At 39.5% G+C, this 131,052-nt stretch overlaps 3 protein-coding genes and 2 pseudogenes across 33 annotated transcripts; 2 read left to right on the top strand and 3 right to left on the bottom strand.

Moving 5' to 3' along the window:
- Positions 1-28,397: 28,397 nt before the first annotated feature.
- TMEM35B (transmembrane protein 35B) lies at positions 28,398-38,290 on the bottom strand. Of its 4 annotated transcripts, XM_004266484.4 has the most exons (3): positions 37,948-38,290; positions 36,358-36,538; positions 28,398-35,378 (listed from the first exon to the last, which is right to left on the bottom strand). In XM_004266484.4, the coding sequence occupies exons 1-3, from the start codon at positions 38,053-38,055 to the stop codon at positions 35,281-35,283; spliced, it is 387 nt and encodes a 128-aa protein (XP_004266532.2). In that variant the 5' UTR covers positions 38,056-38,290; the 3' UTR covers positions 28,398-35,280. The 4 variants fall into 4 exon arrangements, with proteins under 4 accessions (XP_004266532.2, XP_049551717.1, XP_049551752.1 ...); XM_049695760.1 differs by lacking the exon at positions 36,358-36,538 and having other exon boundaries at positions 37,948-38,079; XM_049695795.1 differs by lacking the exons at positions 36,358-36,538; positions 37,948-38,290 and having other exon boundaries at positions 28,398-30,829; positions 31,448-36,350.
- Positions 38,291-39,254: 964 nt separating this feature from the next.
- ZMYM6 (zinc finger MYM-type containing 6) lies at positions 39,255-83,620 on the bottom strand. Of its 20 annotated transcripts, none has more exons than XM_049695028.1 (17): positions 82,246-82,385; positions 80,808-80,901; positions 71,573-71,672; positions 71,370-71,486; positions 70,525-70,774; positions 67,213-67,387; positions 66,923-67,114; positions 62,254-62,404; positions 60,980-61,095; positions 59,892-60,167; positions 59,569-59,719; positions 56,354-56,526; positions 55,048-55,198; positions 53,687-53,821; positions 52,858-52,898; positions 44,055-44,199; positions 39,535-41,487 (listed from the first exon to the last, which is right to left on the bottom strand). In XM_049695028.1, exons 4-17 carry the CDS (start codon positions 71,398-71,400, stop codon positions 39,656-39,658), a joined length of 3,819 nt encoding a protein of 1,272 aa, XP_049550985.1. In that variant the 5' UTR covers positions 71,401-71,486; positions 71,573-71,672; positions 80,808-80,901; positions 82,246-82,385; the 3' UTR covers positions 39,535-39,655. The 20 variants fall into 20 exon arrangements, with proteins under 20 accessions (XP_033278088.1, XP_033278090.1, XP_033278089.1 ...); XM_049695014.1 differs by having other exon boundaries at positions 71,588-71,672; XM_033422201.2 differs by lacking the exon at positions 71,370-71,486 and adding an exon at positions 81,306-81,389 and having other exon boundaries at positions 71,588-71,672; positions 82,246-82,381.
- On the bottom strand, positions 73,693-77,592 carry LOC117200158 (ribonuclease P protein subunit p20-like; annotated as a pseudogene).
- Positions 80,118-80,499, top strand: LOC117200108 (40S ribosomal protein S12-like; annotated as a pseudogene).
- Positions 83,621-101,099: 17,479 nt separating the features above from the next.
- Positions 101,100-128,887, top strand: ZMYM1 (zinc finger MYM-type containing 1). Of its 9 annotated transcripts, XM_033422182.2 has the most exons (12): positions 101,117-101,184; positions 101,834-101,878; positions 112,855-113,024; positions 114,141-114,213; positions 114,418-114,667; positions 120,828-121,002; positions 121,092-121,304; positions 124,001-124,154; positions 125,042-125,179; positions 125,359-125,393; positions 125,748-125,979; positions 126,682-128,887. In XM_033422182.2, exons 3-12 carry the CDS (start codon positions 112,929-112,931, stop codon positions 128,052-128,054), a joined length of 2,739 nt encoding a protein of 912 aa, XP_033278073.1. In that variant the 5' UTR covers positions 101,117-101,184; positions 101,834-101,878; positions 112,855-112,928; the 3' UTR covers positions 128,055-128,887. The 9 variants fall into 9 exon arrangements, with proteins under 9 accessions (XP_033278064.1, XP_033278067.1, XP_004266530.1 ...); XM_033422173.2 differs by having other exon boundaries at positions 101,100-101,171; positions 125,748-128,887; XM_033422179.2 differs by having other exon boundaries at positions 125,075-125,179; positions 125,748-128,887.
- Positions 128,888-131,052: the final 2,165 nt, after the last annotated feature.

The raw sequence follows: 131,052 nt of genomic DNA, 5'->3' as shown, positions 1-131,052 counted from the left end.
CAGAAGTGTCAAACTTTGCCAGGAGGTGAATACAAATGTCACCCATTAACATTCACAACTAAATCTTGGTTGCTTAAAACCCAGGTCTTTTGAAAGCAAGCAAAAAGTGAGAGCTTTAACCCGTGGCTAGCCAAGCCAGAAACCTGCTCAGTCAGAGCCCAACCATTTGTGGAAGCTCCCTTCCACACTGGCATTGGCACCCCCATCATTGTTATGTGCCATTGTTAATGGAATTAAAATGCTGCTGCTTTGGCTTGAGATTAAAGTTATCTCTTGTGAAATGGAGAGAAAGCTTTTTCTATGTAATGCTCAGTTGGAGAGGTCCTGCAGTGAAATTGCTTGAGCTGTTAGTTATGTCATTCTTTTCCTCACTGCCATGGATATACAGGCGGGGACTCCATACCTCAGGCCCTAACGTTTCCATGAGAGTCATACTCCTGCTGAAACTCCATGCTTATCGATGTTATCACCACCACCACCACTAGGAACCAATGAAGCAGGAACTCAGCCATGCCACATGCTGGTAGAGTTGGAATTCAGCTGTAGCCTGAAGGTCATGAAATTTAGAGCCTGTACTGTACTCATGGCCAAGAATCCATGGCTTCACTCCTTGGAAGTAAGAAAGAGACTGTCCTGATGAATGTTCAGTGGAAGAGAGGAGGGCAGCCATAGCGAGGTTGACTGAGCCCCACAGTGTTATAGATATCAATGATTTGACACTTCCAATTCAAAAAATAAAAAGTATTTTTATTTCCGTTGTTGTTTATCCACCCTACATATAATACTTTGCATCTGCTAATCCCGAACTCCCAATCCGTCCTTTCCCCACCCACCCTCCTCCTTGGCAACCACAAGTCTGTTCTCTATGTCTGTGAGTCTGTTTCATAGATAAGTTCATTTGTGTCATATTTTAGATTTCACATGTAAGTGATATCATATGTTATTTGTCTTTCTCCTTCTGACTCACTTCACTTAGTATGATAATCTCTAGGTCCATCCATCCAATAATGCAAATGGCATTCTTTCTTTCTTTTTTATGGCTGAGTAGTATTCCATTGTATATATGTACCACGTATGCTTTATCCATTCATCTATTGATGGACATTTAGGTTGTCTCCATGTCTTGGCTATATGTTCTAGGGCCCTATGTGGGCTGCATGAGCTCTTCGGCTGTGATGGAGCCAACTACTGTGGACACGATGGTAAGAGGGATTGGCCCCTAGTCCAGTTGCCTCCAAGCCTCATGCAATAGCTGTGGACCCACTGGAGGGTGGGGTAGACTTCCTGTGTAGTAGGCTGTGTAGCCGAGGGGAGGGGGAGAGGTGGTTGGGGCTGGTACCAGACTACTGGTGGGTGGGACCAGGTCCCCAGCACTAATAGTTTAGATAGAGGATTCCAGAATGATGCTTGCCAGCACTGGTGTTATTGCAGTAGAATGAGCTCCCCAAAATGGCTGCTGCCGGCATCTCCATCTCCCAGAAAGAGTCCCAGTTGCCTCACTCCCCTCAAGAAGGCTTTCCAGGATCAGCAAGAGGGTCTGATGCAGGCTCCTTTCAAACTGCTGCTTCTGTACTGGGACTCAGAGCATGTGAGGTTTTGCATGCTCTGTTTAAGAGCAGAGTCTCTGTTTCCTATAGCCCTCCTGAATGTAAGCTCCACTAGTTTTCAGAGGCAGATGTTCTGGAGTCTGGTCTTCCTGGCGCAGGATCCCCAGGCTGGGGAACCCAATGTGAGGCTCAGACTCCTCACTCCTGCAGGAAGACCTCTACAATTGTGATTTTCTGCCCTTTTGTGGATTGTCAACCCAGGTGTGTGGGTCCTGACTATCCCACACCCCTCCTACCTGTCTTGTTGTGGTTCCTTCTTTATGTCTTTAGTTGTGGAAAATTTTTAATGCTAATCATCAGGTCGTTCTCATAGAGAGTTGCTCTGTAAGTAGTTGTAATTCTGGTGTGTCTGTGGGAGGAGGTGAGTTCAGGGTCTTCCTACTCTGCCATCTTGACCACTTCCGCCTAAGTATTTTCTAATTTACCTTGTGATTTCTTCTTTGCTCCACTTGTTTAAAAGAGTATTGTTTAATCTCCACAACTTTGTGAATTTTCCAGTTTTATCTTTGTTATTGATTTCTAACCTCATCCATTGTGATCAGAGATTACTTTGTTGATATCTATCTTTTAAAAATCTATTGAAACTTAATTTGTGGCCTAACGTATAGTCTACCCTGAAAAATGAGCCATGTGTCCTTGAGAAGAGTATGCATGCTGTTGTTGTTGATAGAGTGTTCTGTATATGTCTGTTAGAATACTTTGGTTTATTGTTCTGTTTAAGTCTTCTATTTCTTTACTTCTGTCTGGTTGTTCCATCCACTATTTAGAGTGGGGTACCAAAGTCTTCAACTATTATTGTGGAGCTAGTTTCTCCCTTCAATTCTTTCAGCTTTTTCTTCATATATTTTTATTGTTATTAAGTGGTAAAATTTATAATTGTTCTATCTTCTTGCTGTATTAAACCATTTATTAATATATAATGTTCTTTTTTGTATCTTGTAAACTTTTTTATTTGAAGTCTATTTTGTCTGATATAAGTATGGCCATACCAGTGCTCTTTTGGTTACTATCGTATGAAATGTCTTTTCCCATATTTTCACTTTCAACCTGTTTGTGTCTTTGGATATCAGATGAGTCTCCTGTAGACAGCATATAGTTGGGTCATGTGTTTTACAGAGCTACTAAGCTCTGTCTTTTGATTGGAGAGTTTAATATGTTTACATTTAAAGTAATTACTGCTATTCACTTCTGTCATTGTGCTATTTGTTTTCTATATGTCTTCTATCTTTTTTGCCCCTCATTTACTGCATTACTGTCTTCTTTTGTGTTTAGTTGAAATTTTTATTTAGAAATTTAGAAATATTTTGATTTTTCATTTCCTTTTATGTATATTCTAGAGCTATTTTCCTTGTGGTTTCCATGGGGATTACATTTAACATCCTAAGATTATAACACTATAATTTGTATTTATACCAGCTTAACTCCAATAACATACAAAAACTTTGCTCCTTTACAGGGCTGTCCCCACCCCTTTCAATTGTTGATGTCACAAAATTATATCTTTATACATTCTGTGCTCAAAATCATAAACTAATAGTTCTTTTAAATGCATCAGTATCCAATTATGCAGAAAATAAGATTTGGAGTTACAAACCAAAGTTACAGTCATACCAGATTTTACACTAATAAGTTTTTTTAATGTATTAGTCTCTTAAATCACATAAAAAACAAACAAAATACAGTTACAAGCCACTGTTACGATAATAATTGCTCTTATAATTGACCATGCATTTACCTTTACTGAGATCTTTGTTTATCCATACAGCTTCCAGTTACTGTTTAGTTTCCTCTCATTTCACCTTTCAGGATGCCCTTGAGCAGATACAGTCATGACAAACTCCTTCGGGTCTTGTTTATCTGAATGTCTTACTTTAATTTATCCCTCCCTTTTGAAAGACAGTTTTGTCAATATAGGATTCTTAGTTGACAGGTTTTTTTTTCTTTTGGCACTTCAGATATATTGATCACTGTCTTCTGGTGTCCAACTTTTTTTATGAGAAATTTGCTGATAATCTTATTGACAATCCCTTGTATGTGACAGGTCACTTCTCTCTTGCTGCTTTTAAGATTCTCTCCCTGTCTTTGTCTTTTGAAAGTTTGATTATAATGTGGCTCAGCATGAGTCTTTTTGAGTTCATCTTACATGGAGATTGTTGAGTTTCCTGGATGTTTATATTCATGTCTTTCATCGCATTTGAGTAGTTTTCATCCAGTATTTTTTTCCAATATTCTCTCTGCCCTTTTGTCTCTCTCCACTCCTTGTGGGACTCCCATTATGCATATGTTGGTCCACATGATGGTGTCCCACATGTTCCTTAGACTCTGTTCACTTTTCTACAATCTTTTCTCTTTCTCTTCTGCAGCATCAACAATTTTCATTGTCTTATCTTCAAGTTCACTGATATTTTCTTCTGCCTGCTCAAATCTGTCTTTGAATTCCTCTAGTGAATTTTTCATTTTAGTTATTGTACTTTGCATCTCCAGAATTTCCTTTTTGGTTTCTTTTAGATTTTCTATCTCTTTCTTGATATTTCCATTTTGTCCATACATTGTTTTCTTGACTTTCTCCACATCTTCCTATGTTCTTTGAGCATCTTTAAGGCAGTTGTTTTAAAGTCTTTGTCTAGTATATCTTCCATTAGATCTTCTTTAGGGACGGTTTCTATTGGTTTATTTTTCTTCCTTTGAATGGGCCACACTTTCCTGTTTCTCTGTGTGCCTTGTGATTTTTTGTTGAGCACTGTACATTTTACTCTAATAATGTGGTAACTCTGGAAATCAGAACCTCTCCCACCCTCAGGGTTTTCTGGGTTTTTGCTTCTTTTTTCTTTTTTTTTTTGCAGTACGCAGGCCTCTAACTGTTGTGGCCTCTCCCGTTGCAGAGCACAGGTTCCGGATGCGCAGGCTCAGCGGCCATGGCTCACAGGCCCAGCCACTCAGCAGCATGTGGGATCTTCCCAGACCGGGGCATGAACCCATGTCCCCTGCATCGGCAGGTGGACTCTCAACCACTGCACCACAAGGGAAGCCTATTTTTTCTTTTTTTGTTTTTGTTTTTTATTGTTGTAGGTTGTCTTTATGCTGATGATCGGCCTGAGTTGTAAACTTAATGTCTTCTTAGATCTTTTCTATGCCTTTTTGTGGAACTGTGTGGTCATTATTTAATTCTCCATGTAAATGCAGTTTCTTTTGAATGTGCTTGTCTTTAATGTCTGGCTCCCAAAAGGGAAAAAGTGAAAAATGAAGGAGGGGGAAAAGGGCACTGGTTCTTTAAATCCCCTGAAAGTCACTTCAGCCAAGGGGGAGGGTCTTGCAACAAGGGGGGAAGGTGCAACAACAATGAATGCCTACCTCTTATCACCACTGTGATAAGAAGCAGCAATTAGCAATCAGAGCAGAGACCAACTATATTTGGCAGACAAGATCATTTTTGCTACCACATGCTATGTGCAAACTGCTCTAGGAATACCTGCACAACTGCCTGCCACCTGGCTGAGGGGTGGGTATGGGTCACTGTTATTGTGCTAAGAGCTGAAATTAACCAAAATTAACTATAATTTACTGCCCAAGTTTCCACAAGAAATTGCAAGGCCTCAACAGACTCTAGATTTCCAAAGTAGTTACAGCAGACATATTCTGCCAAAGCAATTGCTGTCTAGGTAGGAGACAAATTCCTGGTGCTTCCTCCTCTACCATCTTCCCAGAATCCTCCTGAACAGCAAACTAATATTACATATATTGTGAACTACTAAAAGAAAATATGGAAGTCAAAAATAATTATTGCATAATTAGTTTTATACCATTGCTAGAAAACCAAGATTTTTTCCTTTTTATTGACATATACTTCATATGCAGGAAAGGGCACAGATCCTTAATGTACAGATCAATGAATTATTACATATGTAATCGCTATCCTGGTGAAGAGGTAAACATTTCCAATATGGCAGAAAGATTTCCTTATGTACCATGCCACTTAATATCTCCCATGAGATTACCCACTATTCTAAATTATATCACCATACAGTAGTTTTGTCTGTATTTTACATTAAAACAGATTCTTACATACTATATATAGAAAATCCTAAAGATGTCACCAAAAAAACTAATAAATAAATTCAGTAAAGTTGCAGAATACAAAATTAATATACAGAAGTCTGTTGTGTTTCTATACTAACAACAAACTATTAGAGAAATTAAGAAAATAATCCCATTTACAATTCCATCAAGAAGAATAAAATATCTAGGAATAAATCTAACCAAGAAGGTAAAAGACTTGTATTCAGAAAACTCTAAGACATTGATGAAAGAATTGAAGATGACACAAACAAATGGAAAGATATACCAGGCTCATAGGCTGGAAGAATTAATATTGTTAAAATGACCATACCACCCAAGGTATTCTACAGATTCAATTCAATCCTTGTCAAATACCAAAATACAAAAATACCAAAGACATTTTTCACAGAACAAGAACAAATAATTCTAAAATTTGTAGAGAAACACAAAAGACCTTGAATAGCCAAAATGACCTTGAGAAAAAAGAACAAAGCTGAAGGTATCACAGTCCCTAATTTTCAAACTATACTACAAAGCTACAGTAATCAAAATGGTCTGGTAGGCACAAAAACAGACACATAGACCAATGGAACAGAATAAAGAGCCCAGAAATGAACCCACGTTTATATGTTCAATTAATCTACAACAAAGGAGACAAGAATATACAGTGGGAAAAAGACAGCCTCTTCAATAAATGGTGTCGTGAATACTGGACGACTACATGCATAAGAATCAAACTGAACTAATCTCTCACACCATATAAAAAAAAACAAACTCAAAATGGATTAAGGCTTAAATGTAAGACCTGAAAGCATAAATCTCCCAACAGAAAACATAGGCAGTATGTTTGTTAATCTTTAGTATATGCTTCCAAATAGTTTTACAAATGTTTGTACAAGTTTATACTCCCATAAGCAATGTACGAAACTTCTAGTTTCTCTACATCTTAATCAACTCTTGGAGTTTTCAGTTCTTTTAATTTTAGCCATTTAAAATCGGGTGAGTATGAGGTGGTATCTCATTGCAGTCTTCTTTTTTTTCTCATTGCAGTCTTAATTTGCCTTTATCTGAAAGATAATAATGCTGAACAGTTTTTACAAATGTTTACTAACCATTTGGATATCCTCTTTTGTAAGCAACCTATTCAAGACTTTTTATCTTTTTAAGTTTTTAGTTGTAGTTTTTTTACATTGCTCATGAAAGAGTTCTTGATGTATTCCTGTTATGAGTTCTTTTTCCAAATATGTGTTGCAAACATTCTCTACAAGTCTGTGTTTTGCTTCTACAGTCCCTTAATTTTGTCATTTGTTGAAGAGAAATTTGTAATGTGAATGAAGTCAAAATTACCAATCTTCCTTTTTATGATTATTTCTTAACTATAGTCCTTAAACTAAGTGCTGTTTAAGAAATCTTTGCCTACTTGAAGTTTATGAAGATATCTCCTCTGGTTTCTTTTAGAAGCTTTATCATTTTACCTTTCACATGTAGGTCTATGCTTCATCTCCAGTTAGTTTTTAAGTAGAGTGTGAGGTAGGGATCAAGGTTAATTTTCTCCCATATCACTTATTTAAAAGACCCACTTTTACCCCCACTGAATCACAGCAGCATTTTACTTATAAATCAGAGGACTATATGAGTGTGGACCTATTTCTTCTCCTCTACTCTGCCCTATTGAGCTAACTGTCAATTTTTGGACCAATTACAAAGTATCTTAAAGCGATGTCTGCCTTGACCTCAGCCTCTGGCAATGATGGACTTATGGGACCTATGCTTAACCTTCCACCAAAAGAAGTAGGAAGGCTTCCTTGGTGACGCAGTGGTTGAGAGTCCGCCTGCTGATGCAGGGGACACGGGTTCGTGCCCCGGTCCGGGAAAATCCCACATGCCATGGAGCAGCTGGGCCCGTGAGCTATGGCCACTGAGCCTGTGTGTCCAGAGCCTGTGCTCCACAACGGGAGAGGCCACAACAGTGAGAGGCCCGCATACAGCAAAAAGAAGAAAAAAAAGAAAAAAAAAAGAAGTAGGAAACTTGAAAAAGTATATGCAACAACTGTTTTCATACATTGGACACATAGCGCAGAACTGTAAACCTGAGAGAAGGAAAACAAGCATAGTGAGCCCTATGAATTCCCCAGCAATCTGCCTGGAGATGCATTCTGGACCATGGTGCAGAGTAGACGATCTTATCCCAAGCAGAGTATGGAAGTCTTGTTTAATTGAGGAAAATAGAAATTGGGATTTGTGGAGCCTGACCTAGCTGCAACTCACAGGCCAAAGTTACAAATAAAAGGAACCCTGAAAAAAAGAGCTCTAGAAATCTGATTAAAGGTTCCCTTGGGTTTATTCTAACCCCCAAGTCATGCACAAAAAGGGGAACACCACAGGGCAAAGAACATGTAAGGAATTGTAAGGTTAAAAGTTATCAGAGCTTGGGCTTCCCTGGTGGTGCAGTGGTTAAGAATTCACCTGCCAAGTCAGGGGACATGGGTTCGAGCCCTGGCCCAGGATGATCCCACATGCTGCAGAGCAACTAAGCCCACGTGCCACAACTACTGAAGCCCATGCACCTAGAGCCCGCACTCCACAACAAGAGAAGCCACTGCAGTGAGAAGCCTGCACACCACAATGAAGAGTAGCTCCTGCTCACCACAACTAAAGAAAGCCCGTGTGCTGCAGCAAAGACCCAATGCAGCCAAAAATAAAATTAATTAATTTTTTAAAAAAGTTATCAAAGCTCACACAAGTTTGGGAGACATTCAAACTCTGACCAGTTAGAGTGGAGAGCCCTCACTGAACACCCGTGGCATTCACTAAAGCTCTCAGGAGGATCATGCATTAGTAGTAGGGCTAAATTATCCCTATAGTAAAGATTACTCCCAACTAGTCCTGATAAAACTTTAAAACAATGCTGAAGAAATCAATATGATTTGAAATAACTTAGTTGCCTCATAGTACAAAGTACAAAGCTCTTTAGAAAGACACTGAAACTCAATAACATAACTTCCAAAATGCCTGACATCCAATCCAAAAATGATAGATATGCCAGGAGAATGTGATCCATAATCAAAAGAAAAAAATTAGTAAATAGATACAAAGATCAGAAATGAGAACGATAATGGAATTAGCAAACAATGACTTTAAATAACTCTCATATATATGTTTAATATAGTCAAGAATGTGAAGGAAAACATGAACATAATAAGGAGGTAAATAGAAGACTTAAAGATAACTAAGTGGAAATTCTAAACATAAAAAATACAACATGAAAAAGTCACTGGATGGGATTAATAACAAATTAGACGCTGGTGAAAAAAAGATCAGTGAAGTTGAAGACAAAATAAAACTTCAAAATAAGGAATAGAGAGAGGGGGGAAAAGAAAGACTAGGAAAAATGAACAGACTCAATGGAGCAATTTCAAGTGGGTAGAACCCTGCCAAGCTGTGGAGGCAATGTTGCCACCCCAGTGGGTGTGAATGGCAGAACATCTAACCAAAGAGGATTTTTCTCCAACCTTAAAATCTTGTGGAGCTTGCCTTGCTAGATTTTGGGCTTTCTTGGGACCCATCGCCCCTTCCTTCTTTCCTATTTCCCCCTTTTGGAACGGGAGTGTCTCTCCTATGCCTGACCCACCATTGTATTTTGGAAACACATACAGTGGTTTGTTTGCTTTCACAGGTTCAAAGCTGGAGCATAATTTTTTCTTGGGTTGGATTATACCTTGAGGATCATCCATATCTGATTTAGATGAGACTTTGGACTTTAGATTTTAGAATTGATGCTAAAACAAGTTAAGACTTTTGCAGATGTTGGGCTGGATTGAACATACTTGGTTATCAGAAGGCCATGAATTTGGCAGGAGGTTGGGGACAGGAATGAAATACAGTGGACTTGAATGTTTGTGTCCCCCAAAATTCATCTGTCAAAATCCTGCCCCCTCCTCAATGTGATGGTTATTACAAAGTGGAGCCTTTTGAGGTAATTAGGTCATGGGAGTGGAGCCCTCACGAATGAGATTAGACAACCATCATACACAAAACTCTTTGAGAAAATAGATGAGAAAACATCCCATCTTGTTTATAAGATCAGCATTATTGTGGTATCAAGTCCAGACAAAGATATTTCAAAAAAATAAAACTGCTGATCAATATCTCTCATGAACATAAGCACAAAAAACCCTAGACAAAATATTAGCAAACTGAATCAAGCATTATATTTAAAAAATGTCTTGATATCTGGAAGTGTAAGTCCTCAAAATTAAGTTCTGTCAAGACTGCCTTGGCTAGTCTAAGTCATTTATATTTCTATATAAATTTCAGAATCAACTGTCAACTTCTATAAGGATAACCCTGCTTAGATTATAACTGAGATTGCATTGAATCTATAGATCCGTTTGAGGAGCACTGACATCTTAATAACATTGAGACTTCCAATCCGTGAATGTGGTATATCCCTTTATTTACTTGGATCTTCCCTAAGAATATCTTAAGATACTTCAGTTTAGAAAGTCTTGCACATCTTTCATTAGATTTATTAATAGAATTTGTGTGTGTGCATACTATGGTAAATGATATTATTTTGTTTTGTTTTCTAACTGTTTGCTGCTGTTATATAGATATACCATTGTTTTCGCATATTGATCTTGTACCCAGTGACCTTGGTAAGTTCACTTTTTAATTCTAATATTTTGTCAATTTGGATTCATACGCAATCATCTACAAATATTGATGTTTTACTTCTTCCTTTCCAATCTTTTTAACACATTTCTTTTTCTTTCTTTATTGCTAAAATTGTTTTCTTTCTTTCTTTACTGGCTAGAACTTCCAGTAAAATGTTGAATGACATGGTGATAGCAGACATCCTTATCTGTTTCTGATCTCAGGGCTAAAGGTTTCAATGTTTCATAATTAAGAATAAGGTTAGCTGTAGAGCTTTTGGCAAGTAACTTTCATCAGAATAAGGAAGTTTTTCATTCCTCATTTTCTGAGACTTCTTATCATAAATGGGTATGATATCTATTAGTTTTTCTTTATTCTGCTAATGTGGTGAATTACATGGACTGCTTTTTGATATTAAACCACAACTTGCATTGTTAGAATAAAACCTTCTCACTTGGAATGTATTATCCCTTTTGTATATCATAGAAATAAGTTTGTCAGAATCTTGCTTAGAATTTTTGCATCTATGTTCATGAAAGATATTGGTGTGTAATTTTTCCTCTCTTGTAATGCCCTTATCAAGTATCATTGCTATGGTGTTCTCACAAAATAAATTGAGAAGTCTTTGCTCTTTTTTCTATTCCCTGGAAGAGTTTTTGACTAATGGTATTAATTCTTCCTTAAATTCTGAAGGTATTCACTAGTCATCTGGACTTGGAACTTTCTTTGTGGGAAGGTTTTAATTATGGGTTCATATTATTTAATATATAGAGAGAGATTCTAATTTTTACTTTTTTCTTGTGTCAGAATTGTTATGTCTTTCAAAGAATTTGCCCATTTCAGGTTTATTATCTTTTAAATATTTCCTATAATTACTTCCCCTATTGCTATGTATATTGATAATTTTGTTTTTCAATCTTATTTTTCTTTATCAGTTTTGCTGGTTATATGCCAATTTTATCAATCTTTTCAAAGAAGCAACTTTTGGCTTTGTTGATTTTATCTTTTGAATGTCTGTTTTATTTTCATTGTTCTCTGCTCTTATTTCTTATTCTTTTCCTCGACTTTCCTTAGGTTTAATTTGTGTTTCTTTTTGTAGCGTCTTCTTCTACCTTTTTTTTTTTTCTTCCTATTTTTTTGGCCATGCCTCCCCAACCAGGGATCAAAATCGTGCCCCCTGCAGTGGAAGCATGGTGTCTTAACCAGTGGACTACCAGGGAAGTCCCTGTAGCTTCTTGAGATGGAGGCTTAGATCATTTGGTTTTAAACATTTCCTCTTTTCTAATATATTTACTTAAAGCTGCAATTTCCTTTCTAAACATTGCTTTAGCTGACTCTCACAAGTATAATAGTATGATAAGGGACTTCCCTGGTGGTCCAGTGGTTGAGACTCTGCGCTTCCAATGCAGGGGGTGAGGGTTCGATCCCTGGTTGGGGAACTAAGATCCCACATACTGCATGGTGCAGCCAAAAAAGAAAAACAAAACAAAAACTTACCAAAAAAACAATATAAATAAATTTTAAGAACAAATATAATAAAATATTTGGAGTTAAATGATAATGAAAATGCAGTATCATTCAGCTCAAATATTTTATAATTTACATTGTGATTTCCTCTATGACTCATGGGTTATTTAAGACTGAATTGTTTAAAATCCAAATATTTGGAGGATTTTCTATTTATCTGTTGTTCCAGTTTCCAGTATAATTTCACTGTGGTCAGAGAATCAGGTTAGGTCAATTTTTGAAAGTTGCTGAGACTTGTTTTCTGCTATATCATATTTTAAATGTTCTATTTCACCTAAAAAGAATGTTGTTGAATATTATGTTTTATTAATGTCAATTAGATGCAGTTGATTAATTGTGCCATTTAAACACTTTATATTCTTACTGAATTTTTGTCTATGTGTTGTATCAGTTTCTGAGAGAAATATGCTAAATCTCCAATCTGTAGATTTGTCTATTCTCCCTTTTAGTCCCATCAGCCCTTCCATTACATATTTTTGAGGATGTATTATTATTGGGTGCATATAAATTTAGATTTGCTATATATGTGTTTTGGATGGACTCTTTCATCACTAAGAAATGTCCCTTTTCTTCTCTATTAATACTTCTTGACTAAAAGTACACTTTGTCTGGTATTAATATAGCTGCACCAGCATTCTTTTAATTAATATTTATATAGTATATCTTTTCCATGTTTTCACTTTCAACCTGTCTGCATCCTTTTATATAAAGTGTATCTCATAAAATGCAAATTGTTGGGTTTTGCTTCTTATCTGATCAGACAAACATTGTCTCTTAATGTTATTGTTTGGTCATTTACACTTAATGTAATCACTGATATAGTTTGGCTTAAATCTACCATCTTGCTATTTGTTTTCTCTGTCTCATTATTTCTTTGTTCTTTTACATTGCTTACTTGCCTTTTTTAAATTAATCAGATATTTTTTATTTTATTTTTTTCACCTCTATCACCTTTTTATGTTATACATTCTTTTATAATTCTTTCAGTGTTTACCCTAGAGATTGCAGTATGCATCCTGAACTTATGATAGTCTACCCTAAATTAGTTTTTCTTATATTGTAGGCATATTAGTGATGAATGTCCTCAGCTTTTGTCTTTTTTGGGGGGATTTTTTAAAAATTTTATTTTAATTATTTATTTTTTATACAGTAGGTTCTTATTAGTTATCTATTTTATACATATTAGTGTATATATGTCAATCTCAATCTCCCAATTCATCCCACCACCCCCACAACCCCCACTTTCCCCTCTTGGTATCCATATATTTGTTCTTTACACCTGTATCTCTATTTCTGCCTTGCAAACTGGTTCACCTGTACCATTTTTCTAGATCCCACATATATGCATTAATATATGATATTTGTTTTTCACTTTCTGACTTACTTCACTCTGTATCACAGTCTCTAGGTCCATCCACATCTTTACAAATGACCCAATTTCGTTCCCTTTTATGGCTGAGTAATATTCCATTGTATATATGCACCACGTCTTCATCATCCATTTGTCTGTTGATGGGAATTTAGGTAGCTTCCATGACCTGGCTATTGTAAATAGTGCTGCAATGAACATTGGGGTGCATGTCATGCATAATTCTTTTTGAATTATGGTTTTCTCTGGGTATATGCCCAGTAGTGGGATTGCTGGGTCATATGGTAATTCTATTCTTAGTTTTTTAAGGGATCTCCATACTGTTCTCCATAGTGGCTCTATCAATTTACATTCCCACCAACAATGAAAGAGGATTCTCTTTTCTCCACACCCTCTCCAGCATTTGTTGTTTGTAGATATTCTGATGATGCCCACTCTAACCAGTGTGAGGTGATACCTCATTGTAGATTTGATTTGCATTTCTCTAATAATTAGTGATGTTGAGCAGCTTTTCATGTGCTTCTTGGCCATCTGTATGTCTTCTTTGGAGAGCTGTCCAGTTAGGTCTTCTGCCCATTTTTTGATTGGGTTGTTTGTTTTTTATAATATTGAGCTGCATGAGTTGTTTTTATATTTTGGAGATTAATCCTTCGTCCGTTGATTCATTTACAAATATATTCTCCCATTCTGAGGGCTGCCTTTTCATTTTGTTTATAGTTTCCTTTGCTCGGCAAAAGGTTTTAAGTTTCATTAGGTCCCATTTGTTTATTTTTGCTTTTATTTCCATTACTCTAGGAGAAGGGTCAAAAAAAGTTCTTGCTGTGATTTATGTCAAAGAGTGTTCTTCCTGTTTTCCTCTAAGAGTTTTATAGTGTCTGGTCTTACATTTAGGTCATTAATCCATTTTGAGTTTATTTTTGTGTATGGTGTTAGGGAGTGTTCTAATTTCATTCTTTTATATGTAGCTGTCCAGCTTTCCCAGCACCACTTATTGAACAGACTGTCTTTTCTCCATTGTATATCCACGGCTCCTTTGTCATAGATTAGTTGACCATAGATGCGTGAGTTTATCTCTGGACTTTCTAACCTGTTCCATTGATCTATATTTGTGTTTCTGTGCCAGGACCATATTGTCTTGATTACTGTAGCTTTGTAGTATAGTCTGAAGTCAGGGAGTATGATTCCTCCAGCTCCGTATTTTTCCCTCAAGATTACTTTAGCTATTCGGGATCTTTTGTGTCTCCATACAAATTTTAAGACTTTTTGTTCTAGTTTTGTAAAAAATGCCATTGGTAATTTGATAGGGACTGCATTGAATCTGTAGATTGCTTTGGGTAGTATAGTCATTTTCACAATATTGAATCTTCCAATCCAAGAACATGGTATATCTCTCCATCTGTTTTTGTCATCTTTGATTTCTTTCATCAGTGTCTTATAGTTTTCTGAGTACAGGTCTTTTACCTCTTTAGGTAGGCTTATTCCTAGGTATTCTATTCTTTTTGTTGCAGTGGTGAATGGGATTGTTTCCTTAATTTCTCTTTCTGATCTTTCATTGTTATTGTATAGGAATGCAAGAGATTTCTGTGCATTAATTTTGTATCCTGCAACTTTACCAAATTCATGGATGAGCTCTAGTAGTTTTCTGGTGGCCTCTTTAGGATTCTCTATGTATAGTATCATGTCATCTCCAAACAGTGACAATTTTACTTCTTCTATCCAATTTGGATTCCTTTTATTTCTTTTTCTTCTCTGATTGCCATGGCTAGGACTTCCAAAACTATGATGAATAATACTGGTGAGAGTGGACATCCTTGTCTTGTTCCTGATCTTAGTGGAAATGTTTTCAATTTTTCACCATTGAGAATGATGTTTGCTGTGATTTTGTTGTATATGGCCTTTATCGTGTTGAGGTAGGTTCCCTCTATGCCCACTTTCTGGAGCGCTTTTATCATAAATGGGTGTTGAATTTTGTCAAAAGCTTTTTCTGCATCTATTGAGATGATCATATGGTTTTTATTCCTTAATTTGTTAATATGGTGTATCACATTGATTTGCGTATATTGAAGAATCCTTGCATCCCTGGGATAAATCTCACTTGACCATGGTGTATGATCCTTTTAATGTGTTGCTGGATTGTGTTTGCTAGTATTTTGTTGAGGATTTTTGCATTTATATTCATCAGTGATATTGGTCTGCAATTTTCTTTTTTTGTAATATCTCTGTCTGGTTTTGGTATCAGGGTGATGGTGGCCTCATAGAATGAGTTTGGGTGTGTTTCTTCCTCTGCAATTTTTTGGAAGAGTTTGAGAAGGATGTGTGTTAGCTCTTCTCTAAATGTTTGATAGAATTCACTTGTGAAGCCATCTAGTCCTTGACTTTTGTTTGTTGGAAGATTTTTAATCACAGTTTCAATTTCATTATTTGCGAAAGATCTGTTCATATTTTCTATTTCTTCCTGGTTCAGTCTTGGAAGGTTATACGTTTCTAAGAATTTGTTCATTTCTTCCAGGTTGTCCATTTTATTGGCATAGAGTTGCTTGTAGTACTCTCTTATGATGCTTTGTATTTCTGTGGTGTCCATTGTAACTTCTCCTTTTTCATTTCTAATTTTATTGATTTGAGTCCTCTCCCTCTTTTTCTTGATGAGTCTGGCTAGAAGTTTATCAATTTTGTTTATCTTCTCAAAGAACCAGCTTTTAGTTTTATTGATCTTTGCTATTGTTTTCTTTGTTTCTATTTCATTTACTTCTGCTCTGATCTTTATGATTTCTTTCCTTCTACTAACTTTGGGTTTTGTTTGTTCTTCTTTCTCTAGTTCTTTTAGGTGTAAGGTTAGATTTTTTATTTCAGATTTTTCTTGTTTCTTGAGGTAGGATTGTATTGCTATAAACTTCTCTTAGAACTGCTTTTGCTGCATCCCATAGGATTTGGATTGTCATATTTTCATTGTCATTTGTCTCTAGGTATTTTATGATTTCCTCTTTGATTTCTTCAGTGATTTCTTGGTTATTTAGTAATGTATTAGTTAGCCTCAATGTGTTTGTGATTTTTATGTTTTTCCCCCTGTAATTGTTTTCTAATCTCATAGCATTGTGGTCAGAAAAGATGCTTGATATGATTTCAATTTTCTTAAATTTACCGAGCTTTGATTTGTGACCCAAGATGTGATCTATCCTGGAGAATGTTCCATGTGCACTTGAGAAGAAAGTGTAATCTGCTGTTTTCGGATGGAATGTCCTATAAATATCAATTAAATCTCTCTGGACTATTGTGTCATTTAAAGCTTGTGTTTCCTTATTAATTTTCTGTCTGGATGATCTGTCCATTGGTGTAAGTGAGGTGTTGATGTTCCCCACTATTTACTGTCGATTTCCTCCTTTATAGCTGTTAGCAGTTGCCTTATGTATTGAGGTGCTCCTATGTTGGGTGCATATATATTTATAACTGTTATATCTTATTTTTGGATTGATCGCTTGATCATTATGTAATGTCCTTTCTTGTCTCTTGTAACATTCTTTATTTTAAAGTCTATTTTATCTGATATGAATATTGCTACTCCAGCTTTCTTTTGATTTTGCTTTGCATGGGATATCTTTTTCCATCCTCTCACTTTCTGTCTGTGTGTGTCCCTAGGTCTGAAGTGGGTCTCTTGTAGACAGCATATGTATGGGTCTTGTTTTTGTATACATTCTGCGAGCCTGTGTCATTTGGTTGGAGAATTTATTCCATTCACATTTAAGGTAATTATTGATATGCATGTTCCTATTACCATTTTCTTAATTGTTTTGGGTTTGTTTTTGTAGGTCCTTTTCTTCTCTTGTATTTCCCACTTAGAGAAGTTCCTTTAGCATTTATTGTAGAGCTGGTTTGGTGGTGTCAAATTCTCCTAGCTTTTGCTTGTCTGTAAAACTTTTAATTTCTCCATCGAATCTGAATGAGATCCTTGCCAGATAGAGTAATCTTGGTTGTAGGTTCTTCCCTTTCATCACTTTAAATATATCGTGCCACTGCATGTTGGCTTGTAGACTTTCTGCTGAGAAATCAGCTGTTAACCTTATGGGAGTTCCCTTGTATGTTATTTGTTGTTTTTTCCTGGTTGCTTTCAATAATTTTTCTTGGTCTTTAATTTCTGTCAACTTGATTACCATGTGTCTCAGTATGTTTCCCCTTGGGTTTATCCTGTCTGGGACTCTCTGTGTTTTCTGGACTTGGGTGGCTATTTCCTCTCCTGTGTTCAGGAAGTTTTTGACTATAATCTCTTCAAATATTGTCTCAGGTCCTTTCTCTCTCACTTCTCCTTCTGGGACCCCTATAATGTGAATGTTGGTTTGTTTAATGTTGTCCCAGAGGTCTCCTGGGCTGTCTTCATTTCTTTTCATTCTTTTTTTTTTATTCTGTTCCATGGCAGTGAATTCCACCATTCTGTCTTCCAGGTCACTTATCTGTTCTTCTGCCTCAGTTATTCTGTTGTTGATTCCTTCTAGTGTATTTTTCATTTCAGTTATTGTATTGTTCATCTCTCTTTGTTTGCTCTTTAATTCTTCTAGGTCTTTGTTAAACATTTCTTGCATCTTCTTGACCTTTGCCTCCATTCTTTTTCCGAGGTCCTGGATCATCTTCACTATCATTATTCTGAATTCTTTTTCTGGAAGGTTGCCTATCTCCACTTCATTTCGTTGTTTTTCTGGGGTTTTAACTCGTTCCTTCATCTGGTGCACAGTCCTCTGCCTTTTCATTTTGTCTATCTTTTTGTGAATATGGTTTTCATTCCCCAGGCTGAAGAATTGTAGTTCTTCTTGCTTCTGCTGTCTGCCCTCTGGTGGATGAGGCTATCTAAGAGGCTTGTGCAAGCTTCCTGATGGGAGGGACTGGTGGTGGGTAGAGCTGGGTGTTGCTCTGGTGGGCAGAGCTCAGTAAAACTTTAATCTGCTTGTCTGCTGATGGGTGGGACTCGGTCCCTCCCTGATGGTTGTTTGGCCTGAGGCTACCCAGCACTGGAGACTACCCGGCTCTTTGGTGGGGCTTATGGTGGACTCTGGGAGGGCTCATGCCAAGGAGTACTTCCCAGAACTTCTGCTGCCAGTGACCTTGTCCCCGCAGTGAGCCACAGCCACCCCCCGCCTTTGCAGGAGACCCTCCAACACTAGCAGGTAGGTCTGGTTCAGTCTCCTATGGGGGTCATTGCTCCTTCCCCTGGGTCCTGATGCACACTCTACTTTGTGTGTGCCCTCCAAGAGTGGAGTCTCTGTTTCCCCCAGTCCTGTCAAAGTCCTGCAATCAAATCCCACTAGGCTTCAAAGTCTGATTCTCTAGGAATTCCTCTTCCTGTTGCTGGACCCCCAGGTTGGGAAACCTGATGTGGGCCTCAGAACCTTCACTCCAGTGGGTGGACTTTTGTGGTATAAGTGTTCTCTAGTTTGTGAGACACCCACCCAGTGGTTATGGGATTTGATTTTATTGTGATTGCACCCCTCCTACCATCTCATTGTGGCTTCTCCTTTGTCTTTGGATGTGAGGTATCTTTTTTGGGGAGTTCCAGTGTCTTCTTGTCAATGATTGTTCAGCAGTTACTTGTGATTCTGGTGCTCTCGCAAGAGGGAGTGAGCACACGTCCTTCTACTCCGCCATCTTGAACCAATCTTAGGAAAACTCCAAACTCCAGAACTCCACACTCAAGAAGTCCTCCTTTGGATGTGTTCAGTTTTTGTCTTTATTTCACTTTTATTTTTGAAGGATTGTTTTTTTTAGGTTGTCAGTTTTTTTTCCCCCAGCACTTTGAAGATATCGTTCCATTGTCTTCTACCTTCCATATTTTCTTTGGAAAACTACATATTAATCTTATTATTGCTTCTTTAATTGTAATGTATCTTCTGTATGATTTTAAGATTTTCTACTGTCTTTGGATTCAAGTTCTTTGACTAGAATATGCCTATGACATTTTTGCTTGGTTGGTTTGGTTTGTTTGTTCTTATTTATCCTACTTGGGGTTCACTGAAGTTCTCAAATCTGTGCGTCAATGTATTTCATCAATTTTGAAAAATTCTTGGCTCTAATTTCTTCAGATATGCCCTCTACCCCCATCTTCTCTCTTCTCTCTGGCTCTCCATTACAAGCATATTGGAGTTTTGATTGATCTCATCATTTGTGTTCTTTTCTTAAATTTTTTTGTTCTTTATTCTCTTTGTATTTCTATTTAGATATTTTCTATTGACATTTCTTGAATTTTATAATCTATGTCCAATCTGCTGTTAAATCTATCCAATGAGTTCTTAATTTCAGGCACTGTAATTTTCAGTCCTAGAATGTTTATTTGATTCCTTTTCTTTCTTTTTTTTCAAGTAAAGAAAGGAAACTCAAGTTTATTTTTCATTTTCTTGGTAAATAGTGATGCATGGGGGTTTTACACAAAAATGAGCTACAGGCTCAACTTGGAAGCCCCAGCTCCAACCAGTCATCTTCCATCAGTCCTCAACAGGAGGTAGTTCCAGAAGGAACTCTCCCTTCAAACAACATTCTCTGTACCATTTGCAATGGAAATCTGTGAGCACTTCTTTTAACAGAGGATATAAGCTATTGTCCCTGTTTGTTTAAGCCTGTCCCATCTCTTAATAACAGCAGCATTTTCAGAATTGTCAATCCACTCGGTTGGCCAGAGGAACCTGTTTTTTCAGCACATCCTCTTGTTTTAGTTAAAATTCATAATGCAGAAGATTAGTTATAACACAAAATCTCAAACATCTCCACTTCTGACATTGTACTACTAGTTTATTTCTGTTGTTACATTCCAGCTTCTCTGTTTTATTTTGAAAAATATATAGATGTAAATTCATTTTTACATGTCTAAATTTCCTATTCAATATTCAGAAGTAGATGTATAGTTTTGTGTCTGTCCTGAGTGTGTGACCAGTGCTTAGATGCCACATTTTATATTCCATTATATTGCACTTTATTCCTACAGCACTGTAAAAGCAAATCTACTCAAAGAAGTCCAAATTAAAAACAAAGTCTTCAAAATGAGCATTTAATCTTCAAATATTAGTTCCACCACAATAGTAAGAATTAGCACCACCACCTATTGACACCTTTTTATATCCAAGTATTATATGAGACACCTTACGGATACTGTCTCATCCTTTACATCTGGGTAAAACTGAGCATGTGAGGGGGCAGTACTTTGCCAAGGTCCTATATCTGGAACATGGTGGGGCTGGGATTTCATCCTAGGTCTCTCAAACTCCAGATCCCATGCTTTCCCCCTCTGTATCCCATGCTTCTGTCATGCCTTAATTTCCAAGAAAAATTTAACAATTCAAGCAAAATAACTTGAACTAACTGGAATATTAGATTTTTCATTTTCTTTCAAATCACAGTAATATATCATTTTTTTTCTCAGTTGACATTTTTACAAAGACAGTTTGCTCATACAAGTGACCCCTTCCCCATGAAAACTGCTGCTGTTTTTGAAGTTTCAAAGGTAACCTACCCCATCTCTGATTCCCTCTAATGCCCCAGGACAGAAGCCCTGGCAGGCTTCAACTAAAAAGGTTATTTGACCCCTCATTGTCTTAAGTGCCTGAGACCAATAAAGTATTTGATGACAGACTTTTCTTACGTTGTTGCCATCAGTGTTGAAATGCTAATGATTCTTTCTTCCCAGAAAAATTACTTTGGTAAAAATTTACCTTGTAACATTAATTACTCATGTTTATTGGTAGATTTGCTTCTAGCAAGAGCTCGATTAATTTGTTTTACTTTTTTTTTTTTTTTTTTGCGGTACGCGGGCCTGTCACTGTTGTGGCCTCTCCCGTTGCGGAGCACAGGCTCTGAACATGCAGGCTCAGCGGCCATGGCTCACAGGCCCAGCCACTCCGCGGCATGTGGGATCTTCCCGGACCGGGGCACGAACCCGTGTCCCCTGCATCGGCAGGCGGACTCTCAACCACTGCGCCACTAGGGAAGCCCTGTTTTACTTTTATATATAGTTTTTTGACTGGGTGAAATTATATGTGTGAATTCTGCTTATTAACTGTTATTCTGTTAATAAAAGAATCCCAAGTTTTGCCAATATTACCTTCTCTCTATTGTTCTCAAATCAATCACTTGATTCCTTTTTGGGAATTTCAATTCTCCATTGAAAATGTCTATTTTTAATTCATTTTGTCCATATTTTCCTCTATTTTCTTTAATCATTTTAATTAATTATAATTATTTAAAGTCCTTGTCTTGGGGACTTCCCTGGTGGCACAGTGGTTAAGAATCTACCTGCCAGTGCAGGGGACACAGGTTCAATCCCTGGTCCGGGAAGATCCCACATGCCACGGAGCAATTAAGCCCAGGCACCACAACTACTGAGTCTGCACTCTAGAGCCCACGAGCCACAACTACTGAGCCCATGTGCCACAACTACTGAAGCCCACGCACCTAGAGCCCATGTTATTCTACAAGAGAAGCCACCGCAATGAGAAGCCCGTGCACTGCAATGAGGAGTAGCCCCCACTCGCTGCAACTATATAAAGCCTGCATGCAGCAACAAAGACCCAATGCAGCCAAAAATAAATTAATTAATTAAAAATAAATAAAGTCTTTGTCTTATACTCCAACATCTGGATCACTTATTGATCAGTTTTTATTGTCTGTCTGATGATCAGTCTCATTTTCCTACCTCTTTGCATGTCTAGTGACTTTTTATTGTGTGTCAGACATTGTTAAAGTCATGTAGAAGATCTGTATGATATCTCCTATCACAGAAAGTTCCATCTTTCCTCTGTTAGGCAGACAGGATAAGGGACTGGTCACAAGTTAACTATGACAGAGCTGGGTGACAATTTCAGTATGATTCAGTCCACCTCCGACTCATTCTTGCTTTCAGGTTGGGCTTTCCTGGGCTTTTGACTAAGAGTCTAATTGCTCTCTGTCTCCCCAATCCTGAAAGACTCACTGGAGATTCGGTTCTGCCCTTTAGAGGCTCTGCACCTGGCACTTTAGCTTTTTTTCCTACCTCCTCTTTACTCCACAGCTTCAAAGTCTAGAAATTTTCTTGAGGGGAATATCAGCTATGTTTTTGCATCAGGCCTCATTCCTCTAATTGGACTTTGTGTCCTAAGCATCTCAAGATTATGAGAGATTTCACTTGGCCTTTTGGAAGCCCTCAGCTTAGCTTCCCAGCCTTTCACACTCAGACTCAGAACTCAGAAAATGTCCTATGGTTACAAACAGCTGTGTTTTAGAGTCCCCAGTTTCTCACAACAGCCCCACTTAACTGCCAAAAGACATGTGGTTCCTTTTTCTACCAATATAAGGTCTCTGCATGGGTCAAGCTCAATACTCAACTCATGCACAGAATGAGCAAATGTTCCCAGGGAAGGAAACATCCAGTGACTATCAACTCAACTTAGAAGGGATACTCCCTGTCTGAATTCCAATTCTTCTAGTCATTGTTGCTTCCACAGCTCTTCAGTATCTTTAACATATGGTATTTATAATTTATTTGGCTTTTTCCAGTTATTGCAACCAGAGTACAGTATGTATTAGGGTGCTATACCCTATGCAAATCAGAATTCCAAAATACAAGTATGATTTGAATGAAGAACGAAAAAACAGCTTTCAGTTTTGAACATTGATTTAAAAGATTGCCAAGGGGCTTCCCTGGTGGTGCAGTGGTTGAGAGTCCGCCTGCCGATGCAGGGGACGTGGGTTCATGCCCCGGTCCGGGAAGATCCCACATGCCGCGGAGCGGCTGGGCCCGTGAGCCATGGCCGCTGAGCCTGCACGTCCGGAGCCTGTGCTCCACAACGGGAGAGGCCACAACAGTGAGAGGCCCATGTACCGCAAAAAAAAAAGATTGCCAAGGATAAATCTATGGTCATGGTGCTAATGTGATTAACAAAGAAAGGTATACAAGGCAAAAGTTGGGCCAAAAATCCAGAAATATTCTTTGGCCATGTATTGTACATAGTTTGGATTTACTAAAAGACATAGTTTCAATTGTGCTGATAGCAATGACATTTTTTGGAGTAATTCAAAGATTATATGCAATATTTTCTGGACATGCCCAAAGATAGAATATATTGATGAAACACATCAAATATGACCTCAGAACCACTCTCAGACACATGGTAGAAATCTCAACTAAATGCCATTAAATCAATTACATTTAATTTACTTAAGATATGATATGTACCAGAAAAGTTAAATGAAACAAATAAAATTCTCCACTAAAGAACAAACTATGTTCATTGGTGGAAAAATATATTAATTTTAAAGAGATATTAGTTTAAAAAAATGTTAGTAGAAGTTTATAGAAACATAAGAGTTAACTATTTCACTTTTATTTATTTATTTATTGGCTGCGTCGGGTCTTTGTTGCTGCGCGCAGGCTTTTTCTAGTTGGGGTGAGCAGGGACTACTCTTTGTTGCAGTGCCCAGGCTTCTCATTGCCATGGCTTCCCTTGTTGCAGAGCACGTGCTCTAAGCGCGCGGGCTTCAGTAGCTGTGGCGAGCGGGCTTCAGCCCGAGGCCTCCATAGCTGTGGCTCACAGGCTCTAGAGCGCAGACTCAGTAGCTGTGGCACACGGACTTAGTTGCTCTGCGGCATGTGGGATCTTCGTGGACCAGGGCTCGATCCCGTGTCCCCTGCATAAGCAGGCGGATTCTTAACCACTGTGCCACCAGGGAAGTCCCTGGACTGTTATTTTAAAATAACAGAAAATGACGACTCGTTGCTAAATTTGTTCAGATCTCTCTTCAATCAAGATTATACCTCAATCTATAGTACCCAAAAAGTCTGTATAAAAATTAGTTTTGAGATTTTATGTCTGTGAATCTTATTCATTGTCATACATTTTCCTTTCATTGTTCTAATTGCCTCATATTTTATTGAAATCTCACTTCGGTTGTATATTTCACATGCAGTGTTTCTCAATTTCAAAAAAACATTTTCTGATATGTATAGATATATGTTTTAGTTTTAAAAGTGAAATAGGGGCTTCCCTGGTGGCGCAGTGGTTGGGAGTCCGCCTGCCAATGCAGGGGACACGGGTTCGAGCCCTGGTCCGCGAAGATCCCACATGCCACGGAGCAACTAAGCCCGAGCACCACAACTACTGAGCCTGCCCTCTAGAACCCGTGAGCCACAACTACTGAGCCCGAGTGCCACAACTACTGAAGCCCGCCTGCCTAGAGCCCGTGGTCTGCAACAAGAGAAGCCACCTCAATGAGAAGCCCGTGCACCGCAGCGAAGAGTAGCCCCCGCTCGCCACAACTAAAGAAAGCCCGGGTGAAGCAACAAAGACCCAACCCAGCCATAAATAAATAAATAAATAAGTAAAATTAAATAAATAAAATAAAATAACAGTAAATTATTGAAATTTTTGAAAAAAAGAACTTAAGAATTTCTGTATGAGTATAGAAATGGCTTGAAGAAATGGTAAAAAATATTTATATTATGAATAATGGTGATTTATATGATGAAATTAAAATAATTAATATTTTCTGTAATAATAATTTATCATACACCACCCAAATACAATGTTTGAACATAATATGTAAAATTAGATTCTCTCACCTTTGATAATTTGCTGATTTTCAGTCTTGAAAACCACAACTTTAAATGTATTTTTCTATTCTGTCATTATGAAGGTATATTTTTCAAGGAAGATGAATGGAATGCATTTCATTTAAAAATGTGTTTGCTTAATTTATAACTTGTAAATATTTAGACATAATAGTATCTGGGCCTCCTTCTGCACGCTCACCCAGAACCCCACCAATGCTAGGGGCCAGCGTGAGCCCAGCACCCCAACCACTAGTACATTTCAGAGCTAGCCTGGTGCTCACGGAAAATTAGGGGCAAAGAAGCATGACTTAACGACAGCACTAGGGCCAGATGGTGGGCATGTTCCATACCAGCAGAGGGAAAGGGCAGGCCTGGGAGAGCCCTGGAGTGACTGGTCTGGGGAGGAGGTCCCAGTCCCTGAAGCTGGAATGTAGTCCATGGAGCTGGTTTCAGGACCAGTGAAAGACAGCTGCAGCCACAGGGGTATCTGCAAAACCCAGAGGAAAAACACTATCCTCCTTCCAAGGCTAGAGGAGAAGGAAATAGATGTCAAGGCAAAGAATCAGCTGCAGAGAGAGCGCCTGGGGCCAGGGCCTGAATACAATAGAGAAATCAAGCTGAGGTGTGACAGGCTTCCTGCAGGGGCTGAGGGAACAGGCGAGGCTGGTCTGGAGAGGCGGACTCAGGAAAAGCAAGCAGGGTCACTGAGGAAGCACGGCTGGCTGAGGGGCCCTAGGCTGGCGTGTGCAGAGCCGAGGACCTGGACCAGCCCTAGCCAAAGGCAGGAACGGGCTTGGGCTGGGTTCAGAGACCTGGACAGTAATTGAACTGAAGGAGAGAGCGGGTTCCGGCAGGAAAGGAAGCGTTCTTCCTTCTGTGTCAGGAGCATCTTCTCTGCACCACGTTTGGACCCCACAGCTACAGGGTGTGGCCTGGGTGGGTAGGGGTGGGAATTGGGCGTTCCTGGCCCTACAAGAGGTAGCGGGGTCCAGGGCATACTGAAAACATACCCTAGACTCCCCCAGCTGCTGGGAACAGTTGGCAGATGAGTTTTCCCTGGATCCTGGAGAAAGAGGGTGTCCAGCATCTAATCAAGGACCAACCTGGGCTCGCTCTTCTCCATCCTGGACTGAGGGAGGGTCTTGGGTCAAATTCTTGAAAGTTTAGAATAAATAAGGCAAAAAGAATCCAAAAGGATTGACAGTACAAAGCCATCTGTTCTCTCTCATCCCTCAGGCTCTTTGCCTCTGGGTCCTCACCCCAGGTTCCTACTCTCCTGAATCATCAGGGAGAGGGGAGGGTGATTCCCAAATGCACTAACTCCAAACAGAGGCCTTCCTTCCACTGTGTCTGAGCTCCCAGAGGCAATCGACTCTCAAGTTCTTTTTCCTCAGGTCAGACACAGAAGACTAAGTTAGACATTTCCCAAAGGAAACTGACTACTAAGGGAAAAGTCACATCAAAAGCAAGATAGTACAAGACCACGGGGATGGATGATGCCACAGGGAATCATTTTTTTATTTGAACAGAATCAAATTTGGCCTCAGGAGATTCAGCTGGCTCTAGCGTGGACACGAGATCATTTCTCAGAGACCCAGCAACAAGCAATTCATTCCACCAGAGCAAGTGAATTCATGACGTGGGCCCAGACTGCCTCCTGGCCTTGGCCTGAGATGATGGTCAGTGTTGCATGGAATGAGCCAACCTAATTCCCAAGGAAGGAGAGATGACAATTACCAATGTGTATTTGGGCTTTTGTTTAATTCCTCTAGCAAGCAAGACAGGCGTTTGGCTGGTATGAGGTCTCAGGTGATACCCTTTCCCTTCCCACTTCTGCCCCCACTGGCAGGTTTCAGATATGGAGGAGACTGAGAAGACTTCTAGGAAAAAGAAGCAAATTAACCATGCCCACAGTTGAAATGCAGACAGGAGTCCAGATTCAAGAAGGAGGCAGGTGACAATATCCAGTCCTAGTGAGGGTGTGATAAAACAGGGACTGTTACGAGCTGTTGATGGGTGTGTAATTGGTGCTGCATTTTTGGAGGCAATTTGGTGATTTAATTAAACCATTTAAGTGCACACACATACTCCTTGACGCAGCGATTTCACTGCCAGGAATTTATTCTACAGATTTACAAGTATGCAAAGATTTGTGGACAGGGACACTCATTGCATTATTAGTTATCACAGTAAAGCAAATGCCCAAGGGGTGGGATAGGGAGGGTGGGAAGGAGAGGAAAAGAGGGAGGAGAAATGGGAATATATGTATAGCTGATTCACTTTGTTATACTGCAGAAACTAATACACCATTGTAAAGCAATTATACTCCAATAAAGATGTTAAAAAAAATGCCCATCAACAGGGGGATCAATTGAGTGAAATCAATACTCTGCATCTATTAAAAAGAATGAGGTAGATCTATACGTGCTGATATAAAAAGAAGTACAAGATACATTAAATGAGGAAAAGTGCAGAAGAGCCTTGTAACACTATCCCATTTGTGGATTTTTGAAGGAAATTGACTATACCTATATCTGTACTGTAATAGAAAATCTCTGGAAAGATACACAAGAAACTGTGAATGGTGGTTACCACCGGGAGAAGCTTTATTTTTGATTTTGCATTTTTCTCTACTGCTTTGAATTTCTTTTCATGAGCATTATTTTTAAAATGTAAAAGAAAACAGTTAAAGAAGGAATAAGGGAACAATGAAAGGTAATGTATCAAAAATTAAAGAAATTTCTCAAACTTACCATTAGAAGGCAAATTCAGCAATAGGACCTGAGGTCAGTAAGACATGGTAGCTGACTGGTGAACCCTTCCTGACCCATCTGACTTGGCAACATGAACACGCTGCCCTCACTCATTAAGCTTGAGATCCAAGCAGCCTTGTTATGGGGCCCCCTATAACATGGCCGAGGAGAGGGAGTGGTTCCATTCCCCCACTTGAAGCCAACTGCTAAGTCATCAAGGCACGAGGAGGGAAAGCACTGGTGGCCAGAACCATTGCCAGGGATTTGCACCCAGTGACAGAGTCCCGGCTAAGCTGAAGCAGAAGGCAGCAAGTCTGACGGATCCCTGTCCCAGCTAATGGCAGGATGGATCTCCAGCTTGGTTATCACCAAGTCTTGGCACAGGACTCTTGGGACAGTGGAGGTGATGGCAGAGTCGTGGGTAACCAGCAACTGCAGACGGAAGCAATCATCAGGACTGCTTCAAGAATGCATCTGGGGGCTTCCCTGGTGGCGCAGTGGTTGGGAGTCTGCCTGCCGATGCAGGGGACGCGGGTTCGTGCCCCGGTCCGGGAAGATCCCACGAGTCGCGGGGCGGCTGGGCCTGTGAGCCATGGCCGCTGAGCCTGCGCGTCCGGAGCCTGTGCTCCGCAACGGGAGAGGCCACAACAGTGAGAGGCCCGCATACCGCAAAAAAACCAAAACCAAACAAACAAAAAGAATGCATCTGGTAATACAAGCTTGGAGAATCCCAGAAACACTTGAGGAAAATCTACCGGAGACTAGAATGTCTGAGTGAGTCCTTGAGCATTTTAAGCTAATGATATTCAGGTTTCATGCATTCATCTGACATACTGAGGTCTTACTACATGCAAGGCACAGTAGCAAGCAGTAAATATGACAAACATGGAATTTATTAAGTTGAATTGGATGAAAATAAAACTGCCACTATTCAACCCTTTTGGGTCTACAAAAATGGCACTCTCTTATGGATCGACATAAATACAGAGAAAAAGAACAACAGAAAAAAAAAAAAAGAACTAACCAGTTAATTGCTTGATTGCAATTGTGGAAAGAGCTATAAAGGAGCAACCAGATCTAACCCAGTCTAGGGAATGGTGTATGTGGTGCTGGTCAACAAAGGCTTCCCTACAGCTACGTTTGAGGAAGTGAGAATGGAAAGGAATTAACTTAGCAAAGGAGACGGAGGGACATCATTCCTGGCAGTCAGCTGCAAAGGCTTTGAAGAGGAGGAAACTGGTCTGTTCCAGGGACTGATAAGGTGACTCAACCCACGGAGACGGGCAGATGTGGTAGAGGAGAAGAGGGAAAATGAGGATGAGAGGATGCTGAGAGAGAAGCAGGAGGCAGTTAGCCCTTGTAGGCCCTGTTTAGGACTTTGGGGTTTATCCCCAGAGATTTTGAAAGCAATGGCATATTATCTGTATCCAAACACTGGCAAAGTCTAGGAAACATTCGGGTCAATAAAGAATGTTCTTTCCCCTTTTGACAGAGCCCGGAGGTCTACAACTACAGGCGGCTAGTATGTGGCTGCGTCAGGACTGGAGTCTAGGTCCTTGCAAAGAGCTTTCACCACCCAGGACGCCACTGGGAGGGTGGCAGGGGTGAAGCAGGCAGCAGGCCAGGGGACTCTCTAGGAGGAGGCCGTGGAGGCCGAGGAGACCGAGTGTGACCCGGACCTCCCTACCCCCGGGAGGCAGCTCAGCGCCCAGCAGTCCTGGCAGAAGCTGCGCACAGAGAAGCAGTAGATGAGCGGGTCCATGCAGCTGCTGAGACTCAGCAGCGCCAGGCTGAGGGTGTGCAGGACGTCAAGCGTGGAGGTGGCCTGGCACCCTCTGTCGTCGCGGCCCACGGTGTCCTCCTGCCCGGCCACCCAGGGCGCCAGCAGCAGGTGGTAGGGCGCCAGGCAGAGGGCAAAGACCAACAGGTGCCCGAGCACCATTGTCCTGGCCACGCGCCGGTTTGGACCATCTGGGGCGAGGGCCGGGCCCGGGCCCGAGGGCGCCGCGAGCACCCGCGCCAAGCTCACATAGGCCGCAAGCACCAGCAGGAAGGTGGCGGGGAAGAAGGCCACGGTGGCGTAGGCCACGCCCACGCTAGCGCTGCCCGGCTTGGGACGCAGCGCATGCGGGGCGGCCAGCGAGGTTGAGGCACAGGCCTGGCCGGCCAGCCGGGCAGCAGCACACGTGGCGCGGGCGGGGCCCCAGCGGCGCAGGGCTCGGCGGCCGCACCGAGCCGCAGCGGCACACGCTGGTGAGCGCCGCGAAGGCCAAGGCCGCGTAGGTGGACACGCAGTAGGTGGTCCCGGCCGCGCGGCAGGCAGCCTCCAGGAAGGGCCAGTGGGTCGGGCCCAGGTAGTAGGTGAGCCGCCGCGGCAGTGTAAGCATGAAGAGCACGTCGGCCATGGCCAGGTTGAGCAAGTGGAGACGCAGGGCCTGGCCCAGGCGCCTGCCGCGGCGGACGAACACTGCCAGGGCCGCCACGTTGGCCGGCAGCCCCAGGCCCGGCGCCAAGGCGTAGGCTGTGGGCACCACAATGAAGCCAGCAGGGTCGCCCCAGGGGCTGCGGCCGCCAGCACCAACACCCAGGTCCCCAGCGCTGCTGTTCATCTCGGACCTTGGGCTAGCAAGAGGAAGAGAGGTCACCATGGAGATTAGCCATACAAGAGCCCTCCATCCCGCCTTCCCCCACCCGACCCCCGTCCTCTTTTCCTCAGTCGGTGGTGGTAGGAAGCCCGGCGAGGGGCTGAGGCCTGAGCACAGCCAGCACCAGCTGGGGATGGAGAGGAGGGGATGGGCTCCAGAGTTATCTGAAGTAGAATGAGCTTGGTGACAAGATGTAGAAAATGAGGAAGAGACAGGAATCCCACGTAGTTTGGAAATTTCCAACCTTGGCGACTGGGAGGGTGAAGGTGTCCCTCACAGATGGTGTACGGTTCTGACTTGTGGTGCCCAGGTATGTGCATTAATAAGCCTAAGCAAGGCTGAGCCAACAGGGAGTTATGGAGAAACCAGGCTGGAATATAGGGTCCTTCCTAGAAAAAGCCCACGCCTCCCTGCTCCAGTGCCATCCAGATCAGTAGGGGGGAGAGTGAGGCGTGGATGGAGTTATGGACTTAGGATGCAGTGACCCAGAGGCAGGCCCATGCACAGTGACCTTGGACTTTCCTTGGTGAAGGTCCTCTCCTGGGGCTTGCCTGGAGCACCCTGGGCAGAGCTGAAAAGGTTTCACGTCTCACAGGCCTTCCAGTCTTGTTTCCTTCCCCCTTGCCTTTTGACCACAAAGAAGTCCTGGGTCTGATTTAAAACTTTGGACAGCAAAGCAAAAAGAGCACAGGCCCGGGAATCAGGCAGATCCTAGATACACACATTTATCTGCCATTATGACCTTGGGCACATTACTCAGCTTCACTGAGCCTGTCTTCTCTGCTGTAAAATGGAGATTAAAATACCTGCCTCACAGTGGTGTTGGGGGGATTATGAGAAAACATAAGTAAAACTCTGAGCACTGGCTGACACTGGGGAGATACGCTCCCTTCCCCTCTAGTAAGCACAGAGATAAATGTGTACACTCACACAGGCACACACACAGCGTTAGAGACACAGACACCCCAGTCAAACACAACAGCACAAACACATCTGGGCATATTCCCCCTCTCCCCAAGGGGGATAAGTGCACAAGCCAATGTCCTGTTCCTATTTGTGGCACATAGTCACACTCCTAGGGTGTTCCAAAACATGGTTCCTCCAATACCAAAATTTGTACTTCTTACCTTTGAATCTCTCAGGCTCCAGTCCTTTCTGGGACCCTGAGTGAGTGTATTCCCTTCTGCCCCTCGCACTCAGCTCGGCCCACCATGGCTCTGGCCCTAACCATCCCACCCTGAACCTCTCCCCGCCTTCCCACCAGATCACTCCTCTCTTACCTCTTGCTGCTCTGGCTGCTGCAGATCTCTTTGGGTTCCTGGGGGCCTGGGTTTAAGGAGCTGAGACAGATGAGAATCCACTGCCACCCACATATCCTAGGCCCTCCCATCAACTGACTAATCCCAAGACACGACATGAAGAATGGGCTCAACAGCTGGAAGGGCTGGAGTCCACCTGTGGCAGCTGTGAGCAGGGTTTGTGGGGTGCAGCCAGGGCCCCAAGGGAAGGGAATGTCATTGCAAGGCAAGGGGGCACAGGGAGGGAGATAGCAAAGTATAAGGAAGGCCTCGCAGCTGAATGTCATTGTGCCGACCTGACCAAGGCTTAGGCTGTGGTTTGGGGGGCCCGTTTCCTAAGGCCTGGCTTCTCCTTGGGGTGAGGCAGCACAGCTAAAGCTAAAGATACTCCTGCTGCTGTCAATCCCAACTGCTCCTCCATACCAGCTGGCCAGCCTACTCTTCCAGCACCCTGCCTTTCCTGAAGCTGCTAGGTGGGCCCTACAGCCAAGCTTGAAGGGCCCTGTAGCTGCTAAATCAGCTTACAGGCCAAGCCTCGGTAAATAGGAGCCTTCAATCTAATACCAGCTGTGTGAGGTTTTACTCAAAGTCCTGGTTGGAGACAAGCTGGCTATGGAATCCTGGAAGGGGTGGAGATGGTAAGAGGCCAAGATCCCAGGGTTTCCAGGCTCTACTTTCAAGGGCTTCAAAATTTTCATGCAGAAGGGCAATTCTGGGAAGCAATGGAGATTTAATTACATTGAACCGATCATCCCATCTACCTTCAAGTTGAAGAGCAGGGGTGCCACACCTGCCCACTTCCAACTTTGGCAACTGGTGCAGTGGAAAGTGTGGGTACTGGAGTCAACCAGGTCTTAATTCTAGTCTCAGGTCTGACACATAGGCACTTAAGCTTTCTGAATCCATTTTCTCATCTGTAGAACTGCTATTTAATAACAAACGCTATTTAATAATAGCATTTACTGAGCACTTATTATGTACCAGGCACTACTGTAAACACTTTAACTCACTAAATCTTCACAGCAACTCTATGAAAATATTTGCCATTATTATCCATATTTGCAAATAAGTTAATAAGTGGCACTATCTACTCTCTCCCTTCTTCTTTGCTGACCACTTGACCAGTGTGGGTAAATCTTAACTTGTCTAAGTCCAACTTGGAAATTCCATTCTCCTTGCCAGTGACTGGTCTAAGAATGGAAATGTGACATAATTCTGTACAGTGGGATGCAAGGGGAAACCTAGGGTCTTCTAAGAGAGCTTTCCTCTTTCTTTTCACCTTTGGATATTATGTGCAAATGTGTTGTCTGGAGCTGCTTCAGCTATTTTGTAACCCTGAGGGCAGAAGTCAATAAATTGAAAGCAGCACAACTACTGAGCCTGCGCTCTAGATCCCACGAGCCACAACTATGGAGCCTGTGAGCCACAACTACTGAAGCCCAGGCGCCCAGAGCCCGTGCTCCACAACAAGAGAAGCCACCACGATAAGAAGTCCGCACACCGCAACAAAGAGTAGCCCCCACTCGCTGCAACTAGAGAAAGCCCATGCACAGCAACGAAGACCCAATGCAGAGAAAAATAAATAGATTTTTTTTTTTTAAAAAAAGAAACTGAAGCTATGTTATCTCTGGACCTCTTATGTGACAGAAAGTTTCCTTATTGTTTTGACACACTGTACATGTAGTATACATATACTACTACATATATATGTATTAATATACATATATATGTATACACACACACATACATACACACACACACACCCCTAACTATAGAGAGATTGCATCACTGTGCTTTCAGACACAAGAAGACCTAACTAAGAGTGCCAGCTTACCTGAGGTTCCCAGCTCATCAGTGTCAGAGCAGATATTACCCTTCTATAGTGAAGATGAAATGGAGTAATATACATAGACTTCTCTCACTCCTGTGGGCTCCCAAAAGCCATTCCCTAACCCCCAAAGCAATTTGTAGGCTGGTGGCTAGAGTATTTGCATAAATAAATGATTTCTTTTTCTTCACTATTTTCCCTTATGGAGGTACATCACTTCCCAAAAGAACCGCACTGAGGTGAAGATGGTTGGTGATGTGATAGTAGGTACCCTAACATGGTCACTTGCCCTCGAGAATTGTCTCTCACACACACCCTTCTGACTCCCTAGGACCTCTGGGATTCATCACAGGTTCTGGCACTGCTTTAACGTGCAGCATGCCTTAGAGTTGGCTGTCCCCTGCCTCCATCTAGGTGCCAAGGAGCACTTCCCTGGCAGTTTCAGGTCCTGTAAAATGACTTAATGCCCATCTCTGTTAGCTTTACAACTCTCAAGTGCACAAGATAAAAAGGAATGGGAGGGGGCTTCCCTGGTGGCGCAGTGGTTGAGAGTCCGCCTGCCAATGCAGGGGACACAGGTCCTAGCCCTAGTCTGGGAGGATCCCACATGCCACAGAGCTACTGGGCCCGTAAGCCACAACTGCTGAGCCTGCGCATCTGGAGCCTGTGCGCCGCAACAAGAGAGGCCGCGACAGTGAGAGGCCCGCGCACCGTGATGAAGGGTGGCCCCCGCTTGCCACAACTGGAGAAAGCCCTTGCGCAGAAACGAGGACCCAACACAGCCAAAAATAAATTAATTAATTAAAAAAAGGAATGGGAGGGACATCCCTGGTGGTACAGTGGTTAAGAATCTGCCTGCCAATGCAGCGGACACAGGTTCAATTCCTGGTCCAGAAGATCCCACATGCTGCGGAGCAACTAAGCCCGTGAGACACAACTACAGAGCCCCCATGCCACAACTACTGAAGCCCACGCGCCCTAGAGCCCGCGCACTCTAGGGCCCACATGCCGCAACTACTAAGCCTGTGTGCTCCAACTACTGAAGCCCGTGCGCCTAGAGCCCGTGCTCCGCAACGAGAAGCCACCGCAATGAGAAGCCCATGCACCACAACAAAGAGTAGCTTCCGCTCACCACAACTAGAGAAAGACCGCGTGCAGCAACAAAGACCCAACGCAGCCAAAAACAAATAAAATTTAAAAGAAAAAAAAAGAATGGGGAGTACCTCACGTGGCTCAGCAGGCAGAAGCAGGTATACTCAGTACTCTGCCGTACTCGATGTGTAAATTCTGAGCATATAATAAAAACCTTAAAAACGTGCATGCCTTTTGAATCAGCACCCTCACTTCTAGGGAAAGAAAATAAATATGCAGAGATGATTAACTGTGAGGTTTACAATAGTTAAAAAATTGGGAATAATCCAAATGTTTCTCATTGGGGGCTTGTATAGATACATTACAGTACATCCTTACAATGGAATACTATGCACCCATTAACATCAATGAGGTAAAACAGACAGAGAATGGTATTACAGTGTATTAGGTTTAAAAAGCAGATAATAAAGTAGTATATATGGTCTCATTTTCATTTAAAAACATCTGTATAAAGGCACAGAAAAAACTGGGAGGTACAGTTATACAAAGGAATTGAAAGTAGTTATTTGGGGGCATTAAAAGTTTGGGTGATTTAAATTTATTTTCTATTTTCATATGACATGAGGAATGCTAGAATATGTAACATGTACCCCTCAAAAAAGAGCAGTAAATGTCCAAGAGACAAAGCAGGGCCAGGTAGACCAGATGTCTACTTCAACGCTGGCCAACCTTGGGTGTACTGGTAACAAGGTGACATTCTGTGTTCCACCATGTTCCTGCTTTGGCAGTGACATGGCATGAGGAGGCAAGACAGACTCTACTCCCAGGATTCCTTGAATGCACTTGGAGACTTCCTCCTAGGGTGTCTGAACATCTTTTTAGTTTGGACTAAGAGCTAGCAGATATCCAGCAGCAGCAGGAGCCCCAGGCAGACGATGGCTGGGATGCAGGTGTTCAGTGATTCTTTCAGAGACACCAAAGTGAAGATAGCCCCTGGAATGGAAAATGAGGTCCCTGAGGCTCCCTGGGAATGCTCAGGAGATCCAGGAGCTCAGGGCCCTCCAGCCAAGCTGACCCACTCTACCTTAAGCCCTCTCTTGAACACTGCCCCCCACCAACACACACACCCTAAACTAGCTGCACTCATCTCTCTGACCTCCCAGAGAAAGCAGAACCAGAAATCAAAAGTTTCTTGAACTAACGTAGACCCTCTCAGATGGCAAGAAATAGCAACAATCCAACCAAACAGGGCAAGGTGAGTAGGTGGGCATTTTGGAACAGATTCTCCCTGATCCTTCTCCTTTCTCAATCCTAGTGGAGGGAAGAAGGCCCAGGGATTGGTGGTGGAGGTAGTGGGAAAGATCTGAAAATGAAGGAAGCTGTGGAAATGGAAAGAAAGCCTGGAAGAAGGGTGGTAGTGGCAGCAGCAATGGTGACACAAGGCCAGGGGACATAGAAGAGCCTGAAGATGTCTGGCCTTTGAAGCAGCAGCTGTCTTTGTACATCAGCAGTTCCTGTGGGCAGAGCCACTAAGAGGAGGCCCTCTAGGAATGCCTGCCACAGGGAAATCCTCTGCCTTTCTGGTCAGGGGGCCCAGCTTCCTTGCTCTCTGTTTCCACCTGCCAGACACATGAGTCCAGTGGCGGCTGCTACTCCAACCCCTCATCTCAGGGTAGGGGTAATGAGAAAGGGGTAGGGGCTTTTAGGTTACAATATATCCTTATAATGGAAATACCATGCAGCCAATAGAATTGATGACATAGAAGGTATATCTGACATAGAAGAGGGTTATAGTATATTAAGTTTAAAAAGCACCTAGCCTAGTCTGAAGACCATGGAAACTGCAATAGAGCAGGAAATGCTTCTGGTTCCAGAGGAAAAGAGTGGCAAAAGTAACGAGAACAGCCAGACTTTTTGCTATCACCCTCGCCTAGAAGTCCCCATTTCACCAGCCCAGTTGCACCCCCCTTACCCATCATGAGCAGTGTCAAAAGCAAGTTGCTGATCTCTTGCAGCATCGGTGGGCCCAGGACCAGCAGCAACCCAGCTAGCAGTTCCAGCCAGCCCACAGCCACTTGGTAGCTCATGGGATCTGGCTGGTAGCCGAACACCTTCAGTGGAAACACCTCAGCGAACTGCACGAACAGGGCTTTCTAGGGGCGGCAGGGAATGCCTGTCAGCCAGAGTCACCAAGGATCCACTGCCCAGATGCTCCACAGAGGCATTCTGTGCCAGTGCCCTCAACGCCCCCAGCAAAGGAGATACTACTCTAGGCCAGGTCCAGGGCTAAGGTCAGCCAGCCTGGAAAGGAGACGGCCTCCCTGGGGGGCTGAGCTTTGGAATCAGAAAACAGGCTTTACGCTCCAAGAAGGGTGGGATGGTGGTACAGAGATGGACTGATTTTCTCACCAGATTACAACCCAGCCCCAAATTCCGGGAAGAGGAAGCTAGGCTTGGGCTTTCTCATCTAGTGCCAAGGCCTTGGGAACTCCGGCGCTTCTCTTTCTGTTTGGCCTGGTTTCTCTTCAGGCTACTATGCAGGGAATATTTGGTGAGGAGGAAGGGAATGGAAGGGGAGATTCTTGTTCATTAAACAGATTCTACTCAATATCATATGCTGGGACCTGGCTCTCATTGCAGTAGACAGAAAGGGAGTTGAGGGGATCAAAGTGAGTGACTCAGCTCGCTCGCTAAGTCAAGCTCTGTCCTGGGCCACATGACAACTTCACCTGGACCCTTAGGTTGGCTACCTTTGCTGGCTCTCCCACCTCAGCTCTACCTCCCCTACTCAGTGCTCTAAGGAAGAAACTCTAAGCTGTCCGGTTCTGAGGATGTACTTCCCCAAACAACCCCCCACCCTAAGCCAGGCCTGGAAGAAGGAAACTGGCAGAGATCTAGAAGTCTGGCTTATCTGAGGGACTGGGCAGATTGGTGGGCAGAAGGACATGACAGCTTTTCGGAGAGTCTGGAACTAGACAGGAAGTCGAAGGGCGACTTCTAGGCCTCCCTCTCAGGCTCTGGGAAGGGCTCTCTGGATTCTAAGTTAGGAGAGTATCTAAAGTTTGGGTCCTGCTTCTTGACTAGTTGTGTAACCTTTAGCAGATACACTTCACCTTCAGGGCAGGTTTCCTACTCTGATAAGCAGGGATTAATAACCCCCCGTCTCATGAACACCCCCAAGAACTCAAGCAAAGGAAGGAGGGCGCAAAGGGAGCTCGGTCCCTCTCTCTCCCCAAGGGTCCCAGAGTATTCCTCATCGGCTCCAGATTTGCCTGGGGCCAAAAATGCCCGAATGGAAGGGAATGTGACCGTCCCCTTCCAGGGAAAATCCAGAGAACTCGGAGGAACTCCCCAGGCAGGGGCCCACGCCTAAGTAGCTGTCCAGGTGCTCCCCCCAGCTCTAGCGCCGTCTGGCCCGAAGACAGGCGGGTCCGCGGGGCGCGGGCGGGCACGGAGAGGCGGGGGCCGGCCGGGCACCTGGGTAACGGCCGGGGTCGCAGCCCCCGCCGCCCTGCGGCCAGTCCCCCGCCCAACCGTCCGCCGCCCACCCCGCGCCGCTCACCATCTGCTCTGACACCGGAGCCGAGATCTGCTCCGAGAGCTTGGCCGCCCCCGTGAGCGCGAAGAAGCCGCCCAACAGGACGCGCAGAGCTGCGAGCGGGAGCGCCATGGCCGCGCAGGCCTCCGCGACGCGCCCGCCTCAGGGTAGGCCCCGCCGAAAACCCGCCCCCTGCCGCCCGTCCGTTTCCTCCCTCCCGGGGCGGCCGGAAGACCTGCGCCAGAGCCGCCGCTCCTCGCCCCCAAGGGGGTTGCCGCCCTCTTTTGGGCCAGCACCAAAAGGCTGAGGCAGGAGACGGCGCTTGGGCAGGGCAGCCCCATCTCACAGATGGGGATACTGAGGCCCACTTGCTCTTAACTAAACGGGCCCCTCCGAATTCAGGGAAAGTCTCCCAGCTAGTATGGACAGAGTAGAATCAAACATGGGTATATGGACGTGACGTGCAGAAGAGCTCTGTTACGGTCAAAAGACGTTGCGCGGCGGGGGGTAGGGAGGTAGGGGAGGAGGGAGTCGCTCCTGCCCTTGCCACACTAGCTTGGCGATCCGAGCTGTCACCTAACCTCTTTGGGCCTCAGTGGCGTCTGCATCTGTAAATGGGGATAATGCCGTTATCAGTTCCGAGCCTAGAGCAGGCCTAGCAGAACGCCTGGCACATGTAAGAACTCAGAATTATTTGTACATTAGTAAATTTATGAAATTATTAAGAATAAATCAATAACTAGTAATTTTAAAATAAGTTGTTCTTTTCTATCATTGCCTGAAATGTATTTTCCCTCTAATATCTCTCAGCTGAAGTTAAAATGGGAAAGGTGTTTGAAAATTCAGGTTCTTACAGCCATGGGTAGAGAGGCTTTCACTGAACAAAACCCTACAGGCCACTCCTGGCCCATCTGCTTTTACCTGGAAATCTATCTAGACCTGGATGAGAAAACTGACAAATTCAGAAAGCGCTCTGGTTTTACTCCCTTCCCCTCCCTCAGCTAACAATGTTTGTTTACATTTTTTAATAAAAATTTTTAAGGCAGCTTTCATGACACATGAAAATTATATGAAATTCATGTTTCAGTGTTCATAAATAAGTTCATAAACTGTGGTTTATTGAACCACACTTTGCGTATTGTCTACTGCTTTTGTGCTGCAACAGCAGAATTGAGTAGTTCCCACCTTACAGCCTGCGAAGCCTAAAATGTTCATTACCCAGCCTTTTATGAAAAAGGTTTGCCAAGCCCTGGTCTAGAGAGCCAGAGAGGCCCCTAACAGGGGTCTCAAACTCTCCTGCTGCTTCCACTTCCTGATAGCCGAGCTGCTTGTGATCTTTGTTTTCTACCTACCCACAACCTGCTGGGTAGGTAGCCGGCAGGCTGAAGACTGAAATGTCCTATGTGCTTCTAAAGACTAAGCAGTTTCAACATCCAGGTGTGCTAGCTATTACATTATAAACTGGGCCTTTCATTAGCTACATCTTTGTCACTAATCCAAATTATCTGATCAGTTAATAAAATAGCTAAGTTCTCTACCTTGGACTATTATATATAATTATGTATAAATGCATAATTATTAAATTCCTCAATGAAAAGAGAAAAATTATTAAAACACTTATTTAATCACCGAGAACACACATCCACATTAGGAATTTATATTTTAGGATACTTATCTCATACAAAATTTAACACAAAAGTATAGACTTCGATAATAAGCAATATGCACATTACTATTCTTTCTCCTTTACTAATTTTTCTATCCTCGGAATTAAAGATGTGACTGCAAGTCGTAGGGCAGGGCCAGAAACCAACAGATTTCTTTGTTTTGACTCAGTCAAAGCTGAAAATGTAGCATCACATAAATAAATAGTTGAAAAAGGCAATAAAAATTTCAGTGCCTTTTCATGGAGTTCTGGGTAACTTGCCTTTGCATTTATCCAAAACTGAGTTACAGACATTGATTTAAATACTGATTGTAATCCTAAATCTGACGATAACCGTGCTAGTTTTTCTTCTTCGAAGTCCGTGAGATTACTATTTTGGTGATTCATAAAAGGATTAATTATCCACAAATTTCCTGAACACAAGTCTTCTTCTGGTGGGTAACAGTCATTGAGCATTTGAGAAAGTCCTTCCAGGTGCTCAAAAATAATGCTTGCAATACTGCTCATATTTAAGCCTGATGAGTTTGAGAATTCAGAAAATGAAGGGAACATGTCATAATCATTCTCTTCCATGCGCTTCAACCACATTTTTAACTTTTTCTTAAGTATATCGATTTTATTATACAAATTGAAGAGAGTAGTCATAGATCCTTGGAGACTTAAATTTAGTTCATTTATAAGTGAAAAAATATCTGATAAGTAGGCCAGCTTTGCAACCCATTCCTCATCAAAAAAATATTGGGCCAAATCTGAATGGTTTTGATTTAAAAATATTTCAATTTCATGTCGTAATTCAAATAATCTTGTTAAAATTCTCCCTCTTGATATCCAACGTACTTCAGCATGAAGTGGTAAATTCACGTGCTCAGACCCCATCTCTTCACACAAAATTGTTAACATTCGTGAATTCAACGCATTGCTCTTTATAAAACTTAAAATTTGTGCTGACTGCATAAGAATTTCATGTAAGCACGGAGACAACTTTTCTGCTGCTAAATGTTCACGGTGAATAAAACAATGTGTAAATGCCACTGTATTCATGGCAACTTCTTGAATTTTTGCCCTTAAACCAGAACACCTACCAGTCATGCTTGCAGCCCCATCTGTACAGAGACCAACACAATGCTTCCAGTTCAGAGATTTACTATCAATATATTTATTTATTAGTTCAAATATTTCAAAACCAGTCATCTGAGAAGGCATTTCAATGCAACATAATAATTCTTCTTTTATATCACTACAACCATAATCAATGAAACGAATATAGCACAAAAGAAGGGTGGTATTTGAGATTTCTAATGACTCATCTATCTGAAGGGCAAACCACTTTGATTCTCTGACTTTCTGAATCAGCTGATCTTCAATGTCTGCAGATAGTTCATCAATCCTGTGTCCAATTGTACTATTAGAAAGAGGAATGGTTTTCATTTTGTCTCCAGCACTGGAACCCAAAACTTCTGAACACATTTCTGCTAAATATGGTTTAATTATTTCTTCAGCAATGGAAAATGGCTTTTTGCTGGCAGCAATTTGGAAAGCAATTAAATAAGAAGCTTTCACAAGTGACTTTTCAACTAGTAAACACTTTTTTAAAGCACTGTTTTGACATTCCATTTCAAGAGATTTTTGTTCAAAAAAATCTACTGGTTTGTTTTCTAATTCTGAATGCTTTGTCTTCAAATGATGAGAAAGATTTGCTGGCTTCATGTTTTCACTGGATAAAATTTCTCCACAGATGACACACTGTGGTCTTGGTGAGCTTTCTTTTGATCCCGGACAGATAATAAAACCAACTTTTAAATATTCCACATCATAAGTCTGGAAAAAACCTATTCTTTTTTTCTTTGCAGGTGGAGAATCAAGTTCCGCATCATTTTTCTCATTAGGCATAGATAAATCTGAATGAAATATTTGAATCACTGTTATTTTCAAGAACAAATAAGCAATGTTCTTTATGTTTTTCCCCCACGTTTAAAATTTATATTTTGTTACTATTCATATTTGTCAAAAGCATACACTAATTAAGGTTTAAACACAAACCATAATACTTCCATGATGCCATTAAAAACTGAATTTCTTGGGACTTCCCTAGTGCTCCAGTGGGTAAGACTCCACACTCCCAATGCAGGGGGCCAGAGTTCGATCCCTGGTCAGGGAACTAGATCCCGCATGCATGCCGCAACTAAGAGTCCACATGAGGCAACTAAGGCGGCTGCAGGCAACAACTAAAAGTCCACATGCCGCAACTAAGAAGCCCGCATGCCGCAACTAAAAGATCCCGCATACTGCAACGAAGACTAAGACCCGGTGCAGCCTAAATAAATATTTTTAAAAAACAAAAAAACAAAAAACTGAATTTCTCTTTGCCCAAAGCTTGGTCACTGACTGTAGTAAAACTGTGGGCAGTGGTATGTGTCCTAGCAGTGCCATGTATTCAGTAGATTAGTGGAATTAGGGCTGATGTCCATAGAATACACCAAGTTAAGAGTAAACTATTTTAGGGACTTCCCTGGTGGCTCAGTGGTTAAGAATCCGCCTGCCAATGCAGGGGACATGGGTTTAAGCCCTGGTCCGGGAGGATCCCACATGCTGCGGAGCAACTAAGCCCATGCGTCACAACTACTGAGCCTGCGCTCTAGAGCCCCCAAGCCACAACTACTAAGCCTGCGTGCCACAACTACTTAAGCCCGCGCACCTAGAGCCCGTGCTCCACAACAAGAGAAGCCACCGCAATGAGAAGCCCACGCACCACAATGAAGAGTAGCCCGCACTCACCGCAACTAGAGAAAGCCTGTGTGCAGCAACAAAGACCCAACGCAGCCAAAAATTAATTAACACCAAAAAAAAAGAATATACTATTTTACTTTTTAAAAGATGGCGAAAAAAACTGAGAGGAGAAAAAAATTTGGCAAAATGTTAACATTTGGTGAATCTAGATGAAGGGTATATTCATTATGTATATTCATCTAAGGGTGTTCATTGTGCTGTATTTTCAATCTTTCTGAATTTTGAATTTTTCAAAATTAAAGTTGAGGGGAAGGGGGTTAATTATTAGTTTTAATACCCAGTGTCAGTGAAGGTGTAGAGAAATGGATGCTCTCAAACATTGCTGATTGGAGCATAAATTCATATAACTTTTCAGGAGGGCAATTTTGCAATACATATCAAAATCTAAGCCTTAAAATTCTATGAGAGCTTTTGAATCAGTAATTCCACTACTTAGGATTTATCCTAAGGACATAATTAGACAAGTGGAGAAAGATCCATTTATACAGCTTAACTCAATACTGTTTATAATATTAAAAAACTAGAAGCAATCTAATGTCAACCTTAGGAGGATGGATATACATTATATATATCCATACGTTATATATACTGGAATCTATGCATCCATTAAGAATCTCAACGTATATTTAAATTTACGTTGATGTGGAATGATGTTTTCGTGCAATGTCAAGTGAAAAAGTAGTTTACAACAGTATACAGAAAACATCTTAATACTTAATCTAGAAATTCAAAAATGTATAAGCACACACATACCCACATATACAGCTGTCCACAGATCCCTTACTACCTTCCACATGTGAATGTGTATTTAATATAAATTCATGTAAACAAAGAGTGTATCATTTTTACAGGAATATAAAACAATCAAATTTACTGAGGAAGGAAAAGAGAATTCTCCTTGACTCCTACCAAAAGAAAGGCATCCTACATAAAAACTCATGGTTAGCTGTTGACAGACTAAGCTTTTACTTTCATCTTTTGGCTGCGCCGCACAGCACATGTGGGATCTCAGTTCCCCAACCAGGGAACGAACCCGCACCCCTCGCACTAGAAGCGCAGAGTCTTAACCACTGGACCACCAGGGAAGTCCCCCGACTAAGCTTTTAAATATATTCTATGAAGTAAAAGTAGCATTAAAAACAAAAATCAAAAAATGTTTTGGGCAGAGTAGCCTATAAAAGTAACTGAAAACATAAGGGTAGTGGGATTAAAAGCAGTTAACATGGATTGGGGCAAGAGTGTACAATATTTTCAAGTATGAATTCAAATAATTTTCCTAATCACCAATACCTCAGACATATAATTATACTCTTAGTAAGTCAATTCAGTATTTAAAAAAAGAACCAAGGTTAAATCACTAATACTTTTAACTAAATTCATATCTTAGTAATTATAATAGCCTGTCTATACATTTGAAAAGCAGTGCACATGTACAGAAGATGCTTGTCCACTCTACACATAATGCTTTGCGTGCATATGGATTCAATTCAGTAGTTATTAGTGTTAATGACAATAAATACAAAAGGAATCAATTAGATGTTCAAAGTATGTGATCCAAGAATTGTTTTCACATTTAAGAAATTGTCAATGACTTTCTTTTCCTTTCTTAAAAAATCAAAAACAAGCACACAAAACAGAAAACAAACTTACTACATGTGGAAAGCACAACAACACATACCTGTCTGACATTCCTTGTGTTGTGTATGTGGTTTGCAAGAGGTGGCCTTGGTCTGTGTGACAGGTTTGCACAATAATGCTTTGTTCTTTAAAAGCTTCAAAGACTGGGAAGACAGAAGTTTCATGGCATCTGTCTGTGTACTTCCCTAGTTAAAAAAATCCAGAAACCAGAGAGATTTTTTTTAGTACCTTCTCACTGACTAATATTGCTATCAGTTGAAAGGTGACATATATCAAGAGAAATATAATTCTCTAAAAGAGTGGTACAAGAAAGTTGCTTTGGAAAATATATACTAATTCCTAATTCTTCAATCAGTATCAGTACCATTTATTGATTTAAAAAAATACTCTGCCAATAATAAGTACAATCAAAACAAAGAAAACAATCTGATTAGGACAATTGGCTATTCAGAAAACTTAGATCCAACTTCAGACCATATGCAAAAAAATATTCCACATCGATTAAAGACCTCAACGTGAAAAAAATAAAACTTTAAAATCAATGGAGAATTTTCAAATAACCAGAACTCAGAGGAAGTATTCTTAAATAAAACACAAAAGAGTTAAAAATATAGTAGGAAAGGTTGATACAACTGACCACCTTGAAGTTTTAAGCTTTTGCAAACAAAGGTCTTAAAGGGTGAAGGATAAACAACAGAGTGGGAGAATGTATTTAAAACATGTTCTTTCATTCAGTAAACATTTACTGAACGTTTACGACAAGCCAGGCACTGTCCTTAGACCTGGGCATACAGCAGAAGACAAGACAAAGTCCTGCTCTTATGGGCCTTACCTTCTAGAGGGAGACACAGAATATAAACAAGTAAAACAAATACATAATGTATAATTCCAGGTAGTAATAACTGCTATGAAAGAAATAAAGCAGGATAAGAGAATGGAGAGTGACAGCGTGGAGCAGAGGTAATTCTGGAGTAAACATTTGAGCAAAGACCTTATGAATATTCAAAAGAGCATGTCATGCAATGCCTGAGGTCAGAGGATTCCAGGCAGAGGGACTGAGATGCAAAAGACCTGAAGTGGGAAAGAGCGTGACATGCTTAAGGAACATCAACGAGAACAAGGCTGAAATAAAGTTAAGCCAGGGCTAAAATGATACATTTGGAAAGGTCGGCAGAAGCCAACTTGTATAGGACCTGGAAGGTCTTAGTAAAAAAAACAACAGAAAATTAGGATTGTACTTTAAGCATGATGGGAAACCACCGAACGGTACACAGTAGCCTCCCTCATCTGCAGTTTTGCTTTCCTTCGTTTCAGTTACCCATGGTCAACTGCAGTCTGAAAATATTAAATGGAAAACTCCAGAAATAATTCATAAGTTTTAAATTGTACACCATTCTGAGTAGCACTATGGAATCTCTTGCTGTCCCATTCTGTCCTGCCCAGGAAGTTAACCATCCCTTTGTCCAGCGTATCCTGCCCATTAGTCATTTAGCAGCCATCCTGGTTGTCAGCTTGATTGCCGTGGTGTCACAGCGCTTCTAGTCAAGTAACCCTTATTTTATTTCATAATGGCCCCAAAGTGCAAGAGCAGTGATGCTGGCAATTCAGATATGCCGAAGAAAAGCTCTAAAGTGTGTCCTTCAAGCGCAAAGGGAAAAGCTTAACACTTCATCACAACACCTACGTTTTTCACCTCACTTCATCACCTCATATCACCACCACAAAGGTGAATACAGTACAATAAGGTATTTTGAGACAGAGATCACATTCATATAACTTTTATTATAGTATACTGTTATAATTGTTCCATTTTGTTATTGTTAATCTCTTACTGTGCCTACTTTATAAATTAAACTTTATCATAGATATGTATGTATAGGAAAAACATAGTGTATATATAGGGTTCGGTACTGCCCATGGTTTCAGGCATCCACTAGGGGTCTTGGAACGTATCCCCCACGGATAAGGGAGTACTACTGTTATTTAAATTTACTTTTTAAATAGGTGATAGAGGCAGTAATTTTGAATGACGTAACAATTCAAAAGGTATAAAAGTGTATACATGAAAAGTAAGTTTTCCACACCTGTCTGCCATCTATCCAGACTCAGTCTTGAACACAGTGTTCCCAGTTTCGTATACATCCTTCTAGAGATGGGCTATGTAATTAAATAAGTTGCTTCTGACTACACATGGTAGCATATTATTAGCAAGGCTCAGCACCTTGCTTTGCCACTTAGCGAACTATCTTGGAGGTATTTTCATAAAACTTTATACAAAGCTGCCTAGTAACAGCTTTATACACTGAATGTACTATATGTAATTTGAAGAGTCCCTGCTGCTAAACATTTAAATGTTACAAATCTTTTGCTATTATAAACAATGCTACAATAAATATCCTTACATACAAATTGATTCTTCATGTGCCAGTATATCTGTAGACCAAGGTCTTTCTCTTTTCCTGCAAAAGCTTTCTTGTTTCCATTGGGTCCATGGCTTGGGAGAGGGCTCCAGCGTGGTTAAAAAGCTGCCTAGTGGCTGCAGGAAGAGGCTCAGACAGAAGCCCTGACACCGGAGGATAACAGAGGGGCCCCTCAAAGGCAGCTGGGCTGGAGGCTCCTAGCCCTTCTTGAGTTGAGGGTGGCCCCCTCAAAGATATACTCGCCCAGCCCAGCCTAACACCAGCCAGTGTGTCAGGTGGTGGCCCATCTTCTTTATGAGTTTCATCTCCTCATCTATGAAGTGATTCTCCAGGACGTCACAGAGATGGGGGTCTGCACAGGCAGAACCAGGGTATGAAGATCCAAAAGGGCCTGGTTCAGGCTCTTCTCCACAACCATGGTGGCTTCCATGGCATCCAGGGTTTTACCCCACTCATCTTGGGACAGTTTCTGCACACCCTGGAAGAGGATACAGCCACTGCGCTGGTTTTGCATCTTCAGGAGACTCGGAAGAAGTGGCCCACACTCTCCAGAGCCACATGACCACGGCGGAAATGGATGCTCAGAGAGTGGTACGTGTAGGAGGCCAGCAGAGGCAGGCTGACCAGGCGATTGACGGAGGCCTCCACCTTGGTGGAATAATTCTGACCAGTCTGGGAGTTCTTGGTTGACTGGCAGTAAGGACGATGAATGTGCAAAATATACCTGAAAGATAAATTCTTAAAATTGGAGTTCCTGGGTAAAACGGTATTTATGTTTTAAATTTTAATAGGTTTTACTAAATTGCCCTCTGGAGCAGTTTTACCAACTGCCATTGGCAATATGTAAAAATGCCTTAACAGTGTAATTCATCATTTTTATCTTTGCCATCTGATAAAACTGTAGTTCTAAATGGCATTTCTCTAATCTTGAAGTTGAATTATGTTTGCATGTGTTTAAGAACTATTATTTCCTGGTCTGTAAACTGATGGATCATACTTTTGCCCATGTTCCTAATGGGTGTTGGGTCTTCTTACTGACTCACAGACACTCTCTACATATGGAAAAAAATAGCCTTTTATGGCATAAATTGCAACCTTGTTTTTTTCTGTGTCTTTGCCTTTGAAATGTAGTTGAATTTTCCTTACAAATCTTTTATGGCTTTTGGGTTCTGTGACATATTTAGACAGACTTTCCCCACTTCTGCACTAAAATTCTTTCCTATACTTTTTCCTAGTACTTTCATTATTTTTTAAAACTTAAAACTTTTCTCCATCTAGACATCATTTTGGTTTAAGAGGTAGAAATCCAACTGTATTTTCTTCCATATGTCTACTCAGTTGTCACAACACTATTTACTGAATAATCTAGATCTCTCCTACTGATCTGAACTGCCACCTAGATTGTTTCTAAATTCGCATATATATATATATATATATTTTTTTTTTTAGGTCTATTTCTAGACTTCTTTTCTATTGAGCTGTCTATCCATGGCTTCTTGTTGTTTCAACTACGTAGCCTTATAAAGTCTGTTGTATAACTGATTCACTTTGCTGTACACCTGAAACTAACACAACCTTATAAATCAACTATACGCCAATAAAAATTTTAAAAACATTTTTTTAAATTTGTAGTTATCCTATAGTTTTGGGAACTAGCTCTTCCCCTTCTCTATTCTTCTTTTTTCAGAATTTCACTGAAGGTTTTTAAAGCACTGGAATGACAATCTGATTTGCGTTTTAAGATGATCATTCTGGCAATAGTGTGGAGAAAAAAACTGCAAAGGGCAAAAATGGAAGGAGGAAGACAAGTAGGAGGTCACTGCAATGCAGAAGAAAGGTGATGGTGGCTCAGACTAAGAAGACAGCAACAGGAGTGATAAGAAGGAACACTGGAGAGGAAGTGTGGGGGAAATAAAACAGCTCTGCTTTATTTGAGATGGCTATTCACAATCTAAGAGTAAATGTCAAGCAAGCAGTTGGATGGATACGTGAATCTAGAGCTCAGAGGTCAAGGCAAGAGAAATAAATCTGGTAATCAGCCACCATCTAGGTGGTTTAAAACCACAGGACTATAATGAGTCCCCTACAAAGAAATGTAGATTGACAAAAGGAACAAATGATTGACCTAGAAGTTGAAGAAGGTATTTCAAGGAATGAAGGAGAGATCAACTGTATCAAATGTTACTGAAAGGATGAGTAGAATAAGAACTGAAAATTGACCACTGGATTTGGCAAAATAAACACTGATGGAGATCTTGACAAGAATAGTTTCAGTGGAGTGGTGCAGACAAAAGCCTGACTAGAGTGAGCTAAGGGAAGATAACAGATAAGGAAATGGTGGCAGCAAGTAGAGGCCACACTTAGAGGAGTTTTTCCAAAATGGAGAGCAGAGAAATGGGACAGTAGCTGAAAGGTCATGGTGTTAAAGAAGGATTTTTTTCAGGTAGGAAAGATTACTGCATGTTTTTGTGTTGGTAAAAATTGTAAGTAGAAAGGAAGGCAAATCCAGAATATATAAAGAAACCCAGGACTTCCCTGGTGCAGTGGTTAAGAATCTGCCTGCCAATGCACGGGACATGGGTTCAAGCCCTGGTCCAGGAAGATCCCACATGCCGCAGAGCAACTAAGCCCATGCACCACAACTACTGAGCCCACAAGCCAGAACTACTGAGCCCTGCGTGCAGCAATGAAAACCCAATGCAGCAAAAACTAAATAAATAAAAATAAACATATTAAAAAAAAGAAATCCATAAGAAAAAGACAAACACAAATATGGGGAAAAATTAAAAACAGGAAATTCAAAGAAAATTCAAATGTTCAAAAACAGAAATATAAGCAAACACACTAGTAATCAGTGACATGTAAAATAAAACAAGATATTACTAAACAGACTGGCAAAAGAAAGTTTAAATCTGACAACATAAAATAACAATAAGGCTGTGGGAAATAAGTACAAAAATAAACTGCTGGTGGGAATGAAAACTGGAACAGCCACTCTATAGGGCAATTTGAAAACTAAAAATGCAAATGCACTTTGTCGCCAAAATTCCATAATTCCATGTCTACACTAGACAAACACCTGCACACGTGCACAAGGAGACACAGAATGTCCACTGTAGCAGATATTTTTGATAGTGAAGCAATCTAATGTTTATCAATAGGCAATAGATAAATAAAATATGGTCCCTATATACAATATTATACAGCAGCAATGGGAATGTAACAAATCTATTAAATATCACATGGATATTTTAAAAAATAACATTATTTTCCATGGATGTGTATATATGAATGTGAAAGATTAAAAATGGTCTGAAAGGACACACACCAAACTCAGAACAGTAGTTGCATCTAGGGTTGTGAAAAAGGACTGAAGGTAGTGATTCATTTTTTAAAAGGGAGAAAAAAGGGAGGGTAGAAGAAAAAACAAAAAAACTGTGAGCTAATAAGCCAAATCTATCAATGGTTAATTCTGGATGGAGGGAATACAGTAGAACAGGGAGTTGGCAAAATACGGTTCATGGGCCCACCACCTGTGTTTGTAAATAAAGTTTTACTGTTCCAGTGTTTTACTCACTCATGTATTGCTATGGCTACTTCTGCACTACAATGGCAGAGGTGAGGAGTTGTAACAGAGACTGTATGCCCTGCAAAGTCTAAATATTTACTCTCTAGACCTTTATAGAAAAAGTTTGCTGACATTTGCAGTATATTGTCTTCTTTGCACTTCCCTGTATCTCACCTTTCCCACAAATTTAAGACCACTTAAATAACCTGAAGAGATTCAGACCAAAGTCCCAGAGAAACAAAGAAAAAATTCTAAAACTGTCAGGTTTTTTTAATCATAAAAATACTACATTATTTATTATTATACTTTTTATAGACTAAACTGAAAATATTAATCAGAACTATTCTGTAACATAGTTTAAATGATTGGTGAATTACAGAAATACTCCATATAGGGAAAACATATATAGGGCAGTCACATTTAATATGAGGGATGTGTTCCTGAAAATCCTGAACAATTCAAAACCAACATAATTCAAGACTAATTGTCCCATACATATAAAGTAGAGGAGGGATGCATTATCAGAGTCATAAGCCTATAACCAATATAGAATATTTTTATAATACATATTAATAATACTTATTAATATAAGGTACATTAACAACGATTCATTATACAGTTAGGCAGTTAATAACAAAATTATTAATTCTACAACATGGTGATCTATTAATAATGTAATTTTAAGATATAATTTAATGTACAATACATAGCATACATATAGACACAAAATTAACTTAGTGATAGTTCATTAACTAATGTAGTATACTGCCTGAAAATAATTAAGTAGAGTTATCACCATCTTCCAACAACACTAATAATGGGAGAGTTAAGAGATATCAAACTAAGTAGGATAAACTATCTCTCCACATTATGGTGAAAGCTGGTCTGATTCCCTGGAAGACTTTTGCTAAAGAATGAATCTAATGAATCTAACGTGGTTTGTTTTTTTTTTTTTCGCATTTTTTCTTTTTTCACTGAGGATTTCTTGATATGCAGACACACTGTCCGTCTTTCGCCTTGCCACTATGGAACCGCAATCCACATTTGGATCATCTTCAAATATAGCAACTGGTTGCTGAAATATGGTCAAAAGTCTATGCCAGTCACTTCACTGCTAGTTGATGTGTTAAAGGCCCAGGCTAATTGCTGGGGCCCTCTTCCTTTGTTTTTCTAATTCTAGCAAGTCTTCCTTTATTAATCCCTGGGCAACAACCCAAGCAAAATTTCAACATTCCTTTCAACAACCTTGCACAAATTTACCTTCTTTACCATTTTCATAGCTTTTTTTTTTTTATTAATTCATTTAGTTTTGGCCGTGTTGGGTCCTCGTTGCTGCACGCGGGCTTTCTCTAGTTGTAGCGAGCAGGGGCTACTTTGTTGCGGTGCGCAGGCTTCTCATTGCAGTGGCTACTCTTGTTGCGGAGCACCGGCTATAGGCGAGAGGGCTTCAGTAGTTGTGGCTCATGGGCTCTAGAGTGCAGGCTCAGCAGTTGTGGCTCACAGGCTTAGTTGCTCCACGGCATGTGGGATCTTCCCAGACCAGGGACTGAACAAATGTCACCCGCACTGGCAGGCGGATTCTTAACCACTGCACCACCAGGGAAGTCCCTTATAGCTTCTTTATTAGCAGATGTTATGGCGTCTTCCAAGTTAAAGCCTCTTTAAATTCTGGTAAAGCTGAAATGTTTTGATAGCTTCAGTGTTAGCAGATATAGCTGGCCTGCTCATTTTTATATTCTTAAAACCTTGGTGGGCTTTAAAATTGGAAAGCCAGCCATGACTTGCAGTAAACCTTTTTGTCTCAGTGTCGCCTCCTTTCAAATCATCAAAAATACTTCATGCCGTAGCACAGATGATAGCTTGGCCTTAGGGACACATTATGGCAGCACTGATTTTGCAGCTGTGTTGCCAGAATTTCTTCCATTTATTCCATTATCCTTGCCTGGTTACAAGATAATTTTGTGAACTAAAGAATGTACCTGCTTTAATACTGCTTTGGGGTTTTTTGAGCATTATCTCTAATACTCTGCAGGGTGCACTCTCCTAAATTAACAGCATGAGATATCATAGCAATGGTCTGGCCTTCTTCACAAAGTTTTATCACATCTAACTTCTGCTCCAAATTTAGAATTTGGGGCACATTTTTTAGTATAGCAACACCACTTAATGAACATGAATGACGCTGTTATATGATATCAATATTTAAAAAAAGATTTGAATTGTATCAAGAGCAAATGTTAAGAGAGCAACACAACAGTCACTGAAAACATTAACTCAAGATCTGACACATTAGGTTCGTGTGATATTGATAAAGGATGATAGGAATTTTGTTTTCCTGCTAAAGTGATGCTGACATAGGACAACAATGAGATAGTCTGCAATTCTTTCAGCCTGCCAGATTTGAAATTATATATTTCTTTAAATTTTTTTTTAAATCTTGGGAAGTTTCACAATAAAGTGGGAATTTAAATATATTTTTATTTGCACTATTTTCAGCCTCACATAATTCAAAGATGCATAAAACAACAATATACTGAACTTTTTCAAGAGACCTTCTAGTCTAAAAGAAAAATACTTGAATGTAGTAAAAGAGAAAAATAAGCAACCAGACGGAATTAACAAGTATTTAAAGAAACTCAGGAACCAGAACACAAACAATAAAATCAGGAATGCATTCTTATTAATGATCTAACTTTAAGATTCAAAAACAAAAATCAGTGTATAATATATTACTCTACTTTTTAAAAAGACTAAGCAGCAAATAGACATGAACTCAGACATATATTAGAAGGCTATATCCAAAATGAAACTAAACCCAAGGGGCATTAATCAGGAAAATATTTAATAAAACTTACATCTTCAATGATCTTTGCTGCCTCTTTTGTATTAACTGCACCTGTTATAAATTAAAACATACATTATCCCTAGAATAACATTATCCCTAGAATATACAGAAGTAAACACTAAAACCAAGAGGTTACTTTCCTCTTGCTAAGGTGGTCTACAGCCTAGTCCAGAATTTCTCAAAAAATGGTACAAGGAAACTTGGCATCAATACTACCTGGGGTGCTTGGTAAAGGTAGGGATTCCTGGGCCTAATCCCATCCTACTGTATTAGAATCTCCGAAGGTAAAGGCAGTGATATTAAAATCAATTGGGAGATTGGGACTGACATATATACACTAATATGTATAAAATGGATAACTAATAAGAACCTGCTGTATAAATAAATAAATAAAATAAAATTCAAAAAAAGGGCTTCCCTGGTGGCACAGTGGTTGAGAGTCCGCCTGCCGATGCAGGGGACGTGGGTTCGTGCCCCAGTCTGGGAAGATCCCACATGCCGCAGAGCGGCTGAGCCCGTGAGCCATGGCCGCTGAGCCTGCGCTCCACAACGGGAGAGGCCACAACAGTGAGAGGCCCGTGTACCGCACAAAAAAAAAAAAAAAAAAAACCAAAAAAAAGAGATAAATAAATAAAATCAATTGGGTTCTTAAAAAAATAAACTATACATGCCACTTCCTTCCCTATACATGCCACCCTGCTTGCTACCCACTTCCCTCAGAGACGGAGGGGCATGTTTCCTCATATAAACATATATGTAAACATTACCAATAAGAGCTATTTACCCTAGACAATACTCACGTCTACAGTCTACCCAAATGCCTTTACATCAAGTCATACCTTTTAAAACAACATTCTCTGTGAGCTGGGCAGGAGATATTTTTGCCAATGACACCACATTGGTTATAACTGGTATTGTATTTGTCCTTGCAGAAGGGAGCTCCACTGAAGCAGTTTGTGCCTTAGAAATATTTACTGATTAAAATAGACAAAAAGGTAAGACCTAGTATAAACAAAAGGATCACACACACACATTAAAAAAAACCCTGTTTAACAGCTAAGTTTCAAGGTACAATGCAAATATCTAACTCTGTATAATGTTGGGTTGGGTGATTCTGTTCAGATTAGTGTTCATTAGGACTTAAAGGGTACCTGATTCTCTAAAATTATAAACTTCAACTGATACTTAATAGGTGAAAATACAGGTATCAGCTTCAGGATTAACCGGACTTTTCCGTTAGTGAATACTAAAATTCCTACACCTAAGCTTGATTCAAATAAAAATTTAACATGCTAATTTTTATAAGTAAGTTGGTGATGTAGCTGTCCATCCACATAAAAAGAGTGACTTTGTTAACCCACATTATACAATGAAAATTCTACCACCACCCTAACTGGTCTTACGGAATGAATGATAACACAAAAGATTAGTGCAAGGCATATGTGATTAAGGTGATGATTAATAAGATTGCAAAGGCAGACAAAGGCCAGACTTTAATGTCAAAGCACATGAATTCTGTCAATTCAGCAGCATGCCAGGCTTTGAGGAGAGAACATAACATCAGATGTTTTTAGTCTAACTCAGAGAAGTGCTACTTCAGAGAGCTACTTTCAGAACATGCCACATATCTATTCATCTGGATATTCTGACCACATTAGCTGTCCTACTTGCAAAATTATTTTATTCTTAGCCAGGAAAAACTTCGCTACCTGTGAAGAACTGGTCTACTTTATTTTTTCTGATATAATTAATGTGTTGTTCTTTTTTCCTTGGCTACAAGCAAGCTCTGAATCAAATCTGACACCAGTCACAACAACCATATTAACATACTTATATCCTCTTCCTTTGTTTGCCCTGATGTTCTGTTTTTATTTCTGGTTTATTAACTGAATAGCATATATCCCTTAGTGTAAGTTATTTATGTACAGATAATTCAATCAAAAGCAATCAAATCTAATTTTCCTACAAAATCAGTGCTTATATGTTTATCGATTCCTTGGTGTGTTTGATTTTGATAGCAAAAGGCATCAGGATTAATTTTCCCTCAAGAGCAATCTTTAAGAATTCTTACAGGAAAATTTAAGGAAATTCAGGCTATTTGACTCCAGTGAAATTTGTTTTATTATATTATTTACAACTGTGTGTGCTGATAGTAACTTAGGACTGATATAAAGACCCCCTTAGCCAAGTTTAACTTTACCTTTATTTTGTGACAGAGGGGTATTCATAATTTGCTGACGATGACAAAACTCCATGACACAAAATAGGTTACAGAAATGTTTGATGTTTCCTCGCCATTTTATGGACTCACTTAGCTTACCCTGTCGTTTACAACCATCACACTTGGCCATCTGAGAAAGAAATGTAAAACAGGATAGGCTTAAAACTGTAAAATAATGAAAATATAACAATAATCATAAAATCGGAGGAACTATGGAAACAGGATACATGAGTCAGTTGAGATCACAAAATGTAAGGTTCCTACCTTAAGACACTGTACTTAAAAATAAATACACTATTTGTTTCGTATAGATGCCCTCAATTGAGAGGATATAAAAGTTATCTCCTGTTTTCAAAATTACTGATGAAGGAATCTAAAGATAGGCTTTTTTTTTTTAACGTTAAGAGGTAGCCTACTGCAGTATAAAGAATATGGGCTTTGGAGTCATAAAGATTTTGACTCATTCAACAAATATCTAACTAGATATCCTTCGTCTTGAGCACTGAGATAGGTCTTGGTCATATAATTATGAAAAAGACCCCCAAAGAAAGTTATATGTTAGGAAGGTAGACAAGTAAACAGGTGATTTCACTGGAATGTTACAGGTGCTGTCCATCACCTACCAGCTTCTTCAGGGGCACATTACTTAACCTCCCTGGACCTTACTTTTTTTCCTTATTTATAAACAGGTAATACTATACCTACCTCTTAGGATTGTGGTGAGGAGTAAATGAAATAACACTTATGAAGCACTGGACATGTATTAGTGGTTCAATTAATTATAGCTTTCGTTGTTAGCCTTTCAAAAAAAAAATTTTTTTAAGAAGGCAGGCGAGGGGTAAGGAGGTCAGAGTCATTTGACCTATGAAGTGAGAACAAGGTCTGACTTCAAATTTCTCAGAGTAACTTTCTGAATGAGAGAGCAACTTAAGGCAACATAACTATGTAAAGTTCTAACTAAAAAAAACCCAAAGTTATAAATAAGGTCCGTGTGTCTTATAAGAAAGCAAAAATTAAAGGAACATATCTTCAAACAACAACAAAGTCTCCCGAAATTCTATACTCTTTTTTTTTAATTCTTTTATTCTTTTATTTATTTATTTTAATTCTATACTCTTTACCCCAAAGATTTCATGTTTATATTCAATTGAATTTTGCTTTAGGAGCCCATAATTTATTTACCCAATTCTAAACACCCAATTTTTCTTCACATAATCTGAATATATTTCAAATAGAAAATAATTTGTATGAACTTCAGAAAGCCAAAGAGATGTATTACATTTACCTGATAAAACAGAACAGTAAATTTGGTCATGCAGTCTTCACAACAAAACTCTTCTAACTTGCCCTCCAATCGATTTTCTACCAAATTAGGGGATGTCTGTGAACAATAACTGCACATCTTACAGTAGTTTCCCCATCGTTCTCCAAAGTCACGGGCAGAGAGGAATTTGCAAACTGAGAACCAGAGGGATAAAAGCAAGAAACATCAAGTTTATATAAACTTGAAGGCAGTAAAGTGAGTTTCTACAGTCTTAGATAGCAACTTTAAGCTAATTTCTAAACACTTGACACAATTATTTGCCTCTAGGTTAAAAGACAGTCTTATCTATATTCACAAAACAAATGTATCACTTTTGAAACATATACTCTAAATATTAGGTCGTCTATATTCAGAAACATCAGAGGTATTGGGTTGGCCAAAAAGTGTCTTCAGTTTTTAAGTAAAAATAAAAGACACATTTTTCATTTTCACCAAGAACTTCATTGAACAACGTATTCACCCTTTTGTTCCACTACCTTCTGCCATTTTTCAGGCAACTTCACAATTCCATCTTCACAAAACTTTTTTATCTTTTTGAGCAAAGAACTGTTCAGGTGCCTTTTACTGTCTTCCAGGGAATTGAAATTTTTCCCATTAAAAGAATTTTGTAAAGACCAAAATAAAAGGAAATCCGAAGGTGCAATGTCTGGTGAATACAGTGGATGAATCAAAACTTCCCAGCCAAGTTGTAACAGTTTTTGCCGGGTCATCAAAGAAACATGCGGTCTTGCGTTATCCTGATGGAAGGTTATGCGTTTTCTGTTGACTAATTCTAGACACTTTTCATCAAGTGCTGCTTTCAGTTGGTCTAACTGGAAGCAGTACTTGTTGGAATTAATCGTTTAGTTTTCCAGAAGGAGCTCATAATAGAGGGCTCCCTTCCAATGTCACCATATACACAACATCACCTTCTTTGGATGAAGACTGGTCTTTGGTGTGGTTGGTGGTGGTTCGTTTTGCTTGTCCCACGGTCTCTTCCATTCCACATTACTGTACAGTATCCACTTTTCATCACCCGTCACAATTTGTTTTAAAAATGGAACACTGGGACTTCCCTAGTGGTGCAGTGGTTAAGAATCTGCCTGCCAATGCAGGGGACACAGGTTCGAGCCCTGGTCCGGGAAGATCCCACATATCACGGAGCAACTAAGCCTATGCGTCACAACTACTGAACCTGCTCTCTAGAGCCCATGAGCCACAACTACTGAAGCCCACGTGCCTAGAGCCCGTGCTCCACAGCAAAGACAAGCCAGTGCAATGAGAAGCCTACGTACCACAACGAAGAGTTGCCCCTGCTCACCGCAACTAGAGAAAGCCCGCGCACAGCAACAAAGACCCAACACAGACAAAAATAAGTAAATAAATAAATAAATTTATTTAAAAAAAAAGAGAAAAAAACCAAGTTCAAAAAAAAAAAACAGGGGCTTCCCTGGTGGCGCAGTGGTTGAGAGTCCGCCTGCCGATGCAGGGGACACTGGTTCATGCCCCGGTCTGGGAGGATCCCACATGCCTCAGAGCGGCTGGGCCCGTGAGCCATGGCCGCTGAGCCTGCGCGTCCGGAGCCTGTGCTCCGCAACAGGAGAGGCCACAACAGTGAGAGGCCCAAGTACTGAAAAAACAAAACAAAACAAAACAAAACAAGGGCTTCCCTGGTGGCACAGTGGTTGAGAGTCCGCCTGCCGATGCAGGGGACACAGATTTGTGTCCCGGTCCGGGAAGATCCCCCATGCCGCGGAGCGGCTGGGCCCGTGAGCCACGGCTGCTGAGCCTGTGTGTCCGGAGCCTGTGCTCCGCAACAGGAGAGGCCACAACAGTGAGAGGCCCGCGTACCGCAAAACACAAACAAACAAACAAACAAAAAAAAGAACGTCTTCCTTACGTTTAAGTAGAGAATTGCATGCGGAAATACAGTCAAGGTTGTTTTCGCTTAACTTATGTGGAACCCAAACATCAAAGCGATTAACGTAAGCAACGTGGTGCAAATGATTTTCAATGCTTGATTTGGATATTTTGAGTATGTCAGCTGTCTCCCGTGTGGTATAACATTGATTGTTCTCAATGTCTCAATTTGATCACTATCAACTTCAACTGGTCTACCCAACCGTGGAGCATCGTCCAGAGAGAAATCTCCAGCACGAAACTTCGCAAACCACTTTTGACACATTCGATCAGTCACAGCACCTTCTCCATATACTGCGCAAATCTTCTTTTTGTGTTTCAGTTGCATTTTTACCTTCCTTGAAATAATAAAGCATAATATGCCAAAAATGCTTTTTTCTTCCATCTTCAATATTAAAATGGTTACATAAAAATTCACCAATTTTTTTATTTTTTTAATTTTTGCCCACGTCGGATCTTAGTTGTGGCACACAGAATCTTCGTTGAGGCATGCGAGATCTTCTCGTTGCAGCATGCAGGCTTCTCTCCAGTTGTGGCATGCGGGTTTTCTCTTCTCTAGTTGTGGCACGCAGGCTCCAGGGCACGTGGGCTCTGTAGTTTGCGGCACACAGCCTCTCTAGTTGAGGTGCGCAAGCTCAGTAGTTGTGGCGCATGGGCTTAGTTGCCCTGCGGCACGTGGAACCTTAGTTCCCTGATCAGGAATCAAACCCGTGCCCCCTACGTTGAAAGGTGGATTCTTTACTACTAGACTACCAGGGAAGTCCCCCCAAATTCACCAATTTTGATAAGTCTTTTTTTAAATGCACGCTGATATGACAGCTGTCACATACAATCTAACAAAATTGTTTCGAATGAAGTTAAAGAAAACTAAGTGCTACTAGAGCCATCATACAGAAAAAAACGAAGCAACCTTTTGGCCAACCCAATATAAAAGTTTCTTAAGCCAAGAAGCAGTAATTGCCTAAGTACCCTCTTTATGAATGGGTGCAAAAACAGAAAGATCTCTGAAGTCATAGCTAAACTTACAAAGAGATTTTCTATATACGAATACCATTGACCTAATTATATTTTGAAAGTTTTTCTTTATTGAGATTATTATAACATTTAAAAGGATAGACTTTAAAGTGAATTAAGTATAAACTCAATAAAAAAGCTTCAAATTATACTTCATAGAAGAAATTACTTGAAAATTAATTGTGGATTAACAGCTCAACTCATCATGAATTACTTCATAACAACCATATGCTCTGTGGCCAAAACTGAGCTTTTTTCTTTACCTTCACTACAGAATGGCTTATCAACCCCTGAGAATCGTACAGTCTCCTTTATAATTTTCTGCAGTTTACAGTAGTCACACATTGCCATAACTTTATTTCTCTTTTTGTATTCATCAGAGCAAATCTTGCCACAAAACAGAAACATTTTACCCTGCAGAGGAAGAACAGTCATTAATATCTAATTAAATTAAACAGTTGCTTTATTGTTAAGAAATCCTTTTCTTTCTCATTTCAAAGCAAACCAAGGGACTGTCAAAGATGAAAAGACAAAAATACTTCTTTAGATAAACTCATATTCAATCCCTTCCACGATCTCTCTTTACCTTGTAGAAAAGAAGTTCTGGTTTTGTGGCAAACAGATGGTTACAGTGCTGACACTTGAGTTTAACAACTGTATGGGTTAAAGCAACTTGCTGGGACTGAGCAGAAGGAGGCTGGAGATTGGCTGCGGCAGAGCCACTGACGGAGCTGGGGGAAACGGCAGAGGTGTTACCTCCTCCTGCTGACACTGCTGACCCAGAGGGTGGACTTACAACCACGTGGCCCTGAGACAAGGGCACTGCTGAAGAGTTTGTTCCTTTTGGCTTGTTAAATACATTCTGAATGAATACAAATAAGGCAAAGATTTTATCAACTGAAAAATAAGGTAACTTGATCAATTTCATTTTCTCATTTTAATAAATTAATTCCCCCCAAACGTTTCTTGAAAATTTTATTGAGTAGTTCACAGAAAGAGTTGAAATGGCATACTTCCAGAATAGGACTGAGAAATGCAACATTAAAAGATTGAGGACTAAAATTCAGGCTTTCCAGACAAAGATCTCTAGTACATGACTAATTAATAAATTAGAGCAGGCCTCTCCTTTCCCCCAAGATACCCCTTCACCTGCACTCCCATTACCAACCAGCCTCTCATGGCTATTAAGAGCACAGTGGCCACCAGTAGTCTCTTTCTCCCTGGTGCCAGGGATACTACATCAGGCATCTTCCCACCCAGGAGGATGGGAAACTCTACCCTTTCCCTGTGTATCAGAGAGAAGAGAATGGGACAAGTAAGTGGAAGCTTCCATATCCACACCAGGAGTCATTATGTATCTGGCCCAGGATGAAACGAAGGGACACATGAGCACATCACCATGCCACCTATCCAAACCATAGCCTAGCTTCCATTCTTTTGAAAGGGAGAGAGCCAAGGGAGAAAGTGGGAGAGAAAGGTAGTTTAGGTGAGCACTCTGAATTAAGAAGGACTGAGGGTCAAATCTTGGGCTCAGACATTTTGCAGAAATGACCTCACAGCTGAATAGAATTTTTTTCTTTCTAACTTAATAAGCATGGTCCTTCAGCAGTTAACATTTGCCATAGACCAATGCCTAAGAGAACTGCAAGGGTAAAGTACTACCTTAGGTCATACCTGGAAAGCCACCACACAACTGGAGCTGCAGAAGCTGTATATAGTTCCATTGGACATGGCTAGGTGATACTGAGGGACTGCTGAGGTTTTGCAACTATGACACAAAACCTGGACACCTTGGTAGCAAAAAATAAAAACCAATGAGTAAGTTACACAGATGAACAAATGATCCAAAAATGTATTAGGAGAGTAAAAAAACCAAATATTCAGTAATATGCAAAACAAAAATGAAGGAACTTTACAATAATATGTAAAGCTAACCTCAATTAAGTCCCACTTACGCAAAAATTAACTTGGAACTTATACGTGTTTTTTCTCTCTTTTCACATATGAAATTACAAAATAAATACTTCAGTCAAGAGAATCACTGAAAAACTTTGTCACTTAAAAATCAGCTCTTGGGGGCTTCCCTGGTGGCGCAGTGGTTGAGAGTCTGCCTGCCGATGCAGGGGACACGGGTTTGTGCCCCGGTCCGGAAGGATCCCACATGCCGCGGAGCGGCTGGGCCCGTGAGCCATGGCCGCTGAGCCTACGCGTCTGGAGCCTGTGCTCCGCAACGGGAGAGGCCACAACAGCGAGAGGCCCGCGTACCACAAAAAAAAAAAAAAAAAAAAAATCAGCTCTTGGGCTTCCCTGGTGGCGCAGTGGTTGAGAGTCCGCCTGCCGATGCAGGAAACGCGGGTTCGTGCCCCGGTCCGGGAAGATCCCACATGCCGCAAAGCGGCTGGGCCCGTGAGCCATGGCCGCTGAGCCTGTGTGTCCGGAGCCTATGCTCCGCAACAGGAGAGGCCACAACAGTGAGAGGCCTGCGTATCGCAAAAAAATAAATAAATAAATAAAAAACCAGCTCTTTGTAGGACTTCCCTGGTGGTCCAGTGGTTAAGAATCCGCCTTCCAATGCAGGGAACATGGGTTTGATCCCTGGTGGGGGAACTAAGATCCCACATGCCACGGGGCAACTAAGCCCACGCGCCACAACTATTCAGCCCGTGTGCCACAACTAGAGAGAAGCCTGCGCACCACCACAAAATATCTCACATGCCGCAACTAAGACCCGACGCAGCCTAAAATAAATAAATTAATTACTTAAAAAAAATACTGCATGGATCCTTCAAAGAAAATAAAAATAAAAATCAGCTCTTTGAAACTAAAATAACCTTGGGTCTTTATTTAACTACATAGATCAGTTTAGTTTGTAACGAAGTGAAAGAAAAGCAGTCACATTCTTCTTTAATAGTTACAAAATCTATAAATTTATCAAACTTAAACATTACCTGAAGAAATAACTGTCTTAACTCTGTAAGCAGATAAGCAATTAATAGAGCAGAAAAGCTCTGTTTTTCCTGAGTCGTTCGTAGTCTCAATCATTTCAGCTGAGGGCCTCAAAGATTTCCCCAAGGCATATGGAGGAGTTTGGGCTGAATTCTATTAAAATAAAATAAGATTTAGATACCTAGTACAAGCACACGTATATATACATGGTTTAAGGAAAGAAAAAGAAAAGCTACCTACAACCAAAGCCTTTGGCTAAAATATTTGAGCATGACAATGATAGCAGCTACACTAAGTACAGACTTTCCTAAAAGTTGGGATGTAGGAAAAATAAGTTCTTTCAGACAATAATACAGGCATACCTCATTTTATTGTGCTTCACTTTATTATGCTTTGCAGATACTGCATTTTTTACAAATTGAAGATCTGTGGCAACCCTGTGTCTATCAGCACCATTTTTCCAACAGCATTTGCTCACTGTGTCACATTTTGGTAATTCCCACAATATTTCAAAATTTTTCATTATTATTGTATATTTTATGGTGATCTGTAATCAGTGATCTTTGATGTTACCACTGTAACTATTTTGGGGCACCATAAACCACGCCCATTTAAGACTAGCTAAATTGATAAACGTTGTATGTGTTCTGACTGCTCCACTGACCAGCTATTTCCCATCTCTCTCCCCCTTCTCAGGCCTCCCTATTCCCTGAGACACAACAATATTGAAATTAGGCCAGTTAATAACCCTACAATGGTCTCTAGGTAGTCAAGTGAAAGGAACAGTTACACGTTTCTCACTTCAAATCAAAAGCTAGAAATGACTAAACTTAATGAGGAAGGCAAGTGGAAAGCTAAGAGAGGCCTAAGGCTAGGCCTCTTGTGCCAGTTAGCCAAGTTGTAAATGCAAAGGAGAAGTTCTTGAAGGAAATTAAAAGTGCTACTCCAGTGAAGACACAAATGATAAGAAAGCAAAACAGTCTTACTGCTGATATGGATAAAGTTTTAGTGTCTGGACAGAAGATCAAACCAGCCACAATATTCCCTTAAGCCAAAGCCTAATTCAAAGCAAGGCCCTACCTCTCTTCAATTCTATGAAGGCTGAGACAGGTGAGGAAGCTGCAGAAGAAAAGTCTGAAGGTGGCAGAGGTTGGTTCATGAGTTTTAAGGAAAGAAGCCATCTCTAAAACATCAAAGTACAATGTGAAGCAGCAAGTGCTGATGCGGAAGCTACAAGTTATTCAGAAGATCTAGCTAAGATAATTAATGAAGGTGGCTACATTAAACAACAGATTTTCAATGCAGATGAAATAGCCTTCCATTGGAAGAAGAGTCCATCTAGGACTTTCATGCTAGAGAGAAGTCAATGCCTGGCTTCAAAGCTTCAAGGACAGGCCAACTCTCTTGTTAGGGGCTACTGCACCTGGTGACTTTAAGTTGAAGCCAATGCTCATTTATTATTCTAAAAATCCTAGGGCCCTTAAGAATTATGCTAAATCTACTCTGCCTGTGTTCTATAAATGGAAAAACAATGCCTAGATAACAGCACATCTGCTGACGACACGGTTTACTGAATATTTTAAGCCCACTGTTGAGACCTACTCCTCAGAAGAAAAGATTCCTTTCAAAATATTATTGCTCATTGACAATGCATCTGGTCACCCAGGAGCTCTGATGGAGATGTACAATGATATTAATGTTGTTTTCACACCTGCTAACAAATCATCCATTCTGCAGCCCATGGATCAAAGAGTAATTTTGACTTTCAAGTCTTATTATTTAAGAAATACATTTCGTAACGCTATTGCTGCCATAGATAGTGATTCTTCTGATAGAGCTGGACAAAGTAAATTAAAAGCCTTCTGGAAAAGATTCACCATTCTAGATGACATTAAAAGCATAAGTGATTCATGGGAAGAGGTCAAAATATCTACATTAACAGGAGTTTAGAAGAAGTTGACTCCAACTATCATGGATGACTTTGAGGGGTTTAAGACGTCAGTGAATAAAGTAACTGCAGATTGGTGGAAATAGCAAGAGGACAAGAATTAGAGGTGAAGCCCGAAAGATGTGACTCAATTTCCACAATCTCAGGACAAAACTTTAATGAACAAGGAGTTGCTTCTTACGGCTGAGCAAAAACAAGTGGTGTCTTGAGATGGAATCTACTCCTGGTGAAGATGACTGTTGAAATGACAACAAAGGATTTAGAATATTACATAAATTTAGTTGATAAAGCAGCAACAGGGTTTGACAGGATTGATTCCCATTCTGAAAGAAGTTCTACTGAGGGTCAAATGCTATCAAACAGCTCTGCATACCACAGAGAAATCGTTTATGAAAGGAAGAGTCAATCCATGCAGCAAACTTAATTGTCTTATTTTAAGAAACTGCCACAGCCACCCCAGCCTTCAGTAATCACCACCCTGAGCAGTCGGCAGTCATCAACATCGAGGCAAGACCCTCCACCAGCAAAAAGATTACAACTCGCTGAAGGCTCAGAGGAATGTTAGCATTTTTAAGCAATAAAGCATTTTTAAATTAAGGTATGCACATTGTTTTTTTAAGACATAATGTTATCGCACACTTCACAGACTACAGTATAGTGTAAACATAACTGTTATATGCACTTGGAAACCAAAAATTTGTGTGTCACTTTATTGCATTATTTGCTTTATTGTGGTGGTCTGTAACTGAACATGCAATATCTCTGAGGTATGTCTATAAATGCCCTCTCTTTCTAAAGGTGAAGAAAAGACATAATCTATCTAAGTTAGTTATCTAGTGAGCTGCTTTCCTAGCTACAGAAACTGGATGAACTCAATCACATGTCTCTAAAACTCTTAACTGATGAAATGTCTATAAACACTATTTTAGGATTATTTAAGGATTAGCTCTTTACTTTTTGAAAGGACCCACATAGACCTGAAACATACCTCTTTCAACCAAAAATATATATCAATTATATATATATGTAAATATATAAATTATATTCGTGTGTATGTGTATATAAGAATTGATACATATAATCTTGCCTTATCGCAGTGGTCTAGAACCAAACCCACAATATTTCTGAGGTATGCCTGTAAAATGTAAACTGAAAAATATTAGTAACTACTCATCTATATTAGCAACAACAAAACACATTAAAAGTAATAACTAATTAGTCATAACATACTTCTCTCATCACAAATAATCAGAGAGGACCAAGTAATCCATGAACCGAAGGACCACCCTCAGGACAGACTTGGACATCAATCTAGGATAGAGTCTACCACCTTGAAGGTTACTTAACTAGGAAGACTCTTTATCAGGAGATAGAAAAGATGTTTAATGTATATTAGGAGATTCTACAGAACTACCTGTAGTTCAAGCTGAGTTTCATAATAAAATTTGCCTGTAAGGTTATTCATGTTTTAAGAAACAACAACAATAATAATGCTACCATTTATATAAATTACCAATGTTATTACTTACTGAGTGCTTACCATGAGCAGGCCCCACACTAAGCAATTTATATACACTATACCATAAAATCCTTTCAATAACATAGTGAGATACTTTAAAAAAATTATATATTTTTTTTAATTTAAACAAACTTTAAATTAACAAATAAACAATAAAGTAGGAGACTAAACTTACTTCATCTGGCTCCTAAGTCCAAGCTCCTAACTGCTACCCTGTCACTGACACAATATAAGGTATTTTAGTAATGAATTAAATAGGGAAGTAAAAGGTAGGAAAATATAAATTGCAAAGTTACAATACATAATCTTCCTGGTAAAAGACGAACATCATTCATGCAGTTGATAGGGTATAATACCAGTAACAAAATCAGGAATGGAAATGATTTTTGGAATACATATATATATGTATATATATACACACACACATATATATAAAACATGGATTTTATTCTTGTGAAAGTAGTAGCCAGACTGCAAAAAGTGGCTAAGTTTCTAGAAAAGAGATACTTTCCAAAGATGAACATCTATTACCAACTGCTCAAAGGAATTAAAAATAAACCAAACATCCTAACTGAAAAAAACTTTTAATTATCATTTATACCTGTTTAAAAAATAACTTTTTAAAGACCCCATATTATTCAGCAATAATTAAACTGATACAAATTAATATATTTAGTAACGAAACTAATAAATAAAAATTAGCTAAAATTTTAAAAAGGCAGTTGGAAAATAGAAAAAAGAAAACAAAAAAGCTACAGTATTCTAATAAGGCAATGTTGCCAGAATAATTACAATTCATTCCAAAACACATTTAAAATATATATTTTCTAAAAGGAAAAAGATGTTTTATATTTGCTGATTGTATCATCTTTTAACTCTTGGTCATAGTTTATTCACAATAATATGGGGTTTTCTTCACTATCAATATGTCACAGAATATTTCAGACTCATAGCAAATCATGAAATTATATTTGTGAATTCTTGGCCATGAACGAAACCCTAAAAAATGACCTAGTTCACCTATATCATCTCACTGTCAAATCAACCCTTACAGCATCAGAATCTATCGCATTTTTCAGGAGGGGGAATCACACACCAAGATCAACTGATGGGAAGAGCTCACTCTTTTACGCTGCACTTCATCCCTGTGCAGCCATCTCAGAAGGGGTAAGCCCAACTGTACACAACAGACTGATATTCATACCTGTTTATATGCTGTGATACTTGTTGAACTAAAAACCTTCTGGGACTGGCAAGGACCAGAGCTACTATAGCAATAGCTTCCACAGTTCTCACAACAGTTCATGGTAAGGTTGTTGGTAGAATGAAATTTTGAAAAACAGGCATCACTACAAAGACCATGTACCACATTTTGATATTTAACTTCAAATCGAATCTAGGAAGTAAAAACACATACAGATACAAAATAAGCAAAGCCGGTTAAAAACATCTAATCTGTGAAGAGAATCCCAATAAAGGTGAAATTCAACTTACATCAGCATTCTTCTGACACATACTGCACCTAGTTGAAATGCTATTGGTATATATGGTAACAACAGGTTTTTTCTTTAGCTCATAAGAAGAAAGGCATGATTGGCTGCAGAAATCTTTGCTAGGAGAGGAATTTTCAAATCGGGTTGTGATCACATCCTTTGGATTTAAAATGTCTCTAAAAATAAATAACAAAGGCAAAATGAAATGTGTTCTTCGTAATTGTAATTTCTTCCTCTTTGTGAGCTAAAATAACTACATTTACTAAGGGCAGCTATTGTATAGTAGTAAATGGGTAGCCCTGGAAAAGGCATCTGGGAAACTGGGTTTGATGATTAGTTCTATTACTTATCATCTGAGTGACAATGAGTGAGGCAATTACTGTCTCAATTTCCTCATGTATAAAACGGGAGTTTATAATACTGAATTCATAGATGTGTTGAAGGAGAGCTACATTTAAAATATATCTAGCCAGATGCTCATGAAAAAAACATTGAGGCTTCCAGCTCCATCCAACTTTCATCCACTGGAGCCAACAGAACAAGTGGCCATCCCACAACTCCAGACCACAAAACACTTGTCCTCTTACTACCCAGTAGCTGCCAAGAGTAGAAACATGAATGAAATAAGGAATGAAAAAACTTTTTATTTAAATGTAAGATTTGGGAAACAGATGAACTACCAAAGATTAGCATTAAAAATTAGCATGGTATATAAATCTTCACTATAACTGAAGAGACCAAAGAAACAAATGACAGACAAAAGCGCTATTAAGGCTTGGTATCAGAGGACAGATGGAAACAAGAATGAAACAAAAAAAATACAAATAACTGAGTTGTTCTATGAGGCTTGTAGAGTTATTCTGTAAGAGCTAATTGTTACAATAAGCACTGCCAGTAAAAACAGAGACTAAGTTATTGCCATTCTTCTGACAAGTATAAAAACTGAAGGAAACAGTCATTAATTAGAAACACTAGTTTCTAATTAATGACCACACAGTAAAGAAATTAATGGCAATAATATTATGTACTACAATAATGTACTGGGTAATTTCTATGTGCCACACATTGGTCTCTTTACTCAAATTATCCAATTTAATTATCAAAAAACTCTGTAAGGTAAGTATTATTAGGACACCAAATCAGAAAGGTTAAATAATGACTTGCCAAAGTCATTCAGCTGGTAAGCAGTGAAGCCAGAATACAAATCGAGGCAGTCTGATTCTACAGTCCATGGACTTCATCATTCCACTATTCTGCCTTCCATCCTGTACCTTTATTATACAGAACTCCATGGTAAACTACAAAAGAATAACAACAGCAACAGGGACTTCCCTGGTGGTCCAGTGGTTAAGACTCCGTGCTCCCAATGCAGGGGGCTCAGGTTTGATCCCTGGTCAGGGAACTAAGATCCCACATGCTAAGATCCTGCATGCCGCACCACACAGCCAAAATAAAAAAAAATTAAAAATATAAAAAAACAGCAATAGAGCACTACTTTAATGTTCTAAAACTCACCTAGCCTTACTAATATGACAGTGAATCTTGGAAACCAAGTGGATATGCCTACATGCAGATGAAGTATTAATTTTGAAAAGTAATTTTTCTACTAAAATGAAAGCAATTAAGAATTTTATTTAATAATGTAAATCTGCCAGTGCTATGTATATATAAGTAAACCAATGAGAGTGACTTTTTAATGAAAATCTGTGCACATAAATATAAATGCATTCTAAACTTTATACATCCAAATATATGTTACATCTTAACATTCACCTTAGAGAAACCATACCTCTCCCAACAACATGGCTCAAACATTTTTTCTAATTTCTTTTAGTTTATAAGAACTCTAAGCACAACTTTTTAATTTTATAGTCAGAGACCATGCTTAACAGTATGACTCAGTTTAATCGTCTACACTAGTCAGCTGGTGAGACATCAAGTAACTTTTGGCAATGTGCAAAAATCAACCCCCAGCTTGAAAGATAGATTTATCACCTAACTTAGCCTGGAGGAATGTTTCACAGCCTCTGAAGGCAATGCAAAATCAAGAGACAAAAAAAATTTTGAATAACAACAGCATTGTGGTAAAAAGCCAATGACAAGAGTCTCTACTTTTAAGAGAATATGTATTTGGATGTATAGGCGGTGTTATGTTCTTTAAAATTTAATTAATTTCCTTTTGATATTTGATATGTTGAGATTGAATATCTAAAAACAAAAAACTAAATTTACTCTTCCAGATCAGTTTCATGAGAATGACATAAAAGAGTTAAAGTAAGGTATAAGAGGGGCATTTTGGAACAAAACTAAATTTGAATATTTAAGTAAAATGTTTTAAAATGCCTCTTTCCTTTTAGTTGGGGATTTCCATTTTAACAGGATCTACTTTTAGATACCTAAGGCCAACACACCAAGCAGATAAAGAAACTATCATGTATCGCCAAAGACAAAATAGAGACCTATAAATTATGTTAAATATACATAATACCAAATTTATTATTAAAAATAGTAGGATCCCACTTATTAAGCATTTGCTATGTGCTAGGTCCTGTGCCAACACTGTCTCATTAAAACCTGAGGAAGTAGATATTATTTACCAATGAAGAAACTAAGGCTTAGAAAGGTTAAATATCTGGCCCAAGGTCATATAGCTGGTAAGTGATAGAGCTACAATCTAAAACCAAGCTCTTAACTTTCCTTGCTCTACATTAGCGACTACTGAGAAGACACTGTATTCCTAGAATTGCACTACCACACAAATAGGTAAAACGTGCCAAATTCTTCAAACTTACTGAGGCAGAGAAAGAAGTTTATATAACTTCATTGCTATTTCTTCCTCTCTCTGCATCTATGCATTATTATAAAGTAACAATGACCCCCAACAAAAGCTCACAAGGACTTTTCAGGAATAAATGCATTATTTTTGTGGCCATTTACCTTCTAAAGAATTAAATAACTTTCATATACTATTATACGGGTGATATTATTTCATTCTATACTTCAATAACATTCAAGATAACAATTTTGAATATTGTTGTCTACAATTACAGTAGACGTACAATATAGAAGTGGTCCTATAGTTTCTCACAAATAATTTATTTCTTTCTAATTGAAAGAGATAGGAAAACTGGTCTAAACAATACTTTTTTACATCAAGTCACTTATTTAACTTTACAAAACTTTAGAATTTGCAAACTTCTCAATTAGCTAAAAAGTATTTCCAGGGAAATGAGCTAAAGAGATTTAAAATAGCAATAGCATATTTGAACTAAAAACACTTAAAAAGTAAGGGATATAATTAAGAATTTCATACTTTGAGCAGTTTGCACAGGTTTTCTTGGGAGGAGGTGGTAGGCAGACAGGTGAAGAATATCCGATGATGCACCTTGTGGAGCAAAAGAGCTGAGTAGATCCTGTCTTATGAAATGCAGTTTGCCCCTTATAAAGCATTTTTTTGCAACCAGAACAAAAAACCTGAATAGCTACGGCTGGAACTGAAGGAAGCGATATATTTGGGCCAGATGATGCAAGAGAGAGCTGAAAGCCTGGGGTCAACTGTTGGGCTATAAAAACAAAATAAGAAAAAACAACAACAAAAACTGTTTTCACATCAACATGAACATATATACATTCTCTATTTTTTAGGACAAATTCCCTCAGTCTTGAAATCCAATATTGAGGCAATAACCACTCTAAAACAGGCAGCTTCAAACTTTTTAACCATGACACATAGTTAGAACTACATTTCACATTATAACCCAAGAGACACACACATACATCTGTATGTGCATGTGTGTGTATATGTATATAAAATTTAATAACTGAAACAGTAGTTTCATGAAATAATATGCTTCCTTACTATACGCACCACACTCTGATATACAGTTGACCCTTAAACAACTCAGAGGTTAGGGGCGCCGACCCCACGCAGTCAAAAATCCGTGTCCTGCTATCTCTGTCTCAAAAACAAAAGAATTGATAAATGACTCATCCAAGGGCAGGAAGCTGAAACAGTCTGGATAGAATCAGGACTCAAACTCTAGTTCTTCTGATTCCACATATTGTGATCTCCAATAGAACATAAAAATGTCCCCACACTAAGTTAATTTACAGTCCTGTAGAATACCTGTAGGTACTATGTTTATTGAAAAAAATCACCTGTAAGTGGAACTGCGTAGTTCAAACCCATGTTGTTCAAGGACCAACTGTAATTATATTCCACTTTTTAAAATACTGGTCAAGACCAGCTAGCCAGTTTGAAAAGCACTGCTTTGTCTAAAGGAAGAAAAAGACTTACATGAGGTACTTTCCCTCAATTCTACTGGTCAGAATATAACAAATACTGATTCTAACTAACTTACAGCTCTGTTTCTTACCAAGAGGACTGTCACTGACTGAAAAGACAGCACTAATTTTCAGTTCACTTTCTTGAGTTTTCGGCTTTGAAGCATGTACATATTCCTTAAAGAAAAAAAGAAGAGAGAGAGAAATGAATACAGTGTTAGTACTGAGGAAACTAGAAATTCAAACAAAAAAATAACTCTGTCATATTCATCTCTTCTACATTATAGTCGTAATCGCCTTCAAATACCTCAAAAGTCAAAATTTACAAGTTATTAGACTAGATTTAATCTTTTTCTTTCTTTTTTTTTTGGCTGCGTTGGGTCTTCGTTGCTGCGCGCAGGCTTTTTCTAGTTGCGGCGAGCATGGGCTACTCTTCGTTGCGGTGGGCAGGCTTCTCATTGAGATGGCTTCTCTTGTTGCAGAGCACAGGCTCTAGGTGCACAGGCTTCAGTAGTTGTAGCACACAGGCTCAGTAGTTGTGGCTCACGGGCTGTAGAGCACAGGCTCAGCAGTTGTGGCACACAGGCTTAGTTGCTCTGCAGCATGTGTGATCTTCCCAGACCAGGGCTCAAACCTGTGTACCCTGCATTGGCAGGCGGATTCTTAACCACTGCACCACCAGGGAAGCCCTAGATTTAATCTTTACAAAAAGGATCTTTAGAACTGAAGAATCTTTTATGATAGTTATATCTACTTCTCAAATGTAATCTTGTTATATGGGAGTAATACACAGCTATTTCAATGCTGAGCACTACCCCTTTTATAGGCTGTGTTTATAACGGAGCAATAAATGAAATTAAATCTGAATGATTTAGAGTTTGGATCAAATTAGTAATTTTAGCCAACAGATTTGCAAGTGGCATATCTCTTAATGTCAGAAGACACGAGTTTCAATGCAATCTGCTCATTATACAAAAAATCAACACAGCCTAAATCAGGTTTATCTTTAATGTATTCTTCAAAATGCTTTAAAATAACACGTAATCATGAAAGAAATTAAAATACATATACCTAACTTGAAAAAGAGTGCCCTTTATTCTGAGATCAGAACTACCCTACATTTTGGAGCGGCGGGGGTGGGGGGGGGGTTGTTAAAACAGCCTTACGTATTTCAAATAAAGTTTATTTATTTTTTTAAATGACAGTGTTCTTTTTTTTTTTAGTTACAGTATTTTATTTATTTTATTTGTGACTGCGTTGGGTCTTCGTTGCTGTGCGCAGGCTTTCTCTAGTTGTGGCGAGTGGAGGCTCCTCTTCGTTGCAGTGCGCAGGCTTCTCATTGCGGTGGCTTCTCTTGTTGCAGAGCACGGGCTCTAGGCGCGTGGGCTTCAGTAGTTGTGGCTCATGGGCTCCGTAGTTGTGGTGCATGGGCTCAGTAGTTGTGGCATGCGGGCTTCAGTAGTTGTGGTTTGCGGGCTCTAGAGCACAGGCTCAGTAATTGTGGTACACGGGCTTAGCTGCTTCATGGCACGTGGGATCTTCCCGGACCAGGGCTCGAACCCGTGTGGCCTGCACTGGCAGGCGGATTCTTAACCACTGCGCCACCAGGGAAGCCCTCAAAGTTTTTTGGTTTTTTTTTTTGCGGTACGCGGGCCTCTCCCTGTTGTGGCCTCTCCCATTGCAGAGCACAGGCTCTGGATGCGCAGGCTCAGCGGCCATGGCTCACGGGCCTAGCCGCTCTGCGGCATGTGGGATCTTCCCAGACCGGGGCACAAACCCATGTCCCCTGCATCGGCAGGTGGACTCTCAACCACTGCGCCACCAGGGAAGCCTGCCCTCAAAGTTTTTTGAAACAATGGTGATAATAAATGGTAGTTGTATTTTTAATCTCCCTGTACTTAGCAAAATAAATGACAAATGTATCAGTTCCCAAAGTTACTTTGGAATTTCTTTAGAATATTAAATGCCAAAGATTAAGAACCACTGCATTAATTTACCACTTCCCATGATGTATGTTATGGCACCAAACAAACTGCTGCCTATAAGGTAAGAATTATTGAACCTTCTTTATGGATGAGGAAAGTGAGGCTTAGAGATGTTCATCAACTTGTCCAAGGTCACAAAGATACTAAGTGCACAGATGGGAATCAAACCCAGGTCTCTCTGTTTCAAAATCCATGCTGCCACCCTCCTAAATGTACAAATACAATATAACATAATTACTATAATGAATTCAAACTCTGGTCCCCAATGGAAATTAAGTTCCCCTGTTGTAGCTTCTCCCATCTCCTTTCACTCACAGCACTTGTCATAATACATCATATCATATTTATTTGGGTGATAATCTGTTTAATGTCTAACACCCCTCCTCCTCCCACACACATACACTAGACCAAAAGGACCATGTCCACTAGGGACAGGGACCATATCTGTTTTTCCACCTCTGTACATTCAACACCCAGCACAGTCAACATAACAAAGAAGACTATGGGTTCCGGGAGCAGACAGAAACAGGTGTGGTCCTGGTTCTTTTTTTTTTTTTTTTTTGCAGTGGGGTGGCCGGGCACCAACACAACTTGATACGTTTGACTGTATAGGACAATGGTTACAGAACACAAAGATTCAGAAAGACCCACTGCTTGGGCCCAACAAAAGACAATATTCGCCCTCTGAATTCATAGTCCTCGGGGCTGCAAGGAGGACAGGCTTTTTCCTACATGCCTCTGGTAGAAGGTCCATGACAGTACTCAGTAGAGCCACATCTGAGCCTAGCTGTATGCAGTGGGTGGATAAGACAGGACAGCCTCATTTCAATTACTTGGGTGCGACCCTGAAGACACAGATGTGGATGGCTGAGTTGTTGTAGATCTGGGTCAGCAGCGCTCACGTGTAAGTCTCTGGTTCCAGTTCAACGACAAGCTCCACAGTGGAGGTACTGGCACCACCTGCTGGGACCTGAAGCTGCCAGCCTGAAGCTGTAGGGCAATGTTGATGGTGCAGTTGATGGCCAGTGCATGTAGATCTCAGTGCATGAGTTCTGACCCCATGCCCGTCCGTCCAGCAGTTTCTGGCAGTGGGCCAGCTGGGCCTTAACGTCAGTCTTCATGTTGACAGAAATGTCATTGGGCTTCCGGTGCAGGCAGTGGGGAAGCCGCTTCCACAGGGTGTACTAAACCGGGTCCAGCTCAGCCTCGACGGCCCCGCGGGGCTCTCCATTTTCAGCCATGCTGTGTGCCTCCCTCCGGTCCACAGTGTCCTCCACGCGCATGTGGCCCACTCCCCTGCCAGGCCACTCAAGCATTGCGCCAACCAGCCAGAATACAGAATGCTGCCCATGACCCCAAGGCCCCAAGAAGGGGAGAAAAGGAAAGGGGTATGCCGCAGGAATGCCAGAACACTAGCGATCCCGGTTCTTAAACAAGTTATTTAATCTTTCTCAGTTTCAACTTCCTTATCTATAAAGATAATATTATCTAACCCACTGGACTAGATTTATGGGGGATAAATGATTTAATACAAATAAAGTATGTAGTGTGATGCCTTACAGTTAGCCAGAAGTTAAACATGATTTAAGAACAAAAATGCTAGCTCTTACTCTTTTCATAATTATGACATTGAATAAATATTTGTTGAATGAATGAATCTAAGTTAATTCAATTCAAAGTGGACATTCAAGTTCATTCAATTCAAATGTTCTTAAACATTATACTCAAATAACAATATTTACTTATTGGCACTTGCAAAAAGAGGAGGAAGTTAAAAGTACCTATATACACCTCCTTCAACTTACCAAAAAGAACACTTAAGACTCAACAAAAAATTGTCTTACCATCAATTCAATCTCTAGTATTTTTCTAATATGCCTGTTACATTTCCCTAGTCAGTTTCTTTCACTTCATAAAGTAACTGTTCCACACCTCCATCACTCATAAGTCCCAACCCCACATACTTCCTGCTCAGTAATGTTTCTATTTCACCAAGAAAATAGAAGCAGCTAAGTAAGAATTCCTGCAACATTCTGATTCCCCCCCCCACCATGCCTACAAATTGATCAGCAAACTGTCCTTGAACCTTACAGGAAAAGGCAACCTTCTCAGTCATGACTAAAACAGCACTTATGTTCAGGATCTCTTTCCCTCTCCCTTCTTACAGCACTTCATACTGTCTTTGTGTATCCTCAGCCTCTCTCTACCTTGTCAACTAAAAGCAGCATGAACTGTAAAGAGGCAAAAAGGTAGTTTATTTAGGTTCTTAGAATTGTAATTCAGGGATCACAGATTCTGGAAGAACCCAGAATAGTGTCCCAGTGGAGGAAAATGGGTAGAGGTTTTTATGGGGAAAAGGAGGAAGCTCACACAGGCTTACACAAGCTGTTTACCAAGAATTTGGATTGGACGATAAAACTGTTCTGTTCATACGATTGGGTTATCAAGCACGTCTCATCCATTACTAGGGAAAGGTATGGTTTCCTTAGTCCAGAAAGAGTCCAGTTCTCAGCATTGTTCTTTCCTTTTGGCAACTCAGCAACTATTCAGCAGTTTTATGTTAGAGAGTTCAGCAAAAGTTCAGCATGGGCAGCAAATGTGGAGATGCTCAAGACAGTCTCAGTCATTCTTGCCTTTGCTCCTTTTACAACCTCCATATAGGTTTCTTCCCTTCGGCTTACAAGGAACCTATTCCCTAAGGAACTACTGCCCTCTCTTCTCTCTCCCTTTACAACTGAACTTAGAGAAAAAGTATTCCATTCTTTCTCTACTTCCTCACTTTGATTCCCTCCTGAACACAATGCAATCAGGCTACTGCTTCAACTGAAGGTGTTTTAAGATAACCAATCATCTCACTATTGTGTAATTCAACAAACAATTTTAGGTTTTATCTTACTTGGCTTCTCAAATACATCTGACACTGCCAATGATTCCACTGGTTGTCTTCGGATTATGTTATTACTTCAATTCATCATTACTATTTCTTAGTATCCTTCATTGATCTTATATTCACCCCTGAAGTCAATGGTTCCAAATTCAGTGGCATCAGAAGCCCCTAAAAGTCTTATTAAGACATAGAGTGTTGGGTTTCAGCCTCAGAATTTCTGATTCAGCAGGTCTGGAGCAGGGCCCAAGAATATACGTTTTTAACAAGTTCCCAGGTAATGATGAGGCTGCTGCTTGAGGGACTACTTTGAAGCCATTTTGAAGCACTAAATTAATCTAGTTCCCAGTTTTCTATCCTGAGCTCTACTCTCTTTTCTCTACTTTTGTTCTCTGAACAATCTCATCCACCTTCATGACTTCAACTATCACCTATGTAGGGTCATCAAATATAGCAAATAAAAATATAAAATGACCAGTTAAATTTGAATTTCAAATAAACAACAAATAATTCTTTAGTATAAGTAAGTCCCAAACATTGCATGCAACATACTTATATGAAAAAATATTCATTGTTCATTTGGTAATCAAATTTAACTGAGCAATCTACATTTTTATCTGGCAACACTATACCTACAGGTAGATAACTCTCTAATCTCTAAATACCACATCCATATGGGCAAATGCCTCCCAGTGCAAATTACCACTTGAATGTCCCACGAGCCCCTTAACACAACAGATTCCAATACTTATTACTTCCCCCCAAATCCTGTTCCTAGCCCCTCAGTAAATGGTACTGTCACAAACTCAACTTACTGAAGCCAGAAACCTCTTGAGTATTCCTGGATCCTCCTTGACCCTCATACTTCATTTGCTATCTCTAAGTTGGATCAATTCTACCTGAACATCTAAAATCTATTCTCTTCTCCCACTTTACTACTGAAATACTCAACCACTAAACACACCACATTCTCTCACCCCTCCATGACTTGGCACATGCTCTTCTCTGTCTGAAGATCTTCATCAATTGCTATAACTCAAGCACTACCCACCCTGTGAAGCCTTCCTCTCCTCCCTAGACAGACATAAGGGATCCTTTCCCTGTGCTCCCAATGCACCTTACACAATATTTAAAATTACAGTAATTACATAATACTGTGATTTTATATCTGTATAGAAGTGGCACAAAGCAACAGAAAGAATATATGCTTGAAGCCAGTCAAAACTAAGTTCCTGGGCTTCCCTGGTGGCGCAGTGGTTGAGAGTCCGCCTGCCAATGCAGGGGACACAGGTTCGTGCCCCGGTCCGGGAGGATCCCACATGCCGCAGAGCGGCTGGGCCCGTGAGCCATGGCCACCGGGCCTGTGCGTCCGGAGCCTGTGCTCCGCAACGGGAGAGGCCACAGCAGTGAGAGGCCCGCGTACCAAAAAAAAAAAAAAAAAAAAAAAAAAACTAAGTTCCTATTCTAGCTCTGATGCTTCCTTTGAGTTTGTAAGTTACTTAACCTGTCCTTCCCTCAGTTCCCTCCTTTGTAAAATGGGGTAAGGATACTTCCCTCCTATGTTTGTAGAGTTTAAATGAGAATAGGTAAGACATACGTAGCATACCTTCTGGCAGGGAGAAGTCACCCAGCAAATAATTACCTCTCCCATTTCCATACCTTTATTCCCCCTTACACTATCAATTCTCTTGAGAGCAGAGGCCCTATCTTTTCATCTTTGTAGCTCCTCTGAAAACAAAATAACTAACAAAGCTTAGCATCCTAGTTAAGGGTTTGGGCTCTTGAACCAGACTGCCTGGGTTCAAATGCTAACTCACCATTTACTAGTTGTGTTACATTTAGTCTAGCAAGTTACCATCTGTGTCTCTGTTTCCTTGTATGTAAAGTGGGAATAATAACATACTTAACTCGTAGGGTTGTAAGCGTCACATGTAAACTGCTTACAATGGTGTTCAACAAGTGCTTTAGGTTATATAAACAGGAATAAAAGTCACTGAACGACTGAATGAGAGCTCAACTATAGCTTTAATATCCAGAACAGACCCTTAGTATATCATAAAATACTCAACTTTTCAATTTTTTGTCTATTTTCCAATATTCAAATACGACATGAAAAATTGCACATACTATTTGTTCAATTGGCTTTTCCACCATAGGTCACACTCTCAATCATGAAAAATTATAGCCTATTCACCTTGAAGCATTAATATAAACCAAAAGGAACTAAGTAGGTCCCTATCCACTTAAATCTACAATGTAAGCTGTTAACGGGATTTTCATTATCACAATTTTTATACAGAAAGAATACTCAATTAACTCACAGTACAATATTTCTTAAATTTTTATACTACAGGCAAGGTACGATGAAAGAAATATTGGATCTGGAATTTTAAAAAACTGGTTTTGTATCCCAGCTTTGCCATGAGACCTTGGTGAAGTCACTTATTCCTTCAGGCTCAGTTTCCTCATCTGTGAAACACAGCCTCTTTTATTTTAATTATTGAGCATGTGCCAGTCATTGTGCAAGGAACTGAGATCAAATAAGACCAGACCCAGGAAACCAAATTCATTGACCTCCAGATGCCATAATAAATGTAAAAGCACTACATGATTTAAAAAAAAAGACGGAGAAAGAATGGCTAATTCTACCTGAGTGACAGTTAAACTATATCTTAAAAGAGGAGGAACTTTTTGCCAAGCTAAAGTATCCAGTTTAGGATACACAGGCAGAAGAAATGGCATGTGCAAAGGCAAGGAAATAAAAATCAACAGAATATACCTTCCTGTGAAATGCAAATAGTTTGCAGGAGCATAGATTAGAAAAGGTGGGAAGCACTACTGGGCATATATCCTGAGAAGACCATAATTCAAAAAGAGTCATGTACCACAATGTTCATTGCAGCTCTATTTACAATAGCCAGGACATGGAAGCAACCTAAGTGTCCATCAACAGATGAATGGATAAAGAAGATGTGGCACATATATACAATGGAATATTACTCAGCCATAAAAAGAAATGAAATTGAGTTATTTGTAGTGCGGTGGATGGACCTAGAGTCCGTCATACAGAGTGAAGTCAGAAAGAGAAAAACAAATACCGTATGCTAACACATATATATGGAATCTTAAAAAAAAAGGTTCTGAAGAACCTAGGGGTAAGACAGGAATAAAGACACAGACATAGAGAATGGACTTGAGGACATGGGGAGAGGGAAGGGTAAGCTGGGACGAAGTGAGAGAGTGGCATTGACATATACACATTACCAAATGTAAAACAGATAGCTAATGGGAAGCAGCCACATAGCACAGGGAGATCAGCTCGGTGCTTTGTGTCCACCTAGAGGGGTGGGTTAGGGAGGGTGGGAGGGAGATGCAAGAGGGAGGAGCTATGGGGATATATGTTTATGTATAGCTGATTCACTTTGTTATACAGCAGAAACTAACACACCACTGTAAAGCAATTATACTCCAATAAAGATGTTAAAAAAAAAAGAAAGAAAAGAAAAGGTGGGAAGGATGAGTGACGACACTGAAGAGGAAAACAAAGGCCTAAACATGGATAGTTCGGATGCCACACTAAAAAGTTTGTTTTATCCCGCATGAGGAGACAAGGTCTTTAAAGAGAGCAGTGTCATCAGATCTATAAAGAGCACCATAGTGCTCTTTCCCTGTTGCTGGGGAATTGCATGGGAGGTAGAGGCCCCAGTGCATTCAAGATTCGGCTCCACCCATAACCCATTGCTGTGGCCATAACCCACCGCCTTGGTGGAGGAAAGCATTTCCACTGGAGGTGTAATGGACATTAATACTGCTTTACAAGAGATGCTGAAGACCACCCTCATCCAGGACAGCCTAGCATGTGGGATTCCGAAGCTGCCAAAGCCTTAGACAAGTGCCAATCCCACCTCTGTGTGCTTGCATCCAATTCTGATGAGCTTATGTCAAGTTGGTAAAGGCCCTTGTGCTGAATGACAAATCAACCTAATTAAGGTTGATGGTAACAAGAAACTAGGGGAATGGGTAGGCCTCTGTAAAACTGACAGACAGGAAAAAGCCTGTAAAGCGGATGGTTGCAGTTGTGTGGTGGTTAAGCAAAGAGTCTCAGGCCAAGGATGTCATTAAGGAGTACTTCTAATAGAAGAAATGATCAGATTAAAAACGTGGCTCTTGTTCCTCAAAAAAGAGTATCACTATACAGAGTTTTGGTGAGATATGTGACTGAAGACATGACGATGAATAGGAAACTGTTATAAAAGTCCAGATGAGAAATAATAAAACAGGGAGGAAAGGGCAAGGTAAAAAAAATTCTTAAAAGGTAGAACCCACAAAACTTGACAAACAAATGGTTACTTCTGGCAAAAGAAGAGAAAGAATTTACCATCTGGAGGGAAAATAAGTGTCATGGATACCACCATCCCCCACCCCACATCCTGTAGACACTACCTCAGAACCCTTCGCAGCACAGCATTTTAGGAAGGCGTGGAGTGGATGAACAAGACAACATCTACTTGACATCCCTGTCCTGGAATGACACTGCCTTTGAGATAATAAGAGAAATAGAGTATTATCACTATGACTTATTTTATTATTTATATTTTCAATATTATTGATTTGCTTATGCAATGAAGCCAATAACTAGAGTATAAAGCAAAAGAACTGTCCATGAAGGAAAAAAAATCATTTTTTGCCAAAACAACTAACTGGTCTCTCCACACTAATCTCCACAGATTTCCAATCTGGGTCCCTAAAAGGTAGCCATATGATCTTTCCAAACATGTTTATCTTATTCTCCCAAGTAAAACCCTACAATGGCTTCCCAAAGCTCTCAGGAGAAGACCAAAATTCGTAACAAGGTCCACAAGGTTCTGCATAATCTGGCCCCAAACTACCTACACTGCCTCATCCTAGAAGTAGGATAGCATAGGCTCTGATGTCTGATACCTGGGTTTGAATCCAATCTTTGCTATTTATGAGCTGTGATCTGTGGTAAACTGCTTGACCTCTTTGTACCTGGTTTCCTCATCTCTAAAATGGGGATGATAATATGGTTGTGAGAATGGTGCCTGGCACAGTCTAAGTACATATAAGTGTTAATAGTAACAAGTTAGTATTTATAAGATCATGTTATTATGATATAATATACTCTACATATTGACATATTAATATCACTATTAGTATTGTTATTATGATCATCATTATCATCGTCATCACCATTTTTGCACCTCTTCTGTTCCAGGCCCACTGGTCCTGCAGTCCTTCAAAAGAACCAAGCATCTTCCCAAATCAGAGCTTTCCTGTATGCAGATCACTCTACCTGGAACACTCTCCTCCATGCCTTCACCTAGTCAATTCATTCTTCATAATTCGGCTGACAAATCCTTCTCTAGCCCCCTGCCCCCAATCAAAACTAGGTCAGATTCCCCATTTCAGGCCTTTCTTCCACAGCACTTGTCTTAGTTTGTAATTATATATATCATGTGCAATTACTTGTGTAATGTCTATCTCCTCTACTAACCTGCAAGCTCTATGAAGGAAGGGACTAAACTGATTTTGCTCACTCCTGGATCCCCAGAGCCTGGCATAGAATAGACCACAAATACTTACAGAATAAATGGAAACTACTATCAGATACAAGAGAACTTTTTAAAAAGGTACCAATGGAAAAAGGGTAATACACGTTACTTTCTTCTCACAAAAAGAAATATAATACAGTTACCAAGATCTTTTTTCATTCAAAGAGCAGAATAGGTGATTTACTCATCTAATGGGGAAAAAAATCAGTTTGGGTTACCTTACAAGTCAGAAACTAACTAAAAATTTGAATTCACCAGGTAGAAAGGAAGAAATTTTTTTAAATTTAAAATAAATATGAAATGCTTACTTGAGCATTGTCAGGTTCTTCTTTAATTTTGTCCAGAAGCCCCCGCTGCGGTGCCATTGCTTTGCCACATTCACCATCCAAAGGTTCTTTCATTCTAATTTTTTAGGTAAAGGAATTCCCCGGTCTAAAACTAATAGATTTCTTCTTGGTGATGGATAGTTGGATTCCTAAAACACAACATAAAGGATTGGTACTCAGACTTTTTTTTTTTTTTTCATGTTTATCTATATCAAAAGCTTTGTTTTGAGCACAAGGTTTTAGGGCTAAGCATTTGGAAAAAAAACAACCCTTCTGGGGCCATGACTCTTCTCCTTTCTTCCTGCCTTCTGCTTCTTTGGTAGCTGCCTTCACATAAAGTCTTACAGCAATAGCTCCCACTTCCCTGATAGCTTTAAAGACAAATACTCTGGTCTTTTGTATGTTGAAAGTTACTGAGGTAATTAGACTGGCAGACCAACACGTGAGAGAACGTTACCAAGCTCTTAGAAGAAAGGACTCAGAAATACTGTTTCTGAGTCCATGAGAATTAGTACTTGGAGGCCCACCTCAGCTTATATTTCTCAAAATGGGGCACACCAAACTCCCCACCCCCACCTCTAACTCAGCCTTCACTAGAGGCCTCCATAAGGGCCCCAACTCTCGGCTTAAAGATAGATGAGAGCGCAAGTTGCCTCCACAAATGAACAGGTATGCCCTTACTTAAAGTGGACCACCTGCACGGTCTCACGAAGGCCATGCCCAGGAATGAGCCCCTCTGAGATCCGCTTCCCAATCTCCTTCTTGTAAACAAGATTAGTCATTCAGCGGACTTCCCTTCCCCTAAACAGGACGTAGTACACCTGAAGCAAAAAGGAAACTCTCCAAAGTTGTCTTTACCCAAACAGGCAAGCCAGACATGGAAATGGGCAACTGGCTTAATAACCAGTCCGAGGGATGAGAATTTAGGACTACCTGCCACAGTTACAACAATCTATGGGCTCTCGTGTCGTAATCGCTCCCAAAATCTCGTCCCCACCAATAATTCCCACGCCTGTCACAGGGTACAAACGCTGCAACGTTGTATCTTTTGGAGAGAACGCGACCCGCAAATGCCTGTCAGCGTGTCCCTGCAGCGAAACCGCAACGCCCGACTGCGCCGCTTCCGCCCAGCGCCCGCCTCGTCACGTGGCGCGGCCGCCGCCCCGCCCCACGCGGCCCCTCCCGCTGCTACCGGCCGCGCTCACCTTCTGGTGGCTTCCCTGCTCCCGGGGAGCACCGACCGGGGAAGGAGGAGTAGAACCCAAGGCCCCCACCCTGGGACGAAGATTATTTTCTCTTACGGGAATTTTTCCGCCTAATCCATCGCAACGCAACACCCGGACAACTGCGCGTGCGCAACCCTGGTCTCCGCCCCCTTTCCCATTATGCTCCAGACCTGAGCTGAGTGGATTTCCCAGCATTCCTCTTTCCTCAGTTATGGTTGACTTCTTAAAGAGACCAAAACCCAATGGTGAGAAGATAGAGGAAGAGGTTGGGAAGAAACTAAGGGGCGTAAGATGACGCTGTTAAGTGCCCTGCACCATTCTTTATTGCCCATGTCTGGAAAGGTGACCTGCCAAGAGAACATGAATAAATAATAGCTGATATTTATTAAGCCAAGTGTTTGGTAAACACTTGATATGAATCTTTCCACTTAATGCTCACCACAACTCCAAGAGGTACAATTTTTGTCTGGGAGCTGTAAATGAAGACATCAACTTGTTCAAAGTCAAGATTTGATGTGTTTTCACTCAACATTGTTTTGGAGATACATCTATGATCTGTGAGGCTGTCGTTTATTTGTTTTGACTGCTGTATAGTATTCCACTTTATGAATGCGCTGCAGTTTAACTGTCTACTTCTGATGGACATTTGAGTTATTTCCAATGTTCGGCCATTAGGAATAATAGTGCTGTGAACATTCCTGCCTCTTGTGACACATATGCTAGGTTTATACCTAGCAGTGAAATTGCTTGTTGTGTATATATGAAACTTAAGTGGATAATTTCAAACAACTTTAGAAAGTGGTTGTTTCAGTTTGTACTTCCACCAGCCATTTATAAGAATTCCATTTGCCCCACATCCTTGCCAGTAATTACTACTGTACATCTTTTTAATTTTAGCCATTCTGGTGGGGGTATAGTGGTATCTCGTTGTGATTTTACTTTGGATTTCCCAGATTTCTAATGAGGTTGAACCCATTTTCATGTTTTTTGATATATGGATAGCCTATTTTATGAAGTGCCTGTTCAAGTCTCTTACTCATTTTTGTATTGGACTGTCTGCCATTTTCTTATGGATATAAATTCTGGTGTCCTTTGATGAACATAAAAGACCTTTATGCTTAGTGTTTCTTGTGTCCTGTCAAGAAATATTTTCCTACCAAAGGTTCTGATTGACTTATGGAATTGTTATTACTTTGTCTTTCTCATTTAGATCTACAATCCATCTAAAATTGTATCTTCTGTATGCTGTGAAGTAAGTCAGGTTTCATTTTTCCATGTGAATGTTAAACTGATTAAGTGCTATTGTTTAAAAGTCTGTGCTTTCCCCCACTGTTCTTTATCATCACCTGTATATATATAAGTTGTCATAAATGCGGGTTTGTTTGAAGACTAGGTAATCTATTCCTTTTGTCTCTTTTTGTGGAAATATCACACTGTCTTTATTTCTGTAGTAGCTTTATAATAAAACTTGATATCTGGTAGAAAAAGTCCCTTGTCCCATTATGTTCTTCAAGACTGTCTTGGCTTTTCTTGGTCCTTTGCATATTTATATACATTTTAGAATCATCTTGCCAAATGTGACAAAATTTTCCTTATAAATTTTAGAATCAGCAAGGATTTTGTTTACTATTACACTAAGGCTGTAGACCTGTTTTGGAGAATTGCCATTTGTTATTCACTGTGTTGAATTGTTTCCCCCCAAAAAATATGTTGAAGTACTAACCCTCAGAATGTGACCTCATTTGGGAATACAGTTGTTGCAGATGTAATTATTTAAGACAAGGTCATATTGGAGTAGGGTTGGCCTTAATCAAGTATGACTGGTGTCCTTATAAGAAGAGATGTAGAGATGGACACATGAAGGGAGAACACCAGTTGACAATTGGGGCAGAGATTGAAGTGCTGCAACTGCAAGCCAAGGAATGTCAAGGGTTGGTGTTAAACACAAGAAACTAGAAGAGGTAAGGAAAGATTCTCCCATACAGATTTCAAAGAGAGAATGGCCCTACTGAAACCTTGATTTTAGCCTTCAAGCCTCCCGAACTATGAGACAATAAATTTTTATTAGTAACACTTTATGACAGCAGGCCCAGGAAACTGAGATAGCATTATATAGGGTTGACTCCTCCAATCCATGAAAATGGTATATCTCTCCATTTATTTAAATGCCTGTAATTTAATATTGTTTTGTAGTTTTTAAGTATAGAGAGCTAACATCCTTTTAAGATGTTTTTCTGGATCTTTGATATTTTATGTCATTTTAAATGGTAAAATTTCATTTTCTAATAGTTCATTTCAATTGTAGAACTACAATTGACTTTTGTATGTTGGTCTTGAAGCCAGCACAATTGCTAAATTCATTTATTAATTCTAACAGTTTATCTATATATTTTTTAAAATTTTTTTAGTTTTCCAACTATGTAGAGAATAATGACAAATCATCTCTTCCTTTCCAAACAGATGACTTTTATTTATTTAATTTTCTTGCCTTATTGTGCTGGCTAAAACCTCTAGCAATGTGTTAAATGGAAATAGTGACATTGGGCATCTGTATCTTCTTCCTGCTATGTTGCTTTCAACATAAAACCATTAAATACTATATTTGCTTTAGAATTTTTGCAGTCACCTGTGAGGGGTTAAATATGTTGTATTGTTTGCAACTCCTCCCATCAAGAAAGGGAGTCTATTTCCCTACCCCTTGTTTCTGGGTTGGGCCTTGTGAATTATCTTGACTTATAGAGTATTACAGAACCGATGTCATGTGAATTCTCAAGCATAGGCCTTATAGTCCTTGCAGCTTCTGGTTTTTCTTTTGGCTGCACTGGGTCTTTGTTGCTGCACATGAGCTTTCTCTAGTTGTAGCAAGTGGGAGCTACTCTTTGTTGCAGTGTGCGGGCTTCTCATTGAGGTGGCTTCTCTTGTTGTGGAGCACAGGCTCTAGGCCCGCGGGCTTCAGTAGTTGTGGCACGCAGCCTCAGTAGTCGTCGCTTGTGGGCTCTAGAATGCAGGCTCAGTAGTTATGGCACACAGGTTTAGTTGCTCCATGGCATGTGGGATCTTCCCGGACCAGGGCTCAAACCTGTGTCCCCTGCATTGGCAGGCAGATTCTTAACCATTGTGCCACCAGGGAAGTCCCACATCTTCTGCTTTTACTTTCTTGGAACATTCCTACAACATATCAAAGTTAGATGGGTTAAACTACTGAATGATGAAAAGTCATGCAAAGAGTGGCCCCATAGCCAGCACCAAGGCCCCATACCTGTGAGTGGAACCATCTTAGATCCTCCAGGTTGCTAGCTGACTGCAGCTTCATGAGCAAGCTCAGGCAGAAGAATTGCCTAACTAAGCCCAAATTGTAGAATCACAAGTAAGTAAATGGTTTTTGTTTTAAGTAAATAACTTCTGGGCTGCTTTGTTATTTAGCAATAGGTATCTGTTCCAGAATTAATATCTAGAAGTGGAGTACTGCCAATCCTAAAACCTAAAACATACAACATTGGCTTTGGGACCAGGCAGCAGGCAGGGTCTGGAAAGACAGCAAGGAAACTCTTAGTGGAGTCTGGAAGAGCAGTCAAGAAATTGTTACTGGAGGCTAGAAAAAGACTAACCAGTGTTATGTAGTGACAAAATGTTTGGCAGTGCTGCCACCTGTACTAACTTAGAAGATAGAAAATGTACTTAATGAACTTGTGGACCTAGATTAGGGGATTTCCAGAAAGAATACTAAAAGTGCCTATTGATTTATTTTAACCATCTGTGATAAGCTATTGTAAAAGAGAAATAAGCTAAAGAAGGAACTATTTTGTTTTCAAGCAGAAATTAGACAAAATATAAAGGGTCCAGGACAGTCTCTCCAGCTAGCACAATATCATCAAAATAAGAAATGGCGGGGGACTTCCCTGGTGGTCCAGTGGCTAAGACTCTGTGCTCCCAATGTAGGGGGCCTGGGTTCGATCCCGGGTCAGGGAACTAGATCCCACATGCCGCAACTAAGAGTTGGCATGGGCTTCCCTGGTGGTGCAGTGATTAAGAATCCACCTGCCAATGCAGGGGACACGGGTTCGAGCCCTGGTCTGGGAAGATCCCACATGCCACGGGGCAACTGGGCCCATGAGCCACAACTACTGAGCCTGCACGTCTGGAGCCTGTGCTCCGCAAGAAGAGAGGCCGCGAAAGTGAGAGGCCCGTGCACCACGATGAAGAGTGGCCCCCGCTCGCCGCAACTAGAGAAAGCCCTCGCACAGAAACGAAGACCCAACACAGCCAAAAATAAATAAATAAATAAATAGATAGATTGGGCGTATCTTGTAAGTGGCTCTCACAGAATGGGTTTCTTTTTTAAAAAATTTTAATAGCTTTATTAAGATATAATTCACAAAAAAAAGATATAATTCACATACCATACAATATACCCATTTAAAGTGTACAATTCGGGACTTCTCTAGCAGTCCAGTGGTTAAGACTTTGCGCTTCCACTACAGGGGGCATAAGTTCTATCCCTGGTCGGGGAAGTAAGATCCCACGTGCCACACGGCACAGCCAAATAAATAAATAAAAATAAAATGTACAATTCAATGGATTTTGTGTATTCACAAAATTGTGCGATCATTACCACAATCAACATCAGAACATTTTCATCACCCCAAAAAGAAACCCTGTATCTATTAGCCATCACTCCTCATTTCCTCCCAACTCCTAGGCAACTACCAGTCTACTTTATTTCTCTATAGATCTGCCTATTCTAAACATTTTTTATAAATAGAATCATACAACATGTGGTCTTTTGTGACTGACTTCTTTCACTTAGCATGTTTTCAAGGTTCATCCACATTTCAGCATGTATCAGTATTTTATTCTTATTGCCAATTAATATGGATGGATTACCATATTTTATTTATCCATTTATCATTTAATGGACTTTTGATTATAATGAATAATGCTGCTATGTACAATCAGGTGCAAGTTCTTATGTGGACATAGGTTTTTATTTCTCTTGGGTATATACCTAAGAATGGCATTGCTAAATTATATGGTACGTCTGTGTTTAACCACTTGAGATTGTTTTCCAAAGTGGTGTACCTTTTTTGCATTCCCTCTAGCAGTGTATGAGAGTTTCATTTTCTTCTCATCCCCTAAACGTTTATTATTATCTCTCTTTTTGCTGATAACTGTCTTAGTGGGTGTGGAGTTGTATCTCATTGTGGTTTTAATTTGCATTTCCCTGATGACTAATGATGTTGAGCATATTTTCATGTGCTTATTGGCCAATTGTTGATCTTCTTTGGAGAAATGTCTATTCAGATCATTTGTCCATTAACTGGCTTGTCTTTTTGTTATTGAGATATAAAAGTTCTTTATATATTCTTATTGCAATGCCCCTATCAGATATGTGATTTGCAAAGATTTTATCCCATTCTGTGGGTTGCATTTTTACTCTCTTGATGGAATCTTTAATTTTACTGATGTCCAATTTATTTTCTTCTGTTGCTTGTGCTTTTCAGTGTCATATCTAAGAAACCATTGCCTAATCCAATGTCACAGAGATTTATGTCTATGTCTTCTTCAAGGATTTTATAGTTTTAGCTCTTACATTTAGGTCTTGATCTATTTTGAGTTAATTTTGTATATAGTGTGAGGTAGGAGGTCCAACTTCACTCTTTTGTATATGAATACCAGTTGTCCCATCCCCATTTGTTACAAAGACTGTTCTTTCCCCCACTGAATTATGTTGGAATGCTTGTGGAAATGAATTGACGTGAAGGTTTATTTCTGGTCTCACAATTTTTTTCCATTGACCTATATGTCAATACTTATGTCAGTACCATGTTGTTTTGATGACTACAGATTTGCCATAAGCTTAAAATACATATATTTTTCCAGGTTTTTCAATACTAAAAGAGGCCCAATAGCAGCTCTAATATTTTTGCCCAACATTTACTCTTGTGTACACCCTTGAAACCTAAATTTGATCTCTGGTGGTTCTTTCCCACCAAAAGAATCTGGAACTCATTGCAGAATAGATGATTCTATGGGGCAGGAGAAAAATCAGTATGGCTTTGGAACATTCTGTTGTGTCAAGAGTGTTTGAAGGATGTCAGGGGCAGAGCTAAAAGGCCAAAGCTTAAAGATGTGCTCACTGACCAACTTGCAATTATTTTATTTTATTTTATTTTATTTTAAATTATTTACTTTTCAGTTTGTGTCTCTTAATTCCCTACCCCTATCTTGTCTCTCTCCCATTCCCTCTCCCCACTGGTAGCCACTAGTTTGTTGTCTATAACTGTGAGTCTGTTTTTGTTTTCTTGTATTCATTTGTTTGTTTTATTTTTCAGATTCCACATGTGAGTGATAACACAAAGTATTTGTCTTTCTTTGACTTATTTCACTAAGCATCATATCCTCTAGGTCTATCTATGTCATTGCAAATGGTAGAATTCCATTCTTTTTTTCATCATCACTGATGACATATGGTCCTAGGCTTTTCTTTGTTGAGGATTTTCTTCTTATTACTGATTCAATTTCCCTACTGGTTAGGTATTTTTGTTTTTGTTTTTGTTTTGCCATGCCACACAGCTTATGGGATCTTAGTCCCCCACCAGTGATCAAAACTGGGCCCCACCAGTGAAAGCACTGAGTCCTAACCACAGACCACCAGGGAATTCCCAAGACTTTCATTCTTTTTTATGGCTGAGTAATAATCCATTGTATATATATATATACCACATTTTATTTATCCATTCATCTGTTGATGGATACTTAGGTAATTGTAAATAATGCTGCTATAGACTTTGAGGTGCATGTATGTTTTTGAATTAGTGTTTTCGTTTTCTTCATATATATAACCAAAGGATTGGAATTGCTGGATCATATAGTAGTTCCGTTTTTAGTTGAGGAACCTCCACACTGTTTTCCATAGTGGGTGCACCAATTTACATTCCCACCAAGAGTGTGCTAAGGTTCCCTTTTCTTCACATCCTCACCAATATCTGTTATTTGTAGACTTTTTGATGATAGTCATTCTGAGAGGTGTGAGGTAATATCTCATTGTGGTTTTGGTTTGCATTTCTCTGACTGTTAGCAATGTTGAGTATCTCTTCATGTGCCTTTCAGCCATCTGATATATATTTTTCAGAAAAATGTCTATTCAGGTTTTCTGCCTATTTTTTAATCAGGTTGTTGGTTTAGTTTTTTGGGTTTTTTTGTTACTGAGTTATATGAGCTGTTTGTATATTTTCAATATTAACCCCCATCGGCCATATCATTTGCAAATATTTTCTCCCATTCAGTATGTTGTCTTCTCACTGTTGATGGATTCCTTTGCTGTGCAAAAGTTTTTAAGTTTAATTTGGTCTCATTTGTTTATTTTTGCTCTTGTTTCTTTTGCCTTAGGAGGCATCCAAAAAATATTGCTATGATTTATGCCTATGTTTTCTTCTGACCAACTTGTAATAATTTGATTGTAAAACATCATAATTTGGGTTAATTGGAATAATTCAAATCTATAAAGGTTATACATCCATACTAAGACTGAAAAGAGAAAAATAGCTTTAATACAATAAAAGGATGAATACAATATGATACATTTAATAATGAGTTATATGTGTATCTGCAAGTAGAGGTGTGAATGCACATGTATTTTTTCTTCTGTAAAGGGTATGTTAATTTAAATATACCTACATATAATTTACTTATGTTTATGCTCTATGTATGTATGTATGTGTGTGTGTGTGTGTGTGTGTATATATATATATATATATACACAAGCAAGTAAAAATGAACCAAAAATTTATGAATAAGCCAAAGCACCTTTAAAAAGTACCAAGTAGGGGACTTCCCTGGTGGCACAGTGGATAAAACTCCACGCTCCCAATGCAGGGGGCCCGGGTTCAATCCCTGGTCAGGGGGACATGCATGCTGCACTGCTGGTGGGAATGTGAATTGGTACAGCCACTATGGAGAACAGTATGGAGGTTCCTTAAAAAACTACAAATAGAACTACCATATGACCCAGCAATCCCACTATTGGGCATACACCCTGAGAAAACCATAATTCAAAAAGAGTCATGTACCACAATGTTCATTGCAGCTCTATTTACAATAGCCAGGACATGGAAGCAACCTAAGTGTCCATCAACAGATGAATGGATAAAGAAGATGTGGCAAATATATACAATGGAATATTACTCAGCCATAAAAAGAAACGAAATTGAGTTATTTGTAGTGAGGTGGATGGACCTAGAGTCTGTCATACAGAGTGAAGTAAGTCAGAAAGAGAAAGACAAATACCGTATGCTAACACATATATATGGAATCTAAGAAAAAAAATGTCATGAAGAACCTAGGGGTAAGACAGGAATAAAGACACAGACCTACTAGAGAATGGACTTGAGGATATGGGGAGGGGGAAGGGTAAGCTATGACAAAGTGAGAGAGTGGCATGGACATATATACACTACCAAACGTAAAATAGATAGCTAGTGGGAAGCAGCCGCATAGCACAGGGAGGTAGCTTGGTGCTTTGTGACCACCTAGAGGGGTGGGATAGGGAGGGTGGGAGGAAGGGTGACACCAGAGGGAAGAGATATGGGAACATATGTATATGTATAACTGATTCACTTTGTTATAAAGCAGAAACTAACACACCGTTGTAAAGCAATTATACTCCAATAAAGATTAAAAAAAAAAAGAGTTTGCACGTCACAACTAAGGAGCCCTTGAGCTGTAACTAAGGATCCCGCCTGCTGCAACTAAGGAGCTGGCAAGCCACAACTAAGGAGCCCACCTGCCACAACTAAGACCCAGCGCAACCAAATAAATAAATATGTTTTAAAAAATAAAAAAAATTAAAAGTACCAAGTATAGGAAGGAGCCATCAGCACTAGTGATTTCATAAAATTATCATGACCAGATAAAAGACAGTCCAGCAGTTACTCAGCACCAGATTAACAGTAAGCAAGTAAAAATAGAGTTCAACAGATATTCTAAAGATGAGGAAAGTGAATCAAGCTTTCATCTCTCAGGTGATAAAACAACTAAATGGCCCTACTACTTATAATAAAATACTGGTTAGAAATACCTAAGTTTTCAAGCAGAATGATGTTATGTAATGGCAGGATGATTGATTAGGGACTATTGATCATGCAAAACTTAGGGCTTACAAAGTTTCCAGTATAGACACTAAGCTTCGAAAATTAAAAACCATAAGGACGACAGAGAGTTATGCCTTATGATATTTTTTTAAATTTTACTACTTAAAAAAGGGCTTTTAAATTAGTCTAAATTACCTTGAACAGCAAAACTAGGTCTTAAATCCCAACTAAGAAAGAATTAGTTGATATCGCAGATCCCAGAACCTCAACTGGTCTAAAATTGCATTTTTTTTTTCTATTGAATTTGGTAATATTTCTGAAATCCCAGAAATATTTGAAATAATATTACTGAAACCTTAAGAAGATAATGAAGTATAGGTATAATATAGGTATAAACTTAAAAGGTATAAAAACAGTGCAAAAATAATGCAGTAATATTTAACCTATGGCACTGAATAGGTTAAATATAAGTGTAGTCAATTGTGTAATCTTTGCATTTGTACATGCTTTGCTGATTTTTAAGGCATATGAGATATTCAAAAGTATCAGCCAGGGACTTCCCTGGTGGTGCAGTGGTTAAGAATCCGCCTGCCAATGCAGGGGACACGGGTTCGAGCCCTGGTCCGGGAAGATCCCACATGCCATGGAGCAACTAAGCCTGTGAACCACAACTACAGAGCCTGTGCTCTAGAGCCCGCAAGCCACAACTACTGAGCCTGTGTGCCACAACTACTGAAGCCCGCATGCCTAGAGCCCATGCTCTGCAACAAGAGAAGCCCCTGCAATGAGAAGCTCGCGCACCACAACAAAGAGTAGCCCCCACTCGCTGCAACTAGATAAAGACAGCGCGCAGCAAGGAAGACCCAAAGCAGCCAAAAATAAATAAATAAAGTATCAGCCATATTAAATTTGTAACTGCAGTTTAAATTGTTTAAGGAAGTTAAAGTAATCAAACGTGTATTCCATGTTTAATGCTCAAGAAGAAAATGATTTCAACATATTGTTTATTAGAAATATAACTTTAGTAAATTGGGTGTTAAGCAACAAACAAGTAGCTGTGAGTATTCTCCCCCAGGCACAAAAGTCCCCTGGATGTAAAAGAATCCATCAAATATACTGAATCATGGGCTTCCCTGGTGGCGCAGTGGGTGAGAGTCCGCCTGCCAATGCAGGGGACACGGGTTCGAGCCCTGGTCCGGGAAGATCCCACATGCCGCGGAGCGGCTAGGCCTGTGAGCCATGGCCGCTGAGGCTGCAAATACTGAATCATAAGTCACAAAGTAGATAATATGCTTTTACTACTCCTTAGGAAGAAGAGAATGTAATAAATGGGGGACTGGAATAAAGGGTTGGTTGAAAGAATCAGGGAAACTGTGCCACATACACTTTCTGAGAAGGACAGACAACCAAACAGGTAATTAGTCTACAGTGTGGTGAGTATTACGGAAGAGATACTCTGGGAGCACAAGGAAAGAGAAGTTAACTCAAAAAAAAAAAAAAGTTAACTCAACCTGTGTACCCTTTACATACCAGACTTAATAAAATACTATGCAACTGGCCAGATGTTTGTAACCAAAATCACGGAAACCTCACATCCAATGGCCTCAATCTGAATCCTTCAACCACCTAAATTTGCTCCACCTGTGAAATAATATATTAAGATATCCCACTTTCTGACTACAGCCTTCTATCTTTTCTATTTTCTCACTCAATTTCTCTCTCTAAAGCTATACTTCTATCTTATGAAGACATCTGATTCCTTAATCAGTCTATTTTCATCCTATTAACCTTCCACTGTCTTCTCTTCCTTTTAGATTTTTGTACTAGTCACTTGCCAATACGCTCACCTTTCTCCTGTGGCCCTTCTGTTGTACCTACCTGGAAAAAACAACCCTGAATCAACTTCTCCATGCCTACACCTGGGCTGCTTACTATTGTTGGTAAAAAATCATACAGCCTACCAGGCTGGCATGAATATACATTCAAGTTCCTCAACCTCAACTGTGCTAATGGTATTGTCCAGAAATCTTCCCATGCCTTTTTTGTCAGTTCTCTCTTTCATTCTTCACAATGACTTTTCAGAGTTTCTCCCTTCTCTTCAAATCTGTGACCCTTTCATCTCACTCATGGCAGATGACCTGACCTCTTAGTCCATAGAGAAAATACCATAGAAGCCATTAAATAAGAACTTCTTCAGTTTCTGGCACCAAACTCACAAGGTTTTCCGCAATTATACCAACCATTCTTTCTTTCCTCCAATTACAAAGGAGGGAGTGTCTCACCAGCTACCACTTTATCTTCTTTGTCATAACAACACACCTCTTGGAAGAGCTGATTATACTCACTGTTTTCATTTCTTCATATCACACCCACTCTTCAATCCACTGCTATGACACCATATTCACTGCTTTGTGATACAATATTCTCGTACGCCTTGGTCATTTCTTTTTAATCTCTTTCCTATGTTCCCATATCTGTACTAATTTTTAAATTATCAGTGCTCCTCAAGGTCTCTCTCTTTGGTCTTCTTTTCACCTCATTGTACCCGCAATAGGTATACTCTCATCACCCACTTCTGTGGCTATAATCATCAACACTGTGGTGACCCAATGCTATAACTCTTTCCCAGATGTTTCTTCTGAACTGTTCCAGCTGTCTATTAAATATTTTCCTTTGGGTATTCCATAGGACCTGAAACTCAACAAATCTAATACTGCACCCATTATTTGCCCCAGTGCCCCACCCCCTCAACTACTTCTCCTTCTCCTGTGTTCCCTATTTCATGGAATGATACCACCATCCACAAGGTTTTCTTTCCAATTGGCAGTGGAAGTGCAAAGTCCTAACCACTGGACTGCCAGGGAATTCCCTACCAGGTTTTCTGATCATCATGCTTAACTCCTTCATCTCATACTAATCCACAGTGATTTTCTCTTAAACATCTCTTTAATATGTCGTTTTTTCTCCATCCCCACTTCTACTCCTGGGTCAGACCACCATCATCTCTGATTTGGATTACTATAGCAGTCTCTGAACTGGTCTTCAGAAGTGGTCTCTGTACCTACAGCTATTCTGCCCTTCCTACCCTTACCCCCAACCAGCCAAAGCAATTTTTCTAAAGTGTAAATCCGATCAAGTAACTTCCTTGATTAAAATTCTTTTGTCTTCCCACTACCCTTCCCACTCCCTAACCTAGTTTATAAGGCCCAACATGATGTGACCCCCATCTACTTCCAGCCTCAATTCTAGCTGCTCCTTCCACTTTGTATAATAGGCTTCAATAATAGTGAATTTATTTCAATTCCTCAAATGCTTCAAGCTCTTTCTTGCCTCAGCCTTTGAACAGGCTGTTCCTAGAATACTCTTCCCCCTTCTCTTTGCCTGGCTAAGTCCTACTCAGACTTCTTATATCAACTTTTATGTTATTTTCTCCTGGAAGCCTTCCTTGACCTCCAAGACTGAGCTAGATGGGAACTTTTATGGGCCTCCCAGCATCCCATACTTCCACTCTCATAGGGTCATGTTGGTAATACCTAGTTACATGTCAAAATCCCCCACTAGACCAGCTCTATGAAGGCAGGAATTTGTGTCTATCTTGGTGCTTTTTTTAATCCCTACCATCTAGTATAGTGCCTGTCACATAAACAACACTCAACAGATATCTGTTAATTAATAATAATAATTACTGATATTCAGCACTTACTTTTGGGCAGATATTATGCTTTATATACATTGTCCCGTTTGATCTTCTCAGCAACCCCATAAAGTATTATTGTCATTTCCATTTTACACATGAGGAAACTGAGGCTCACACAGGTTAACGCCCAAGGTCATTCAACTAGTAAATGAGAGAGCCAGAATTTACACATGGGCTGTCTGACTCCAAAGATAGTATTGTTATATGTTGATCTTTAAAATGGGAAGATGAGCTAGCAGGAAAAGAATACTATTATTTCAGATATTACCAACTAGGTTGGCCCAGATTAAGTGACTCCAAGAGTTCCATGGAGGTCATGATGGAAACACTGGGAAACAGTGCCAAATGCCAGGCCCCTGTAAGATTTAATATCAGCTGAAAAAAATAAGCCAATTTCAAGGTGAATTTATTTAGTATTTGGTCATTTGTATTCATAGTCCAGAGACAGTAACAATGAGAAATAGAAACAAAGACATCCTGAGGCAGAAATGATACATTCAATGATCCATTCATTAAACAAACATTTATCGAGTGACTCCTTGTCCACTATTGTGTTAAGTGCTAGGAAATAAGATGTAAGAGGCAAAGACACCCAGTTTCAGAAACAGAGAAAGTGCACGTGAGGCAGAGATGCAGAGCAAGACTCACACAAAGAGTTTCGTCTGAGTTTGTTTGTGTGATAACCAGCAAATAAAATCTAAAATGTATTTCAAAGAATTGTCCTGAGACACATAATTAAGGTGCTTTAAAAAAAAAATTTTTTTTAGCATAAAGAACTTTGAGGAGGGAGAAGGGCTCTTCAAGGAGACAAACAGAATTGACACATTCTTACTCTCCCTGTGGCACATTGTTCCACATATTGCCAGTTAGCTACGTACTCACAAGCTGGTGAAATCTCACACTACAGTTTTGCATCGTTCTTTGACTCTTGATTTCTTTTTCCCAGCAAATTTATGAGGATTTTTCCCCATTATAAAAGTGATACAAGGTTATGGTTGGGGTGGTGGGGGAGATAAATAAAGAAAGAAAGAAATATTTTAAGTTGTAAGGGAAAAAGAAATCTACCCTCAGTCTCATTGTCTCAAAGACAGCAATTCTTTACATTTAGCATATTTTCCCTTATCTTCTTTCCGTGAGTTATTTTTTAAAATGTATTTGAAATGATGTTACTTATGCAATCCTCCATTCCAACTGTCCTCACTGTGTGGTAGCCATGTGCTTCAAAGAGGACTGATACTACCACTCAATTCCAAGGGTTGTCCCTGATATAATTCAGTAACAGTATCCTAGACTCCTTACCACACTAATTGGTTCAAAATCAGCACAAGATCCCAGATAGGCCAGCTGGTTGTGAATGAGAAAGTATACTCCATGGTAATGAGCTTGCTACCATGAAGGAGGCCAGCTTGAAAATAAAGTCAATCAAAGAAGGCAGAGCTGGGGCTTCCCTGGTGGCACAGTGGTTGAGAGTCCGCCTGCCGATGCAGGGGACACGGGTTCGTGCCCCGGTCCGGGAAGATCCCACATGCCGTGGAGCGGCTGGGCCCGTGAGCCATGGACGCTGAGCTTGCGCGTCCGGAGCCTGTGCTCTGCAAGGGGTGGGATAGGGAGGGTGGGAGGGAGACACAAGAGGAAGGGGATATAGGGATACATGTATATGTATAGTTGATTCACTTTGTTATACAGCAGAAACTAACACAACAATGTAAAGCAATTATACTTCAATAAAGATGTTTAAAATTTTTTTAAAAGGCAGAGCTTCATTATGTAATACACCTGAAACTAACGTACATAAGTCAACTATATTTCAACTAAAAAAAAAAGAGGGTAGAGCTGAGAGAATTACAGAAAAATACAACCTAGTCCAGACAAGTATGGAGTTTATCTTCTTTCTATACTATTCAATTTTATGACTCAATGCATTCCCTTTATTGTTTAAACCTGTTAAAGTTGAGTTATATAATACTTGCAAACAAGCATGCTAAATGGATATACTACCCAAATGGGATAATCAAATGAAGGAATTTTAGCACTAGACTTTAAAAAAATAAATGAAAAAAAAAGAAAAAAAAGAAGAAAAGAAAAAAAAAAGAAAAAAAAAGAAAAGAAAAAGAAAATAAATAAATAAATAAATAAATAAATGAAGCCTGTTTTTGGGGGGGGGCATAGAATACAAAGAATAAAGTTGTGGTATTAATTCCCATTCTTTCTGAACTCCTATTCTTGGGCCAAAAGCAGGATACTCTTAATATCTGGGTGTTTTCCTAAGGGTGTGAATGTCATTGATTATGGATGAGATCCTGAGGGCTTTTCTTGGACTATGGCTTGACTCCTACTGGGCTTCTCTCTTTAGATACTTATTTCAAAGAGGTAAGTCAAGGAAACAAGTTGGGTTCCCATGCTTCATCCAAAAGTAACAGGTATGAATTTTAGGGCATATGCAAGTATGGAGGAAATAACTTACTTGTTTTCTCATAATCAGCTTAAATCTAAATCTGAGACCTCATGCTTACACTGGCAGAAAATTTAATCTCAGTCATTATTGGTGTTCCGGGGAAGAATGCCACCAGAGGTATGTATAGGTCCCATGGTGGGTCTTACTCACCACCAAAGCATCATGGAATCTCTGCAGCTATTAGCTCAGTAGTCCAGACTGGTTACATCAGAGATGACCATTGCCCCAGTCTGCAGGTTCTCATCAGGACCAGTGGCTTGATCATGAGTATCTTCGGCAAGGATGTAACTCCTTATTCTCAGGGTCCAGCACTCTCCCCATAATGCGGTTGAAGAACATGTTGCAGGTCCCCTAAAATCACAGAACTATACACCTTCATCCTCTTCCTGTAATTCTGAAGTCTTTTCTTCCTTGGTTTCCTCTAAGGCATGTCTCTGCCTCCTGTCTCCCCAAACAACTCTCTCTCTCTCCCTCCCTCCCTGGATAATTTCATACTCTTTTCAGTCAGACTGAATTTTTACAAAACACGAGACCAGCTCCTGACTTCCAACAGCTTCTGCTTTTGGTCCTACTAAAATCCCTGAGATAATGATGCAAGGGAGGAAAAGTGTACAACAAATAACACAAATTAATATCTCAAAGATTAGATAACTGGGGCTTCCCTGGTGGCGCAGTGGTTGAGAGTCCGCCTGCCGATGCAGGGGACACGGGTTCGTGCCCTGGTCCGGGAAGATCCCACATGCCGCGGAGCGGCTGGGCCCGTGAGCCATGGCCGCTGAGCCTGCACGTCTGGAGCCTGTGCTCCGCAACAGGAGAGGCCACAACAGTGAGAGGCCCATGTACTGCCAAAAAAAAAAAAAAAAATTAGATAACTGCCCCATGAACAAGCAGTTTGCACACCCAATGGAAGTCCTCACCCAGAACGAGGATTCAATTTTTTTATAGTGTTTTTTTTCTTTTTCCTCAGTCCTGTTATCAGAAGCAGAGGTATGCACTCACTGCTCCAGTTCTCTTAAAGTTTCTACACAAAAGGTAAGGCTTGTCTCATGGATATTTTTTACTCGTAAGAGTCATTCATTAGAAACAGGAGCCTATACATCTTATAGGCTCAACTGCTTTATCTTGCTGAGTGAGACAAACTTTATGAACCTAGAAAGTAAAACACATTTATTGTTAGGAATTGCTCATGAGTACATTTATTAAAAGGAAGGATTTTGTGGACTTCCCTGGTGGCACAGTGGTTAAGAATCTGCCTGCCAATGCAGGGGATAGGGGTCCCACCCCTGGTCTGGGAGGATTCCACATGCCACGGAACAACTAAGCCCATGCACCACAACTATTAAGCCTGCGGTCTAGAGCCCGCAAGCCACAACTACTGAAGCCCACGCTCCATAACTACTGAAACCCATGCACCTAGAGCCCGTGCTCCGCAACAAGAGAAGCCATCATGAGAAGCCCGCGAGTAGCCTCTGCTCGCCGCAACTAGAGAACGCCCATGCACAGCAATGAAGACCCAACACAACCAAAAATAATTAAACAAATTTATTTAAAAAAAAGACAGGACTTTGTACTGCAAGTGACAGAAAATCAAGTCAACATAGGTTAAGAAAACCTAGGGCTTCCCTGGTGGCGCAGTGGTTGAGAGTCCACCTGCCAATGCAGGGGACACGGGTTCGTGCCCCGGTCCGGGAAGATCCCACATGCTGCTGAGCGGCTGGGCCCGTGAACCATGGCCACTGAGCCTGCGCGTCCAGAGCCTGTGCTCCGCAACGGGAGAGGCCACAACAGCGAGAGGCCCGCGTACAGCAAAAAAAAAAAAAAGAAAACCTAATGTCTCACATAATTTGAAAGTTCAAGAGTTGGACATCTGGGGCGTCCCTGGTGGCGCAGTGGTTAAGAATCCGCCTGCCAACGCAGGAGACAGGGGTTCGAGCCCTGGTCCGGAAGATCCCACATGCCTCGGAGCAACTTAGCCCGTGCGCACAACTTCTGAGTCTGCACTCTAGAGCCCCCCAAGCCACAACTACTGAAGCCCGTGCGCCCCAACAAAGAGAAGCCACCACAATGAGAAGCCTGCTCGCTGCAACTAGAGTAATCCTGTGCGCAGCAACGAAGACCCAACACAGCCAAAAACACAGCAAATAAATTAATTTATTTTAAAAAATAAAAAAAGAAATGTCCAAATCTGGCTGCCACCTATAATACATAGGGCTTCAGGGCTAAACTCCTACTCCCTAGTCAGGGATCTGAACAGCCCCCTCACCCACCCCCAAGGTTGCCTTTTCCTATTGACGGAAAAGTGGCCCAGAGCCTGGGTGGGCGGGGGTGGGCGGCGGATGCACTGCGCATGCTCGGCCGCAGAGAACGACGGGGAAGGGGTGGGGCCTGCGCGACCGTTTCCCGTTGAAGTTCTTTTGAGAAACGTAGCGCGGCGACCGTCGGTGAGAGAAATTAGTAAGCCTCCTTAAGCGCTTGTAGTGTCGGTCTTTATTTCTGTGCTTTACCAGAGACGGGCGGAGAGTTTGGCCAGTCGGAGGAAGGATGAAATGTCTGGGAGGGCCGGGGTTCTAGGGACTCAGCCCTGCGTGCGGATGCCGCCATGTGGGGGCCGGGAATTCGGGGTCAGGCCCCTGGATAGTGTTTGTCGTCCCCTTTAACCTAGTCTGCAGAGAGTCGGGGCGTTTTGCCCCCCCCCCCCGACCCCCCCGCCAGCTTCCTGCGTTTCTCAGCGCCTACTCTGCTTCTGCGCCGTAACTGCCTTCAGCCTTCGGTCTTTCTCCATGGCCTCCGTTTCTAAAACATTACTTTGATCCCACCTGTGGCTCTCCCTCGTTAAGCAGTGATTTTTTTTCAAACTGAAAAAAAAATCATGGAACTCCTTTTGCAAATAGAGTTGTACATGGGATCTTAAATAAAAGGTATTTTTTAATTATTATAAATGTTTGGCTCGTCATGAAATGGGATTTGAAATTTTGATTAGATGAAGGTACAGTCTTTGTCATTTTATGTTATGTCATTTTGCTTTTGTGTACAAGATTGAATCGAAAGTATCTTGGTTGCATGGACTAATGTTTACAAACGGTGACTTTTTTAACTTTCTCAGGTTGCAATCTCATCATACTTTTAAATTAAACTGACTGGAAAGTAGGTAAGTGGAGAATTTTCTCTTTAAGTGTTGAATCACTGATAACATCTGACGATAGCTTGTATTCCTCATCACAAATATATAAGACAAGAAGCCCCCGAAATTTATAACAAGAACTACATTTAGTCCTAACACTTTGCACATTTAACTCTTAGGTTGAGGCAAGAGTATTAGTTAAAGGAGTAGATGCCCTTGCTAAAACAGTAAATTCACTTCTAGGATTTTCTGTGAGTGGACATATACAGTTCAGAACCCAAAAAGCGTAAGTGCAAAGCTGTAAACTTCCTCATCAATGACACAGCTACAAGGCATTGAATTATATTCACCCTGATAGCAGGAAAAGCTATTTTCTGAAGGTCTCTGTTAATCTAGCACAAATTAATGCTTTGGAGGTCACCAAAATACTTCACATTTGGTATGTAACACAGTTAAGTGTATCTCATAATTTTATTAGTTTTTTTAAAGTAAATTTTTACTTAAAGAAATATGAAGTGTTTGATGAACCCCAAAAGCTACTGATGTACAAGACTTAAGTTCAAGGTTTTTGGTATTTAAGGACTTTCCGGATATGAACCACATCTGCTTTTCCAACTTCATTTCCTTCCACTAGCACTCTTGCATTTTATCTTCATCAATAACTCCACTTCTTATAGTTCCCATATATTTGTGTTTTTCCACATACTGTCCCTATATCTGAAATATCCCCCGTGATTGCTTCATAGACACCTACTTGAAAACCTAGCTCAAATATAACCTTCTAACACTTCTTTGACCATCTTCTCTTACCTCATTTCTGCTTTGTACCTCATGTATGCTTACATTGTGCTAGGCAGAGTGTTATGAGAGTCTGCACATGGTAATTATCTCTATAACCCCAGCACCTATGCACTTCATCAGTAGTGGCTCCCCATTGCCTACAGAACTAAAAATGGACATTTTAGTTTGGTTTGAGAAGCGTTTAGCCTTCTGCCTCCAGTCTTCCTATCATTCCAGTAAAAGAGCTTGCAGAACTCAACGAATAAAACAAATCTTTGGAAAGTGTAATGCGTAAAGAAGTAGCTGTAATGCAAAGAAATAAGAGTATACCTGCTTGTGGACTCTTACATTACTCATTTTATTTTTGCTTGTGTCCATACCGTACCATCTTAACTACTGTAGCTTTTTAGTAAGTCCTCAAATTTTTTTCTTTTTTGAGATTGTAGTGCCTATTTGAGGTTGTGTATACATTTTATGTACATTATGGTCATCTTGCAGGTTCAACAAAAACTGGGATTTTGATCTGTAGCTCAGTTTGGGGAAAACTGACTTAATATTGAGTCAATCACTGTCTCTCTCCATTTATTTAGATCTTACTTTATTTCTCTCAGCATTGTTTTGTTTTCAGTCTAGAGATCTTGACGTATTTCATTAGATTTATTCCAATATTTGATGTTTTATGACACTATAGAAAATAGTTATTTTAAATTTTTAAATTTCTAATTCTACAAAGAAATATAATTGATTTTTTTAATATTGACCTTGCTAAATTTACTTAATAATTTCAGTAGTTATTTGGAAATCCTTTTGGATTTTCTATGTACACAATATGTCATCTCTAAGTAATGATGATTTTAATTTTTTTTTTTTTTTTTCCTTCGGTATGCGGGCTTCTCACTGTTGTGACCTTTCCCGTTGCGGAGCACAGGCTCTGGACGCGCAGGCTCAGCGGCCATGGCTCATGGGCCTAGCCACTCCGCGGCATGTGGGATCTTCCCAGACCAGGGCACGAACCCGTGTCCCCTGCATCGGCAGGCGGACTCTCAACCACTGTACCACCAGGGAAGCCCTCACTTTTATTTTTGAAGGATGTTTTTACTGACTATAGAATTTTAGATAGATTTTTTCCCCCCAGCATTTTAAAGTTATTCCATTGGCCTCTGGCCTTCATTGTTTCTGACAAGACAGCCTTCATTCTTATTTTTGTTACCCTGTATGTTAACGTCCTTTTTTTCTAGCTGCCTTTAAGATTTTCTTTTTATCTTTGGTTTTCCCCAGTGTGACTATGATGTGCAGAGTTGTCTTTTCCTTATGTTTATCTTATTTTTATTCACAGAACTTCTTGAATTCGTGTGATTTGAAATTTTTGTTCATTTTGGGGAAATTGTCCAGCCAGTATTTCTTTAAATGATGCTCCTGTTTCATTGCCTGTTTTCTCTTATTCTCAGGCTCAGTTTACATGTGTGTCAGACCATTTTGCTATTTCCCACATGTTGCTTACATTATTTGTATCCTTTTATGTATCAGTCTGACTACTTTCTACTAACCTGTCTTCTAGTTCACTAATTTGATATTAAATTCATCTGTTGAATTCTTAATTTCCCTATTTTACTTTCCAATTCTCAAATTCCCACGATTTTTTTAAAAATTGAATTCCAGGATTCTGCTGAACTTTTCCATCTTTTTCTGTATTTTCTTAAACACATCAAAGTTCTTGCCTACTAACATCAGTATGAGCCACACTGTGGGTCTGTTTCTGTTGTGTTTTTTCCCCTTGGTTTTTAGTTTTGTTTTGTTTGATTAAATTATTTATTTGGTTGTGCTGGGTCTTAGTTGTGGCAGGCGGGCTCCCTAGTTGCGACATGCAAACTCTTGGTTGCAGTATGCGAACTCTTAGTTGTGACATGCATGTGTGATCTAGTTTCCTGACTAGGGATTGAAACCGGGCCCCCTGCATTAGGAGCACGGAGTCTTAACCACTGCACCACCAGGGAAGTCCCTTCAGTTTTGTTTGTTGGGGGGTTGGGGGGAGTTTGCTCATACATTTTTATTCTGGACATTGTGGGTGAAAATTTTGAAAGACTCTTCCAGAGAGGACTGCAGTTCATTTAGGTGTGCAAATAGTACTAGCAGATTACATTGATCCTGTTGAGGGATTCTGTTAGGCATTAATTAGGGCTGATCTATTTAGGTTTGCCCTTTCTTCTAGGAAGTAGTCTTTTCTCCTGGGTTGTGGCCCTTACTCTTAGGGCTTGGCCTCCTGAAGTCTCAACTGAAAGTCCACATCTTTACCAAGTCCCCTCTTCCTTATCTGGGCTTAAATTTCAACTGTTCTTAGCTTTGCAAAGCTACTGTAATCTCTTTTAGCCTCCCAACTGCTGTTTTCTGCTAGGTTTTTTGGAGTCTTGCTCTGTAGATGTGCAGTTTAAGGGTTAGCTAATAAGTGGAGATGGGGAATATTTGTGTGCAAATTTGGGGGCTTATTTCTCTGAGGTTCTTTCCTCCCAGCTTGTGCCTCTTGAGTTCCAGCTACTTAGGCACCCAGAACTCCTATCTCCGTAGCTCACTATGCTGCTATTCTCTGCTTGGGCATTTTCCTTTATCCTGGAAGGTGCCCTCAAAGGTAAAGCCTGTTAAATTTTTTTTTTTTTTTTTTTTGCGGTACGCGGGCCTCTCACTGTTGCGGCCTCTCCCGTTGCGGAGCACAGGCTCCGGACGCCAGGCCCAGCGCCCATGGCTCACGGGCCCAGCCGCTCCGCGGCATGTGGGATCCTCCTGGACCGGGGTACGAACCCGCGTCCCCTGCATCGGCAGGCGGACCCCCAACCACTGCGCCACCAGGGAAGCCCAAGCCTGTTAATTTTATAATTGTTTCCAGTGGAAGAATTTAGCATACTAAAAGCTATTCTGTTATACCTAGATTTATCTTATCTAGGCATATCTTATTTTTAATTCTTGCCAATTTGATAAAATCTAGAGCTGAGTTGGTTTAGAAGCTGAGTAGAATTTGAATAGGCAGAAATGACTTTGCAAGTAGAACAGTAAGAGCACAAGTGTAGTGGGGAGGGAAATTCTCTCTTTCTTAGATTGACAATTAATCTTTCATCGACAGGTTTATGTATGCAATATTGTACTAATTTTCCAGGAGGAAGGTGTATACATTCCGTCTGGAGGTCTGTCTGTGTGTCTAGAAGTAACTGCTAATAGCTTGCCATTTCTTTGCAGTCTCAAGGGTTTTTGTTTGTTTTATTGAAGTATAGTTGATTTAAAATATTGTGTTAGTTTCAGGTGTACAGCAGAGTGATTCAGTTATATATATATTTCTTCAGATTATTTTCCATTATAAGTTATTACAAATATTGAATATATATATATATATTTACTGTGCTATACAGTAAATCCTTGTTGCTTAGCTATTTTATGTATAGAGGTTTGTATTACTTAATCCCATACTCCTAATTTATCCCTCCCCCTTCCCTTTCCTTTTGGTAACTGTAAGTTTTTTTTCTGTGTCTGTTTGTTTCTATTTTGTGTATAGACTTATTTGTATTATTTTTTAGATTCCACATATAAGTGATATCATACAATATTTGTCTTTGAGTGACTTACTTCACTTAGTATGATATTCTCTAGGTCCATCCTTGTTGCTGCAAATGGCAATGTTTCATTCTTTTTTATGGCTTAATAATATTCCGTTGTATATATATACCAATCTTCTTAACCCAGCCATCTGTTAATGGGCACTTGGGTTGTTTCTATATCTTGGCTATTGTAAATAGTGCTGCTATGAACATTGGGGTGCATGTATGTTTTTGAATCAGAGTTTTCATCTTTTCCTGATATATGCCTGGAAGTGGAATTGCTGAATCACATGGTAGCTCTATTTTTAGCGGTTTTTTAATTAATTTATTTATTTATTTTATTTATTTTTCACTGTGTTGGGTCTTTGTTGCTGTGCGCCAGCTTTCTCTAGTGGCAGCAAGCGGGGGCTACTTTTTGTTGAGTGCGCAGGCTTCTCGTTGTGGTGGCTTCTCTTGTTGAGGAGCACGGGCTCTAGGCGCGCGAGCTTCAGTAGTTGTGGCTCACAGGTTCAGTAGTTGTGGTTCGTGGGCTCTAGAGTGCAGACTCAGTAGTTGTGGTGCATGGGCTTAGTTGCTCCGTGGCATGTGGGATCTTCCTGGACCATGCCTCAAACCTGTGTCCCCTGCATTGGCAAGTGGATTCTTAACCACTGCGCCACCAGGGAAGCCCTATTTTTAGTTTTTTAAGGAACTTCCATACTGTTCTCCATAGTGCCTGCACCAATTTACATTCCCACTAAAGTGTAGGAGAGTTCCCTTTTCTCCACACCCTCTCCTGCATTTATTATTTGTAGACTTTTTGATGATAGCCATTCTGACTGGTGTGAGGTTATACCTTATTGTAGTTTTGATTTGCATTTCTCTAATAATGTTGAGCATCTTTTCATATGCCTGTTGGCTATCTGTATGTCTTCTTTGGAGAAATGTCTATTTAGGTCTTCTGCCCATTCTTTGATTGGGTTTGGGGTTTTTGATGTTGAGTTGTATGACCTGTTTTTATATGTTGGAAGTTAAGGCCTTGTCGGTCACATCATTTGCAAATATTTTCTCCCATTCTGTAGGTTGTCTTTTTGTTTTGTTGATTGTTTCCTCTGCTGTGCCAAAGCTTTTGATGAGGTCCCGTTTATTTTTGCTTTTATTTGTTTTGCCTTGGGAGACTGATCTAAGAAAATACTGTTACGATTTATGTCAGAAAATGTTTTGCCTTTGTTCCTTTCTAGGAGTTTTATGGCGTCTTATATTTAGGTCTTTAAACCATTTGGAGTTTATTTTTGTATGTGGTGTGAGGGGGTGTTCTAATTTCATTGATTTACATGTAACTGTCCAGCTTTCCCAACACCAGTTGCTGAAAAGACTGTCTTTTCTCCATTGTATTTTCTTGCATCCTTCGTCATAAATTAATTGACCATAGGTGTGTGGGTTTATTTCTGGGCTCTCTATTATGTTCCATTGATCTGTATGTCTGTTTTTGTGCCAATACCATGCTGTTTTGATAACTATAGATTTGTAGTATAGTCTGAAATCTGGAAGCATTATGCCTCTGGCTTTGTTCTTTGTCTTTTATGGTTCTCTATAAATTTTAGGATTATTTGTTCTACTTCTGTGAAAAGTGTCATGGGTGTTTTGATAGGGATTACATTAAATCTGTAGATTGCTTTAGGTAGTATGGCCATTTTAACAATATTAATTCTTCCAATCTAAGAGTATGGGATATCTTTCCATTTCTTTGAATCATGTTCAGTTTCTTTTATCAATGTTATATCGTTTTCAGTGTATTGGTCTTTTACTTCCTAGTATAAATTTATTCCTTAAGGTTTTATGGGAGTTTCTAACATGATTTTGAATGAGATTTTTTTTTTTAACTTTCTCTTTCAGATACTCATGTTTTCCTTTAAAAACATGTGAATTTTGTTTTCTGCTCCATGATATATCCCTCTTTGGTTTAAATTAAAATGTTTTAAATTACTTATTACCAAGTAGTACTAACTAGCAGAAAGATATTTATCCTATGACGGCTAATAGTCTCCAACATACATAGTTTAGCCCCAGTTGGGGAAGATGGGTGCGACTATGTTAAAAAGAGGTCTCTAGGATTTATTTTACTCCTTTGTTCATTGTACTGAAAAAGGAAGTAATGAATTTGTTATTCGTATATGTCTTTTGCTCTTTTTGGTTTTTTAGTAGCTAAAGAAATGTTATATACCATTTTCCTCTACCTCAGAAGTATATACATATTTTTTAATATTTAACTGCTCTGCCTTTTTTTATACTTTATTTATTTATTTATTTATTTGGCTGTGCCAAGTGTTAGTTGCAGCACACAGGATCTTCATTGCCGGGTGCAGGATCTTCGTTGTGTGGCCTGCGGGATCTTTTAGTTGTGGCACGTGGGATGTTTAGTTGCAGCATGCGAACTCTTAGTTGCAGCATGTGAACTCTTAGTTGTGGCATGTGGGATCTAGTTCCCTGACCAGGGATCCAGCCCGGCCCCTTGCATTGGGAGTGCAGAGTCTTAGCCACTGGACCACCAGGGAAGTCCCAGAAATATATTTTAGATTAATTACACTTTCAGGGTACTTTCTATTCTTTGCCTATGTGATGACTGACATGTATGAAGGGATTCCTAGATGTTTTATTTTTAATTGATCTTTAGACTTAACATAGCGTATTTACTTTCAGATGAAGGGAATATACAATCTAGTAGTTAATTTCCAGTGAGTTTTGCTTTGCTGGTTGTATGTAACACTCAGATGGGTTGAGCAGAGACTATATGAGCTTTTATTGCACTTCACAGTCAGACCTTATTTAATTTTCGGCCTTGGGATAGGAGTATCAACTACAAATTAGCACTTGCCGTTGGCACTTGCCAACTACCTCTACAAGGATTAAATCATGTGCTGCTGCAGCTGCTGACTTTCAACACCCCCTGAAAGGAGTTCAGGGTGGAGAACAGAAATGAGGCACTCTGTGCTCTGGGAAAAACTGGCAGAACAGGTCTTCAGATAGTTAGATATTTTCAGGAGCCGATTTTATGAGCCCAATTCTTGTTATCTCCTCATATCTAGAAAAGCACTAAAATCCTTCATGGTGATGACTGCTCCTCCGACTAGCAGAAATATACTCCCCCTTCACCAAAGTCTCATATATACTGACCTTCCCCCCTACCTCTTTGGAGCAGTTTCTCAGAGCTATCTGAAATGCTGTCTCCCTGTTTTGCCCCAAATAAAACTTAACTCGCAGCTCTTACGTTGTGCATTTTTTAAGTCTACAGGAGCTTTCAGTAAGAGCTGAGTTAAAGATCAGTGAGTTGAGTGGCAGAGTCCCAACCTCAAAAATAAAAGACAATTACAGAACTTCGGGGTTTTCAATGTACTAACTCAGAATAAAACCACAGACCTGGAGTTAATCATATCTGTTTTACTTATCTCCTACCCTCCATAATCATTAGTTGTAAAGCCCTTTTTTTAAAAGAGTATCCTTTTCTCTTGGAGGTGATGTAAGAGGAATCCAGGAGACTTGTCCTCTGCAGCCAAGTTAGGATTGCAGGAAGGGAAAGAGTTCCAAAGGATTTAGAATTGGAGGTGGCAGCTACAAGTAAAATGGAAAATAGACCTAAGGAAAAAGAAGAACACAAGGAACCAGTCTGTCCTTGAGAGAAGAGGCCTTGGAGCTGAACAGTTGTTACCTGAAAACTGGGTTTGCCCCTTGGTGGGCGTCAAGCCAGTAGACGCAACCAAGCCAAAGATCTGGAGAAGGAAGGATTTATATATTATTACTTGCAGCAAATAAGGAGAACACTGGGGATCTTTACCAAAGCAGTATCTCCCCAACAGCAAAATTGGGGAAGTTTTAAGCTAAGGGTACATGCCTGTTCACGAAGGGACTTGAGCAGAGGAGAATTCAGCGTAGAATTGGGGGAAAGGTCGACAGAGTCCAAGCTTTAGTTGATTGAAGTCTGGAGGCTCAGCATCATCTTTCCATCCTCCACCTGGGTGGGAGCCTTAGCTCTTGCAGAACTGAAAGATATATTGTTATTCCCTTGAGGAACCAGGACCCTTGCCCCAAGGCTGCACTGTTGTCTCTTGACTGCTCCTCCCTCGTTTCTGTATTCCCTCAAGATCATTAATTACTGAGACCTGTTCAAGGCCAAGCATTGAGGCCAGGCTTAGATCACAAAATGGCTTAGGCCAAAATGGGTTCTCTTATGTCAGGAAAGCCATTCCTGGTTCTCTTTCTCCAGGGACCCCCTGAGCTATCTGCTTACACAATCCAAGGCTCCTGTAGTTCCTCAAAAGTTATAAAATGGAATTCTTTTTTAAGCTTGAATGCACAGCAATCTTTTATATTGATTTTGGATTTTAGCTATTGTTTGGGGGGGTTTTTGCAGGGTTTTTTTTGTTTGTTTGGCTGTATTGGGTCTTCATTGCGCACGGGCTTTCTCTAGTTGAGGCGGGGTCTACTCTTCGTTGCGGTGCGTGGGCTTCTCATTGCGGTGGCTTCTCTTTGTTGCGGAGCACAGGCTCTAGGCACACACGTTTCGGTAGTTGTGGCACATGAGCTCAGTAGTTGTGGCGCACGGGCTTAGTTGCTCTGCAGCCTGTGCTATCTTCCCAGACCAGGGCTCGAACCCGTGTCCCCTGCATTGGCAGGTGGATTCTTAACCACTGAGCCACCAGGGAAGTCCTTAGCTGTTGTTTAAAAAGAAAAAAAAAAATTCAACCCAGTAAATTTGAAGATCTAACTGACCTTATTCATGAATCTGGCAGTATCCCATCTAGTAAATAACAGGGCACTCAAGGAACTGTACAAGATGCAACGTTTTTATAGGCAGAAAGAGGGTAGGACAAGAAAGCTAAAAGAGTGGACTAGTTTAGACAGGGTCACCTTCCCTTAGGGGAAAGCAGGGGGTCTTGGGCAGATTACCTCACTACTCACTAGTGCTGACCAGGAAATTAAACTGACTGGCTTAAAATTCCACTCCTTGGAGAGGCTGAAACTACAGTTCTGTTAGGAATTATCAATAAGTCTTGGAGGGGCTTAGCACAGTTAAGGCCAGCTTGGGCTTGTTGTTTCTTCTTAACACTATTTACCAAAAAGGAATCCGTTGATGGGGGGGGAATTAAGTATAATGGGGAAATAGCTTCAAGACATAATTAGAAGGTATATTTGATATAATTTGGTGATTAGATGTGGGAGAAGAGGCATTTAGGACTGTCCCTAGATTTCTGGCTTGGGAAATTGAGTATATACCATAGTGTCATTTCCCAAGAAAGGGAACATGTGTAAAGCAGGTTTATGTGGATAATATAAGAATATGATTTTAAATCTCCTGGACTTGAGGGACCTGTAGAACATACAAGTGGAGATATTTAATAGGCAATTGGATATATGGGCTAGAGCTCAGGTATGTAGGGGGAAAATAGCCTATAGATGATAGTTGAATCCCAGGTTGTGCCCATAGAGCAAGCAAGAAGAGTCCTGAGGAATTGTGCTTTGGAGGAACACAGATGTTCAGAAGCAGGTGAAATAAATGTTTGAGAAAAAGACTGGCAAAGAGGTAGGAGGAGAGATAGGTCTTGGAGTCTCAAGAGTCAAGGAAGGAGAGGGACTTCCCTGGTGGTCCATTGGTAAAGAATCCGCCTTCCAATGCACGAGACATGGGTTGGATCCCTAGTTGGGGAGCTAAGGTACCATGTGCTGCGGGGCAACTAAGCTCATGCACCACAAGTACTGAGCTTGTGCACCTCAAGGAGAGAGCCCGCGTGCCACAAACTACAGAGTCCATGTGTTCTGGAGCCTGTGCGCCACAACAAAGAGCCCGCACCTCAATGAAAGATCCTGCAGCCTCAACAAAGACCCCTGCATGCTGCAACTAAGACCCGACGCAGCCAAACAAATAAAGAAAATAAATAAAAGAAATCCTTCGCCTTTAAAAAAAAAGAAAGTCAAGGAAGGAGAGAATTTCAAAGACAAGTGAAGGAACAGTCAGAGGGAGGGCAGTAGCTTTAGAAATTTTTGAATGTATTTAAATGATTCTATGAGAGAAACCAATAAGGAGGGGAAGAGGCGACCTGAGGGAATAGAAATAGAGACTAGTCTCTATGCAAGAAAAAAGCATAAAGGTTTATCTACTGGAGAAGGCAGAAAGCAAAGCTATATTGGGGAGTAATGGATGAGGGAAGGAAGCTAGTGTTGTGAAAGAACGTTTTGTGCTTCCAGAAAATTACTATATTTGAAGGGACTAATGTTTAAAAATCAGATTCTTGAGACTTCCCTGGTGGTGCAGTGGTTAAGAATCCACCTGCCAATGCAGGGGACACACGTTCAATCCCTGGTCCAGAAAGACACCACATGCTGCAGAGCCAACTAAGCCCGTGTGCCACAACTACAGAGCCTGCTCTCTAGAGCCCTCAAGCCACAACTACTGAGCCCGCACACCACAACTACTGAAGCCCGCACGCCTAGAGCCCGTGATGCGCAACAAGAGAAGCCACCACAATGAGAAGCCCACACACCACAACAAAGAGTAGCCCCCGCTCACTGCAACTAGAGAGAAAGCCTGCGTGCAGCAGCAAAGACCCAACACAGCCAAAATAAATAAAATTAAAATCAGACTCTTTATCAGTTCGTATTTTATTTTAGGAATCTGGATACTGTTCTCCAAGAAAAAACCCATTAGTTTGGAACTGGAGGATTTCTTTGCATCAGATAGTAAGATGAAAGAATCAACAACAGATGGTGAATGTGACAAGGCAGTGGCGCCACAACTGAAGAGGCTAGATGAAATTAAGGCAGAACCTGACAATGCTCAGGTAAATATTTTACCTTATTTTCTATTTTCTAGAGTAGCATTTAATTATAAATTTTAGTTATGCAGGTGCTGGTTTATCAGTTGAAAATCTTAATTCCTTCCCCAAAGCAGTTGACCAAGTAACAACAGGGTGTGCAGTAAGTGCTGTAGTGAGCATCTGCAAGAATATGAGAGAAGGTTGGACTGTTTGGAAGTGGGTTTGGGGGTTGATAAAAGGATTGCTTAGGGTATTATGGGCCTAACTGAGGTTAACACATTTTTGTTTTCATTTTTCTTAACTTGAAACAATACAAATAATTACTTATATGTTTTTATGCTGCTGTCTCTATTAAGTAGTAGAATTATTTAGTACATTTTAAATTCTTAGAATTTTTCTTTATTATTTGTTTATCCAAATTAGTTTCATATTTATCCTTAAACTTCTTTAAACATGTCAGATGCTAAAGAACCTATAGAGGAAAAACTGAATCAAGCTGTGAGTGTTTTGTAAGTAGGGCCAAATTTCCTTAGAATGTTTATATATGAACCAGCTGAAATTTATAGTGAAATGAAAAGTAATTTCATTTTTAATTAATTTCTAGTATTCTGTTTACAAATAGCTAAAGTAAATCAATACCAAGTAAGGGTATGACTCCCATTGAGTTGGTGACAATGGGAATATTGTCCATCTAGGAAGTACCCGTTGCTCCTTCAGCCCGTGGACATTCAAAGACATAGATCAAGTTTAGGTAAATTGCCTGCTGCTCTGAAAAAAATCCTCCTTCGTTAGACTCATTCAGCCTAACCTAACAATTTTTGTGTTTAAGGACTTTATGAAGACAATTAGCTATTGGTGATCAGAACAAGAAGGGAAAATAGGTATCATTGAGTATGTCTACTCTCTTTTTGTAGTAGCTAGTGAAGGACTCTGTTAACAAAACTTTATAAAGTCATATCTAGGTACAGTAGGAAATATTGTAGTAGTTGATGGGTGTTATCAGCCAAAGGTCACCAAAAGGGTAGTGCTTACTTATGTACCATGGTTCAATTCAATTATGCAATTCACTGAACAGACTTGAGCATAATATATCATTTTCTGTTGATTGGTCGTTTTCATTATTTTTCAACTCTTTTTTAGGAGTATTGTCAAGCCCAACAGCCCAAAACTCAGGAGAATGACCTGAAAATAAACACTACGTTTTCAGACAATGGTAATAGAATTACTTAAGTTAATCATATTTATTCTGACCAATGTGATAGCCAGTTTATTCTGCTTTTTTAGAATGCCTTTGAATAGTGCATTGATTGTTTTGGGTTTCAAGTCCAAGAGAAGTAACCTCTATGAGATAATGGAAGAATGCATGCTTAATATTATGTAAATACTAATTTTTTTCCTTCCTGTTTTGTGTTTATAGCTTCTCCGATGACTACAGGCATTCAGCTTTCTCTGGCATCATCTGGCATGAATAAGATGCTTCCCTCAGTTTCAACCACAGCTATTCAGGTTTCCTGTTCTGGCTGTAAAAAAATTCTTCAAAAGGGGCAAACTGCTTATCAGAGGAAAGGGTCTACTCAGCTTTTCTGCTCCACACCGTGCATCACTGAATACATTTCATCTCTCAATTCACCAGCTCTTCCGAAGAGAACTTGTTCAAACTGCTCAAAGTATATAATTTTAAATTATGGCCGCTTTTACTTCCCTACATAGATCTGGATCAGAATCTTGGTTGTAATTTTCCACATGGTTTTTTTTTTTTTTCTGAAGAAGTAATCACCTAGGTTTAGGTAAAAGAAGCTACTTCTGCTTTTAGTTCCTCTAATAGATTCTTCAGAAATAGTTTTTTTTATCAAGAGATTTCCAGAAATTAAAATGATAGGAGCTGTGTTTCTCTTCACCTTTAAATAATGACTTCTGAAACTTATTTTCCTATTCTTTTCATTTGAAATTCTCTGTAAGTGGGGTTATTGCGTGCCCATTATATTTTATCATTTAACTGTATAGTGAGCAACCTACTAAAAATTTAATCATATAACAGTTATTTTTTTGACCTTCCAAGGTGTAAAGTTATTTAATGTTTCTCTTGTAATGGCAAGTGAAGTAGTTTAATTGTTTTGAAAATTGAATAGCCTTAGGTAAACATAGATGTATGTATGTAATCTTTTTACGTTTTCTGTGAACTATTATTGGGGTCTTTTTTGCTAACGTTTTTACATATGTAAAGCAATTTAGATGAGAAGAAGGGAAGTAGTAGTGATTTCATAATGTCCAGAACTTTGAACACTACACTAAGATGTCTAAAGGATCAGTGCTTTGAGAGTCCCATAGTATTATAATTCTGGTTTGTTAACACTCATTAAATGCTAGTGTTAAGTTTAAATGTCTTTGTTTCAGAACAAGAAAACGCATAGGCTACCAATTTTGCCAGTAAATATAAATTTCTTTCAGATAATATCTTGTTTTGGAATCAGATTGCCACAATTTGAATCTTGCTTCCTCAATTTACATTTTGCTACTCTATGTGATCCCTGAGCCACTATACAGCATCATCATTTGGGAGCTTGTTAAAAATGCAGAATCTCAGGTGTCACCCAGGCCTATTGAATCAGAACTACATTTATCCCCAAATGATTCATATACGTGCTAAAGTTCGAAAAGCATTGAGAACTTTTTTAGTATTCCAATCTATTTTGTTAAATGTATGTAAGAATTTTGATCATTAAATAATATATTTAAGTGATCAGAATAATATTTGCATGTAATAAGAACCCAGTAAATGTTGGCTGTCACTATTATTCTCTTAACAAACTCACATACCCTTTATACTGGTTGCTTCAGCTCCTCATTTGGCTGCTGCTTCAGGAGTTAACCTTTGCTTCAAGTCTTCCTCCCCAGAACTCTACTTACCTTTCTTTTGTGCTTTGTAAACCCTTTAACACTATACTTTGTCCTTTTTCTTTTTTGCTGTGAGCTGTATGGCACTCTCTTCAGCATGCTTTCTTTCTCTGCAGAGTCATAAAACTGGAAGGGACCTTAGAGATCATCCAGTCCAAATATTTTCTTTTGGTTTTGAGGAAACTGAGGCTCTGAGAAGTTAAAGTATCATGTTGCTGTGTTTGGAGTTTACCCATTATACATCTTCAGCGGAGCTCCCAGACAGATGACAGATTGAAAAGGCTGAAGCAGGAAAGATTTAGTGTGTAAGTTGTTCTCTAAGGCAAAGAAATCCAATATGAACAAAACATGAAATAAGTTTTACTTCCTTTGGAATAAAAATGTTTTGATAGAAAATACTATTTTATAGGTTGGTGGAAATGTGGTACAGTGATGCGTAGGCTGCGAGAGGCTGTCCATTGTTCAGAGTAACCTTTACTGTTTTCAGAACTTTTTACTGTACATTCATTAGCCTCTTGTATTAGTTATGTAGTTCTCAAGATTTTAGCTAATTATCAGTTGAGGTTTTTGATGAGGTTTTTTTTTAATAGTGATTTTAAATCTGTTCTGAGTCGCTATAGGTTTTTTTTAAATTGAAGTATAGTTGATTTACAATGTTGTGTTAGAGTCAATGTAGTTTTTATTATGTTTCATGAACCAAATGAAAGATAACTTTGAAAATGACATTTAAAGTCATGTTAGAAAGATAAGACTGTTCTTTTGAGAGCTATGTATTTAAGTGTATTTCTGTACCTCTGTATCCCAATTGAAGCTAACCAGAGGTCCTGAAAGAAATTAGTGGAGTTTAAAATAGGCCTATGCACTAATGATGTAACACTTATTTGTAAGAAAGTTGTTCAGACCTATGCTCAGCCTTTGGTTAAGCTAATTTTAGGCACTTTTAACAAAATTCATTTTTGATTTTTTTTTCTTTAAATAAGGCCTTAGTAGATTAGAAGCTAGCAATCTAATATGCTAATAGCAGTAAAAGCCAATAAGCATTTTCAGACTTCAGTGCTTCTGCCAGTGCTATTTCTTCTGCCTTCCTTCCCATCTGGCTAATTTCTTACTATCTTAAAGGTCTGCCTCAAATATCTGTACCCTTTGTCTATTCCCATACCATTCCTTCCTCTTATTCCCCCCAGCCACCCAGATAATTGTTCCATGGTCTGTGTTTCCATAGTGTTCATAACTCCCAAAACATTGATTGTAAAATTAATGTTGTTAAAGAATTGATAATGCTACAGTTAGACTATGAACCTCTTGACATTAGGGACCAGATTATACTCATTTTTATGTCCCCAAGGCCTAAACACTGCTTGGCACACAGTGAATCCTAGAAAAAAATTTGTCACAACTCAGATACTGCATGTAGAGCTACATCTTAAGCCAGTAAAATGACTGGTGTTGTGATAATGAAAATTAACCTGTAATTTTGGTGCTGTTTAAGGAGGCAGAAAGATTATAGTACAGATAGTCCCTAACTTACAATTGTTCTACATAATGATTTTTCAACTTTACAGCGGTGCTAAAGCGATACACATTCAGTAGAAACCTACTTCGAATTTTGAATTTTGTTCTTTTGCTGGGATAGTATGATAGTATGCAGTATGATATCCTCATGATGCCGGGCAGCGGCAGTGAGCCCCACCTCCCAGTCAGCCACGTGATCACAAGGGTAAACAACCCATACACTTAAAATCATTCTGTACAACCATTCTGTTTTTCATATTCAGTAAACCACATGATATGTTCATCACTTTATTATAAAACAGGCTTTGTGTTAGATGATTTTACCCAAGTGTAAGCTAAGGTAAGTGTTCTGAGCACCTTTAAGGTAGACTAGGCTAAGCTGTGGTGTTCTGTAGGTTAGGTGTATTAAATGCGTCTTTGACTTATGATATTTTCAATTTAAGATGGGTTTATCTGGACATAACCCCATTGTAAGTCAAGGAAGATTTGTACACTAAAAATTTGTAAATATTGAGGTTTAAAATAGTGTTGATTTCAGGAGTATTTCATCTGGAAAACTATTATCCTGAAAGATTGATATTCTGAGGGATCTAGGTAGCCAGATATCTTGGTATTTCCTGTAGTAGCAGTTCTCACATTTTCTGGTTTCTGGGCCCCTTTACAATCTTAAAAATTTTTGAAGACCCAAAGAACTTTAGTTTATGTAGCTTACATCTACTTATACATATATTGTGTTAGAAATTAAAACTGAGGAATTTTTAACTATTAACTCATTTAAAAGTAATAAACTCTGCATGTTGACCTAATTTTTTTTTTTTGAATAATAGCGTTTTTTAAAATTTAGGAGAAATTTTAAGAAAAATTTAGTGAGCACTGTTTTATTAGTTTTGCAAACTGCTTTACTGTCTGGCCAGGTTCTCATATCTGCTTCTGCATTCACTTGGTTATAAAATGTTGTTTTGGTTGAAGTCTGAAGAAAAGCTGACCTTACAAATAAGTATTTGGAAAAGGGAGGAGTGTTTTAATAGCATTTCATATAATTGTGGAAGTTCTTTGATACTACAATTTTCTTAAAGGATACTACAGTTTCTTAAAGGTTAGTTACAATGTAGAATCTGAAGCCATATCAATGAATTTTTTGTACTGTCACGTTAAAATTTATTGGTCTAGGGCTTCCCTGGTGGCGCAGTGTTTGAGAGTCCGCCTGCCGATGCAGGGGACACAGGTTTGTGCCCCGGTCTGGGAAGATCCCACATGCCACGGAGCAGCTAGGCCTGTGAGCCATGGCCGCTGAGCCTGCGCGTCCGGAGGCTGTGCTCCGCAACGGGAGAGGCCACAACAGTGAGAGGCCCGCGTACCGCAAAAAAAAAAAAAAAAAATGTATTGGTCTATTTGTACTTTGAATTGTTCTTCTACCCACAACTGATTTTTGCTTCATGCTATTATCATTTGGAAAATATTGATTCCCTGAGGTATGCAGATCTAAATGTCGTGTTTCATTATGCAATATTTTAAAAATCACATTTTAGAAAATATCACTAATCTCACTAAGAAAGTCTACATATTAGGAAGCTATCAAGCTGGAGGTTTTCCAAAATTCTAATTTTCAGTGAAAGCTCATATTTTATCATTGGCAATAACTACTGCCAGTTGTTTTCCTTGAGGTAACAGTCTTACTTTATTCATTTTTGAGAAAATATCTGCCAGATACCTACTTCTGGTTAATAGTTTCCCTGATAGTCATTCTTTGAAATAAATAGGTATTCCATGAAAAAAGTAGCTAACTCAGTTATTTATTTGTTTGTTTGTTTATGGCTGCGTTGGGTCTTTGTTGCTGCGCGTGGGCTTTCTCTAGTTGTGGCGAGCAGGGGCTACTCGGGGGCTTCTCTTTGCGGTGGCTTCTCTTGTTGCGGAGCACGGGCTCTAGGCACTTGGGCTTCAGTAGCTGTGGCATGTGGGCTCTAGAGCACAGGCTCAGTAGTTGTGGCACACAGACTTAGTTGCTCCGCGGCATGTGGGATCTTCCCGGACCAGGGCTCGAACCCATGTCCCCTACTTTGGCAGTCAGATTCTTAACCACTGTGCCGCCAAGGAGGTCCCCTAACTCAGGTTTTAACTCTTAACATTCCTACATGAGATTTTCCTTGAAACAACCATCATACTTTGGTGTGCAGGAGAAATAATTTATGCCTACGTCCCATTTCATCTCACAGAATCTTAAAAAGATGTACTGAAGGATTGAGTTTTAATAAAGTAAATAACTTACAACAAATTCATGGTTGTGAATAGTGTGAATACTGGTACCTTTTGGCGTCACTGCCTTGATTTATGCTAAATAAGGCTCTGGCAGTTTTACCCACCATCGCTTTTTTTTTTCCTCCCTATTTATTGAGGTGAAATTCATATAACAAAAACCATTTCAGTACCTTTTAGTACATTTACAGTATTGTACAACTACCACCTCTATCTAGTTCCAAAACATTTCTATCATCCCAAAGTAAAATGCCTTATCTGTTAAGGAGTTTCTCCCCATTCCCCTATCTTCACTCCCCTCAACCCCTGGCAACCACCAATCTGCATTCTATCTATGGATTTATCTATTATGAATATTTTATATAGACGGAATCACAACTTGTGACCTTTTATGTCTGGCTTCTTTCCCTTAGCATAGTGTTTTCAAGATTCATTCATGTTGTGGCATGTGTATCAGTACTTCATTCTTTTTTTTTATAGCCGAATAATATACCACAATTTGTTTATCCGTTCATTTGTTGATGAACATTTAGGCTGTTGCTATCTGTTGTAACTGTTAGGAACCCTTGTGTATATGTACTTTTTTGAGTACTTTTTTTCAGTTCTTTGGCGTATATACCTAGGAGTGGAATTGCAGGGGCCCACCGTTGCTTTTGCACCATCCGTTCAAATGTCAACACAGTGAAAAAGGCAAATAACATGTTAATATTATGAAAATAGTTTTGATCCTGTGGACCTCCTGAAAGTATCTGGAGAATCCCCAGGAATTTGTAGATCAAACTTCTAAATCCTCTGTCTTGTAGATTCCAAAGTTTGTCAGGTATGAATATGTGATTTCTCATCATCACTCTATAATCACTAGCACCAACTAATACAGGCAAGGTAATCCTCAAACTGTACTATCAGATGTGTTTATAATCCTTAACGTTATAGATGAAGAAATTAACATTTAGGGAATATAAATAGTCACTGTTACTTAATGTAAGTGATAGAACTAGATACCAAATTCAGGTTTTCTTATTTCAAGGCTGATGTTCCTACTATTTCACAGTTCTTCAGGTAAATGAAACAACAGGGGAGAGGGTTATTTAAGGGAGTGATTTAGCTTATGAAAAGAAAGAAATAATTGTAAAAGAGTTTAATGGTACCCTTGTTATTTATTTTTAGAGACATTGTAAATCTAAAGGATGTGATCAGTATGCAGCTGGAAGATACTACCACTAGCAAAACTTTTTGCAGCCAATCTTGTCTTTCATCATATGAAGAAAAAAGAAAACCATTTGATACCATATGTACTAATAGCATTCCAGCCAAGTGCAGCATGTGTCAGAAGACTACTGTTGTAAGTTGCAATATTTCTTAACCTTGAGGGACTCTGATTATTCTGCTTAAATATCAGAGTTTTTACTAAGTCTTTTTTTTAAATCCTAGATTCAGTATGAAGTAAAATACCAGAACATGAAACGTAGTCTTTGCAGTAATGCCTGTTTTTCAAAGTTTCACTCTGCTAACAACCTCATCATGAACTGTTGTGAGAACTGTGGAGCTTACTGTTCCACTAGCTCTAGTCTGTTCCATATACTTCACATGGAAGCACAGTCTCATTACTTTAATAGTTCAAAGCGTATTACAGCATATAAGCAGGTATGAATAAAGATCTATTGCATAAAGTGAGGACCACTCCATTTGAATTTGATTGCATAAGACTCAAATGAAAAATGGAAGGTTGAGTTCCTTCCATTAGTTGGCTTGTGAATGTTTCCACTTTAGGAAACTGGCGGTATAGATTTTAGTACCATTGGGAATATTTTTCGTTGGTAAGATGATGAAGGAGATGATATAAAAGACTTCTGACAGTTGTTTTTCACATAACAATTCATGATAAATGCTGCATGGAGATTTTCCTAAAGAATCTCAGGGTGATGATCTTGTCTTGAAGAAAAGGCAATCAGAGGGAAGCTTATTTATAAGTTAGATAGCAAGCATAACAATAGTCTATTGGTCAGTAGGACTCAACCACAGAAATGTTTTTTATTTTTTAATTCCATGTATTTCTTACACCTAAGCAAGGTTAAGATAAATCAAGAATGTCACATGCTTTTTTCTGAATCAGGAGTCCTAGTAGGCAATAAACCAATGAGAAATAATCCCCTATTTCTGATAGGAGAGCCTTGGATGGGTGGCTCTGAGAGCAGAGAAGCTGGCCCTGCTTTGCAGGACTAAGTGAGCTGAACACAATAGTGGTCTGAGCCCCTTTCATGAGGTGGACTGTCCCATGTCTTGCTTGTTCTGGTGACGCTTTGAGACCCAATTGTATCCCTATAAATTCTTCCTTAAAAACAAGCAACTGAAGATGGGAGTCTTAACAAGCCACAGTTCAAATAGGTCATTTGTGAGCCACAGCTTTTCTATGACAGAATGCCCACACCATGAGAGTACCCTGCCTTGGGACCAGAAATGGGAGAACAGAGAGCATAGAACCCTTTGTCTGAAAGCAGTTAATGCCATTCCTTCTTTTCTTTCTTTACCCCTCACACTCAATAAATAGACCTTCTCCTGTTTTTAAGAGCCTGTATTTGAGTACTCAGTTATTCAGCATATGTGATGGGGCACGGCTTATTTGGCTAGATGAGTTAAGAAGCACCACCTAACACTATGCCCTGCTGCATTTAAGATATTGTGTGATTGTGATAATGTAGAAAATCCATATTGTTAGTGAACTGTAATCAAGAATTAGATTCCCCGGCGGTCCAGTGGCTGGGACTCTGCGCTTTTACTGACAAGGGCCTGGGTTCAGTCCCTGGTCAGGGAACTAGGATCCTGCAAGCTGCACAGCGTGGCCAAAAAAAAAAAAAAAATTAGTAAAGCACTCAAACTTATGAATCCAAAAATGCAAAAATGGGGTGACTTTTTATTTTTAAAAGTTGATTGGTATAATTGTAATTATTTTGGCCACATCTTTTTAAAAATTAATTAACTTATTTATTTATTTATTGCTGCGTTGGGTCTTCACTGCCACGTGTGGGCTTTCTCTAGTTACAGTGAGTGGGGGCTACTCACTGCACGTTGTGGTGTGCGGGCTTCTCATTGCGGTGGCTTCTCTTGTTGCGGAGCATGGGCTCTAGGCACGTGGGCTTCAGTAGGTGTGGCACGCAGGCTCAGTAGTTGTGGCGCGTGGGCTTAGTTGCTCTGCAGCATGTGGGATCTTCCCAGACCAGGACTTGAACTGTGTCCCCTGCATTGGCAGGCGGATTCTTAACCACTGCACCACCAGGGAAGCCCCCAAAATTCTTAAAAGTATGAATTTCTGGGTCAACATACAGGGATACTTTAAATATTGATAGATATTAATGTTTTGTGAATCTTCTCAACCACTGTGCCACCAGGGAAGTCCCTGGCCATATCTTCTTACTAGAGTACATTAGTTAAGTATTAGCTTTCCCACATGAGTAATAAATTAGTTATAAATTATACCACTACTGTTGGTTAATGTAAACATTGGTGAGTTGTTATATTTCGTAAAATATGAAAATTCCTACTAATAAGGGACAAAAATAGTAATTTTCAAAATTACACTCTACTTTTTGTTTCATTGTTCCTTTGCCAATATCCCATTCTTTCCCAGAAAAAGAAAATCTGTGTAAGATTTTCATTTGTCTTTGCACTTTGTGTACCCCTAAAAGCTGTTCCATTTCATCATTGTCGTTAGTGTTAACTTAGTATTAAGTCCAGGAATGATGGCTCCTGTTTCACCCGGAAGAGTAGGTGGTGAACCTCCCCATTTTCTATCCTTTTCCTTTGCAACCTTACTGCTTACAGAATGCACTATGTTCTGTACCTCTTACTGCTTGTGTGCTGCTTTTTTACAACGTGCTTGAATTTTCACCATGAAGTTAGGCTAGCAAAACAGTGTTTCCCACAGCATCTTGTAATGTGTGTTAGGCACCCTTTTTTGGCTCCTCCTTAGCACCAGTAAAAGGCTTTCCTTAGTTGATGCGCAAGTTGGCATTAAAGACAGACCTGTAATTATAAGACTTTTGTTGATTTGTCCAGTTGGCTTTAGTTGCCTGGGATGATGAACATCTTTTATGACCACTTTCTTCATTGCTTGCATATGTATTGTTATAGCTATTAATATACCTGACAAATAATACAAATAGTTACCTAATAGATTGATCAGTTTCCTTCATTTTAGTCATTACAATCTATAAGTGCCTTTTTCCTGTTTTTAAGAAAGTACAAAAATATGACTTCATTGTTATTATAATATTTCAACTAAGCAATGGTTGTGAGCATATGTCATATACCAGGAATATGAATATTATTTTACTCTCTAACAGAAACCAGCCAAAACACTTACATCTGTTCTTTGCAAATCACTGAAACCCTCAGACGAAATGATTGAGACTACCAATGACTCGGGGAAGACAGAGCTTTTCTGCTCTGTTCATTGTTTCTCTGCTTACAGTAAAGCTAAGATGGAATCTTCTACAGGTACTGTTTTTTTTAGCAGTTACCAGAGATTTAGTAACTGTTGAAGAATATTACTACTTTCCTTTAATTTATAACCTTGATTCATTTCTAAATTAAACTGACTTAAAAGTCAAAACAATCTAAAACTTGTTTTAAAGAACAGTTTCCAGTATTTTTGCATAAAAGGAAGGCTACTTCATCACCAGAGATTTAATATTTATTTGTAAAGATTGTCATATTAGAATATAGAATCTTCTAGTTAGCCCTGCTTTGTAAAAACAAGGCTATTAGTTACATTTTTCACATGGAGTAGAGCTAGTCGGAAATACTTTGATGTTCACTAATAGAAAGGGACAGAGAATCCAGAGCCAACTGTGTATTCTATCAAAGAGCCTCATATAGGACCAGTGGTGCTAATTTCATAGACGGTGGAATGAATGATTCCCCTGGGGCTTGTGCATCATGCAGACTGGCTTATTATAGAAAGCTCTTTAATACTAGCTTAGACACCAACTCAGCTCCATTCATATTGAGTTTATGAATCCTGGAATGGTTAGAAATGATACCCATTAGGAGATTCTCTAGCAATGTTCTTCATGGGTAATTTCACAGTAAAGATTTGCTTGACAGTTCAAGCAAATAGTATAAAAGGACTGATAAACTGCGTGCAAAGGTAAAAGATATAAAATGATGGGAAATGTAAATTATCTGTTTAATGTTGATATTAATCTTATCCTAAAGAACCTGGATATTCCTAAGCCCTAATAAAAATTACTCCAGTACCCACTAATACTTAAAGCAATTATTGATAGATATTTGCGTTATTCGTTGAAACACTTGTAATTAAACAGTGCTTTCTGACTGATTGATTCTGCCTGGTTTATAAGATATCATTTAATTTTTATCAGTAAATGTTTCCATGGTGCATGATGCTTCAACAGATCTCCTTTCTCCGAAGAAAGATACAACTCCAGTTATAAGCAATATAGTGTCATTGGCAGATACTCATGAAGCCCTGCCCGTCATGAACTCTGATGTATTACAAGGTAAAAATTGATGTGACATTCTTTGACATATACACTGTTTTGCCATACTTGATTAGAATATAGAATCTGTCTTTAAGTTTTCTTTTGGTTGCCTAATATGAAATAAGCAATTATATAGTTAATGATGCTATTTTATAGATTATGGTATAAGATCTAGAATTTATGCTTTATTTTAACAGGTACAGTTTCTTCAGTAACAGCAAATGTTGAGGATGTAAGTTTTATTCTTAATTGTTTTTGCTACTATCTTTTTTAAGCTTTCTTTTTTAAACATATTGTGCATGTGTGTATTTGAGCATATTCATTCCTGATTTGATCATAGAGCTCAAAAATGTAGAGCAATAAACACCTTTTGTTATTCACGTTCAGTTTCCCAAATCTCAAGTTTGACTTGAAATGATTAATAAGAATACTAAGTTATAAATAATTGTTAATGTTTCCCCCTAGTGGAGCTCATACTGTTACTCACCCATTGATTTTTTTTGTTATTAGAATGGATATGTTCGATATTTTAATTGATTATTTGAAAACTGTTCAAAGAAATGTTATTTTGTCATTTTCTCCCAAGATTTCTAAGACTTCACCCAGTGAATCAAGTAATGGTGTTGCTAATAGTAATGTGGAACAGCCAAGCCTTGCACCATCTTCATCAGTACTCAGTCAGCATACAACTGGCTCCAGTATAGAAGTACAAAAAGATCATGTGTCAAACCAAGATGCTACAAACAGTATGAAATCCATGAAAATAAGAGATGGACTACGTCACCCAAAATTTACATCCAAAGTACAAAAAGTTAAAGGTAAATCACGAAGTATTAAAAAATCTTGGTGTTCAAATTTTCAGCAATTAGAAAACAGTATTAAAAAGGATGTGATATTCTGTTATTCGTGTCAGTTGTTCTGCCAAAAAAAATTTAGCTATGGAGGAGAGTCATTTGCAGCCCAAGGAATTTCCAATTGGAAAAAAACTCTGGAAAAATTCAGAAAGCATGAAAAAAGTGAAATGCATTCAAAGTCATTGCAATTTTGGAGGGAATACCAGTTTTGTGATGAAGCCGTTAATGACAGTTTATCTAATCATTCAAAACAGATTGAGGGAAATAAAAAGTACCTAAAGCTTATAATTGAAAATATTTTATTTCTTGGAAAGCAGTGTTTACTCTTAAGAGGAAATGACCAGTCTGTTTCATCTGTGAATAAAGGCAATTTTTTAGAATTGTTAGAAATCCGAGCAAAAGATAAAGGAGAAGAAATATTTCGACTTACGAATTCACAAGTTGACTTCTACAATAGTACACAAATTCAAAATGATATTATTGAAATAATAAAGACTGAAATGTTACAAGATATTGTAAATGAGATCAATGTCTCCTCAGCTTTTTCAATAATATGTGATGAAACAACTGATAGTGCCACTAAAGGGCAATTCTCTATTTGTGTAAGATACCCACAGAAAACATCAAAGGCTATATTAATTAAAGAAAGATTTTTGGGTTTCATAGATGTTGAAGAGATGACTGGGACCAACTTACACAGGAGTATTAAAACTTACCTGCAGCAAATTGGAGTTGATTTGGATAAAATACGAGGCCAGGCCTATGATAGCACCAGTAACTGGAGGGGAAAATTTAATAAAATTGCAGCAGAATTCAAGAAGGAAGAGCCAAGAGCTTTATACCTGCATTGTTATGCACATTTTTTGGATTTGGCGGTGATTAGGTTTTGCAAAGAAGTAAAAGAGCTCCGAAGTGCTCTAAATACTCTCAGTTCTTTGTTCAACACTATTCATGGGGAAATGTCTGTAAATTTTCAAAACATTTATAAGCTAAGTCAAAACAAAACATGCAAAAAACATACATCACAATCATGTTGGACAGTCCATGATCGTACGTTACTATCTGTGATTGAGGGTCTTCCAGAGGTTATTGAAACACTGGAAGTTCTATCAAGCCATTCTTCAAACACAAGTTTAGCTGATGAATTGAGTGATTTGTTGGCATTGGTTTCCAAATTTGAATTTATCTTTTGTTTGAAATTTCTTTATCGAGTACTAAGTGTTACAGGAATTCTTTCCAAAGAGCTTCAAAGTGAAACCATAGACATTTTTTCTTTGTCTTCAAAAATAGAAGCAATTTTGGAATGTTTATCATCTGAAAGAAATGATACTTATTTCAAAACTATCTGGGATGGAGCAGAGGAAGTATGTCAAAAAATAACCTGTAAAGGTTTTGAAGTTGAAAGGCCTTCATTTCAGAAAAGAAGAAAAATTCAGAAAACAATAGATCCTAGCAATTCAGACAGTATGTTTTTTCCTACCTCAACAGAAGAACAATATAAAATTAATATTTATTACCAAGGCTTGGATACTATATTACAAAATTTAAAATTGTGTTTTTCAGAGTTTGATTATTGTAAAATGAAGCAGATTTCAGAACTGTTACTTAAATGGAATGAACCGTTAAATGAAGCAACAGCTAAAGATGTCCAAGAATTTTATAAACTTGATGCAGACATCATCCCAGAACTTAGATTTTATCGGCAATATGCAAAGCTCAACTTTGTCCTAGATTATGATTGCATCAGCTTCAGCAGTCTTGGCCATTTGTTTATTCAGCATGGTCTTCACAATAATATTCCTTGCATATCAGTGCTATTATATATTGCTTTGTCTTGGCCAGTTACTTCAGCAAGTGTTGAAAATTCATTTTCTACACTGTCTCGTCTTAAAACATATTTATGTCATACCAGGGGACAAGAAAAGCTTAGTGGCTTAGCCCTAATGGCTGTTGAGCAGGAATTGGTAAATAAACTGATGGAACCTGAAAGACTCAATGGAACTGTGGAAAAGTTTATCCTACAGGTGAAAGAAATATAAAACTTGCTAACTTGAATTTACCTGAAAGAATTTTGTATTTCTGTTGGCTATCAGTTTTTATTTCAAATTTTTGTCTTTTAAGAAAAAAAGTTTTTTCATCAGAACATGTAACATTCATTTGGTTCAAAATTCATGACACAGAATGATATACAGTGAAAAGTTTCCTTCCCTTTTTTAGTACCCAGTTTCCCCTCCCAGAAGTATTAACTGTTTTTTAAATATCCTTCTGGAGATACTTAATCATAAATGTACTGTGCAGTGCACATTGTTCTTCAGCTTGCCGTTTTCACTTAACATGAGTTTTTGAGATTGTCCCATATCAGTACATAGAGTTTCTTGATTCTTTTTTTAATAACTGCGTAAGATTTAATTGTATGGATGTACCATAATATATTGGAGCAGTCCCTACTGACAAACATTTTTTTTCCAGTCTCTTACTCTTGCAAATAATGCTGCATTTAATAACCGTGTACATAGGTCATGTTGCACATTAGTGAGTTGCTGTGAGAAAAAATTTTAAACTGAAGTTATTAGGTCAGAAGATTTGTACATTTTTATTTTTCATAGATATTGGCAAATTGCTTTCTATAAGGATTGTATCATTTTATACTCCCACCAACGTGTGAGAGTTCCTATTTCCTCGAATCTTTATAAAGTATTAACAAACATTTTGATCTTTGCCAGTCTGTTGAATAATGATATGTTAATCTCTGTGGAGATTAAATCTCAATAGAATTTTTTATTTTCACTTAAAAATAAGGTTGCATATCTGCTTGAGCCATTTGTATTTCCTTTTCTGTGAAACCTCATATATTAAACATTAAAACTCTAAATATCGCTGTGGTTTTGGTTGACTTAGCTGGGTGACACAATAGGAATTCCTAATCTACTTTATGAAAATATGACTAATTTTCAAATAATTCTGAAAGAAAGAACTCTTTCTGTCTTAACACTTTAGAAAAGTTTAGATAACAAGGGAAATGTGTTCCTCAGAGATTTGAAAGAATTTAGTGGTAGATATATCTGAGGCTGGTTTTCTTTTATAACTTGTAATTTTTCTAGAAAGAGCATCTATTTCATTGAGTCCTTCTTTCAAATGAATTTGCTTAGAGTTGTAGAAAGTATTCTCTTAATTTCTTCTATATACCTATACTTGCTTTCTTCATTGATCTTCTATACACATTTTCTTTCTTGATTAGGCCAAAACTAGTCATTTATTTTATTTAGTTGTTTTCCGTACACATTCTTAGGTTTATTTATCAATCCTACTCTACTTTTTAATTATGGTTGATTTTTAACATAAAAATAAAAGAACGTAATAATTAACATTTAGTTCTATTAAATCCTAACATTTTGCCATGCTCCAGATTTTTATTTCAGAAATAAAATATTATAGATTGGGTTAAAGCTCCCTTGTAAATCTTTTCCTGATAATATTTCTGTTTTTCCACAGAGGCAATGATTATTTGGTGTGCATCATTCCATGCTTATATAATTTTACACTTAATACATAGCCTTGTTGCACATGATTGTAAACTTTATATAAAACTTTAAGTTGCATTGTGCTTATCTTTCTGCAATTTGCTTTCTTTCACTCAGTGTTGTTTGAGATTTATATGTGGATTTCTAGTTTGTTTATTCTAATTGCTGAATACCATTCCATTATATGAGTATACAAGTTCATCCTTTATTTATTTATTTATTTATTTTGTGTGCGTGCTGAAATTTTTTTTTTAACATCTTTATTGGAGTATAATTGCTTTACAGTGGTGTGTTTCTTTTGTATAACAAAGTAAATCAGCTATACATATACATATATCCCCGTATCTCCTCCCTCTTGTGTCTCCCTCCCACCCTCTCTATCCCACTCCTCTAGGGTGGACATCCTTTATTTAAATGGATATTTTATATGTCTGATTTTGCATTTTTATAATATTCCAGTGATCCTTTTTTTTATATAGTATGCACATTGAACAAATATTTATTGAGCAAGTACAATATACTAGATGCTATTCTAGCTGCTGGATATCCAGCAGAGAATAAAATAAGGCCTTGACTCCAATGAAACTTGGCTTTCTAATGTGGAAATCCAAGAAAGATATTAGAAGAGGTTGCTTACCAACTCTTCATGTAGATAGATAGATGATAATACAGAAAAGAATATTTGTATGCTTCATAGCATAAAAGATGAGGCTTTGAGAGCTGTGGCCACCTGAGGCTTTACCCTACTGGCCCACAAGTTGGGAAGGTCTGTTCTAAGGTACTTACTTAGAGGTGGACTTGATGGGCCAAGGCTATGTGCATCTTCCACTTTAATTAGACTTCTCAGTTATACCATTTTTCTACTCCCACCCACAATATCTGTGTCTGTTGTTCCACATCCTTGCCAACATTTAATATGGTCATTTTACTCTTTTTAAAAAATACATTGATTTCTACTTTAATAGAAGGCAGTTAATCTTTAGTATTCAATGCTTATTGCTTACATTTTCATTCTTTTCTGTTTGGTAATGAAAGTGCTTAACACTATGAACTTTCCTCTGAAGTGACATTTGCCTACCATGTGTTCTTCTCATTTTCATTATTTTCTAGCTATTCGCATTTGTGATTTCTATCTTACTGTGGAAGCAAGAGTTAATTTCAAGAGGTAGGGTGGTTTTTTTTCCCTTTTTTTTTTTACTTTTTTAATAGTCTACTATAAAGCCAGTAAAATAAGAGCTAGACCTGAAAAAGAAAAAAAGGATAACTACAGTAATTAAAACAGCTTTCCTGGGAATTCCCTGGTGGTCCAGTGGTTAGCATTCAGTGCTTCCACTGCTGGGGGCCTGGGTTCAATCCCTGGTCGGGGAACTAAGATCCTGCAAGTGTGGCCAAAAAAAAAAAACACACACCAGCTTTCTTTGTTGAATACCTACTATGTAACCTAGTACTTTTCGCAGTGCTTTATGTTATTTCACTTCTCACAACCTATTATTTTATGGGAGAAACTAAGACACAG

The sequence above is a fragment of the Orcinus orca genome, chromosome 1 (assembly GCF_937001465.1).
Source record: "Orcinus orca chromosome 1, mOrcOrc1.1, whole genome shotgun sequence".
NCBI lineage: Eukaryota > Metazoa > Chordata > Mammalia > Artiodactyla > Delphinidae > Orcinus > Orcinus orca.
Note: the sequence above shows the minus strand (reverse complement) of the source record. Positions and strands in the feature narration are given on the sequence as shown.

Excerpts from the sequence above, each read along its gene's own strand:
- ZMYM1 (XM_033422173.2), top strand. The coding sequence starts at position 112,929 with ATGAAAGAATCAACAACAGATGGTGAATGTGACAAGGCAGTGGCGCCA. Across the intron at positions 114,668-120,827 it reads ACTTGTTCAAACTGCTCAAA|AGACATTGTAAATCTAAAGG; the intron begins GTATATAATTTT and ends ATTTATTTTTAG. Across the intron at positions 125,394-125,747 it reads TAACAGCAAATGTTGAGGAT|ATTTCTAAGACTTCACCCAG; the intron begins GTAAGTTTTATT and ends TTTTCTCCCAAG.
- ZMYM6 (XM_049694853.1), bottom strand. The coding sequence starts at position 82,322 with ATGGTGAATGTGGCAAAGCAATGGCACCGCAGCGGGGGCTTCTGGACA. Across the intron at positions 60,168-60,979 it reads GTTGTGTGGTGGCTTTCCAG|AATGTATTTAACAAGCCAAA; the intron begins GTATGACCTAAG and ends GTATTCATTCAG. Across the intron at positions 44,200-52,857 it reads CAGCAAAGATCATTGAAGAT|GGAAGTACACAGACAGATGC; the intron begins GTAAGTTTTATT and ends TTTTTTAACTAG.
- TMEM35B (XM_049695760.1), bottom strand. The coding sequence starts at position 30,170 with ATGGTGACCTCTCTTCCTCTTGCTAGCCCAAGGTCCGAGATGAACAGC.